The sequence below is a fragment of the Trematomus bernacchii genome, unplaced genomic scaffold (genome assembly GCF_902827165.1).
Source record: "Trematomus bernacchii unplaced genomic scaffold, fTreBer1.1, whole genome shotgun sequence".
NCBI lineage: Eukaryota > Metazoa > Chordata > Actinopteri > Perciformes > Nototheniidae > Trematomus > Trematomus bernacchii.
The window spans coordinates 372,094-516,272 of record NW_022987564.1 but is presented as its reverse complement, the minus strand read 5'-3'; the positions used below and the strand labels follow the sequence as shown (position 1 = coordinate 516,272).

The 144,179-nt window shown below is 40.8% G+C and overlaps 4 protein-coding genes, 3 long non-coding RNA genes and 10 other non-coding genes across 21 annotated transcripts in view; 13 read left to right on the top strand and 4 right to left on the bottom strand.

The window, feature by feature from the left end:
- Positions 1–34,534, bottom strand: part of ptprua (protein tyrosine phosphatase receptor type Ua) — a 246,712-nt gene extending 212,178 nt beyond the window's left edge. Inside the window, exon 1 of the mRNA XM_034125463.1 lies at positions 34,282–34,534. Coding sequence (XP_033981354.1) covers positions 34,282–34,369 — 88 coding nt within the window. The 5' untranslated portion in view covers positions 34,370–34,534. The remainder of the gene's footprint in view (positions 1–34,281) is intronic.
- Positions 34,535–59,460: 24,926 nt separating this feature from the next.
- gmeb1 (glucocorticoid modulatory element binding protein 1) lies at positions 59,461–74,192 on the bottom strand. Its single transcript, XM_034125193.1, has 11 exons — positions 74,106–74,192; positions 72,244–72,433; positions 71,589–71,641; positions 71,394–71,509; positions 70,183–70,286; positions 68,372–68,508; positions 67,372–67,497; positions 67,125–67,262; positions 64,939–65,076; positions 63,826–64,349; positions 59,461–61,798 (listed from the first exon to the last, which is right to left on the bottom strand). The coding sequence occupies exons 2-11, from the start codon at positions 72,366–72,368 to the stop codon at positions 61,532–61,534; spliced, it is 1,728 nt and encodes a 575-aa protein (XP_033981084.1). The 5' UTR covers positions 72,369–72,433; positions 74,106–74,192; the 3' UTR covers positions 59,461–61,531.
- A 2,618-nt stretch (positions 74,193–76,810) lies between these two features.
- Positions 76,811–76,944, bottom strand: LOC117478457. The gene has a single exon (XR_004555422.1). It is a non-coding gene; the product is annotated as a U11 spliceosomal RNA (small nuclear RNA).
- Positions 76,945–80,663: 3,719 nt separating this feature from the next.
- Positions 80,664–86,127, bottom strand: rab42a (RAB42, member RAS oncogene family a). 2 transcript variants are annotated; one of them, XM_034124230.1, is made up of 3 exons: positions 86,084–86,127; positions 84,561–84,746; positions 80,664–82,589 (listed from the first exon to the last, which is right to left on the bottom strand). In XM_034124230.1, the coding sequence occupies exons 1-3, from the start codon at positions 86,116–86,118 to the stop codon at positions 82,151–82,153; spliced, it is 660 nt and encodes a 219-aa protein (XP_033980121.1). In that variant the 5' UTR covers positions 86,119–86,127; the 3' UTR covers positions 80,664–82,150. The 2 variants fall into 2 exon arrangements, with proteins under 2 accessions (XP_033980121.1, XP_033980122.1); XM_034124231.1 differs by lacking the exon at positions 86,084–86,127 and having other exon boundaries at positions 84,561–84,869.
- Positions 86,128–86,237: 110 nt separating this feature from the next.
- On the top strand, positions 86,238–88,920 carry LOC117478109. Of its 2 annotated transcripts, XR_004555383.1 has the most exons (8): positions 86,238–86,302; positions 86,978–87,092; positions 87,339–87,500; positions 87,695–87,783; positions 87,960–88,011; positions 88,186–88,258; positions 88,499–88,563; positions 88,738–88,920. It is a non-coding gene; the product is annotated as an uncharacterized LOC117478109 (long non-coding RNA). The 2 variants fall into 2 exon arrangements; XR_004555382.1 differs by lacking the exon at positions 86,238–86,302 and having other exon boundaries at positions 86,933–87,092.
- Positions 87,130–87,267, top strand: LOC117478502. The gene has a single exon (XR_004555466.1). It is a non-coding gene; the product is annotated as a small nucleolar RNA SNORA16B/SNORA16A family (small nucleolar RNA).
- Positions 88,295–88,425, top strand: LOC117478523. Its single transcript, XR_004555486.1, has one exon. It is a non-coding gene; the product is annotated as a small nucleolar RNA SNORA44 (small nucleolar RNA).
- Positions 88,601–88,671, top strand: LOC117478472. The gene has a single exon (XR_004555437.1). It is a non-coding gene; the product is annotated as a small nucleolar RNA SNORD99 (small nucleolar RNA).
- Positions 88,921–90,121: 1,201 nt separating the features above from the next.
- On the top strand, positions 90,122–141,325 carry LOC117478108 (tumor necrosis factor receptor superfamily member 14-like). The gene is made up of 8 exons (XM_034125013.1): positions 90,122–90,298; positions 136,514–136,600; positions 136,834–136,959; positions 138,240–138,389; positions 139,038–139,122; positions 140,569–140,708; positions 140,823–140,872; positions 140,990–141,325. Exons 1-8 carry the CDS (start codon positions 90,268–90,270, stop codon positions 140,993–140,995), a joined length of 675 nt encoding a protein of 224 aa, XP_033980904.1. The 5' UTR covers positions 90,122–90,267; the 3' UTR covers positions 140,996–141,325.
- Positions 107,358–125,143, top strand: LOC117478110. 3 transcript variants are annotated; one of them, XR_004555385.1, is made up of 8 exons: positions 107,358–107,438; positions 107,609–107,777; positions 112,311–112,438; positions 112,633–112,915; positions 119,978–120,029; positions 120,204–120,276; positions 124,722–124,786; positions 124,959–125,143. It is a non-coding gene; the product is annotated as an uncharacterized LOC117478110 (long non-coding RNA). The 3 variants fall into 3 exon arrangements; XR_004555386.1 differs by lacking the exons at positions 107,358–107,438; positions 107,609–107,777 and adding an exon at positions 109,426–109,440; XR_004555384.1 differs by lacking the exons at positions 107,358–107,438; positions 107,609–107,777; positions 112,311–112,438; positions 112,633–112,915 and adding an exon at positions 119,697–119,801.
- On the top strand, positions 107,864–107,984 carry LOC117478471. The gene has a single exon (XR_004555436.1). It is a non-coding gene; the product is annotated as a small nucleolar RNA SNORA26 (small nucleolar RNA).
- LOC117478111 lies at positions 115,257–116,457 on the top strand. The gene is made up of 3 exons (XR_004555387.1): positions 115,257–115,652; positions 115,861–115,931; positions 116,172–116,457. It is a non-coding gene; the product is annotated as an uncharacterized LOC117478111 (long non-coding RNA).
- Positions 115,723–115,790, top strand: LOC117478513. Its single transcript, XR_004555476.1, has one exon. It is a non-coding gene; the product is annotated as a small nucleolar RNA SNORD57 (small nucleolar RNA).
- On the top strand, positions 116,352–116,428 carry LOC117478501. The gene has a single exon (XR_004555465.1). It is a non-coding gene; the product is annotated as a small nucleolar RNA SNORD83 (small nucleolar RNA).
- LOC117478466 lies at positions 119,239–119,359 on the top strand. The gene has a single exon (XR_004555430.1). It is a non-coding gene; the product is annotated as a small nucleolar RNA SNORA26 (small nucleolar RNA).
- Positions 120,313–120,443, top strand: LOC117478525. The gene has a single exon (XR_004555488.1). It is a non-coding gene; the product is annotated as a small nucleolar RNA SNORA44 (small nucleolar RNA).
- On the top strand, positions 124,824–124,894 carry LOC117478479. The gene has a single exon (XR_004555443.1). It is a non-coding gene; the product is annotated as a small nucleolar RNA SNORD99 (small nucleolar RNA).
- Positions 141,326–144,179: the final 2,854 nt, after the last annotated feature.

Here is a 144,179-nt window from a genome sequence, read left to right as displayed (position 1 = left end):
ACCCAGAGCGGAAATGTGAGTTGAAAAAACAGGGAAAGAAAGGAGTGAGGATTAGACGCCGGAGAGAGTGATGAAACCGAGATGTTTTCCATGCAACCAAATGTCACTTCTTTGTGTACAAAAGGTAATTTAGTCTGAATGGAGCTGCGGGTATGAGATTTAGGGCCGATGCAATCTCACCTGCTAGGCAATGTGCCTTTTGATGTTCTCAGCTCTGACGTTTAGGGGGAGCAATTTGAGAAAAGCATGCATTTATTCAAACACTGACAGATGGAATCACACACACACACACACACACACTTTCTCTCGCAACCGCAGTGTGGAGACACATGCTTGGAAGTGACAACACACACCGTCTGGTAGGACGTGTTCGCTCATCCTCACCTAGAAGAGAGTGTGCATATTGCTTCTTCAGAGATGTGAAAATTCACACACACTAACACACAAGCCATGCAAAGTGTGAGCATTTATCTGCTGATGCTTTTAAAAGAAGCTACAGATTAAGTTGTCATAGTGTTTAATTTACCAGACCAGTATATCAGCACAGAGACAAAGAAAGTTAGAAAAAAATATAAAAGATTCTGACCAAATATTAGTGAATTTCTTAAAACCTGTGTGAGCAAAATCAAAGTGGACTCGATGTTACCTCACCTGTTGCAGAGAAAGGGATGCTCTATGGTTTGTTTTAAGCTAATACAAGTGTTTTATTTGCCTTGGCATTATTCATTTGTGGTTCAGTAACACTTAAAGTAATCAAACTCATGATCAAAATCACTTCCTTTTAAGTAAAACCCCAAGTGAGCATACAGAAAATGTCATGTGTCGTGAACGGATTATCAAAGACCCCCATCACCCCAGCCACAAACTGTTCTTTCTGTTGCCGTCTGGCAGACGTTACCGCAGCATCCTGGCAAGGACAAGAAGATTCGGAGACAGTTTCTTCCCGCGGGCAGTGAGACTGTTCAAAAATTGAACTGTTGAAACAACTTCAAAACATTCATCTGCTACTCAGTATTATATATCTAATACCTAATATATATATATATCATTCCAATAACTTGTATATAGACTTGTACTGCACTATTCCACATCATCACTTTATTTTATAACTATTTTTCTTTTTGTATTGCTCTTGCTCTTATTGTTATTATGTTATTATGTTGGAGAAGCCTGTGACATAAGATTTTCAACTACATAATTACTCTGTAGCTATGTCAGATTGACAATAAAGAACCTTGAACCTTGATGTAAACGGGTTTTCCATCTTTTCTGAATATATCTTTGGCAGGAGCGTACTGCTTGTGCATGCAGCATGTGTTCCTGAAGTAAAATAATGTGAAATATTTTTGCATTTTCTTCTTAAAAAATTCAGATCTCCACCACAGGAAAGATCAAAACAGAGGAGAATGGAGACTGCAGTGTTTGATGTATATGTGCATGCTGGAAATATGGGTTCAATATTATTAGTGTTATTGAGTGGGTCCATCTTATTTATGCTATGTATTCTATTTCATCGTATTTTTACCCAAGTTGCATATATTGAAAATGCAACATACAGACACTGCAAGAGACAGAAAAAAGAGAATAACTATTTTTATATGATTGACAGTTGACTGGATATTCTTAGTTGTTTGACAGGTGATCTATGAGAAACACCTCGAAGCGCCACAGGTGTGTGAGGAGGTGTGCTGTACATCATTAAAACTGCTACCACACACTCTATGGGTATGTTGTAGGGGAAAATAAGCTTTTCAGAAAGGCTAGTGACAAAAATATCACTGGTGCAATTATAAAAGCTATGCATGCTTTGTAGCAACAAATAATAATAATAATAAAGCTTTATTTATATAGCACTTTTCATACAGCACATGCAGCTCAAAGTGCTTTACGAAATGACATATCACAAGATAAAAACAAACAACAAGAAATTCCCCTCAGATTATTTGTTAAGAACTTTAAAAGGTACATGCAGCTAAATATACAATTGTATCAGGTTAATAAGACACAAGGAGGTCAAATGTAGTAATTATTACATTACATGTCACTTGTTAGACGCTTTTATCCTAAGCGACTTAAATACTCAATACTGTGGACAATCCCCACAGGAGCAATTTGGGGTGAAGTGTCTTTAGGGACACAACGACATGCTGACTGCAGGGGGGTTTGAACCCTGATCCCAACACCAACGCACTAATCCACTGCGCCACAGCTAGTAATAAAAGAGAGCGTTTGTCGCAGGTTGACATTAGCAGACGGAGATAAAGACTTGAGAAACAGATCACAGTCTCCATCTCAGTTTGTCGTTGCATTTCCTCCCGGCATCGCCATCTGTGCCTTTCTTTAATTCCACACTTCCCTGCAGTGACAAACTTTCCCCTCTCATAAGTTTGGCCTCCCGTTTGAAAGAAAGTGTCAGGGCACACTTAGTTTGCCCAGGCAGAGGAGGCAGCCTCTGTATGTGGAAGAGATTGTCAAATTTCAGCGAAAAGCAAACTCCAATCCCTGCTCCTATATCTCACATCTGAGGCCAGCGGCTGCCCAACTGAAAAAATCGTTAGCAGTTTCTCTCAAATCCCCGCGGTTCATAAAATATTCACCTGTTACTGTGGACGAGGTGTCCGGGCACAGCGGGGTTACATCAGGGCAGGAGAGGCCCCTGGAGGCCATGATAGTGGACAAAGTCACACAACCTCAATTAATCTCTGTCAAACCTCGGACAATGTGACCTAATGCTGCCCTCCCCCCCACTCCCCACCTCATGATGGGCTTTAATGGGAGAAGGTGGCTTTCAGTTGGTCGCCATCATCCACTCAATTTATGGATCCGAGCCTGAAGGTGGGGCACAGTTATTGATTTAGTGTTCTGACACACAGGCATTAAATCAGCGGCTCACAGAATTGGTTTAAAAGTCTATGACTCCGCCAAGGATAAGAGCTGAAAACATGTTTGAAATACTTTAATTATTTGTCTTCTCCTCTTGCGTTCACCCTGCATAAGCTGGAGTGTGCTGTAATGGGAGCTCGCCTTCATTAGAGCGACCACAGACAAACAAGATCAAGGAAGGAGGTCAATGAATTAAATGAAGCCCCCCGACATGCCCACAGTGTCTTAATGCCGTCTGAAGACATTCAGCTCGGCGATGCCTGAACAAAAACAAGCCACCCCCGCACATATTAACACACATACATGAGTTACAGTAAACAGCGTCAATAGTGAAGTAATGAATGTTTTTCTCGGAGTGTATCGTAGGAAGGCTGCATCTAATGCGGACAACACAGGGACCCCTGAGACCTCTGATGGAGACACAGGACATTTGGCTCTGTAATGATGCACACAACACGTCCATTGTGCAGATGGAGATCCCACACGCTGTAGAATTAAATCATGTTTGTCACTTGAAGTGAGTTTCGGACACAATCACATCCCCACTAATGGTGTGCCTGTGGAAAAAAGGCCATGAGGCGTAGCGATAGCAGGGGAACGGCAGCCACATGCATCATTATCTCCGGCTCTCGCTGCTTCCTGCTGCCTTGCTGCAGGTCCTACCCGCAGAACGATGGTTGCACAGTTGGTTTCGCGCAACCCTGCAGACACACAGGCCTCATGATCAAGCCGTGCAGGAAAACACCACACCTCCTGTTAGCATCACAGCTAGGTTGGAGCTAAAGGTTGAGATGCAAGGCAACAGCCAGCGGTGTAAAGTATCCAAGTACATTTAATAAAGTACTGTACTTACTGTAAGTACAATGGTATGCTTCTTTGTACTTCTACTCCACTACAGTTCAGAGTTAAATCTTTTACTAAACTACATTTATTTAATACCTTTAGTTACTTTACAGATGTGGATGAATGATGTGAAATATAATCAAGTGTTAAATCAGACTTTAGTTCCACCTGGAGTAAATCCACAAGCTACCCTGCAGTATACAAAGTCATTCAAACTAGCTGCACCTTTACCAGCTTTGAGAACACTTTCATGATCAATCATTATAAAACATATCATATATATTATTCTGAAATGGATCAATCTGCACAATGACTATACTTTTACTGTCGCTACTTTCACTATATTTTGATGAGAATACTTTTCTACTTTTACTTAAAGGGGACCTATCATGCAAAATGCACTTTTGTACGTCTTTTATACATGAATATGTGTCCCCGGTGTTCCAGGGAACTCACCAAGTGTCAGAAAACACAACCCTCTCTATTTTCCTCCATACCCAAATCTCTAAAAAAGGGGCTGCAACGGATCTGATAAAAACTGATCCAGATTTGAACACTGTCCTGACGTCAGGACGGTGGCGCTACGGCTATTGGGCCAACTCCACCAATCAGGAGGAGACAGCCACGGCCATTGCCGTTCGAAAGCGCTGGAGACGCTGTAGTACATATGCCAGGCCTGTAGATGGTGCTGTTCTGCCCTTATCTGCCCTTACACAAACAGAGCTAAAAAATGTCAAATTGAGCAAAATGAGGCATGGCTAAAATGCATGATCTGTTTGGTATTTTGAAAAAAAAAAAGTATAAATATGCCTTATATAGGTATGGTCCTACACTATATTATTCAAATATAGCATGATAGGTCCACTTTAAGTTACATTTTGAATGCAGGACTTTTACTGTAACAGAGTATTCCTACACTCTGTTACTTCTACTTTTACTAAAGTACAAGATCTGAGTACTTCTACTTTTACTCAAGTACAACATCTGAGTACTTCTCCCACCTCTGGCCGCAACACCCCGGAATACCGCTCTGGTCTTTTCATACATGCATGTGCTTGTTTGCGAATGCTTTACTGTGTATTAAGGAAGGGAGAGTGAGCTGGGGAAGTCGGGACGTGCAGGTTTTGTAAAACAGACAGTGGATTCTCAGTGTGTGTTTTTTAATCCACTTATGTTTGCGCCCTCAGGCTATCACACAGTGGAGTTCCAGGAGGGAGCGTTGCATTAGGCTAACCTGCCAGCTAGTGCTTTATTCAGAGCCTCCGACACAACAGAAAGAATCGCTAACTTTCCCAGAGATGAAACACATAAATGTGTCTGGACCAAATGGGATTACTCTGTTTGGTCGCAATCTTGAAATCTATAGGGTTGTTGCATAATGGCGGATTGAAGGGACGTGAATTTAGCTGCAGGCGGCCCATTAGGTGCTTCATCTCAGGGGTTTCATCACAGCCGAAGGGTAAATTAACTACCTGTTGACAACTCTGAGGAGAAAGGAGGTGCACTGTTAGTCCCACCACACAATTCATACTTGCAGCCGAGTCTGAGAGGTGATTTATGACACTCCCTAATGCCTGAGACACCGGCCGTGCAGCCCATTCGAAGACGGACAGCATATTTTCTATCCTGATCAAGGAGAAAATAATTCATCGCCGCCTCAACGAACATCGGTGTCACCTTTGAGAGCAGTGAGAACTCAGCGTTGGAGAGTCTCTTTTAGCCTGAAGTCATGCTGGTGGACACAGATCTGTTTGTGATTGAGCGTAATCAACAATGCCAAGACTTGCAGAAACACACGGTTTAAAAGATGAGCTGGGAGTGCTTAAGTCAGTGCTTAGTGCTGGGATATGTTGTTGACGCAGAGCAGGGGGCTGGATCAGCCTTCAGGTCAAAAGATCACCCAACAGTGGACCAAAGAGGAGGGTAGTCTCCTGAATTATGCAGCTATATCCTACATTAGTATGGAGCTGGTATGTTTCAAAAGGCAGTGAGATGTCTGAGAACCCGTCGAGCCCGTCTGGAGGTCAGAAGGTCTTCCGAGTTGGCGTCCAGGAAGTAATCCCAGTCATTTGCCCCAGGTGAACACTATCAGATGCACCTGTCATTGCTGAGTTGGAGGCAGACGGGGCACACATAGAGCAAGGAGGAGCGATGGGGGTATAAAGCTTTCTCCAACCCTCGGGGTAGATTCTCTAGTAGGGCTGAAGTGGATTTCTGAGGAGAATTAGGGCCTCTTAATCTCTTTGTCCGGGTGCCGTGGAACTCAGCCAGGAGACAATGACCATTTTCAGAAGGGAGAGAGACTGATTTTCCACACTGAATTCAATAATGACACTCGGCTGTTTAATTATTTTCTAGCCTAAATAACAGAGAAAAATGAGCCACTGCCGAAGCTCGCATGGAGCAGCAGGAGCTTTCAAGTCTGCAGTATATGCTAATAAAACTGTAAATGTAAGTAGGAATATCTGTCATGACTATTTAATCAAAGCATTCATAAAATATGGCCAATGCATTTGGATTCTTCCTGCACATCCCTGAAGTGAACAGAATATACATTTTCTTTCTGTTATTCAGCGTTGCAGTGATAACAAGTCTTTGTAGGCCAACCTGGATCTCCATAATCTCCATACATTAAAACCACTTTATGATTTTTAAATAAAAAGCTATCGTTAGGCTATAAAGGAACTACAGCAGGGTCACATGACTTCACGTCACCACCGCTAAGCTAAAGGAGGCTAACGTTGGGCCTAATGACGTTTAATCGTCTCATTTAGACACTTGTTAGCAACCTCCGTTTTTTTTAACCCACCAGTGGGGTATTTACCGACATATTTTAGGTCGTAAAACAAAAGTTACAGGCTTCTTTCCAAAAGAATGTTGACTGCGAGACAAGGGAACATGAAGTGCTAAATGCTGACTCAATTCATGGTTTTAGGACTTATTCCTGTACGACTCCATTACTCCAAATGGCAAATGTATCCGGATACAATACATTCAAACAATCTTCCAGTACAGTCTCCTGCAGATGCTCTTCCTCAGCACTGCAGTGATTAGCATGTAGCACTAGGCGGGCGTCTTGGAGACCCACCAAGCTGCAGCCCATAGGGAATGAAAGGATGCGATCTCCCGTAATCCCGGATCATCCCGGCCCTGATTGAGGTGAGAGCCAGCCGTGTCTCTGTGCATCGCCCAACCTGTTTAGCTACCCAGACACATTAATGCTAGTCATGCTTGGGGAAACAATCAGGGCCCATGGACATAATCCTCACCCGAAGCCGTGTAAATAACTCAGCACGGCACGGTACGGCAAAGTCACATAATATTGAGTTTTGGCATTCAGGACTTGCTGAGCTTTGCTGCGAAAAGCTACAGGAAATCACTCAAAGTGCCTCAGCAAGAAAGCTCCTTTGAAATGATCCAATTACAATGCATACAGCTGTGTGTATGTACTGTATTTATGTGCCTATGTGTGTGCATGTTTCGGTGTGTCTGTACTTTTTCTCACTCTGTCAGCACTCTGGTTTGACAGAGAGCTGTAAGTGAAAGGACAGGGCAATATTACTGGCTGTTTGTTTAGCGCGTTTCCCCCTGTCGCTCTGTCACTCCGGCTGAGCATCACAGCGCTGATGGAGACGCTCTGACGGATCCTCTGTCACACCGGCAGAGCAGCGGGGGGGCTGAGTGATGGCCGGGACACGTGAGAGGTGGGTGGGTATAGCAGCACAAAGAAAAAATGGTGTGAGTGCGTTAGAAAGCACTGGGAGGACGAAATAAAAGTGCATCTGTAGGAAGTGTGAATGTGCACTCAAAGGAAGAGACGCCTTCAGCTATTCCTGTTTGTTTGACTGTATAACTATTGGTTCTGATGCTGCTCTGAGCTTTGACTCAATAATGCTGCAGCAGAATCAAGAAAAATAATCATTCGATATTGCAAAATTCTTAGAACATCTGCACTTTTAGACACTACTGGAAATGCATCTGATTTACTTGCAATTTCTGGCCACATTTATAACTATTTTCTGTTGAATTTGACAAAATGGGCAACGGTCCCAGCTGTGTGCGTCACTTTTTAGTGTCCCCTGATTTCCGTCGTGTTTGAGCTTCTTGCAGTGTTTTTAGTTGTATTAAGAATTGTATGGCTTGTGAAGAGAGTGAGCTTAAGCAAAATACTTCATCTCAGTGAGCTTGAAATGGGTTGTTCCACACAAAAAGATGGGACTTAAAGTGAGTCACTGGCATTAACTATAAGATAAAAAACTAAAAAAGAGACTTCCTCTCTGACATGGCCGAGGGTTCAGTGTAAGGGGGAGGGGGGTCATCCAGGCCAAACGCCGCTGATCAATTAGCAGAAACACATTTTTAATGAGCATCTGATGCTCGAGGAGAGCCAGCGGCAGGAGGCTCTGCGTGGGAAACAGAACAGCAACCAGCCAGCTCCATGTGTTATTCAGACCGACAGGGCACTGGCATTGCGGGGTTGCCAACTTTGTGTCGAAGAAAAAAGGAATATGTAATCCTTGCAAAACGTCTAAAGCTCGCTGTGTGCATTGGCGCTCTAAAGCTGCAATAAGGAGACTTCTATCAACTACTGGAAAAGAAAGGCCTCTGATAGAAGTCATACTGTAAGATATGATATGGGAATACTTTAGTGACAAGTCTGACATTTTTCTTGCATCACAGAAGCTCCAACGCAGCATCAACGAGGACACATATTAAGACAAGACATTAAGATATCACAATCACACTATGTTTAAGATCCTGTAAGGTGCATTTCATTTGGGATTCATTCTTGTATTTAACTTCAGGATGGACTAGAGGAGTGCTTCAGTCTTACTTGCTTAAAGGGGGCCTCTCCTGCTGATGTTCAGGTGTATATCAGTATGTAGTGTCTCTACTTTAAAGAGTCCTCTCCTGCTGATGTTCAGGTGTATATCAGTATGTAGTGTCTCTACTTTAAAGAGTCCTCTCCTGCTGATGTTCAGGTGTATATCAGTATGTAGTGACTCTACTTTAAAGAGTCCTCTCCTGCTGATGTTCAGGTGTATATCAGTATGTAGTGTCTCTACTTTAAAGAGTCCTCTCCTGCTGATGTTCAGGTGTATATCAGTATGTAGTGTCTCTACTTTAAAGAGTCCTCTCCTGCTGATGTTCAGGTGTATATCAGTATGTAGTGTCTCTACTTTAAAGAGTCCTCTCCTGCTCATGTTCAGGTGTATATCAGTATGTAGTGTCTCTACTTTAAAGAGTCCTCTCCTGCTGATGTTCAGGTGTATATCAGTATGTAGTGACTCTACTTTAAAGAGTCCTCTCCTGCTGATGTTCAGGTGTATATCAGTATGTAGTGTCTCTACTTTAAAGAGTCCTCTCCTGCTGATGTTCAGGTGTATATCAGTATGTAGTGTCTCTACTTTAAAGAGTCCTCTCCTGCTGATGTTCAGGTGTATATCAGTATGTAGTGTCTCTACTTTAAAGAGTCCTCTCCTGCTGATGTTCAGGTGTATATCAGTATGTAGTGTCTCTACTTTAAAAAGTCCTCTCCTGCTCATGTTCAGGTGTATATCAGTATGTAGTGTCTCTACTTTAAAGAGTCCTCTCCTGCTGATGTTCAGGTGTATATCAGTATGTAGTGACTCTACTTTAAAGAGTCCTCTCCTGCTGATGTTCAGGTGTATATCAGTATGTAGTGTCTCTACTTTAAAGAGTCCTCTCCTGCTGATGTTCAGGTGTATATCAGTATGTAGTGTCTCTACTTTAAAGAGTCCTCTCCTGCTGATGTTCAGGTGTATATCAGTATGTAGTGTCTCTACTGTGACATGTCTCCATGCTTTAATGTTCAAAAAGCTCTTTATTCTTCTCATACTGCCTGTGCTGCAGCACCTCTTTTCACCCTCTGACCAATGCATGTTTTAAGAAATGATTTAAGGGGATTAAACAAGAGAAAAAAGTCCACATTTGTGAATCCTTGATATAGATGTCGGAATCTGTTCATTTTGGTTTGGTAGTACATCGTTTCTTTGAGAACTTCACGAGGTGTGAATGTCTCCATGAAGACGAAACACACATCTCATCCAGACAAACACAAACCGACACACACACACACACACACACACACACACACACACACACACACACACACACACACACACACACACACACACACACACACACACACACACACACACACACACACACACACACACACACACACACACACACACACACACACACACACACACACACCACACACACACACACACACACACACACACACACACACACACACACACACACACACACACACACACACACACACACACACACACACACACACACACACACACACACACACACACACACACACACACACACACACACACACACACACACACACACACACACACACACACGTTTAGTCTCATCTAAGAGGACAGGAGAGCCTGAGCCCTGAGGATAATGTGCAGACAGCGCTGTGTGTCTTCTTCCATGTTGGCAGTAACAGAAGAAATGAGAGTTAAGACACTCCGGAGACACATTCTTCAAGTAGACAGATTGCTTCTACAAATACACCCCAAACCCCAGTGGACCAGCACATTCCTCCGAGAAGACGCTAGAGATATTCAGTTGAAATATACCAGAACATCAGAGGGAAAGGGGGAAAGGGGGAGACGGGGAGCGGTAACTACCCTCCGTAAACCTGTTTAAACTTCAGAGTATTGACTGGAATAAACCCACACAGCAACAGGGTCGCAGGATCTCTCTCAGCATGGGCAGCCTATTTAGCGATATATCACATTTCTACCAAACCCTTGAGAAAGATTATAATTAGAGCCTATTGTATATGAGTCATTGTGAAAGTGGGTAATTCATTTGGAAGAGGGATGATATGCCCGCTATCGTCCAGAAGCTCCTCTGACGTCCTCTCATAGAAGCACTGATCGTCAGTTTGTTAATGAAGCATCCATGATTGCTGGTGCTGTATTTTTTAAAAGGGTGGGGGTTACAAAAGCTGCTGTTCGGGGACAAAATACCACCAATTTTCTAATTTTCCACTCGCCTCTCAATGCGGTGGAGTCTGTGATCCGTCAGAGCGGGCTGTAATTATCATCCATTTCAACAAGAGTCTGAAAACTTTGCAATCAGCGCCGCACAATAGAGACATCATAGATTATATGTTCATGGTGAAAGGTCCTTGCAATCAGATCTACTTGTGCTATTGGCTAGAGTAATCAGGGCACATTTAAGAAAGAGGATTGGTGACTTGGGAAATTCAGCACAGTGAGGTGGGAAATCTACAGCTCATTGGTCAAGAATGAGAGTTTAAAACCTGTGAAAAGGGCTAAAAGGTTATGCTGAGCTCAAGTGACAATGTGAAGCTTGATATTAGAATCTCATCAGTGTCATATTTGTTGTAAAAGAGCTGCAGGAATCCCATTTGGCAGCTTAGATCTAATATGAATGCACCGTACATGCTGCTGTGCATCTACTGATCTAACCATGTTCTTGTTCTCTCGTCAGGATGAAAAGGTATCTGATAATTCAATCCTGCAGGATAGGTCAAGGCTTTTTCTTTTAGTTTACTCAAAAACACTTAATTACGTGATAGCATATTGCTAAATATTGCACTGAATAATGTCAGACTGCTAGTTATTTGCACCTGATGACGTTAAAACCTGTTACACGCGAATAGATTGGTCTCAGGAATCTTAAAGCTTTTATTTTGAAACAGTTTTAAGTGTACTGTTTTGAGTATTTATGTCACATGTGACGCCAATAAAAGCAGAACATACGAACAGACGAAGTACAGTATTTTAACCATTAATTAACTTAATTTACATTAAGAAAATACTGTATTCTGATATGTTTACAGTTAACTTGATATAAAATTACATATAATAATTCATTTATTTTATATAGGTGCCTTTCAAGGCTCTCAAGGTCGCCGTACAAACACATAAAAAACAAGATACACAATACATAACACCAGCATAAGAAACATAAACAAGACAATGCAGTATATAAATCAATCAAATCAATAAAACAGATGAGTGATCTGTGTGATGGATAATGATCAGGGTGGATATGCGAGTGTGAAGAGATGTGTTTTGAGACGTGATTTGAAAATGGGGAGAGAGTCAGTGTTGCGGATGTCAGGTGGGAGGGAGTTCCAGAGGCGGGGTGCAGAGCGGCTGAAGGCTCTAGACCCCATGGTGGTTAGGCGGGGTGCAGAGCGGCTGAAGGCTCTAGACCCCATGGTGGGTAGGCGGGGTGCAGAGCGGCTGAAGGCTCTAGACCCCATGGTGGTTAGGCTCTAGGCCCATGGTGGTTAAACGGAAGGGGGGTTCAGTGAGGTGGAGGGAAGCAGAAGACCTGAGAGTGCGGATGGGTGTGTTGATGTGCAGGAGGTCGGAGAGGTACAGAGGAGATTTGACGGGGAGCCAGTGAAGCTGCTGAAGAACAGGAGTGATGTGGTTAATGGAGGAGGGGGTTCTGGTGATGATGCGGGCGGCAGAGTTCTGGACCAGTTGAAGTCTGTGGTTGGATTTGAGAGGGAGACCAAAGAGAAGGGAGTTGCAGTAGTCAATGTGGGAAGTGACCAGGGTGTGAATACCCGAATACCCGAATATCCGCATATCCGAATATTCGTTCGTTGGAGTACTATTCGGGTTTCAATTTCGTTATTCGGATATTCGTTTTTTTTTTCGTTTTTTTCGTTTTTGATTGAATTTATTGAAATCTCCAATATCAACGTAAGAGCTTGTGCCTCTTCGGGGGGTGCTAACACTTAACCATAAACTTTATCGTTTACTTTCTCCGTCTTTATATGTAGATATGACTTTTCTCCGTTAATCTCAGTCACGTTGTTTCCATAGCAACAACAACTTCCTGTCAACAGCGCTAACTCTCCTTCAAAATAAAAGCATGTCCATAAAAAATAGGAAGCCAAGCCAAATTATACTTAAGACATATACAACGGCAACGAAAGTAACAAACACAATGCGATATCCTTTTCAATTTCAAAGAACACAAATTGGGTTACATTAACAAATAACTATAAAACAACAATAGTGTAGAATAACAAAATGAATGCCGTGAATAAACCGAAATACACGGTTGAAGCGGTTCGCTGCTGATTACTACGCGGTTGATGTTGCGTAGATGGAAATAGGCAGACCGAGTGATATGACTGATAGGAGATTTGAATGAAAGTGTGCGATAGAAGAGTTTGACCATATTGCACACCTCTAGATGTATAAGTTGGATCAACCATGAAGATATACATTGAAAGTAGCAATAATCCTGCAGGTACAGTAGCTTTTAATTAGCTAAAGCATTGTAAAAACCTACTTCTACAAGAATTATGACCACCACATACTGATAAACAGCCGATTTGCATCATGTCCAGCTTACCACAGGTGGGCGATACTACCTGTGTCTTATAATTAAAAAATTATTTATCAGCAGACGCAGCGATGCATCACAGTCACAACATGTCGGCCCAATCTACACTTTGCCTGGAGGTGAGAGATCAGGTCCACAGCCCATCAATCAGAGCCGAGCTGTGAGTCTTCTCCACGTCCACTTCAAGGTCACACTGCAAAAACTCTCCACTGCAGGACACAGTCGGTGCGTTCGTCCATTCATCATCGCTGACGTTCCCCCATCAGGTCTTACAGTGCAGACTACACACTTCTTAATTGTGTACTTAAGTAGGGGGTTGCTCCAGAAAACTTGCTGAGCTTTTCCACGATTTGTGAAAGGTCCATTTTTAACTGAGCTCTCATATATAGGCGGACAGATACACAAACATCTTCCTGTCTCCTGCACCTGGTTTATAAAAATGAAGCGCCTCCCTTGGGTGTTTTTTTTCAAAGTCTTGAAAGAAGGCCGATGGGCCGGGAGAATAAATAGCTCAATCTCCGCATGTGTTTATATTCTCAGCATGGATATTTTGCACACAGGGAATTGTGTAGTCCCAGTTTTTGAAGTATCAGCTGGACTTGTGAAGTGGTTAGCGCTGCGATAAAGAAGGCAAATCACATGCTTTTTTTTGACAAACGGGCAGTTCTTACAAGGACATAATAGTTTCTAAAACGAGCTTTGGTGCACATTAATGAGAAGCCTCTCTTTAGTGCGAGTCCTGATAGTCCCAGAGATGGAGCTGCGCCACAGGATCCATGCAGCTGCAGACAGTGTCTCTGCTGTGTTCAAACAGTGGACAACAGACCCTCTATGCTTCACACAGACACTCAGTAACCCTGTCATCTTCATCCTCTCTTAATCTCCCCTTCCTTCAGTCTGCAGCTGAAGGCCCAGTTTCAAACCAACCCCTACACACTGCCGCCACATTAAGAACTGTCGCAAACCAACAAGTGTGGAGTGGGAGTGGGATATCAAGCCCTCCAACAGGAAGTTATCAAGCCCTCCAACGGCAGGTCAACATCGTTCCTAAATCAACCACCTGCTGAACTTCCTGACGACTAGGGATGTCCCGATCACCTTTTTTTGCTCCCGATCCGATTCTGATCATTTGATTTTGACAATCTGCCGATACCGATTTTTCCCGATCCGATCTTTATGCAATGCATTAAGAGAAAAAAAAGGTAACAGATAACGGCTGGTCATCCAACGCGATGAATTCAGCTATCTTGGCTGTTATCTTTTTGGCCTTTTCACTGTTCTGGGGCAGTTTCTCTTTCTTTTTAAAAGTCTCTGAAAGTGTCGGTTGTTTCAGTGCCGTTACCTGAGTGGCCGCTGTGTACTCGTCGTGTTGTTGTTGTTGGTGTTTGTTTCTCAGGTGGCGTATTAGATTGGTCGTGTTGAACGTAGCTCTGTTCTTTCCACCACGCGGAACGTCCGCCTTGCAAACATTGCATCTGGCTGTTACACTGCCTTCGCTTTCAATTTTATAATACTTCCAAACTCCTGACATTTTCTCTGTCCCGACTCCCGAGTCACCAGCTGAACGTAGCCTCTCGTTACACCAGCTGAACGTAGCCTCTCGTTACACCAGCTGAACGTAGCCTCTTGTTAGCTTACTGCTACTATTAGACACTGCGCCCACTCTGTTGCCAGATTTGAGAGAAATAAGCAACCAGGTCTATGAAAACAAGCCCAAAAGAAGCAACACATACATGATGTTGTCTAATTTTAAACCAAAACTAAGGCCTCAGGATGACTTTAAGACGTGAACATGGTCATTTTTGTTTTGTAACATTAAATAAAATACAAATATTTTATATAAAAAAAAAAAGAAAATTTAAAATAAATTCCCGATCCCCGATTTTTTTCTCCCGATTCCGATCTTTTGAAAATCACGTGATCGGCTCCGATCCCCGATCACGTGATCGGATCGGGACATCTCTATTGACGACCCAACGTTGTTTTTGACCATCGCGAAACAAGTATAATTTCATTTTTATTTCATTAATTTTTTTCCAAGTGATGCTGATTTGAAACCACCCTGTATTTACACCCTCCGAGTTGAAAAAGATCCTCATTCAGCTGAGAGTCTGACTTCATGGAGAAGGATTGGGTAGGGGGCTGTTTGGAATTGAGCCGAAGACACATACATTGCTGCGGTTATTTCTTCTTCCATTTTCTATGTTTTTCCCCCTCATCACTGCGACTCTGTGTTTATCTTTCTGCAGACATGTCTCTCTTTACGTGCATCCCTTCCTCTCCTGTTTCCTCTGATAATGACAGTACACAGTCTTGCTTCCCTGCTCTCATTTTCTCTGCGAGTGGCATGCCGCTTTGGCGTCTCGATATGGGGTTTAAAATCCTCCAACACATCCCGCCGGCTACCCACTGGGCCGGAATAAATCCAGGAGCCTCCAGTCTCTCCTCTGAATGGACCCCTGAAAGCGAGCCCAAACAAACCCCCCTCCACCAACACCAGTACTTGCATCAATCCAGCAGCCCATGAACCCAAAAGGCGTTCCTCTGGGAGGTTTAGCCCCCCTCCCATCCCTCGCTTTCACAAAAGATGATTTCAGCTGCCTAATCAACTAGAAATAAAACCTTGTACCCCCCTCTTCCATCACACACATTTCACATGCCACTGACTCTGTTTTTCATAACTTGTAGAGAGACAGGGAACAACATTTTCTCCCGAGCATATTTGAAATGTCAACATCATTAAGTCCACCTGTCAAATGTAGTGACATGGAAAGAGGGTCCCCTACCTACCTAATCATTATAACCTCATGTCTTTAAAAAAAAAAGGGTGTTGTTTTTCTGTCAAAGCTCTACAGGCCTCGCCTGAATCTGCAAACCGCTGCGGTAATGATCTCAGTGACAGAATTGGGCAATTACCGGACATTTTTATTCATGCCCCCGGCTAGGACGAAGCATGCAAACCTGCAAACACCCACATGCCCGCTGAGTCCTTTTTCTTTATTTTACTAGTCGCAGAAAAACTCTGCCTCCAAAATCCCCCAGAAGCCCCTGGGTCTTGTGTTGCACCAGCAGAAGTGAGAGGTCAGTCCTGAGTCAGGGGCAGAGGGTTCGGTCAGATCCACAGGATTTAAAATGTCTCAGTTCATATCCTCTCACTGCTACACAGCACTGTGAACACTTGTGAAGTATTGTTAAGAATTGAATCTCATACGGCTGCTGTGAGCTCTCGATCGACTGTTAACTAGCTAATTGTTGCTCAATGCTCAATTAACACAATTAAAAAAAAGACCGTTGGCTTCTCTTCAACACCAGTATATTGGTACGTGTGTCTACATTTAGAAAGAAAATAACTTTTATTTGTGTTGACCGCAATTGTGGCTGGCCCTGAAAAACGTCCGCAACACAGACAAAATAGCGACTGTTTCCATTCGTTCCAATAAATTGTTGAGTTTTTGACTGTTTTTGACTGTTTTGACCAGTTTGAGTGCCCATTTAGGTGTAATTGGCCATTTAGACCCAACAGCAATGGAAAAAAAAGATTTGAAATGAATGCACAAGCACTTACAATGATTTGGGCTATTGTTATATTGCCATACTTACATTGCGATATACTTATTGACATGAAATTGTAAATGTAAATACAGAAGTACACAAATTGAGAAACTGAGATGTAACCCCACAGGAGGGACTAACACTTTAGCATTTACTGATAACACTTTAGAAATGACTGCTAACACTTCAGCATTTATTGCTAATGCACTTCTAAGTTTAAGTAAGTGTCTCGAGACGGAGGTGAGGTGGACCCACAGGAGAGGCTAATCTTGAGTCTTCAGGCTGAGGTTAGATGGATATGTGCAGTAAATAATAATGAAGTTGTCAGCAACAAGTTATTGCACTAAACTTATTTTTGACTGCAAATATGGAGGTTAATATTCCAGAAATCTAGCAATATAGAATAACCAGACATATGTTTTAAATGTATTTAATAATTGTGGAAGTAATAGAAGTAATAGTAATAGTAGAAGCATTACTGTAGCTCACTGGATAGCTACGCCCCTAGAAGTATATTGTTATATCTACCAGTGGACCAAGGAATTGATTTACTGTATCATGAAGATGTGAGTGATTGACACCCCTAATTGGAAGCAAGTCGGTATTAACATTTGTAAACACACAAGTGAAATGAAGCCAAACAAAAAGTAGTACCAAAGGGATTTTATTAGCCAAACTTACCAGAGAAAACTATATTTTTCTATATATGTATCTTTTTGTTTTGTTTGTATCCCTCTTCTTCTTCTTCCATAAAAAACATTTCCATATTGTTTGGTTTGTTCGCCCTGTTTTGTCCTACCTGTCATGATGTGCTTCACTAAATAACGAAATGGAAAATGGAATAATTAGAAGCAGCTGTGATCTTGATGATTGTCCACAAAACTTGCCTTACTTAAGCATGCCTGTCTGTCACTGTTTGTCACATTTTGTTGCAGGACATTTTCTCTCATCAGCAGTGCTTTAGGTGAACAAATCAAGCGTGCCTCAAGCTCAATTAAGCACAAACAAATCAACTTAATTAGGCAGGAGAGTACTTAGCACGGGATTTACTGTGAATCACCCCCAAAACAAGCCATTCGTGCCTGGACAGTTTTCGAGCCTTCACTCACATGGTGGCCGATGTTTTTAACCCCACCCGCCCCATACTGTGCCGATTAACCGGCCACACTAAACCTCTTGTTAGTGACTCTACTTATGCTGCTACTGTAATCCCTTTCAAGCGGATCCTTAATTAAACACAAAACGTGAGGTCGAAGATGAGCCTGGACGCGTAGAAAAAGTGGGATTACACTTGTTACTACACCCTTCAATTTAAACAAAAAAGAGCTGTTGCCAAATCTGCACAACTGTGAATTGCTCCCTTAATGGACATATAGCATATAGATTGGTGCAGGAATAAGTCCTTAAACCATGAAATTAGTTAGCATTTTAGAACTTCCTATTCCCTCGTCTTGAGGTCATTGGTCTGTGGTTAACACAAGCTAAAGAGATTTTAATGTTTTATTCTACAACATAAAATGCGTCACTAAATACCCCACTGGTGAACTTTAAAACAGCGGTTGCTAACAAGTGTCTAAATGAAACAATTAAACGTCATCACGCCCAACATTAGCCTCCTTTAGCTTAGCGGTGGTGACGTGAAGTCATGTGACCGTGCTGTAGTTCCTTTATAGCCCAACATTAGCCGCCTTTAGCTTAGCGGTGGTGACGTGAAGTCATGTGACCGTGCTGTAGTTCCTTTATAGACCAACATTAGCCGCCTTTAGCTTAGCGGTGGTGATGTGAAGTCATGTGACCGTGCTGTAGTTCCTTTATAGCCCAACATTAGCCGCCTTTAGCTTAGCGGTGGTGATGTGAAGTCATGTGACCGTGCTGTAGTTCCTTTATAGCCCAACATTAGCCGCCTTTAGCTTAGCGGTGGTGATGTGAAGTCATGTGACCGTGCTGTAGTTCCTTTATAGACCAACATTAGCCGCCTAATTAAAACGTAACGTTAGCTTTTTACTTCCGAGATTGCATTTACTCAAAAATCTAAGTGGTGTTAATATGTGGAGATTATCCTGTTGAATAAAACGTGTACGTATGATAAACGTTTGTTTGCCAGAGAGGTTATTTTCTGCAATAATTCAAAGGAAAAACAAATTGGCTTTTTCCAGGGAACCAGTAATATGCTTCTATAAACAGTGAGTATGTGGCTCACACACACACACACACACACACACACACACACACACACACACACACACACACACACACACAATGTTTAACTCAAATGTTTCCGTCCTTGGATGCAGCCTCGAAGATAAAAATTACTCCATTACCATAAAGATTTACCACTGCAGTAAAACACGTTTTCCAAATTGAGGAACCCTCCCTCCCCTCATTTTTCCTCTCTATGATTGACAGCTTTTCCAACAACAGGTCTTCCGGTCTTGCAGAAAGTAGGCGAAACAGAAGGGGGATGAGAGTGGAGGTGGGGGGGAGGGGGGGATTGACAACAATACATAGCCTACTTTAGTGTTCATATAATTAGAGTTGTCTGGGAGTACAGAAGCATGTGGGCGTGGCTGCAGAGATCCAGGCTGAAGCAATTTCTGTGCAAACCGTCCCTCAGGAGTGACAATGACAAACATGTCACACATTGTTCCATATATGCATTCCTCTCTAAAGGGGCCAATGCACCCCCCGCCGCCCCCCTTCCTGGACTGGTGCTCATACTGAAATGTTTCCTAGTTTTTCAGCACTTGATATGAATGGAAGAAGCAAAGAAATCCGGATGTCAGGCAGCAAATTTGCATATCTAAAAGGTGAAAAATGACCTTCCTCTTTGTCGCTGAGTCAGGGTTTTTTGCACAAAAGGCTGAAGCAAAGTCCCCCGAGGTGTCATACTCGGTCCCAGCCTCTTTGCATTTAAATGTTCCCTTAAGGGCCCACTTTATCCATAAGTACAATATTTATTTTTGCAGTTACAGTGAGAACTCCTAGCTTTACCTACCCGTAACCACCATATATTAACAGCCCTGAATAACTGCCTGCAGGACATGAAAAGCTGCAGAACTTTTTTCAAACTCCATGAGAATAACTCTAAAGCAAGTCGCTATTACACACCCGAATCTGTGCATTTAAGTGAATTCGCTCTGTTGCATTGTGGGTAACGTATGCAGCAAGTTTTAACAATTTAGATGAATGTGTGGAATTAAAAAAATTGTATTTCTGTTACAGAAGCATTGATTTTCAGCTTCCTTTTTCTACTGACATAATAGAAGAAGATTCAACTTATTGTCATTACGTAGTACAGGTACTATGTAACGAAACGGTTTCTCTGCATTTGACCCATCCTAGTGTTAGGAGCAGTGGGTTGCCATTATGTACAGCGCCCGGGGAGCAGTGTAGGGAACGGTGCCTTGCTCAGGGACACCTCGGTAGCACTTGGTATTTCCGGGACTTGAACTGATGACCTTCCAGTTGCCAAGCCTATGGACTTCGCCGCCACCACCACCCTGGTGACATAACAGATTTATTTTACATATATGTCGAATTAGTGGAGTACTATTTCAAGTGCAACACATACTAGTGGCAAGTAGGGATGAGCAAATATATATAGGATGTGTTTCACAATAAAAACACTTATAATCTAATTGTGATTGTTAAATTACTGTGGCAAGAATTATCATGAAATTCATTTTCATATTGTCACATGCCTGCTATATTTAGATTTTAGTTTGAAAAAGCCAAGGGTCAGTGGATAGAAAGCATCGTCCTACAGGTGTCCATCTCTTCAAAATGTGATTTACATGTTTTTGTCCATTTGACTTCTTGTTTTTATTCTCTTCGCTGTACTCTTTAAAGTGGACCTATCATGCTATATTTGAATAATATAGTGTAGGACCATACCTATATAAGGCATATTTATACTTTTTTTTTTCAAAATACCAAACAGATCATGCATGTTAGCCATGCCTCATTTTGCTCAATTTGACATTTTTTAGCTCTGTTTTTGCAAGGGCAGATTCAGTGAGAACAGCACCATCTACAGGCCTGGCATATGTACTACAGCGTCTCCAGCGCTTTCGAACGGCAATGGCCGTGGCTGTCTCCTCCTGATTGGTGGAGTTGGCCCAATAGCCGTAGCGCCACCGTCCTGACGTCAGGACAGTGTTCAAATCTGGATCAGTTTTTATCAGATCCGTTGCAGCCCCTTTTTTAGAGATTTGGGTATGGAGGAAAATAGAGAGGGTTGTGTTTTCTGACACTTGGTGAGTTCCCTGGAACACCGGGGACACATATTCATGTATAAAAGATGTACAAAAGTGCATTTTGCATGATAGGTCCCCTTTAAAGTACTTTAACTGTGCAGCTTTCAGAGTGGAATATAAATACAGTGGAGTTGAAGCTGTCATGTCATTGCCATGTCACTTTGTAGAGCGACGGCCTGAAACCCTCTAATGAAACACCCTGTCTGAGTTCTCATCTTGCTCTGATGAAGACTTTTAAAGAGCCTACCTGAGAGTTAGATATTGGCATTAAGCTCAAAAACGATTGCTGTGGGAATAGTTTTGGCATTGAAATGTTGCATCTCCCCTCAAAGAATCTACAATGGCTAAACCGTATTTTTAACCCTAATTAGTTTTTAAGGAACAATCACACTTATAAATTAATTGTAATTACTCTAGGGAACTATTTTGGCATGCAAGTGGTGCAGAAATTAGTCCTAAAACCTGAAAAGGACTTTTTACCACTTCCTGTTCCCTTGTCTTGAAGTCAATGGTTTTCTGAATGTGTGTGTTTGGTTGTTAGCCTGAAATACAGTCTGTGGAGATTTCGTTCTACGACATAAAATACTTCAGTAAATACCGCACTGGTGGATTTAAAAAAGAGCGGTTGCGAACAAGTGTCTAAATGAGACGACTAAACGTCATCACGCCCAACATTATCCGCCTTTAGCTTAACGGTGATGAGGTGAAGTCATGTGACCGTGCTGTAGTTCCTTTATAGCCCAACATTAGCCGCCTTTAGCTTAACGGTGATGAGGTGAAGTCATGTGACCGTGCTGTAGTTCCTTTATAGCCCAACATTAGCCACCTTTAGCTTAGCGGTGGTGACGTGAAGTCATGTGACCGTGCTGTAGTTCCTTTATAGCCCAACATTAGCCACCTTTAGCTTAGCGGTGGTGACGTGAAGTCATGTGACCGTGCTGTAGTTCCTTTATAGCCCAACATTAGCCGCCTTTAGCTTAGCGGTGGTGACGTGAAGTCATGTGACCGTGCTGTAGTTCCTTTATAGCCCAACATTAGCCACCTTTAGCTTAGCGGTGGTGACGTGAAGTCATGTGACCGTGCTGTAGTTCCTTTATAGCCCAACATTAGCCACCTTTAGCTTAGCGGTGCTGACGTAGGTCCTTTATAGCCTAACGTTAGCTTTTTACTTCAGAAATCATAAAGTAATGTTAATATGTGGAGATTAAGTTACATTTTTTGCAATATACCAAAATCCAATGCTAAAATCCCTTTGAATTTTTGTCGAAGGAACCCTTGCGCAGCCTTCAAACATACGTCATCCCGGCTCCACTCTAAAAGCAGACTTTCGTCAGCTATGTCTACCCTAAAATACATCTGAGTGCACCTCCTGTGGTTGGAAGTTTCCTTTAGTTCCATAATGCATTTAAACCATGAGGGTTCCTCTACATGAAACACCAGTCCTGCCTTTTGATGGCATCATTCTGGGTCAACGTACAGGAGTCTGAGATTAAACCAACTCTCAGACAACATATGTCAACTGCAGCAAACAAAGTGGATCTGTTTTTAAAGTCTGTCCAGGTCACCCCGTGTCTGGGTTACCACCATCATCATCCTCTCATGCCCTATTATAATTGTTATTATTGTGATGTGGGCGCGATGACCCCGGACATCTGCTCACGCTCCATTGATGCTGCGATTAGGGGGTGTGGGTCGGGGGGGTAGCACATGTTTGGTGGTTGATCTGGAGACACTCAATCCCCCTAACTCACTTTCATAGGGGTTGCAGACACTAAGCCAGGGGTGTCCAAACTACAGCCCAGGGGCTAAATGCGGCCAATTTTGGATCAGCCCTCAGCAAATTCAAAAAGTATAATGTAATATGGCCCACAAATATGTCTTATATTGTACTTCTTAAACATGAATGTAAAAATATATTACACAGTAGTATTCATGTGTTAAGACCACTTTTCAAATACCTTCAGTCAATTAAAGTTGGAAACATTTTCTAACATATCTTAGTTGATAAGAAAAAAGCCCAATGACTTATTTACATAACAAGCTTGAAACACAACCTTCCAATTTCTCCTTATTATAATCAATCTGAGGCTTCTGAGCTGCCAACACTCACAAGCATAATTTACCTACATTTGATATATTTTGCTAACTTATAACTGAACTTATGAGGCTGCTCATTCTATTCTAGTGAGTGGCCCAGCCCTTCGTATATTTTTCTGTATGTGGCCCTCGTGAAAAGACACCCCTGCTCTAAGCCAAACATTAGGTTTGCTGTTGAATTGACCACAATTTTCCGTACAGCAGTCCACTTTATATTCTTCATTAGCATGGTTGGAATAGAAAATTGAAAAAGTGAATTGGTGCTCCTTTCCACTTGTATTAAATCCACATGAATCCCAATAAGTATGATGGTATGAAACTATTTTGAATATAGAAAACTTTACGCAATACATGCTTGTTAGGCCTTCACATCTATCCCTGTGTAAATCACCGTTCAAACAAACAGTAAACACCAAAAAACATTTTTACAGTAATTAATGAAAAGTTCATTCTTGGCCTTAGGTTTAATATAGTGATGACTGATTACACATAAGCACTTTTTGAAAGTTAAGATGTATAATGGTTAATAAGAACCATACATGATCCGTGTTTGTCTGTCGTGATTCGGTTACTTCAATAACGGTCGAATATTGCGTCCAAAATCTTGGTTTGCTTTCGTGAAGGATGGTCCAGTGTATTTAAGCTAAAGAAGATAAGGAAGTATTGAAGCTCCTTTCCTGGTTGCCACTTAGGTACTTCCTGGTCATTTCTCCCAGTTAGTAATCTTCCTAAGCAAAGTTGACAATTCGACCGCAACCAAGCTGATTTCCATGCCGTTTCCCCCGATCAATAAACCTCCTCCTATCCCCTAAAGACTCCTCTCAAACTTCCTTAACTTCACTCCACTGCCTCTCTCCCCTCCTCCTCCGTCTGAGACCCAGCCTGCACTTGGGGGTCTGGCTTATTGAATCAATGATTCAAGGCCTCCCGTAACGGCAAGCTTATAAAAACCACAGCATCTCGCCCAGGGCACAGGCGGCGATACATCTCATAAAACAGAATGAGGTATATGCCTCCAATCATCCTTGGCAACACGTTCCTCTGTGAATGCAAAGGCAGCTCATTCCCATGCAGGCCACGATCCTCCAGCTCCTCGCTCATGAATGTAATCCTTTGCGTTTATCTGTCTGAGTTCAGAGGCTGAGGAGGGCGCTCGCCACTGACACCTTTTGGAAAGGAAACACAGCAGATGCCGGGCCCAGGTGTCCCGTGCATCTTAGAGGTGCCAAAATACCGCCAATCGTCTGAATTATTGCCAAGGTAACAACCTCCACACAGAAGTCAAGAGGGGATGCAGAGAGGAGAGAAATGTGCAGGAAACACGGAAGAAAAGCAGAGGAAGGACAGATGAACCTGCAAGGTGAAGCTTTGACTCTCAGCGTGAATGCCTCTGAAGGGTTTATTGAGTTCTCTTTACTTCCCATTTATCCAGTTAAAATCTGCTTTTTTCCCCACACATTGTGGTGCTAAGTGGCACCTTTGTTTCCAATCTCAGTGGGAAGTGGTTGATGAAGTGTTTGTTCACACACACACTGCACCAATTGACACGATAAGCACTTTGTTACCTTGTTGATGTTTTATTGTGGAAATAGAGCAATGTTACATGGTTGGCATTGAGGCAAGAGATATGTTTAGGTATTGGTATTTGGGAAAATAGAGTAGGACTGAGAAATGTATTAATATTTTGATAGGAAAAAGGATATCGCCTTAGATTTTAGATTTCTTTAAAGAAGGCATTTTCCCTTTCCTGCAGTGTGTTCTATATATCATTTAAACATTGAAACATGTCACAGTAGAGGTACAAAATTACAAATATGAAGCTGAAAGGAGCAGAATAGGCCCCCTTTAAGAACAGCATAGTTTCCTGAAGATGAAACATTTTGCCTAAAGTGGTCGAACAATGAGTTATATATATATGAAGCATCTCTAGAGTACTTGCAGATGGAGGAGGGGGGAGTACAACTCATCACCCCCCCCTAGTTCATAACCTCATGTTGCACTCTGGCGCTCTGACACTTCATGTATACCATTACAAAGTAAGATAGGGGCAAAACACAGCAGCAAAACTGGCACTAATCCAAATGTCCTCAGTGTTGATGAAGACGTCCCGCAGTGATATCAGAACACAGGTGTTGCTGCTCATGCTGCATAACCTCCCTGCTGTGCACAGTGGGGGGGGGGGGGGGGGGGTCACCGCTAACCTTGACAGGGGCGATGCCGCAGTGCCCTTGTTCAATCCTTTGGGAAACATGTCACATTATATATTTATTAATTGGACTTTTCTTCACAAGTTTCCCTGCAACTTTTAATATCTCTCAAGCGCCACGGGGACACTCGAAGGCCCACAGGTTTGATAACTTTAAACGGGCGACTTTTTAAAGAGTAATATCTACTGCTTCCCTGGGACCTGCACACCCCGGGTCTTGCTCTATATCACTTTTCTTTGCTGCAACTAGAAAATGAAAGATATAAGAAGTTTGTAGTTTGGCAGTTAATCTAACCTGAGGTTTATCAGCGCTGTGGTCTTCGACAGTAATGACACAGGGGACTAAACACGGCACCCGGAAAGGAGGAAAACTCCGGGAGATAAAACATGTAGGAGGAGGTAGCAGAGCTGAAACTAAATAACTTTTGGCATCGTGCAGCTATTTCACCAGCAGAGAGGAAAGGAAGCGAGAGGAATGCCAATCCCGCTGTTTGGCCTTCAGATGTCATCTCAATCTGAAGCGACACTTGCTGACAGAGACGCCACGAAATCATCCCGAGGACCAAACTGCGACCCAGTCTGCTGGATGTGCCGCTCGTTCCTCTCACGATTCTGCGATAACTGACGGTTTCCGAACATCCGGTCACCTCGTCATCCTCCCTGACAGCAGTGGTGGAAAGTAACTAAGTACATTTACTCAAGTACTGTACTTAAAGATCTCCTATCATGCTATTTTTAGGCATATAGTATGGGTCTCAGATATATAAAAATATATTTTAAAAAATCTGACACTTCGTGATTTCCCTGACACACCGGGCGGGGACACATATATATGTATAAAAAGACATCAAAAAGTGCATTTTGCATGATAGGAGACCTTTAAGTGCAATTTTAAGGTGCTTGTAATGATGCGAAATATAATCAAGTCTTACATATTAGTTCCACCTGGAGTAAATTCACAAGCTACCCCCCCATTAAAACTAGCTGCACCTTTACCAGCTTTGAGAACACTTTAATGATCAATCATTATAAAACATATATATATATATATTATTCTGAAATGGACCAATCTGCAAAATGTCTACTAAAAACTTCTACTCAAGTACAAGACCTGAGTACTTCTTCCACCTGCCGATCCTACAGAGTGTTTGTGCAGCAACACCACGGGGCGAATTATCCTTGAAAAAAGAAATCCTCCTCAAACACACCTCAAACACACCGTTATCTTTCATCAATGTGTGGCGTTGAGTGCATTCAAGGGCTTTAATTCTGATTAAGTGCTCTAAATGGCTTTTTCTGCTTAAGCCACTTTCCCTCAAATGGCTTAGTCTACTTGCTATGAGAGGGGCTAGCAGGGTACCATTTGATATTTTTGATAATAGTGAAGATACTTTCAGTTTTCTATACCTTGCCTTGAGAATTGTAAAGATGTCAAGAGGCTGTATGAACAGAAGCATCCGTACAACAACTTCAGTCTTCAGCACTTCAGAGTAAATGTCTTTTTCAATGCGTCATTACCAGAGAAGCAACATGAGCTGGTAGACCTGAGCACAGTTCCTGACTACATACAATAGTACAATTCCTGCAGTTAGTACAAAACCTTAGGGTGCATTGATTTCCAGAGTCCTCCTCATATTCTTTTCTGTCAATGTTAACAATCAGATTATCTATAGCTCTTAGTTAAATGATGATTCCAGCCTCTGCACACTGAATTTCAGATTCTTTCATTTTTTGTTTCATTACTTATAATCTATTTCTGTGTCTGTGTCTTTGTCATTTCTACTCTTTGTTCCTTTTCCGACATTTCACACGGACACAATCGGCCAAAATGACTTGCAAGTAAAAGTTTAATCATTAAGTTAGTTGAATATAAAAGACAGATCATTTTTTTTAAATCTTACTTTCTTTTTGTGCTTAAAAAAGATACTCATTCTAACTTTCTGAGTACACTAAATTGTGTTTTAGCTGCCTTGTGTTCTTATAAATGAGACAGCTTCAGTGTTTTCACTCAATAGACACCTTCAAATAATTTAAAAAAGGTGTTGAGATGTAAGACCTGTCACCTCCGACTGTTACCCTGTGGTTCACAGACGAGATAAGCGTTACTGCCTCACTTAAAGGTCCCCTATGATACTGTTTTTCATCAATATATTATAGGTCTCAGATATATACAAAACATGTCTCTGAAGTGTTTGGCTCCAAACACCAAACAGATCATTGCAGCATTACCCATAATCCTCTCTGTTTCAGCCCTGTTTCCAAAGTGCTGATTCTCTGTCTGTTACTTTAGATGAAAATAAGGAGCCACTCCCCACGCCCCTCTGAGAGATATTTGGTTAAAAAGTTTTTTCAACATTTTGAGATTTTTTGAAAAAGTCAGCATTTTGAGGAAAAGTCAGAATTTTGAGAAAATGTCAGAATTTTGAGAAAATGTCAGAATTTTGAGAAAATGTCAGAATATTGAGATTTTGAGAAAAGGTCTGACCATTTACATGCACTAAAACCTGTATAACACCACACTACAGGAGAGGGGACAGAACACAATGGTGCTCTAGGAGGAGATTCAGGTGATAAGGTGGGGGGGGGGGGGGGGGGGGGGGGGTTACCTTGGTTGGTGATTGGCTAATGGTTACACAAGCCAAAACATCGTTATGACATCATAAAGTGGCCAAAATCTGATCAGCTCATTTTCAGACAGGTTTTTATATAAATGGATCAGGACAAAAAGTGAGAGAATCTTTTTTCCTGAAACATTCAGAGTCTCTTTACACAGAGGGGACACATGTTGATGTAGAAAAGACATGAAGAAGAGGGGACACATGTTGATGTATACAAGACATGAACAAGTGGATTTTGCATAATAGGTGACCTTTAATGAAATGTCCTTTGGTGTGGAATTAGGAGAAACTTTGCTGCCATGATGTGTCTTCAAGTGTTCAGACACAGATATTGTTGATTTAAGATTCCTATGCTTTGAAAACATCACCCTCTCAATGCCCTGTGGACAAATTGAGACATTATCTGTGGAAGCTTTTATATTGAAGGAGAGCGGCTTTAGAGGAGTTCAGAGAGACATTTCAGGCACTTGGAACATTTCAGAAATTAGCTGAAAAGCACGCCGATGTCTGAGTATCATCTGCGGTTGAAATGTCTGGATGCTTTAAAATCCCAGGCTGGAGTTTCCCTGGCAGCCGGTCAGTCCTCTGAGAATCTATAATCATGAATTAGCAGCCCTCTGCATACCTGCAACAGACGGCAAATTCCTGAATCGAAATTCAACCAGCAGCTGATTCTCAAGCATCCGATGCATTCATGCAACGTGAATGTATTCCCCTCACCTAATGCACTGATTTCATGAAGCATTTTATCTAGCAAATCATTACATAGCTTGTTGAAATCAAACTGCAGGAATGAAATGAGTCAGTAAGGGGGAAAAAAGCGAGCAATCACAAACCCAGCAGCCTGCTTTTAAGACGGCCAAATTGAATTCCAACATCGACGCACACCGACATGAGAAGATGACTAAAAAAAAGGAGCAAATTAACTTTATTGTCTAAACATGTTTAGCGATCAGCTTGACAGGCAGCCTGCTGGCTCTACTCCATCTGCTCAGTAATGATTTGTTGTTGATGGGGCGAAAAAACACATTTCATCAACACCTGGAGAGACGAACCGCTCCTGGATGCGCCCACTAAGACGCCTCGTGAGTCCAGGCCAAGAACATGAGGCAGCTCCATCAGCATCAGTGAAAACACATGGCGTGGCAGCACTGGTATATTAAAGCCATAAACTCATTGCCATAATGATTGAGGATGGTCGCTCTGTCACCGGTATTTATGAACAACTTGTGGTTTATTCAGCACAAGCCCTGCTGAACTATTTCCTCGAGAAATATCAGATTTACAAATCCTTTATTTGTCCGACACAAAGGACATGTATAGCGTTACATAAAGCAAAAGGTACAGTGACAAACACTAAAAATAGTCAAGAACATCAAGTCAAACTCTGTCCAAAATGCATTTCAACAATTAAACATCACATTTTCTATATTAATATGTATAGAAATAGCCAAGAACACACACTTTCAAGAAGACAAAAAGGAACTTTTTCAGTACCGAGAACTGAGTTTTGGGTATCAGCCAATATCGAGTACCAATCAGATATCAGTGTTTATTCACACCTTTTAGCTATAAAACATCAGCTGATTCTGAGTGGGGTGTACCAGTGGCTAATGATAGGATGCCAGCTAAGAAACTGCTTTTTAGACAACTTTGGCATCAGGGAGCCTTATAGCTCATCTTTTAGAGGCCAGCACTGCATTTAAATTATTTTGGTGGTGCGAAAAATTATTAAAACCTTCAGTTATACAGACTTGTGTGTTCACGCAGGGTTCCCCCCACTACTAGCCTTGACTAACTCATTTAAAGTGGACCTATCATGCTATATTTGAATAATATAGTGTAGGACCATACCTATAAAAGGCATATTTATACTTTTTTTTTTTCAAAATACCAAACAGATCATGCATTTTAGCCATGCCTCATTTTGCTCAATTTGACAATTTATAGCTCTGTTTGTGCAGGAGCAGATTCAGTGAGAACAGCACCACCTACAGGCCTGGCATATGTACTACAGCGTCTCCAGCGCTTTCGAACGGCAATGGCCGTGGCTGTCTCCTCCTGATTGGTGGAGTTGGCCCAATAGCCGTAGCGCCACCGTCCTGACGTCAGGACAGTGTTCAAATCTGGATCAGTTTTTATCAGATCCGTTGCAGCCCCTTTTTTAGAGATTTGGGTATGGAGGAAAATAGAGAGGGTTGTGTTTTCTGACACTTGGTGAGTTCCCTGGAACACCGGGGACACATATTCATGTATAAAAGACGTACAAAAGTGCATTTTGCATGATAGGTCCCCTTTAAATAGACTAAATTAGGTTATTTAAGAGTGTTTTGATTGTTATTGTTATTAAGCCGTTTTGCCAAGAGTTAGTTACTTCTGTAGTTATTTCTACCAAGTTGGATATATTCAACACTTTTACAAGATTCCTGATTCTGAATAACCCATGATATGGTCAGTTTTTCCATTTATTTTTTTTTTTAATTCAGTTTAGACTATATCACGTCAGCGCTGCAGAGTTCCCCTTCCTGTGTAAAGCTAGCTCTCCTGCCATGCACCAATCAGCCCCCTGAATGCTCAGTGACAGTAAATCTGAAATCTTAATCCAATATACTGCTTCTAACTGATAAAGAAGTACTGCAGCACAAAATAGGTTATAGCCGAATACTGGATAGATACACAACCTGGACAGATAGACGGAGCAGGAATCCAGCTTAGACCGGCACAAAAGCTCTGTTGGAGGCCACATTGCATTTCACCAACTTAACTCCCTTAGAGAAAATGTACTTGGGTTGCACAACAGCAGCCCTAACTCCTCCCTCGGTGATAAGAGGAAATTATTTCAGATAAATAGATGTAATCACGCCACAGTTATATACTGTATACATTTTTTTTTCAAAAGGCAGAGAAGATTTGCCAAGTCTCTCAGCTCTTCACAGAACTCACAATCTTCCCGCGGGAGCTTTCTTCAGTTGTGATGATTAAAAGTAAAAACTGTAAAACACCTTTACAAGTTTGCTTTGGCCACACTGCCAATAAAACTTCTGGAGGGATGAACAAATTGCGACTAACAGCAGAAGCAGAGGCAATTAAAATGTCTCAAAAGCCATCAAAGTTGTGAAACGTAGAAAAAGGAAAGTTCCTGATTGACTTCAGCCGGCTCTCGCTGATCCACACATTTTCCTCTCCTCGAAACATCCAGTTTATCTGAGGAGAAACAGCCTCATGTAGTCTGTTTCTCAATATGTAAACCATTTCAAGCTGCATCAGAGAGGGGAGGTGAGACATTTGTGCTGTACTTTATCTAAAAACTGTCATTTTTATCCATTTCCAGCTTAAATTGCGTCCATTTTTCCCTCAGCCTAAAAGACAATTACAGCAAAATTGTTCAATCTGTTGCTTGTGATAGTTCGGTCCCACAGCTCTGGGGAGTTTCAACTGCCTGGAAGAGGATGTGGAGTTTCATTGATAGAAATTCCGTTTTTCTCTTTCTCTATAAAAAGGGCAGTCAAACCACCCTTGTTCCTTTTGCCATCTCATTATCACAAACTACGATTACAGAGTGTACTCATTGTCTTGAACAGCCATTACGCAATTGTTCCATTAAGGAATCTTGTGTTATTTCCTCCTGAACAACCACATTTCATCATTGCCTTTTGTGCAAACGTACGCTCCATTTTCTCCATTTACAGCGTCTGCATTTGCACCAGGAGAGCTTTGTGTGTGTCGGGCTATTTTCTGCTGGATTTAACACCGGGTCGGATCCACGCCGCTACACACGAAGACCCTTTCTACATCCAACCAGCAGTCCGTGATATCCCACCTTCTCAGGTCAGCACCCATATCAGAGTGGTCTTTTCAAGCTATAACCTCCAATCTCAGAGTGTTTGGAGCTGCGTATCAGTGTTGGGAGTTTTAATACGAACATTAAATTATGTTCGTGCTCTTAAACAACACGGCAGGTTTTACTCGTACTGCAGGTGAACGTTTGCACCTGAGGTAAGAGACCGTGAAGGGAAGCCACATGCTGATACTGGAGTATGAATACGACAGAAAGGCAAATTGAGGGTAGCAAAGCATCTTCTTTGTTTAGCATAACAGCTGTAGAACACAACTTGTTGGCAGCCCCAAAAGGGAAATGTTGAAACTTCAATTTTGTCACAAAAGAAAAACCTGCCAGGCTAAGTCTTTAAAGGTTTAAACCTAGAGCTGTTTCCACTCTTAAAGCAGCATCCACAATGTGTCAGTAGCATCCTGTAGCAAAGTATGAAAAGTTCCCAACAAAAATCAGCTTTTTATCAAATTCTTTTCTCACTTGACGTACATGAAGTGATGCAACCCTCCGCAATGCAGCCAACATGGTTAGCATATGGGGTTAAGTTATTATTTGATGAGATATTCTCAGCTCTACATCATGCAACTTTGCTAACACACTGCTATATTTCACTCAGGGCAAAGTGCTTTATGTTGGATTACTCTGCAGATTTCAAGTTTCAAGATTCCCCAAACTGAGATCCATTGCTACCCCTGTGTGCATCAATGGATAGCAAAGCATTAGCAAACACTACAGATGGTTGGTTGTTGGCATTTTGACCTCTAGTAAGAGGCCTATTGATTGGTCAATTATCAATTGGAAAGCAGACAGAAATCTCTGTTTCCAGATCTCAAATGAACATGTTCTGGTTTCCTCAGTCCTCTACGACATTAGATGTAATATATTTGAAAAAACAAGACATTTGCATAGGTCATCTTCAGCTTCAGGCATTTTTCTTAACTCTTTGACATTTTAGAGGGCAAAAGACCTATCGATTAATTAACAAAACAATCAACAGATAATGAAATAATCATTACTTGTCAAAGCCTTTGACTTGAATGAATATATAAATGGCTGCTGAGTGTTGGGGTTCATCACGTGGTTCAATTATATTACCTTCTTGCTCTCTTGAACACCATGACCAAGTATATGAATATCCATCATTGAAACAAAAGCAAACCAAACCAAGAATGAAGTGTATAATGAAAAGCTGAGTCCAGGAAACATCTGATCAACAACTTCCCAAACAAGATTAGAAACGTTACAATAACTTTCTGTACTTTTTAAACACTAGGAGCTTCATTTCAGTCCAAAAAGCTTAGAGGTACAAATCCAAAGACATAATTAGATGAGACCAATTACTTCCTCTGTGGGCATTCTCCAACATTTCCCACGAGTGTCCATTCCTTCGCAGCAGATTTCTCTCCCAACACATGAGCTGAATGCATGCCAGCTGGTAGCAGAGACTTCCCTGTTGTTCAGCGTAATCTCATAAGACAGTTGGTTTGTCACAATTTAAAAATATCCTGCCTGCAGAACCCAGTGGATCCTGCAGAGCGGGGAGTGGCTGGGTCTGGTTCAGCAGCTGGTTTAGGTAACTGACACCCAGGAGTATTTATAAAACACACGAGTTTGCAAAGCATTCTCAAGATTAACCAACTGTCACTTTTCACTGGAGACCACTTGAGGGGGGGAGGCCTTTCATCCACGACGTTCCTCAAAAGTCAAGATCAGAGGAGGCCTTGAAATCTTAAACCATTTGAATGTTAACCCGTCAGACAGGAGAGAATTTCAGCCTCAGTTTCCATTCAAAACTCTGTCTGTTAAAGTTTGACTGACACACATAAGGAATATCTGTATTTGACCAATTCCTCTCCACTGTAGTGCCTTTTCAACTAAATTATAAACACACTTGATTTGTCTTTCCTCTTTTTTTTTTACAAATTGAACCAGTCAAGCAAATCATCTCCTGCATCAGCAACATAATTACGCTTGTTCCATCAATACCATTAACATGCAGGCAACTTAGCAGGCCATTTCATTTACGCACATCAGCAATAAATGAAACCCAATGAGGGGAGACTTAATCACTGGGATGTGATTTACATTCCCAGGCGTTGGGAGGAGAGTATGTTGTCACCGACTGAAGCTTGAATAATGGAAACATGACAGTAAATTAAGCTGGACACAGATGGAAAGACATAACGAGTCTTTACCCAACAATGACCATGCATAAAAACACATTGAAGAGATGATTTATGCCAGATTTAGCAAATAATGAATCCACTTTTTTTTACTCATGTTTAAGCTTGAGAGGGAATGCATAGTAATCACCGATACCTTTGATTCTGTAAGGAAATGATGCTGTGATTTAGACTATTGCAGGTTGCTGGCAGTTGCATATGTCATTCAATCCGCTGGATTACTACAAAGGAGAAAGTTCAAACCGCTGAAAGCTGCAGCAACCAAGGTCTGATTTAAAAAGCCCCATCACACACTGCACTCTGGGACAACTTCAGAAGTTGTAGGGGGAAAAAAGGGAATCCTGACTGTGTAGGAAGAGCGAGTTTTAAACCATGAGAGTCAACTTTCCGCAGGTGTCCAAACATCTCTTACCTGTTGGTCCCTCCATGCTGTCTGCGCAGATCCTGACGGCCAGCATCAGTAGCAGAGCTGCTGAATACATGTTGGTAATAAAGTCCATTTGTCACCAGAAGAAAATCCTAGAGAAACTCCAGCAGCAGCAGTAATGTTGGTTTTGGTGTTTTTGGTGGTGTTTGCAGAGAAGTCGCGCGCTCGGCTCCACGCGCTGCTCCTCCTCAGCCCGCACACCGAGCATCTGATCTGCAGCCACAGCGTTCAAAAAAAGAGAGAGCCCCCCACCTCACCCCCTCTTTTTCCTGTAACGGCTCTGAGACTTTCTGTGTTTTGTTTTTTTTGCACTGTCAAGCGAGCAAGTGGCTCGCGGGAATGCGGGTCTGCGGCGCCTCCACGTGGACAGGAGGTGTCACACACATGCGCGCACCAAGAGTCTCATATCTGCAGGTTAGGGATCAGAAAATGACTAGACAGATTGTTGGTCATGACCTATGGTTATGACTGTCCAACTCAAAGGGATACTTTGCCTCAGTGATGCATTCAAGTGCATTTCTGGCTTACAAACTGAATCATTTCTTTGTGCTATCCATTCATATTATTATTATTTCCCATTGTTATTATGTAATCATTGTATTCTTGTTTTTATTTTTTTATTATTGAAACTACACATTATTGTCATTATTATTTATTCAATTATTTGTATTATTAAATATATATATATTTGTTTTATTATATACTGTACTTTACTTGAGTATTTCCATTTAATGCGACTTATTTTACTTTACTTTTTTGTCACTAATGTTAGTCTTTCATATTTCATTTTGGTAATATCATTATTTGTTGTGCTTCATATTAATTTAACACTCATACTAGTTTCTTTATACATATACAAAGCCATGATGCTTAATCAATTCATCAAATTGCATCTATATATCACTTTTTAAGCAAATCAAATTGCACTTCAAAGTTTTTAACAAGGGACATAAACTGAAGGGAAAGAAATAGAATAAATGTCATAGTGTTTCATATTTACAAAATGCAATGAAATAAACTCTAAAGATGATCAAATAAGTATAAAAAATAAAACCATAGGATTAAAAAACATGAAAGCCAGACAAAAACAATGCTATATTTTAAATAAATGTGTTTTATGATGCAGTACTGCACCAATACCCTAGTATTTTAAACATCCAAAATTGGCTCCACATTGGCAAACTCAAACATATAAATGATTTGTAGTTAACCCTTAGATGCATAAGTGGGTCTTTTTTGACCCGGTGAGGTGGTTTTCTTGAAGTATCTTTGTAATTACATTTTTTTATCATTTCATATTCCAGCTATTCCTCAAAAAACATGTTTTGGATATCATGCCATTCACATTTTAAATGTTCATTTTATACATTTTAAGAAATTGTAGTTTTTGTATTTCTACCCCAAGCTTCGGTCAAAAATGACCCGCATGCATTTTCTATGGGAACCTTTGATTCTTATCACCTGTTGCTGTCAGGAATACATTCACTGTAGACCACACAGACTACATCACAAGTGACACCTCTCAGGAAGATTATTTTACACAGCAAGATCTGATACCTGTCAGTATAATAATAATAATAATAATAATAATAATAATAATAATAATAATAATAATAATAATAATAATAATAATAATAATAATAATACATTATATTTTTATAGGGCTTTTCAAGGACTCAAAATCGCTTCACAATATAAGGGAAGGTTAGGGTGGGGGTATAGGACTATCTAACTTGATCAACCAGCATGGATTGACGGGGGGTGGGCTATGACAAGAGGAGAAGAGATGAGTTTTGAAAAGGGACTGGAATACTGTGAGGGTCTCAGAATAGCGGAGATCTTTACATCGATATGTTCAAAACGATTTTTTTGAAAATGTAAAAAAAAAATCTAAAATTCTAAATAGTGAAAGATTTAATATAAAATATTTCTCGTGTGTACCAAAATATAATACTAAATATTATACAAGTGATTTTTCTTAACCAAAATGACAAAAATGGCATAAAAACACATATTATTCTAATATGGGTCCTTTTTGACCCACTTATGGAAGAGTGTAGGGTCCAGTCACTCGTGATTCTAAGGGTTAAGAATTAAAGACTGTATTTCTACTTAAGTTAAGGGTCTGATTACGTATTCAACCACTGTACTAAGAGACTAGTTTCAGAGGCTCTTAAGTCAGTATATTTTTCCTCTCTGACTGATTCCTCTTCCTCACACAGTGTTCGGTCAGCAGGGCTGCACAGTTTCACTTTGAGCCGCAGGTGAAACGCCTGCAGCTCCTTTCACCGACCAATCAGATTACAGATCCAGCCGAGCTGCGACCTCTGACCTCCGCCATGGGGTTTGTTTTCATTAATGTTTGTTTATCAGGGAGCATCTTGGTTTGTGCTGGAAGTATATTCAGAATTATAATGTTTGATTTCTGGTAGATTCTGGAGTATTGTGATCCTTATGTTGAGACTTTAGCTGCATCTCACTTCGGTTAAATGGATTCCTTGCGTCCGTCACTTGCGTCGTTTCCCTGCGACTAGTCCCTCCCACCAGGGAAGCATGGAGAGATGCAAGGAAACTACGAGAAGCAGGGAAATTAGTTTTAAGAGCAATGGGGCCGTTTCTCAATGTCGAGTATACCTGCTGCAGAGCCACTATTTCAAGTATACTACGTCATCGAGTGGCGCTGAATGCTGGGCATTTAACATGCATTTAAACAGTCCTTCGGCGCCACTCAATGACATAGTATACTTGAAATAGTGGCTCTGCAGCAGCTCTACTCGACATTGAGAAACGGCCTGAGACGTCGTTTCCTCCGGAGCGTCACGTGAAGCGACGTCCGTTTGTGATGACGCCGCACAGCTGATCGTCTGACAGCAGCCAGATCAGTGCATGCGCTGCATCGTCCAATCAGTGAGCGATACACAGTAAGGGGGCGGGGCGAGTGTCTGAGGATTTCACCGGAGGATGGTCTGGTAGTTCCTCGATTATCGCTCCTCCGTTATCACTCCTCGATCCTCGATCCTCGGTCCTCCGGCAAAAATAAGGCCACTGGGACGGTACTCAAGATGGCGCAGACAAATCAACTTCCGGTGATACCGAGACCGAGGAGCGAGGAAATGAAAAATAAGAGAAGTGAGACGCACCCCTGGTGAAAAACATTGTAAGTTTAAAGGGGAGATATTACGCTTATTTTCAGTTTCATACCTGTCACCTTTTTGAACATTAAAGCATGTAAACATGTCACAGTAGAGTAGAGGCACAAAACACACATGAAACCTGAGAATGTGAGCAATACGGTGGCTTTAAAACTGATTAGATGTTGGTGTTCAAAAGTTAAATGTGGGGTAGGTAATTCACTTCAGAAACACTTGTTGTTATATTCCATTGAATGCTCTTAAAGGTGGGGTAGGTAAGTTTGAGAAACCGGCTCGAGATACACTTTTTGTTATATTCCATGGAATGCTCTTAACATTCCGATAGCAATGAATATCTGAAGTGCTTTGACAAAAAATCCATTAAAAAATTCATCTGTGGAAGCCGTAATACTGTAAAAAGCACGACCAATCATTTTAACCGGCCCGGCTAAAATAACTGGATGGCCTACCTGCCTGTCAGCCTTCCATCTGTGCACAAACTTATCTCGTGCCCTCATTGGTCATGTGCGCGTTCGTGTGTGTTGGAGGAGGGGCTCTGTAAGGAAGTAGCAGATTTCTTCCGGCTGTGTATTTTCAAATTCTAGCGATCTCGAGCCGGTTTCTCCAAAATTACCTACCCCACCTTTAAGATCCTGATAGCAATGAATACATTAAATGCTTTGACAATAAATACATAAAAATATGTCATCTGTGGAAGCCGTGGCGCTGTAAAAAGCACGACCAATCATCTGAGCCGGCCCGGCTAAAATAACTGGATGGCCTACCTGCCTGTCAGCCTTCCATCTGTGTACAAACTTATCTCATGCCCTCATTGGTCATGTGCGCGTCCGTGTGTGTTGGAGGAGGGGCTCTGTAAGGAAGTCTGAAGGAAGGGGCAGATTTTTTCCGGTTGTGTACTTTCAAAGTCTAGCGCACTCGAGCTGGTTTCTCCATTCTTACCTACCCTACCTTTAAGGTCACACACAATACATTTTATGATAATGTCGACACAACACAACCACATTTTTATTGTTGCATTCTCAGTGTTGTCCAACAATAGAAAACCACGTCCTGAAAGAAAATACTCGTACTGAACTTTTTAACTCTCTGTGTTTACACTATTTTATCATGACACATTTTCAGTATTTCAGTTTATATAGCGTGCACATTGTCAGGTTCAGGTTATTTATTTATTAGTAGGTAGATTTAGTTTGATAAAAAGACAAGGGATCCATCCTGACACACATTCTAAAAACAACACAGACACATCTCTAATAAAATGACACTCGGCTCCGTCACATCTAAAAACACTTAAAAAACAATAGTACAAACATGGGCATTCAAAGTAAATAAATAAATAAATAGGCATCTGTGTGACACTGCTACCTCTTGTTCCTCTGTGCGATAGCTGCCGGAATAAAGCTGTTTTTATACCGCTTTGTTCTACACTTTGAGACAACTAACCTCCTGAAGGAAGAAGCTTAAACTCTGAGTGAAGAGGGGGGAAACATCGTCTTATATAGAGCTGGATAACTGCTGTCTGAGGGTCTCCAGGTTTAGCTCTGGCTCAACTATCCGTCTGCTTGACACTTTGTGATCCGTCATGTCTTTGCAACTTTTACTGTGGTTCTCTGTTAATAGTGTGGCTTTAGTTTTAAGTGAGCAGAGGTGGAAAACAGTTATTAGTAAGGACACATTTCCGACACAGAACAACAAGAAAAAGGCCAGACTGAATAACTGTGGGAGGAAAATTGACATTCAGGCGATTATTAAATGCTTTTGACTTCATCCTCAGACTGGATGATGTTCCAAGGACAGAAACAGATTGGAAACAAGACGTTCTGAAGCTCGGGACACAATGAGAGATTCTACTCATCTCAAATAATGGGACGCCCAACACTTTTTCTTTTTTAAATCAATCCTTTCTCACATTGAGCGCTGATCGTTGCTGCAGTCGAAGGCCTCGCAACACAAAGAACAAACACACGCCTCGCTGTATTGACCTGCGCTGAGGTTTTTTGTGCAAAAGGAGAGGAATAAAGATTCAGGGTGAAACTGTGACTTTGAGAAATGTACTTTATACAGAACAAACTGGAGGTGAGCAACAAGGACTCTGACAGTCACACTCCTGCTGTTCTGTGTGTGTGTGTGTGTGTGTGTGTGTGTGTGTGTGTGTGTGTGTGTGTGTGTGTGTGTGTGTGTGTGTGTGTGTGTGTGTGTGTGTGTGTGTGTGTGTGAGCGTGCGTGCGTGCGTGCGTGTGTGTGTGTGTGCGTGCGTGTGTGTGTGTGTTAAAATATATGTAAATGTTGTCAAGCTTTTATTGACTGTTTAAGCGTTCCATTTCAAATGTACTAAAAATTGTTCTTATCAATATTTCTAAACGTACATATTTATTTATACATATTTCAGCTATAAATGTTATTTGTTCTTCGTGTAACAAACTCATTTTGTTATACTATATAATACATAACAAACAAATAACATGCCATAATTTAAGAAATATATATCAGATAATTAAGTGAGGGAAACAAATGTGGGAAAAAAATCTAAGTAAAATAATTAATGATAAAAATATGGATTATTTTAGGTAACTACAAATAAAAATAGTAAGGAAAAAAAATACTATTAGTCTCCCCTCATGCGTATGGAGTTTTTTTATCTTGTTTCAGGCTATTCTTTAAGTTAGAAGTAAAATAATATTGTTTTAAAATTAGAATTTCTGCTGTCACGTAACAGTCAATGAGGATTTATGTTCTCTATCGCTGTGCAATACATCTTGATTTTCATTCTTTGCAAAAGTCTTAGTTAAAATACAAAGAGTTGAATCAGTCTATACATGTATTACATTTTCAGAGCACTGTCAGTCGGTTACAGTTGCACAAAAGTAAAGTTCATAACCTCCGTCTGCCTCATCATTACCAGGAAAGTGATTATAGCTACAGTACAAAAAAGACTGTGACTGTGTCGATGTGGTGACCGCATTTAACTCACCAAACTTTACTTCCCTGTATTCCTACACCCCCCAGGCATTCGTCATTCTCCATCTCACCCACACTACTCCCTGAAAACAGGTGCATGCACAACTGCGCTGAATGCCCAATGCCTGCATAATTGAGGCCATTATTCCTCATGCATTATAATAGCTGTGAAAAACGAGCAAGCAAAACATTGAAATGCATGAGAAACCCAGCATCTGTGTGAGTCCTCCATGCCAGTTCAGGTTTTTCAGGAGATAATCTCTACAGACTGTTCTAAATAAAAATCCCTGGGGTGTGGAGGAAAAGCAGAACCCAGTGAGATTGTTTTTGCCACATGGTACATTAAAGTGAAGGTACCTTAACAAGAAAAACAGGTAGTGTTTATACTAAAACACCAGCAGACTCTTTTCATCAGTAATGAGGGGAAGCTAGCTGCTGCTCTGATGAATTATGAAGCAGCAGGGACCTTAAGGTGACCCGCAACTTATATCCACTGCTGCTTGTATACATAACATATTGTGGATAATAAAACCACTGCTGAAGGCCTGACTTAAGCATTGCATGGCTAAAGAAAAAAGTGCCACTGCAGCAGCTAGGCATCCGCTTGCACAACAGCTTCCTCTGCAATCCTTCATTTAGCTTTCCGCTCATATTAAATCACTCCAAATGGAACACAGACACGGAAACAGCAGCACAGGATTTCTGTTATGTTAACCTCAGCTGTGTGCATTCAAGGGAGAAACCAGCAGAAAGAAAACAGAGCACTCCTGCAGGGCACCGATCTGTGACAAAGAGCCGAGTATACTCACGTCTCTCCCTTTTTATTCATAGAGGCGGGAAAATATTTAAAAAATGTAATATTATTTTGCAAGTCTGCCGAACGGGAAAGTAATCCTTTGAAAATGTGGTACATGTTTTTGGGCGATCTTGAAAGGAAAACATTCATGTTGCCCGAAAAGTTGCATTTATAAAAAAAATTAGAATGAAGAAATAACAGCTATTTGAAACACATGAATAGCACTTTATTACACGGCTTTGAGTAATACTCGATTCTGATTGGTCAACTTGGACATTGCAGAGGTTGTTAATTGTTGCCAACAGACCGTTGCTAAGGAGAACATACTGTTGCTATGGAGGATCAAGGGACAAGGAGTCATCACAATTTCCCAAATTGGGATCAATAAAGTACTATCTTATCTTATCTTATCTTATCAATCCGCAGAAAGAAGTCTGTTAAATCAGACAGGAAGTAAACGCTAAAGGGAACAGCAGAAGAAGACAGACAGGAAGTAAACACTAAAGGGAACAGCAGAAGAAGACAGACAGGAAGTAAACACTAAAGGGAACAGCAGAAGAAGACAGACAAGAAGTAAACACTAAAGGGAACAGCAGAAGAAGACAGACAGACAGGAGGTAAACACTAAAGGGAACAGCAGAAGAAGACAGACAGGAAGTAAACACTAAAGGGGACAGCAGAAGAAGACAGACAGAAAGTAAACACTAAAGGGAACAGCAGAAGAAGACAGACAGGAGGTAAACACTAAAGGGAAAAGCAGAAGAAGACAAACAGGAAGTTGACACTAAAGGGAACAGCAGAAGAAGACAGACAGGAAGTTAACACTTAAGGGAACAGCAGAAGAAGACAGACAGGAAGTAAACACTAAAGGGAACAGCAGAAGAAGACAGACAGGAAGTAAACACTAAAGGGAACAGCAGAAGAAGACAGACAGGAAGTAAACACTAAAGGGAACAGCAGAAGAAGACAGACAGGAAGTAAACACTAAAGGGAACAGCAGAAGAAGACAGACAGAAAGTAAACACTAAAGGGAACAGCAGAAGAAGACAGACAGGAGGTAAACACTAAAGGGAACAGCAGAAGAAGACAGACAAGAAGTAAACACTAAAGGGAACAGCAGAAGAAGACAGACAGAAAGTAAACACTAAAGGGAACAGCAGAAGAAGACAGACAGGAAGTAAACACTAAAGGGAACAGCAGAAGAAGACAGACAGGAAGTAAACACTAAAGGGAACAGCAGAAGAAGACAGACAGGAAGTTAACACTTAAGGGAACAGCAGAAGAAGACAGACAGGAAGTAAACACTAAAGGGAACAGCAGAAGAAGACAAACAGGAAGTAAACACTAAAGGGAACAGCAGAAGAAGACAAACAGGAAGTTAACACTTAAGGGAACAGCAGAAGAAGACAGACAGGAAGTAAACACTAAAGGGAACAGCAGAAGAAGACAGACAGGAAGTAAACACTAAAGGGAACAGCAGAAGAAGACAGACAGGAAGTAAACACTAAAGGGAACAGCAGAAGAAGACAGACAGGAAGTAAACACTAAAGGGAACAGCGGAAGAAGACAAACAGGAAGTTAACACTTAAGGGAACACTCAAAGCCTTAGGAAATAAAGAATAAGAAACACTCTTTATCTTCGCTTACAAAAGTAATAAATGATGGAAAGATAGCAGCAGTATCATGATATTTACCTTCTTAACACAAAAACTGATGAATTCAAATGTCATTTCAACTTTAATCCTGACAGAAAGTTGTAGAATAGTAAGTAGAATTACATTGATACAAACCCTGAAATAGTGTCTTTGAAGAGTGGAAGGTATAAATTGATCTCTCCCTGCAGATGTAATTGATTTCTGTTTCTTCGGTCGGGTGTAGATCACCAGCTGAGCTCACCACCTTTTATACTTTCCAGCTTTATTACTAGTGACACGGCTGACATGAAATACAGCAGAATTAATATGAGCAAATTAACTGGTTATACAACACGTAATAAAAGCACTTTATGGGCGAGCTGTTAGCGTAAGCACAGAGGAAGTTATTAGATCTGAAGGGCATGCGGACCACTATATCACTGACACCGATATATCAACCTTTCCCCGTGGTTTAAAAAATTCACGTTGAATTATTGCAGCCTGGCAAATGAAGCGAGATCTCAATATGCCCCCCACTGCCACCCTGCAAGAAATAAATATCTCGCAGACACAAGTTAAAAGCCCTCAGGCTACAGAATCAATATTTCATATGCAGGGGGTGATGAAGAGTCCTGATCCAGCTCTTCCTGTCTGTGAAGCACTCAGTAGTCCAGCAGCGAGCAGCAGGATGGCTTCATGCCATCTGAAGCCACGGCCAAGTGTTTGTGGGCCACTGCACAAATGTAACAGGTTGAGGAAAGAGTTGGCTGCGCTGTAGTGTGTCAATATGTTTGGAAATAAAAGCCTGGATGTTTGTGGAGATATTTATCCGACAGCGACAACCAAACTGTGGCCCCGTCACTTTGAAAAGAACCTGTGGAGAATCGAAGGGATCGAATCTCAGACGGGGGTTCATCACACAAACAGTCGGTTATAGACTCAGGACTCGTTCCTAAAGACTGAATCAATCCCAAGCTGAGATCCAAATGAGTTTAAGACCAAAATTCAAGGTCTTGTTTGGTCTTCTATAAATTACGTACAATGTGTTTTAGGCATAGCCAATAGGAGCGTGAGTGTTACATAGTGATGTCACTATGTTCCGGAAGTAAACAAATGAGTCCAATGGAGGCTTCTCAAGCAAGGGGGGGAGGGAAACTCCCAACACAGGGATTTTAGCCTTTGCAGACCGTTTGCATGCACAAAAACCAATGTAAATGTACCCTTTTTTAAAGCATTATTTTTGTAATTCACGTTTTTTTTTTAATGAATTTACATGGTACAGAAAGAGGAAGGTCAGGCCACAAAAAATGTTAGTTAAGTGTTCCTGGTTAAAAGAAAACTGAAAAATACAAAGGTGTAAGATTAGCAATCAGACACTACAGCGAACATAAAATAAAATGATGCTTGATTAGAATAATTGTACATCGGCCCTTTTGTCAGAGTCCTACAGTCAGGCTACTAGTTAGAGGTCAGGTATTCCACAAAGGAATCCCAACATCCAAATGCATGTTTTTGCCAAATTTGAAGAAATATCCTCAAGGTGTTTTTTTAAATATGCACAACAAAGGGATGGAAGACTCAAAAACATACTCTTTAAAAATGGTAATGATCTTACTTTCAAAAGGGGATTTGAATGTAATTGCTGCCTACAGCGAGGCTACACCATCCCACACAGCAAGACTGAACATTTTTTAAATATCACAGAAACACAGACACACACAAGTGACCTCGACCTTTGACCACCAACATCTAATTATTTTCTAAGCACATGCCTTTGAGGTATTGCATCAACGAGAATAGTTTGGACTTGAGGTCACACTGATCTTTGATACCCAAAATCTAATCAGTTCATCTTTGAGTCCAAATTGATAGTTTTGCAAACTTTAAATAACCTCCCTCAAGATGCTTTGATAATCATTTGTTCAGGAGAATGGGACGGAAAATGTAAAAAGTTAAAAACTAAAAATGTTTCGTCTCTTGTTGCCATAGTGGCATTACAATGGTAAACAAATGTTAATCTCTTCCACATTTAATCACTTTTTAAGGAGATTCCTTTGAGATATCACATTAACAAGATTGTTTTGAACTTGAGGTCACGTTAACCTTTGATACTCAAAAGCTAATCAGTTCATCCTCAATTCCAGATTGATGTTTTTGCCCATGAAGAAATACCCTCAATGTGTTTTGGAAATATTGCAGTCAAAAGAACGGCACGGAAACACTCCAGCCTCGGGTCTTGTCTTTAAATAAATAATAAAAAAACGAGTGTGATGTTAATGCTGCCTACAGCTGGATCACAACCACCCACACAGCATGACCCAACATGTAAAATATAACAGAAACACAGGGTCATAGGACCAAATAGACTGAAATGTTTTGATTATTTTGTGGTTAAAAGTTCCATATTGCTGAATATTATACCTTTCCACATGGCCACTTGTGTCCAAATGTCCAGATAAGTGGACTTACATCATCAACAAGTCAAAGTGTAGGTGTTAGAAATAAAGCTCTACACCTGTTATATAATCTAATGCTATATTATATAACAAATAATTGTATCTGCAGAGGAATCGACCTATAGCTTTTTGTATTTGATGAACTTTGAATATAATGGGGAGCTTGTGTCCAAGTTTTTACTGGAAATAAAGAACAAGTAAGTGCAATGGCCTGCAGGTGCAAACACACTTCAATGGCCCGAAACAATTCCATTGAGAGAAATGCTCTGTAGCTTCAAGAAACAATGCATATATAAAAAACACAAATGTGCCAAAACACATGCAAATGAAGAAACATCTTCACCAACTTGAGGAAACATGCATCCAAGAGAGCTGCAAACACAAAACGCTGCAAGAGCTCAAAACACAACGGAAACCAGGGGACACTAAAAAGTGACGCACACAGCTGGGACCGGAGCGCTTGGTGACGTTCAGAGTTATACAGCTGGACAACTGTCACTGTTGTTGAAAACTTACCTAAAAAATCTGTTTATTTTAACAGTGTGATCACATGACTCCTTCTGATATTAATGCAGATCACCTGTAAGCTAGCTAGCTAACGTAGCTAGTATAGTAATTTCAAGTATACTGACAGCAGCTGTGTGCGTCACTTTTTAATGTCCCCTGGTATCCGTTGTGATTTTAGCTTCTTGCTATTAGTTAATGCTGCAAATGTTTCATCAAGTTGGTGAAGATGTCTCTTCATTTGCATGTGTTTTGGTACATTCGTGTTTTAATATGTGCATCGTTTCTGAAGATGCAGCATGTTTCTACTAATAGAAATGTTTTGGGCCGTTTTAGCGCGTTTGCACCAAGCCCCCAGGAAGTGCGCCGGACTCAGATGAAAATATTCGTGGTGGCCAAACGACGGTACTACACTTCCTTTTGGTTGCCAGGCCCGGAAACACTTTTTCCCATTGACTTACATGGGGAAAGAGTGGTCTGTAAATCGTTGGATAATTTTTTTTAAACTAAATAAACTACCCAGTATGAACACTTGTATAGCCCTTATTAAAAACATTCGTTCCTCAAGTTGTAAAAATGTGCTAATAACGTTATTCTGTGAGTTATTTCCCTCTGCATTATGAACGTGCATCTAACCCACGGGACCGCGCCACCCGGCACGTTCATGTTACGTGTTCAGCACTACATGCGTTTATCTTTACCCATGGATGCACAATAAGAACGGACCCATATCGCCTTACTGCCAGCCCATGGAGCTGTAATAATGGATATATTGCACATGTTTGCTGTAATTCATCATTTGTAAAATATTATACTACATGGGCTGTATGATTAAATCTTGTACCGTAAATGTTGTATTAAATAAAGTTAATATTACCGACGTAGATTAACGTCCCTGTAGCTTCTTATTGCACTAAGAAGCTTATTGCACTGTATATATATATATATATATATATATATATATATATATATATATATATATATATATATATATACATATATACATATACATATGTATACATATATATATATATATATATATATATATATATACAGTGCAATAATTCTTTCATGCTAAATGAAGCTCTGTTGCTTGGATATCACTAGATCCTGTTACAGCGTAATATTACAGTACATAACGACTGATGTGTAAATTAGCATAATTACTAGCTAACCGCTAGCTGCTAACGTTAATATCAAATCTATCATAATAACAATCCATTACCATGCTGTCATGAACGTGCGGTGCTGTTACGTGTACGCAAATTGACGTGCTTGATGTGAACGAGTTGAGTTGCGCATGCGCTATGAGCGCACATACGGGTACTTCTCAGGCATGCCGGGTAATCTGTGACGTTTCGCTCTCTCAAAAGTTGGGCCATTTTATCATCATGCGCGAATGAGCAACTCTCATAGGAATGAATGAGGCCCCGCCTCCCACGCTGTATCCAGTTCTTATTATACATCCATGGTTTGCACCTGTCGACAGTTTACAAAAGTATTGCCTGTTTTGAATAGTTGCAAGTTGTGAAAATGTGGAATAAAAACAAACGTAAGTAGAAGAACGTGTCATGCATTCATTTAACAAAATGATTAATGGTTTGCCTTGACTTGTTATTTAAATGCATAATAGTGCAATAGCTTTCCTCACCATCTTCTTCAGCTGTCAAACTGAATGAGATGCGTTGATCATTTCCACTGACAGAAGAATCTAGAGGTTTTATGCAATCCATCAATGTTTTCTCAAGTAAAAGCAGAAAAGCTCCAAGAAAATGTGACATTTCTGACCTTTCACACACAGTCTCTTTTTGAGATCACAGCAAAAAGTGAATTAAATGTTTGAGTGTCAAGACATAATCCAACCTTCCAGGCACTTGTAGCTCATTAATGTTCCACAAAGCCCTCTCAGTGTTGTGTCGTATTGAACCGTCACTGCAATTATGGAGCATTGTCGGGACACTGTTTTCATTCCCACACATTAATTTTCCAATAAAGCTGAGTTAGGTTTGCGGGGGAATTTAATCAGTGTCAAAACGGGAATTAAAACCGTTGTGTCAGGGAAGGAAACACGAGGAGGATAATCAAGTGAGAGTAAGTGTATTAACGCTTTTACGTGATGAAGAGGCAGGGGCGGACTAACACTGTGTGAGGGCCAGGGGTGGAAAATATGAAAAGGGCCCCCAAATATCGAACTGTTTCCAGCATTTTGGGCACTTCATATTGCTTTCTTCTGGCATTTCATACATGAAAATGGATTGTGTCTTGTGTGTTTATTCAAACCTGAAACCAATAGAACAGCTGTACAAGAAAGCTATCAAGGTGTTTAACAGAAAGCCAAATTCAAACCACCACTGTACCATCCTTGAAAAACACAATTTCTTGAGTTTTGACAATTTTAAGTCTTTTAAAAGTATGTGTTTTCTCTATAAATGTTTACATGGACTGCCCCATGCTGCTACATTGTGCTGCCATGTGGTGAATGCTTGTATATGCTGCTCTTGCTCTTTCTGCATATCATGTATTTATTTTTGCTATGTATATAACTGTCATGTTCTTAAATGTTGTATGACTACGGATGGAAATTAGCTCAAAGCTAAAATCCGGCTCATTGCAATCAAATGCACAGTGTCCCGGTTCAAATAAACGATTAAATGAAATGAAATGAAATGGATGTGTACCAAGTGAAAAGTCAAAGAAAGAGGAATACACAGAGGGGAATCACCGCAGCTTTGTCGATGCTTTAGTGTCTGAAAATTGTACGTGCCAATATTTCAGAAATCATGTTATAATAAAGTAAAATAAACCTCTGATTTCTCTTGCCAGTTTGTCATGCATTTCTTTATTATAACATCACGGATTTATTTATTTTGAAAACTAGTATTTTAAAACGTTATCATGATGAATCACTGATTATTATTTTGATCAACAGTTTTTAATCGATTGAAACAACTGGTACAAATTGGACTTTTTGTGGCTAAGGTTTGTTTGTTGTGTCAGAGACTTAGCATTTAATAACCAAACCATAACCCAGGAAGTAGCACACTTAATGATAGCATTAATTAATAAAAGGTTTACCAGCCTGTTTACCACCAACAACGCAAACACAGCCATGAATCAGTCGGTGTTTATGAGCCATCTCTGCTTACAGAAGCTCCACTTGTGTGTCTTGTTTTCCTGTTTTGCACACAGTGTTGCACAAATCAAACACACCCTGTTGTCTGTGCTGCATCTTCCCAAACTGTGCACTCTCTGCAGCATGAATATCCACATCAAGCCCACTCTTGTGATGAATGTCCGCCGTGCACAGTGCCCTCAAAGAACACTCCACTGTAAAATATAGGCCGCGTCGAGGGTCATTTTTATTCACAGGGTGTAATGGATGCACAGACACGGGTTTCCTGCAGACTTATATATCAAGCAGAACAGCATGTGGACTGCAGTTTGTCCCAACATGGCGGTATTACACGGCTACTCATCACTTTTAATGCAGTTTAACAACATTAGGCCAAGTCAGCAGAGTACACTGAGAGCAGCAGAGTGGGAGGCAACATCTGGCGGCGGACAAGCAGTAAACTCTGAACACATCTACTGTAAACAGGCCTGTAAATGGAGGGCTGTAAAACAAGACATAAACCGGCATAATTTATTTGATATGAATTGTACTTGTCATGCCGAATTAAGGGAGATATATGTTGTTTGCATGTCTACCTGTATCCCCAATAAACCACTTTTATATTGAGAAAAACCAAAATAATTGACTATTTCTACACTACACTAAAAATCTGTGGCCTTAAATTAAGTTTTAAAGGGGACCTATCATGCAAAATGCACTTTTTGATGTCTTTTATACATAAATATGTGTCCCCGCCCGGTGTCTCAGGGAACTCACGCAGCGTCAGAAAATAAAACCCTCTCTCTTTTCCTCCGTACCCAAATCTCTAAAAACGGGGCTACAACGGAGCTGATCCAGATTTGCGTCCGATATGACGTAATATCGGAAATGTGGACCCACGACACTATCAGAAAGTTGCTATCAGAAACAATGCCCGACTGTTTTGGACGTAATATGGTCGTTGTTTACATTAGCATCGCTAACACTCAGAGCTAACCTGTACTGTGCAGAGCACATGTGTTTAAAAAGCAGGAAATAAAAAAAGAACTCACCTTGTGGTATAACCGGCAAGAGAAAAAGCATTTGAGCTCCATACTGTTTCAGAAATAATCCTTGACGTGGTTTAAACAGGATGGCGTTTTATCACAACAGAATTTAACTTTATCTCCGGTAGAATTCTGATCAGGCATTAGCTCCGCCTCCTCTTCTTTTCTTTTTTCAAGCTAAGGACCCAAGATCCGTGTTTAACAGGGCTGCAAAAGAGGGGTATGAGCAGTATGAGGCATGGCTTCAATGGGTGAACTGTTTGGTATTTTGAAAAAAAAACTTCACAGACATGTTTTGTATAGGTATGGCCCTACAATATATGTTTCAAATATAGCATGATAGGTCCACTTTAAATGGTAAACTTATTATTAAAATGTCCCAAATCTTAAAATACACTTTCAAGCAAGTTCAAATATTTGAAGGGGCTCCGTTATGCTTTTATAGGTGTTTCCTTTCCTGTATAGTGTTCTACAGGTTTATGTGCATGTAAATGGTCTGCAAAGGCTAAAATCTCCCACACACTGACTGAACCGCCTCCTTTGGACTCCTTTGTTTACTTCCGAACATAGTGACATCACTATGGAAAACTCTCGCTCTTAGACTCTAGCGCTCCAACACATTGTAAGTGATAGGCTAAGGGGGCGGGACATCTCTAAGCTGTTGACCAATCACAACAGAGCCGGCCAGCTAACCAATCAGAGCAGACTGGGCTCTGGTTTCTGACAGAGGGTGAAAAGAGGTGCTGCAGCACAGGCAGTATGAGAAAAATAAAGAGCTTTTTGAACATTAAAGCATGGAGACATGTCTCAGTAGAGACTGTTAGAAATTAAAATCAATGTTTTATGGCATAATTTAGTCAGCTTAAAAGCAGTTTTATTCTGAAAATTCTTCATTTCCGGTTAGCATTAGCATGTGGCTAACGTTTTGAAACCGTGAATTGAAGGTGAAATGACATGTGATGTTGTACACTAAACACACTGGGATTAGCACTCATTTATTGACGCTGAATAACGTTTATCAGGGAATGTTTAAATAACCACAGACATCAGAAGGATGTAATTTAGCAACAAAAAAGGCAGGAATTGCATTGGACCCGCCCCCCGACGACGCTGGCCAATAGGAGAAGACCTCAGATGACAACAGGAAGACCAAGCGAAGAATCGGGAAGCTTCTTCTCGGGACCTGGGCTGTCCAAGACATGGGGAGAGGGTCTCCGCTTGCAATTTCATTTGTACACCACCGCATCTTTTGTGTAATTAAATGCTGTTAACTTTTATAAGCTTGCCTTGACTGTTTTCAGTCTCTCCTGCTCTCGGGGTTCAAGAATAACTAACAAGACACTACATACTGATATGAACCTGAAAATGAGTAGAATAGGGCCCCTTTAAGTACCTCATGTAAACCTCAATGCAAACTGTCTCTTTAAGTCCAGCTTCACAGAGCTGCTAGCATGGCTGTAAACTCTTTATTTATCACTGACATGAGCGGCAGCAGGATTGGTGTTGGCGGCTTATGAATTGCTTGTTTAATAGTTTTTGTTTGCAGGAAATCTCCTAATATAAACATGGGTCATGTTATTACATTTGAGCGGCGCACGGAGGGATATGGAAGGTTGCTGGCAGTGTTCCTATTTATATATTCTCAGTAACATCCACAGAGTCACACACAGCCTCAAAGCAAAAAGTAAGGAGAGTGCAATGACAGGAACAAAGACAGTGTTGTCACAGAGGGAAACTGACGGAGGACATGTTGCTGCCCCGGCCCCATCCAAGGACTTGAGTGGGGGGGTCGAGGGAGCGTCAAGCATCTCAATGCAAACCAGGCGCGTCGGCCTGTCAGACTAAACCCCCCCCTACATCCCCCCCCCCGGCTGACACCAGAGCAGCACACCACAGTTCAACACTATAAGCATTTATTTTCATAAGCAGAGGAGCCTAGAGTTGCACAGTCTGGGCGAGGACACTGTTGAGAAAATACTGAATGTACTCCTTCTATATCAGAGTAGCACATGACCGGATGTATGATTACATAGAAGAAGCTCATGAGACACTGTGTTGAACATACGATAGCTATGTTCCAACAGTTAAACATGATGATTCTAGGGAGATAGGCATATGACTGTCATGTTTATTGCTTACGTGGGCCTTAGCTAATCTGAACTAAACATTGAATACTGCTTTGAACCGGTATACATGTATCTTGTGACTGTGTAACTCACTCTCTTGTATATCAGCATGTGAAGGGCACTGTTCGAGGAACAAGTTGTACCAAATGCTCTGATGACTAGGCCTACTTCCATTCTTGCAAGGATAATAAATACATGGATCCTGATATTGAAACTCAAGCTGGTGACGAGTGATATTTTTCTAACAGACACCAATCACATTCCCCTAGGACATCTGTTATTCTTCTATACAGTGGTGCAGGAATGAGTCCTAAAACCTGGGAATGAGTCAGCATTTAAGCACTTCTGGTTAGCTTTTTCTAAATACAATGGTTTTCTGAATGTGTTTTCGGTTGTTAGCCTAAAATAAGGTATGTGGTTGCACAGTCTCACGGCATTTCGTGTTATAGTCACGAAATTAATCTATTGATTCGTGTTCACCAACACGATTTCGCCATTTTTTTCGTGTCACACAGAACGATTTGAAAAGCAATGTATTTATATTGGTAGTATGTTTCATGCCTGCACCAAATAATAACAAATTAGAAGGAAAAAAAGATGACATAAAATACAGATTTCAGTATTCTGAGGCTCTGAGCCCCATTTATTTTCCTCGAGGACGGCAAAAAAACTCCGACATTATACAATTTAAAATAAAAGGGATAGGGTTAGGCTAAGGGTAAGATATTGAGTAAGAACATGTTTTTATGAACCACACAGCTTCCAGTCTTCCAAGACCCGACTGGACAAAAAGACGTGGTGCAGGCACGAAACATACTACCAATAGAAATACATTGCATTTAAAATCGTTCTGTGTGACACGAAAAAAAATGTGAAAATCGTGTTGGTGAACACGAATCAATAGATTAAATTAATTTCGTGACTATAACACGAAATGCCGTGAGACTGGGTTGGTGGTTAACACAAGCTGAAGAGATGTTTGTTTTAAGACATGAAATACATGAATAAATACCCCGCTGGTGAAATAAAAAACGCCCAACATTAGCCGCCTTTACCTTAGGGGTGGTAACGTGAAGTCATGTGACCGTGCTGTAGTTCCTTTATAGCCCAACATTAGCCTCCTTTAGCTTAGCGGTGGTGACGTGAAGTCATGTGACCGTGCTGTAGTTCCTTTATAGCTCAACATTAGCCGCCTTTAGCTTAGCGGTGGTAACGTGAAGTCATGTGACCGTGCTGTAGTTCCTTTATACTGTAGCTCAACATTAGCCTCCTTTAGCTTAGCGGTGGTGACGCGAAGTCATGTGACCATGCTGTAGTTCCTTTATAGCCCAACATTAGCAGCCCTTAGCTTAGCGGTGTTAACGTGAAGTCATGTGACCGTGCTGTAGTTCCTTTATAGCCCAACATTAGCCGCCTTAGCTTAGCGGTGTTAACGTGAAGTCATGTGACCTTGATCTAGTTCCTTTATAGCCTAACATTAGCCGCCTTTAGCTTAGCGGTGGTGACGTGAAGTCATGTGACCGTGCTAAAGTTTTGAAGTATAGCAAACAGGCCAGGTTTTGTTAATGGTTACCCCACTCACAGTGAGGAACACAGGAAGGTCCTCTGAAAGTTGGCCACCTTTATTGTCTCTCGGCACAGCAACACTGCAACACTCTACGCTTTGTAAACTTTTAACATAAAAGGCCTCAAATGTCAGATGTTCACCTCAATCATCTACAGAGCGAAGGATTAACAGCTTAAAAAACTCTCTATCCCCAAGGAGATGTCTGACTTTTTAGTCCTCTATCGGCTCAGCAGGAGCAGGTTGGGCCGGAGTGTTTCACCTGCCGCGCCGCACCAGGCACTTTCTTTATTTTCCCATCACCCCCCTCTGCACCTCCACGGGTGTAATTGCGGTATGAGATGGTACTTTGAGCCGGGGCTGTTCTCATCAGCACTGAGCAATTACATGAGCCCCTAGGGGTGCTGATAAAAACACACACTGAGAATGAACTCTGGTGATGGCGGTGAGGCTGCAGCAGACCCATATTAAGCAGAAATGGGCCCCCCGCACGGTGGAAATGAATACAGATCGCTGGCGAACATGCAGACATCTCCCCGGGTCCAGAGAGTGCGCTGACCTGTGAGAGGAACCAGCCTCCATCTCTCCCGAATCATTATGGAGCTCAGCCAGGTCGCTCGAATAGAATTACAAGAAAATATCTGTCCCTTGTGGTGTGTGTGTGTGTGTGTGTGTGTGTGTGTGTGTGTGTGTGTGTGTGTGTGTGTGTGTGTGTGTGTGTGTGTGTGTGTGTGTGTGTGTGTGTGTCGTATGTCCACGAGACATTTGGTATTTTCCTTTCTGTGTGAGGAGATGGTTTTCCATCAATAACCTTTCCCAACTGTTTCCCCACATTTCAGTGGATTTAGTCTTCGACTGCCTCTCCATTTTGTGAGAAGCTACTGCCACGTTGATCAAACATTACACGTCATGTCAGGTGTCTTTCACATCATTTCACACCTCTCTCCTCTGACAAAAGATTGACGTTGACGCTCGCTTCGTTCAGGTTTGACTGACACACCTGTCCTGTGGACGAGACATGCCAGAGTTAAAAAGAGAGAATTATGATGGAGAGAAACCTCCACCTGTGAGGCTTTTCCTCTTGTGTTTTTATACATTTAAGAGATGAACAGTCATTATTATGAGACATAAAGACATAATTATTCAATACAAAAGGGATATTTTGAGAGAAAATGTCAGTTTTTGACATGTTGTAAATTATTTTGAATTGTTTATGTCATAATTCTGTCATTTCTTTCTCATAATTTCAACTTTTACCTCATCCTTTATTAAATGTAAGAATAGGATCTGTGAATTATGACAATATTGAGTCATAAGCATTTTTGTCCTTTCTATAAAGCATGCAGCACATTTATTAAACTACGATGTAAATATAGCTTTTTCCTATTAAATCGTGCATATTTTTGAATAGTATTTGGATGTTGTGACACGTTCTCAGCAAAGAGGATGTTGGCAACTAAAGGACACATAAATATGCAATATGGCCTCTGCTTTAAACACATGCAGTTATATGTTAGCTTCAGAACGAGCACAAAACAGGCTCCAAAAATACACCAGACAGGTTGTAATGAATTAAAATGAAGCAGGAAGCAGGCATGCAGGAGTAAATGATGCACACCAGGAGAGTTTAAATAGCCGGAGGACGTGTGGAGGCAGCGTGGTGATGGACATTTACTCTAGATATACGTTTCGAGGGCTGAGGGGGTGAGAGGAGTCCCGGGAGGTTAACATTTCTCATAAATTGATGAATGTAGGAAGCATAAGTGGAGAAACAAATCGACGAGAAGGGGGAGGGGGAGCATCTCGAAAAACCAGTCCGTCTCTTATTCTCTCGTTAAAACGCAGCAGATAAAATGTTATCAAGCGCAGAGGGGGACTTCCTATTTATAATGAAACAAGACAATTGTGTGTGTGCAGAGTCAAAGAGATAAGACGGGAATAGTGAATAAAGAGCAGAGAAGAAGAAGAAGAAGAAGAAGAAGTTGGGGTTTTGTGACCAGTTAGAGGAGCTGTAAACTTATTTCTGTATGTCCTCTATACGCAACACAGTCTCACGGCATTTCCTGTTATAGTCACGAAATTAATCTATTGATTCGTGTTCATCAACACGATTTCGTGTTGGTGAACACAAATCAATAGATTAATGTAATAATAACAAATTAGAAGGAAAAACAGATTTTTAAAAATACAGATTTCAGTATTCTGAGGCTCTGAGCCCCATTTATTTTCCTCGCGGACGGCAAAAAAAAAAAACTCTGACATTATACAATTTAAAATAAAAGGGATAGGGTTAGGCTTAGGGTAAGATATTGAGTAATAAAATGTGTTTATGAACCACACAGATCTGGTATTCCAAGACCCGACCGGACAAAAAGACGTGGTGCAGGCACGAAACATACTACCAATAGAAATACATTGCTTCTGTATTTCGTTCTGTGTGACACGAAAAAAATGCAAAAATCGTGTTGGTGAACACGAATCAATAGATTAAATTAATTTCGTGACTATAACACGAAATGCCGTGAGACTGGGAGAAAGAGAATAGAGTGATGCAGGAATGAGTCCTAAAACCCTGACATGAATAAGCACTTCCTGTTCCCTCGTCTAGAAGTCAATGTTTATTTGAAAATGTTTTTAGTTGTTAGCTTAAAATAAGGTCTGTGGTCAACACAAGCTAAGGATATTCTTATTCTACGACATAAAATACGTCAATAAATACCCCACTGGTGGATTTAAACCTGGCAGTTGCTAACAAATGTCGAAGTGAAACGACAAAACGTCAGCATGCCCAACGTTAGCCGCCTTAGCTTAGCGGTGGTGATGTGAAGTCATGTGACCGTGCTGTAGTTCCTTTATAGCCTAACATTAGCCGCCTTTAGCTTAGCGGTGGTGACGTGAAGTCATGTGACCGTGCTGTAGTTCCTTTATAGCCCAACATTAGCCGCCTTTAGCTTAGCGGTGGTGACGTGAAGTCATGTGACCGTGCTGTAGTTCCTTTATAGCCCAACATTAGCCGCCTTTAGCTTAGCGGTGGTGATGTGAAGTCATGTGACCGTGCTGTAGTTCCTTTATAGCCTAACATTAGCCGCCTTTAGCTTAGCGGTGGTGACGTGAAGTCATGTGACCGTGCTGTAGTTCCTTTATAGCCCAACATTAGCCGCCTTTAGCTTAGCGGTGGTGACGTGAAGTCATGTGACCATGATGTAGTTCCTTTATAACCTCACTTTAGTTTTTTACTTCAACATTTTTTAAATGGTGTTAATATGTGGAGATTATCCTATGAACAAAACGTGTAAATATCATAAACGTTTGTTTGCAACAGATTATTTTCTGCAAAAATCCAATGGAGAAATCCCATCGTTTTTTTCTAGAGGGAGCCCTTGCGATGCTAACTTCCGGGTCAGCCTACAAAAATACATCATCACAACACTACTCTAAGTAGTATCTGGAGGAGTGAAGGTAAAAATGCCACGAAGAAGCAAAAATGATGTGGCAGAGGGAAATATTTATGAGGATGTGAAGCTGCAGTAGAGAGAGTCTCTGGGTGAGATAAGAGGAGGCAGATCTGAGGTTTCCCTGACAGACAAGGTGACTCAGTGTGTGTAAACAAGAACGCCTCCATCTCCCCCCTGAACCACCGGGGTTAACACCTCTGTCCGTCATTCTGGGCCATCTTCATTGCGGTGTGGGGAGATGGGAACACACACTCAAAGAGCACAGACTGCCGCCGCTGGGACGAGATGGGGAGGAAGAGGTGTATGAGATCCCTTCACCCTAAAAAAAAAAGATCAGATAAGGTCGACAATATTTTTCGTCTGCGCGGGCAAGAAATCCCTTCAAGCACGGCTGAGTTTTTGGGTGATACAGCAAAAGATAGGGCTGCAGGATGTGGAGAAAAAACTACATATCAACCAATAAACACTATATTCAAAAACTTGCTTGAAGAACAGAAAATCCTCTCAGAGAAAATACTCACTGTATGGAAAAATGGCCTCTGTATGCAATATATTATTATATATTTTACATTATTAGATGGCTAATAATATTGCATCAAATTAGGGTGTAATTGTGCTTCCTACAGTGCAAAACTCACCTCAGTATTGATATGTCATCTCGGTGTATATTTCTCCCTCTGTTTTGAGCGAGAGCCTGTTTTTGTGTTTGTTTGACCCTCACCATCCTGCCTCCCTTCATGCTTCCTGTCTGCCAGTATTAGAGGCTTCAGTGAGAGGCAGTAATAACCAGCGAGCCCCTGGTAACCCGTCAACTCAGCCTCCAGAGAGGACATCATGACAGACACCATGATGCTGCAGATTATAGCCACCATGAACCATGACTCTGCAGATTACAGCCACCATGACTCTGCAGATTACAGCCACCATGACTCTGCAGATTACAGCCACTATTACCCATGACTCTGCAGACTACAGCCACCATGACTCTGCAGATTACAGCCACCATGACTCTGCAGATTACAGCCACTATTACCCATGACTCTGCAGATTACAGCCACCATGACTCTGCAGACTACAGCCACCATGACTCTGCAGATTACAGCCACCATGACTCTGCAGATTACAGCCACCATGACTCTGCAGACTACAGCCACCATGACTCTGCAGAATACAGCCACCATGACTCTGCAGATTACAGCCACCATGACTCTGCATATTACAGCCACCATGACTCTGCAGATTACAGCCACCATGACTCTGCAGATTACAGCCACCATGACTCTGCAGATTACAGCCACCATGACTCTGCAGATTACAGCCACCATGACTCTGCAGATTACAGCCACCATGACCCATGACTCTGCAGACTACAGCCACCATGACTCTGCAGATTACAGCCACCATGACCCATGACTCTGCAGACTACAGCCACCATGACTCTGCAGATTACAGCCACCATTACTCTGCAGACTACAGCCACCATGACTATGCAGATTACAGCCACCATGACTATGCAGATTACAGCCACCATGACGCATTACTCTGCAGACTACAGCCACCATGACTATGCAGATTACAGCCACCATGACCCATGACTCTGCAGATTACAGACACTATGACGCTGCAGATTACAGCCACCATGACTCTGCAGATTACAGCCACCATTACTCTGCAGACTACAGCCACCATGACTATGCAGATTACAGCCACCATGACTATGCAGATTACAGCCACCATGACGCATTACTCTGCAGATTACAGACACTATGACGCTGCAGATTACAGCCACCATGACCCATGACTCTGCAGATTACAGACACTATGACGCTGCAGATTACAGCCACCATGACTCTGCAGATTACAGCCACCATTACTCTGCAGACTACAGCCACCATGACTATGCAGATTACAGCCACCATGACTATGCAGATTACAGCCACCATGACGCATTACTCTGCAGATTACAGACACTATGACGCTGCAGATTACAGCCACCATGACTCTGCAGATTACAGGAATTAATAAAGAACATGTTATTGAGTCTAAACATTTGTTATTATTGTTGTTATTTATTATTATTTAAACATTTTCATCATTTTTCCCTTAGGTTTATAGGACTAAAATACGTATGATGTGTACATGCTGTATGTGAGCTAATACGTTTTAACATTTGACATTATTTCAATCTTATTTTCTGTTTGTCTCATGTTGTGTGCATCCTTTGCATGAAAAGTGCTATATAAATAAACCTTTATTGAAATAATGATTATTAATGCAGCTCTACCTGGGTGTGCAGCTTCATCCCGCAGTGTGGTGAGCACACAGCGCCCTCTGGTGGAGAAACACTCAAACAACCACTTGTTATTTTTCTGTTTTAATCTGATATTAAAACACATTACAAAGTCAGTATGCAAATAACCTCATTTGTTAAATTAAATAATAAGAAATGATAGAACCGGACTGTGTTGATGCGAGCCTGAACCATCAATTAACCCATGTTTAAACAGAGAGGCCCATGACTTTAGTCTGCAAACCAATAAATATGATAACACTACTTCTACAAGTGTAAAAAAAATGCATACCTAGTTTGACATTAACTTTATATATTGACTTAAAGCCCAGTAGCTCACACTGTCTATCATACTGAAATGGGTGAAGGAAATGCATGGAGTGTGAGGATGATACAAAAAAAACACTGAGAGAACAAGTGCATGAGCGTTTCCAGAGAGGAGTTTTCATTAAACTATGCACATTAAAAACAATCCTAAAGAAATGTTCCGAGAGCAGGCAAACGTCTTCCTGTCGTCACAGACAGACAAAACAACACACCACGATACAAACAGTGCAATTCTTCCCACGGTGCCTCAGCGACACCAACACTGTCCCCGGTAATGAGTCTGATCAACAGTGAAAGGTGTGGAGTGTCTACAGCTGAAGGGCTCTTCTGTCCTCACGTGGCTTAAAGGAGGATTCCACATCATTACAACTCGGGTGGTTTTGGAGTTTTAGCAACAATTTCTATATGTTTTAAAAGACATTGTACTGATAAAGGTCCCTGATGAGATAAGGGCAACACACACGAGCAGGGAGACAGATTACTTTAGTGTTTTGCACTATAGATTTTGTATTGTAAATGTGGATGTGAAGCACCATCATGACCAAAATAAAGGTTAGACATCAGGCTAATTATACTGTACATCTCTTTAAAATGTTAACGGTTGGTAGTAACAGCAATATGAGCACAGAACTGTACAAATGAGACTTGAATTTGTCTGCGTAAGTTAGTTTGTAAATGTATGTTTTGTTTTACGAGGTCCCGTCTTACTTGGATTCATCCAGACTTTCATACGTTTGGAGATTTTTCGTTCACTGTCGAAGCATGTAAGAAACTATTCTCCAAGAGTTCAGGGAGAGTTGTTGATATACAAATGGTCATTTTGGTGATGAGGAAGTATTCCTTTTAGCTCTAAATCTGTACCCAAGGTAATTATCCCTTAAAATAGCATGTTAACATGTTCTTGCCGAATCAGACATCAGTCTCCTCACAGCTATGGAGCAAATGGACCTGATGGGAAACTGTGTTTAAGGAAATTCTAATCCAGCCCTTTTAATAAAACCGCAAGTGAACACGCAACATGTTGGGAATCATCGTACAGGAAAACTGTGGGCACACAAACACACATTTTTTGTGAGATTTCTGGATTTTTGTTCTGCCCCATCTCAGTATGTAACCTGATGAGTACAATGTCATTATAACAGCTAGAAATCAGAGCCAAAACTACTAATACTTCAAGTTGTAATAAACCGCAATTGTACTTAAAATACAAAACTGATATAAGCAACAGAATATTTGTTGTTGTGAAGCCTCTTTGTTTCAATACAAATGTTAAGGGAGCATGTACACACACACACACACACATACACACACACACACACACACCAAAAAAAGGAAAAATGGCTGACTACTAGTCTATTCACCAGCTCATAGAGTCCTGTCGTGAACCCGGAAATGTTGAGTACCCCAACGTTTTTATGTAAGAAATATAAAGTATGGGTTCCCAGCTAACTTTCACAAGTTGGGCAATATGCAAAATTACCATAAGTTGCATTAATAAGCATTAATGAGCATATACATACAATAGTTATTGAGGATGTTGAATTAATTTCTGCCATTTTCAGGGCAGTTTTAACCAGAAAGTGGCCGTACCTGTACTCCCGGGGACTGGTTTTGATGAATTTGGGTCCACTTGAGCGTTTTAGGGCACTCAAAACTGCATTCTAACATAAAAATGTGGGGTACTCAACATTTCCGGGTTCACATTGCTGGCAGGTCGACTGTTCCCCTAGAGCTTGGTCTTAGGCCAAGGCAAAGAGTGGATTCGGAGATTCAGTATTTACAGTCTGACAGTCCGCGGGATAAAATAAGAGAGTCTCATTTGTCCTTGTGTTCTTCCTGAGTGTTGTCCTCTATGACCACGATCTGGACGCCCGACAGCTGTCCGCTGGCGTCCAGCTGCAGCCCCTCCACCCCCCCAGTCTGCACCTCCTGCATTTGGCACTGCGTCTCCTCCATGCCGGTCTGCATCATCATGGCGTCCTGACCCGAGTCCCCGCTCAGCTGCAGCTCCATCACGCCCACCGCCTGCTCCATGGGCGCCGGGTTGATCTCGATGACCGTGTGCTCCTGTCCCACCTCGCCCTGAAGAATCACAATCAAACTATATTTATATAGTACTTTTCATACAGAAAAGGTAACTGCAAGTGCTTCACAAACCAAACACACAGACAATTTACAAATACAAACATTACTATCTCCCCGTTCCCCGAGGCCTGTACTACGAAGCCGGATTTTCTCTTAGCCGGCTGACTTCAGGGAAAACTCGGGCTTTCCGGTCCTACGACGCTGGTTCTCTTTTTAGCAGGCTAGATTTCCATGGTAACTTATGCTGAGCGGCAAACCTGCTCCGGAGCAGGTTAGGTGGCAGGCTAAGAGATCAACTCAGTGAAAGCACCGCCTGCTGACCAATCAGAGCTCCGTGTGCGGAGTTTAAAGCTATCAAGTCATATTACAGGATAGAGGAAATACAGAAAAACTGCCGTTGCAGGAAAGACGGCCGGCAAAAATCAACTGACTGTGTGAACGTGAACATGAATAGAATATCCCCTCCCATCTTCAGAGCAATCTGACTATTATAACATTAGCGTTAAGAAAGCTTACTTAAATATCTGCCACAACATAAGTAACCGGATCAGAGTAACATTACGTACAGTCCGCGGCACTGTGAGTGCAGACGTCGATGTGTCCCATTATCATTCATATCATATCACATCATAATGCATCATATATTTCCTTATTTGAGTCAGCTGAGCCGTATCTGGCCGTGCAACACTCACAGTGTCACATACTGTATGCAGAAGTATTATTTTAAGCAACACATTAAGTTGACGAAACACTCGAGTCAAATGTAATTAAAGTCAGATCCACTCGTGTCTTGGACGGGGCAGTGATTTCATAAACCTGTTAATGTACGCATTCAAACGCTTTTTCTTTTACCAGCTGTATTCACCTTGCAGGTGCAGCTATGTGGCTTTTATCCTGGATAAAGTGTTTAAATCATGGATGTTTAAAGTTTAACTTCTTCATATTTGACTAATATTAAAGTTCACTTTTCATTCAGGAAGTATGACGCTGTGCTGTCAGTACGCTTGTCCGTGTTTGTGATTGGTCGAATGCTCCAAATACCACCCCTTTCATGTGAACGCGCACCTAACTAGATGGGACACGGCTGGCTTGAGCGATCCACTTGATAACCAGCGTCGTAGTACAGCTTAGCGAGAGCGCGTATGTTTTGGATTGGGCCAACCGGCTAACTCAAACATATCCAGGTTAGGTTGAACCAGCTTCGTAGTACAGGCCTCAGGTAATAACCAGAGTAACACATAGCTTTGTGATTAAAAGAACACTTGTAACCAACGCATTCTGATTGGTCAATTTGGAAATTTCTAAGGTTGTTAATACTCGATAACACACCGCTGCTAACCAAATAATGACTGGTGCTAAGGAGAATCAAGGTGGAAAGGGAAAGAGGTTGGACTGCAGATAAATCACCAGAAGAAGACAGACAGGAAGTAAACACTAACAGGAACACGGTATGGGCTCTGCAGTGTTTAGGACTTGTTAGTGGAAAACAAACTGTGAACAGACTTGGAAAATCACAGTAAATATCGATCAGAGCTGCCACCGTTTCAAGTTACGTTGCTGTTGCGAAGTTTTTCTAACTATCTACCTAGCGAACATTAGCTATCTACTTAACAAGCTAGCTAGCAAAAGTTAGCATTCTATCAATCAATCTATCTATCTACCTAGTTACCTCAGCTACCCATCTAACAAGCTAGGAAGCAAATGTTACCTCTCTAACTAGCTATTGCCAAATGAGTGGTTCTTGAAATTTAAATTATTAGATTGTGTACATAGCTACAGGGTAGTTATGACAATGACATTCTTAGGTCACAGGCTCCTCCAACAGTGCAACACAATAAAACAGATAATAGTGCAAGTAAATATAATATAATATAATATAATAGAAATAGTGCAGAATAGTCTATATACAAGTAATTGGAATATTGATATGAGTTGCAAACAGATGAATGTCATGGATGTTCTTTAAAAAGTTCAGGTGTTTAACAGTCTCTATCCATCTAAAAAATAGAACAAGATGTAGTCACCTCGTGATGCACCAGCATGGCTCCGTCCACCATCTGTCCCTCGAGGGCCATCCCCTCTCCGCCCCCTTGCTGGGTGAGCTGCAGCAGCTCCACGGGGCTCACCATGGTGCCCAGCTGCCCCGAGTCCTGCAGCGCGGTGCCCAGCAGCGTGAGGCCGGAGGACGGGTGCAGCGTGATGGTGTCCGTCTTCCCGTCCCCGGCCAGCATATAGCGGGTGAAGAGCTGCGAGCCGGCGGGCAGCAGCGTGACGGTGTTGGAGGAGGAGAGGCCGGCCATGGTGAAGGGCTGCCCCATGGAGGTGAGGGAGATGGGGGAGAGCACGGTGAACTGCTGGGGCTGCAGGGTCTGCTGCTGGGAGATGGGGGAGGAGAGGATGGTGGCGCTGGTGGAAGCGGGTCTCTGCAGGCGGGGGCGTTTGGGCGGACGCTTGGGGGGGGTTTTTGTTTTGGCCGCGGGCTGAGGGCAGGAGAGCAGAGCTCGGACCTGCTGCTGCTTCCTCTGGTCCTCCAGCTGCACCTCCAGGTCTACACACAGAACACAGTCAGCGCATTTATTAACTATCAGAGTGCACTTCAGTACTTATCTGAGATGTATCTGAATGTCAAGTCAAATCTCAAAACTCACATAAAACTCAATTCAAATGTAATTTAAAGTGGCAACAGACAAAGTGGCAGTATTTTGCAAAGACAATTGACTGATTTTTTCCTAATTTTTCATAAAAACAGGATGATCGATCTGCTTCTATAAACAAGAAACAATCGTAAGATCACAAATAATTGTTCTCCATTACTAAAAAGTAGATTTTGCACGCGCCAATAGTGATATTTGGAAATTGTTATGACTAATCTCATACACACACATTAAACTCAATTGAAATGTCATCTCTGTTTGTTGTCATATTTAGTATCAAGAGTGGCATTATATGCGGACAAGTGGATCTATTATTGCTAGCAGCCTTGCTACTATTCAAAGCAATTAATTCGTCTTACTAAATTAATTTGAGTCATTCTTTTGATATACCTTAACAGACACAAAGTCGTGTTTTAGAACTTGTAAATAAAGTACATGTTATCTAATGTGATCGGATGTAAAGAGGAGTGTGTGTGTACTCACTGCTGAGCGTGCAGAGGACCTGCTCCTGGCTCGGGTCCGTCTGCTGCCTCCTTGTCTCCACGATCCTCTTCACTGAGTCCAGCAGGCCGAACACCTGAGCCAGGTTACTGAGCACCGCCACCTCTACCAGACAGGAATCTGGGATCAGTGCGGCAATCAATCACAGGGTCACTCAGTCAGTCAGAGAGAAGGAACAAATCCAGCCGGGGTAAACATTCAAACACTAAGTATTTACTCATTATCCGTACACAAATCACACATTTAAAAGGCTTTCTCATGTTTGGCAATTTCATCCATCAGCTTCTGACAGCAGCTGAATTTGTTCCTCCATCCGTTCACTTCTTGTCAAGCACTTTGGAGCGAGATTTAAATACATGTTTTTTCTAAGGCTGTCAATAGATTTTTCCTGTAGTGTGTTATAAAGGATTTAGTGCATGTGAATGGTCTGTAAGGCTAAAATCCTTGTGTTCCCTCCAGAGGGAGTTTCTCACTCCAAACGTTCTTCCTCTCAAACTACGGGGCAGGCCGAGGGTCGTAATCACAGAACATGCACAAGCGGCTCTTATAAAAGCGTCTTAAAGGTCCCCTATTATACTGTTTTTCATCAATATATTATAGGTCTCAGATATATACAAAACCTGTCTCTGATTGGCTGAAACACCAAACAGATCATTGCAGCATCCCATAATCCCCTCTGTTTCAGCCCTGTTTCAAAAGTGCTGATTCTCTGTGTGTTACTTTAGATGAAAATAAGGAGCCCCTCCCCACGCCCCTCTGAGAGAGATTTGGTTAAAAAGAACACCATGGTGCTCTAGGACAGTGGTTCCCAAACTTGTTGTGCCCAAGGCACACCAAAGGACAAGTAAAAATCTCAAGGCACACCTATTGTGCGAAATAGCCCTTATAACACGTGTTATCACTCATATCATGTAAAATATCTGTAAATGTGCATAATTATTTACTAATGCCAAATAAAATGTGACAAAGACAACTATATTACTCATGAAATATTTATTAACGAAATATTTCAGAAATTAATTTGAAACTTTATCAAATTAGGCTTCATCAAAGCACAGGGATGAAACGTATACCAATATAATCTGTGGACTCTCAGGGCTCGACATTATAAATGGCCCGCTGGCCCGGAAGCATTATTTAGACACCGCGGCCAGCATAACGTACTTTCAACTCGCCCCACAGCTGTTTGCTGCGGAGCGCACTCCTTCACTACAGACTGTCTCTATCTCTCTCTCTCTCTCTCTCTCTATAACTATCTATCAATATATCTATCCATCTATCGCTCTCTCTCTCAATCTATCTCTCAATCTATAAGGAACCGCAGTAGACAAAAGGCGTTGCTATAGCAACACGTCATGTTTATATGAAAAGGGGTGGGGTCAATATGACCCGCTGGGCGGAAATAGGTATAAATTGACAATTTTTAACAACATAGGGTGCTACATAACACACTTTCAGGAAAAGTCACGGACTGGAAGACTTTAATATTTTATTGAAAAAAAGTTACACAGTTCTAGTGTTGTCCTTCAGCCTTCGATGTGTCACGGTCTTATAATTCCCACCTGCAACTGCGTTAACAGCGAAATATGGGGTTCTGTGAGGATTTTTTTTAAAAGAATTGTTTTTAGGTATAGAGTTTGCCTCTGTATTATGAAATGAGTGCATACAAAGTACTGATATAGTAAATTAAAAAATTATTATTTTTGTGTAGTTGTATATTGCAATAATAACGTATGGTTGTCACAAAATCCCACGGCACACCCGGACTTGCCTCACGGCACACCAGTGTGCCGCGGCACACCGTTTGGGAACCACTGCTCTAGGAGGAGATTCAGGTGATAAGGTGGGGGGGGGGGGGGGGGGGGGTTACCTTGGTTGGTGATTGGCTAATGGTTACACAAGCCAAAAAATCGTTATGACATCATAAAGTGGCCAAAATCTGATCAGCTCATTTTCAGACAGGTTTTTATATAAATGGATCAGGACAAAAAGAGAATCTTTGTTCCTGAGACTTTCAGAGTCTCTTTACACAGAGGGGACACATGTTGATGTGGAAGAGACATGAACAAGTGGATTTTGCATAATCGGTGACCTTTAAGGTATTCGCGTTATCTCATTATTTGACAGCCCTAGTTTCTTCTGCGTGATGCGTTGTATTTGCAGTGTACCTGTGTCCTGTAGGGCCGCCGGCTCCCTGCGCTGCTTCACCCCGTTCAGCAGCTCCTGCAGCTCCGTGCTGATGTTGGTCACCACCTCTCCCAGCAGACCCACATCAGCAATGCCCTTCCAGAAGTTCAGCGTGTCCTCTGTGGAAACACAAACACAGCAAAGTCACACGTGTGCTCCGAGTGTGATCTGTGAATGAAGTAATGGTGATATTAACTCTCTGTGTAGTGGGTGTGTGCTCTGTGGGACCTGAGATCTCGCTGGTCTCCTTCTTCTCTGCAGCCTCCAGTGAACTGGTGATCCAGTCCATCTTGGCACTCAGAGTCTCGGCTTTGTCCTCGCCCGCCGTGCTGCCGTTACCCAGAATCAACTGAGCTGTACGTCACAGATTATGGCAAATTAAACATACAGATATAAGAAATTACCTTTTAAAAGCACAACAATAAAGACGTAGGATAATGTGAGTTGAATGCTACATTGAAAACATGCAGCAGATTTTTGGCAGCCACATATAAAGGGCGAAAACAATAAGTGAACTAATTTTTTGAATATACCAAGTCATTATTTTGACATTATTAGTCTTCCAATAGTTACTAAGCCATTCTTTTCATAAAAATAGTAAATATTTTGAGTATATTCAATTGAGATACTTAGTCTTAATTTGAAGATACTTCATCTTCATAATTATGAAACACTAAATCATTATTTAAAGAATATTTGTAATTATTTAAAAAAAATACAAGTCTGGTATAACAATGCCTCAAAACTAAAAGTGTAAAACAGCAGAAAATAATCACAAAATAGCTCATCATGTTGGGGAAATTAGTATTTTATTACAGTCTTAAATCGCTTTTATTCCGATTTATAAATCAGAAATACAGACATGAATGTGACCTGTGTGTGTGTGTGTGTGTGTGTGTGTGTGTGTGTGTGTGTCCTAGCATTACTATCCTTGTGGGGACCTAAATCTGTTTACACAGTCACGTGTGGGGACTCGCTTCCCTTGTGGGGACATAATGGAGGTCCCCATGAGGGGAATCATTCATTTTAGGGTGAAGACTTGGTTAAGGTTAGGATAAGTCTCCAGGAAATGCATGTAAGTCAATGTAATGTGCCCTGATGTGATGTACACATGGTATGTGTGTGTGTGTGTGTGTGTGTGTGTGTGTGTGTGTGCGTGTGTGTGTGTGTGTGTGCGTGTGTGTGTGTGTGTGTGTGTGTGTGTGTGTGTGTGTGTGTGTGTGCTCACCCTGAGAGGAGGTGCCTGTGCCGTCGGGGGGGAAGCGTGTGTTGTTGATCAGAAGGTCGAACTTGGTGCTGCGACACGTGTTGGTGCACAGCGTGTTGTGCTCATAGAAGTCCAGCTGACCCGAATCCATCATTTTTCTAGAGAGCAGAAATGAGGAAGGGTTTCAGACAGTTAGTCAATGTTTAATTGGACACCGATGATCCCATCAATACTACCAAAAGGAATTGCAACCTTTATCAATGATATTTAACGTTTGGTGTGTTTTGAGCTCAGTGCACCTATTTTACTACATTATGTATCTACTTAAAAGGTAGGGTGGGTAAGAATGGAGAAACCAGCTCGAGTGCGCTAGAATTTGAAAGTACACAACCGGAAAAAATCTGCCCCTTCCTTCAGACTTCCTCACAGAGCCCCTCCTCCAACACACACGAACGCGCACATGACCAATGAGGGCACGAGATAAGTTTGTGCCCCGATGGAAGGCTGACAGGCAGGTAGGCCATCCAGTTATTTTAGCCGGGCCGGCTCAGATGATTGGTCGTGCTTTTTACAGCGCCACGGCTTCCACAGATGACATTTTTTTATGTGTTTATTGTCAAAGCATTTAATGTATTCATTGCTTAGTTTCAAATGGGCTAAACCCCTTAAGTGCTCTTTTTATTTAAAGGTTTTCATGTCCTGTTCATGTTTGAATTATGTCTGTAAAAGAAAGTCCCATAACAAAAATGAGCATTCACAGCTTGTTAAACATCCCTCATATACTGTCATTTTTCTTTTTACCAAGAATACGCCATATATAATAAGACAAGAGTCAAAGAAACAGGAGGTTTAGCAAAAAACAAAGCTCTAATATAACCATCTCATTCATATCTCACTAGAAATTGAATAAAGTTTAGTTAATCCACTTATATAAAGCTACACAGAATACTTTATTAAAGGGGACCTATCATGCAAAATGCACTTTTTAATGTCTTTTATACATAAAGATGTGTCCCCGGTGTGTCGGGGAACTCACGCATCGTCAGAAAATAAAACCCTCTCTCTTTTCCTCCGTACCCAAATCTCTAAAAACAGGGGTACAACGGAGCTGATCCAGATTTGTGTCCGATATGACGTAATATCTGAAATGTAGGCTGGCTTTACACCCAGGGCCAATCAGAAACGTTGCTATCAGAAACAATGCCAGACTGTTTTGGACGTAATATGGTCGGTGTTTACATTAGCATCGCTAACACTCAGAGCTAACCTCTACTGGAGAGCATGTGTGTGAAGAAGCAGGAAATAAAAAGGAACTCACCTTGTGGTATAACCGGCAAGAGAGAAAGCCTTTGAGCTCCATACTGTTTCAGAAATAATCCTTGATAATCCATGATATGGCGTTTCATCACGGCAGTATTTAGTTTAGACAGTAGCTGCCGGGTCCCGCATGAGCTCAGCCCCCTCCTTTTAATTTTTGTTATCAATTTTTATTTTTTTAAAGCTTTATACCTCAAATCAGCACTTTTGAAACAGGAAGTGAAATAGAGGGATATGAGGCATGGCTAGAATGGGTGATCTGTTTGGTATTTTGAGCAAAACACTTCATAGACATGTTTTTTATATATTTTTATATATCTGAGACCTATGCTATTGCCTAAAAATAGCACGATAGGTGACCTTTAAGTCACGGTTTAGCATATTTATTGAAGACGTATGAGTAAGCGTTTGCATGCAGACTGTGATCATTATAATGTTGTGTTCAGTGCATCGAGGCAGAATTCTGAATATTTAACCCTGGATTTCGGCTCTAATGCAGACATGAGTCTCCTCACCGCAGCATGACCCCCCCCATCCTGATGGCTCTCTTCCAGTCCTTCAGAGTGGCTTTTCCAGAAATGTGCACAAACTGCTTGGGGCTGATTAGCTGGTCTTCATACTGGCGGGGGGAAAAAAAGACATTTAGTCCAGTGTAGCGGATAAAACACTAGACAAACTAAAAGCAAAATGACATACTGTACTCCTTATGTCTGAGTCTGATGAGGCTTTGCATTCATAAACATGCATGTTAATGTTCAAAAATTATTTTTCTCATACTGCCTGTGCTGCAGCACCTCTTTTCACCCTCTGTCTGAAACCAGAGCCCAGTCTGATCTGATTGGTTAGCTGGCCGGCTCTGTTGTGATTGGTCAACTGCTTAGAGATGTCCCGCCCCTAAGCCTATAAAGTACAATCTATTGGAGCGCTAACTAATAGAATCTCAAGTGTCACATATTGACTGTTACAATGGAGGCGTTTCGGGGATGTGTGTGTGTGTGTGTGTGTGTGTGTGTGTGAGAGAGAAACTCACACGGAACACAGGGATTTTAGCCCCGAAATAACAATAGGTTGTTATTTTTTTTAACAGCCATAGTAAGCACATATCCACTTGCAGTTGTAAACAGCATAATGCATTTTGAAGCTGACATGTTTAAAGAGAGCAGAAATAGGACATGTGACGCAGTTATTCTGGGACACGAGAAGTAGTGCATGTGTGACTATTGAGTGACCTAGTTGCCGTTCAGCTGTGTCCAGTCGAGTATAGCAACCATTGTAACAGTCTTTAAATGTGTCATTCTTAAATGTTGTATGTGAGGGACTACGGATGGAAACTAGCTCAAAGCTAAAATCCGGCATGTTTACGTTTTAAAGCATTATTTGTTGCTCTGGAAAGGGCTGCATGCACACAAGGAGATTTCTGATTGGAACAAACACAAGGAGATTTCTGATTGGAACAAACGTCTACTTTTAAACATTATGTAAGACTTGTATATAAACAGGTTTCTGGGTGTGTGCAGATATCACAAAGTCGACCATATCAAGAAGGAGGTTTAAGGATTGGAAGATGCTGCAGGTGGAATATTACATATATGGGAATAACCTATTTTGTTAACCATGTAAACAGTAAGAAGGAATATTGTCTTTTATCAGAATAAGGGCACATTTTGCACATTTTGCGGATGTTAACGTATTCAATGTAGACTTAAAAACCAGGATTAATACCAACCTTTACACATTTAACGTTGATTCCCGGGCAAACAAACTTCTTCACCAGCAGCAAAGCTTTACAGTCTCCGCAGGTTATGGGACAGCCGATTTCAACGTCATCTCCGTCAGTTTGTTCTAAAAGAATGACACCGAACTTAAATAAATATATACATTTTTCTAATGTAATATATGTAGTTGTTGTCTGTTCTCTCACCTTCATGTGCTTCAACCGTCATGACGGCTGCGTCTGTTTCAGCAGATTCTTCTCTGTAAAGGAAACTGTGTTTAATGTTTCTTCTCCGTGGTACAGAGCTGTGGTTCTTGAGCCTTTTCTATCATTGAGAAAACGGACTACTTCTGACTACGGGACACATATTTCATATTATAAGTAATGCATAACAAAAACAGTGCAGATACATTTCAAAACTATAAAATGACACAATAACTGCAGCAAATGTGTGAAAAATAGGCAATTGTTATGAATTTTGATTTGATTATTTCCTGTGAATATTGCATCAGAGATAAGTTTTATTGAATTACTTTGTGAGGAACTATTTTAAATAATACAACTTAATTTAGTTTTCTGCACAATAATAAATTAAATCCTGAGATACAGGCCAACTGAATACATACATAAAGGCCGAGAGACCCCTCTTAAGCGTTGGGGACCAGAGGGTACCGTCTGTGCATCTTATCTACTTAGGATAAGTCTCCTTTGTCCCACTGTTGTTAACCTGATGGTAGCTGATAATGTGGTATCCCTGTAGCTGTGTTAAATGATGATGTTTAAAAGTAAGTATTTCAGTCTCAGTTAGACCACCCCTGTCCTCAGTACATACCATGGATGGTATATGTAAAGAGGTACATACCCGGTGGGGATGGACTGCAGCTGGAGGATGACCTGAGTCTTGTTGGGGTCATCGGGGTCACAGTCTTCAGCCTTCACCATCACCACCTCGGCCAAGGACACCGTCACCTCTCCGGCGGTCGCCATCACGCTCAGAGCAGAGAGCACGGGGGGGCTGCTTTCATAGGACAGCTATCCAGGAGTACGTTCATCTGGAGAGAGATGAATACATTAGGAAACATGACAACAGAATTAGAATCATAAACATGTTACATAAACACAGTTAAATAAGATAAACGTAAGTAAAACGACTGAAATATAATATCACAATATCGATTTATTGAAGAGCCCTTATCATGATATCGCTTTTGTCACATGAGAAAACATTATATATAGGCTTCATATCATCTTTGCACACTTGTAAACAAGCAAAAGCAGCAATTCTTCTCTTCCACTTAATGTTCTGTTTACCCACTCATGGTATAGTTATTTAGATATAACGTTGGATGGTTAGATCTATACCAAATAATCCTATTTGAAAAGTGTTTCCTAAGTATTGTGTCAAAATCCTAATTTATTAAGGAAATAAATCTGTAGAATAATTGTAGTGGAGTAAAAAGTACAAAATAGATTTCCATAAAGTAGAAGAGTAGACGTAAAGTAGTATAAAATGAAAGTACTCGGGTAAAGTACAAGTACCTCAAATGTACTGGAGTAAATGTACTTAGTTAGTTTCCATCCCTGGAACAGTTTGAATTAAGGCTAGCAATATTAATTATTATAAAATGTTTATTGATGTGCTTTATTTATCACAACACTATATCGACTGGTAAATAATAATAGTAATAATAAGTTAGCTATTTTATTTATTATTATCCTATTTATGCTGACGTGATCTCACTGTTTTTAAACTGTTAGATTTTGAATTAAGATGTAACGGTTAGTGTATTTTACCCACGGGCGTTTGGAAACAGAAACCACAGTTTTGCGTAATTTCGGGGGATGCTAACTGACATGGAGGCAGTTAGATCACTCGGTCCCATTTTAGATAAATCCAGCATTATTTTAGCAGATAAAACACTCTTTTTGGAGAGGGTTATCAGGACCGAAGCCTGAATGCTGTTTAAATCCACACACACAGAAACACAGACATATAAAGTGGTATAACATGAAAATACTCAGGTAAAGTACAAGACTTGAGTAAATTAACCTAGTTACTTTAAACCACTGACGTCGTCACACTGATTTTAAACTGTCCGATTTTGAATTAACATGTAACGGTTAGTGTGCTTTACCCACGAACGTTGTGGAACAGAAACATGCTTTAAAGGGATGCTAGTTGACATGGAGGTAAGTATATCACTCGGTCACTTTTAAGATAAATCCAGCATTATTTTAGCGGATAAAACCCTCTATATTGTCAAAGTTACGTGGGTTATCACGTTCGCTGTATGCAGTCTATCTAATGCTATTTAGATCCACACACACACACACAGACACTGAAGCTCGACGGTAGCCATTATGGCTCAAGCAAGGGCGTAACTATATGTGTGAATCTGGACTAAAATCCACCAGCTATACACACCGAGACGGGTAACCACTTTGCATTTACAGTGTGACGGTTACGTGTGTGTGTGTGTGAACCGTACGTCCCTTCGTAACATTTTAACTCTCCCTCAAAATGACGTCTCCCTGTGCGGCGGCACGTACAGCAAACAACGGCACGGCGGCGGCGGCGTCTCCATTCTGTGCGGCCGCTGCACCCCATGCGTAAAATACACATCACTCCGCGGCTTAAAATAGCGCCAGTGTCGTGAGATCGGCTGGTGTATTACATATAAACATGTTTAAAATAACACAGTTAAAAAAATAGCTCGTGCTTACCGTTTTATGGAGAGAAACGCAGCGATAGATTGAGGAGAGCTGCGGCGCATGCGCAGTTCGGAGATACAGCTTGACTTCCTGCTGCACAGCGCTCGCCTTGTTATCTCGCTCCTGTAAACCCTGACTAAATCACCCTCAAACTCTTTTTACTGAGTGGTGACTTTATTTTATACAAGTGGCATGGTGTTTTTTAATACCTGGTGTCCTTATAAGCTTGACTTATAAAGATATATCTATGTAGAATGTGTCTTTCTGCTTGAATTTGCATTTTAAGTTGGTAAAATTTGAATACTGAAGCATAGAGCATTGTTTTGTTTTGCTTCAAACTTCCTAAAAAATCATCCTCACGCTTTGCCAAGGTGTAACATATAGGGTTGCTTGTTAAAATGTGAATTATGATGTTAATTTTCAAGATCCATGGGCAACTTTTGCAAAATTAGAGCCCATAGCTTTGCCTTTCCACTTTCAAATGTGTTATTTTGCTCCTGTAAACCTGGACAAAATCCCACTCAAACTCCTTTTATTGACTATTATCTTTATTGTATACAAGAGAGATAGTATTATTGCATACCTGAGCTTCACTTATAAAGATATATCTATGTACATTGTGTCTTTATCGTAGTATGTGAACATTTTTAAATACTGAAGCACAGAGCATTGTTTTGTTTTGCTTTAAACTTCCTAAAAATGAATCCTAACATTTTGGCAAGGTGTAGGGCTGCTTATTTAAATGTGTATTATATTATTATGTTCATTTTCCTGGGCCACTTTGACACAAGGATTGACTCCTATATATGGCTATATGACTGACAAATCTGCATTTATCTGTTTCTTGTATGAATCCTTATGTGACTCCCACACAATCCATCTGCTCTGGAAAATAATTAATATTGTAAACTCAGGCTCTTTTTATTGAATAGTATCTTTATTTTATACAAGAGAGATAGTATATTACATACCGGATGTCCTTATAACCTTTACTTATAAAGATGTATTGTTGTAGAGTGTGTCTTTCTGCTTGAATCTGCATTGTCGTTGGTAAAATGTAGTGTGTGTGAATTCATTGCATGGTATGTTGAATACTGCAGCCCAGAGCCTTGTTTTGTTTTTCTTCCGACTTCCTAAAAATGAATCCCCCCTTTGTGGGTCTTGTTAAAATGTGTATGACTATGTTCATTTCAACCCTCCATGGGCCACTTTGGAGTGTGCATAAGAACCTTTAATTGGAGTCCTTATGTGACTCCCACACTGTCCATCTGTTCTGGAAAAGCATTTAAACTGTGGCAGGATTTCTGTTACGTTCATTCTGGAAAATATTATCTGTTTACTGGAAAATATTATGTGTTTACTGGAAAATATTATCTGTTTACTGAAAAATATTATCTGTTTACTGGAAAATGTATTGTTTTGTTTAAAGATAAGATGAAAACAAAAAGGTCTTATGTGAGCCTGTACTCAAATGTGACTTTTTTCCCCTTAAATTATAATTAATTCAACAATGCATTTATTGATGTTGGCCCCTGGCATGTATATTTATATCATTACCTTATTTCATTTTATGTTCATTTGGATATCCTTAATGCTTACTCAGGGTTCCCGCGGGGTCTTAAAAAGTCTTACATTTGATAATCAGAATTTAAGGCCTTAAAAAGTCTTAAATATGATCAAAAAAATAAGAAAGGTCTTAAATATGATTTAGAAGATCTTAAAAATGTTCGGATTTGAAAGGTACTTCTGTGTTGCGATCGCGTCTAAATGTGTTTTGGGGGAAATGTCCGGGCTGCAAAGTAACCAGTTCCACCCAACAATTTGTATTGAAATAAATCAACATGGAACCAGTAATCACTAACTTTGTTTTTCCCGGCCCCTTATCGGAGAACACCCAGCTAGTAACCTAGCAACCAACCAAGCTTCAGCTAGCGACAGTCAGAAACTCACGTATCTTCGAAGTTCGAATCTACTTTAAAATAAATATGGGGAAGTGTAAGTTCAACCGTATTTGGTTGGAAAACATCGAATTTAGTGCTTGGTTGAAACCAGTGGAGGGGAACGTGTTTGAAGCCCGCTGCACCTTTTGCAAACAAAATTAGCGTTTGTTTTGCTAATGCAGCGTTAGCTAGTGCAGCAGTCTACGTCTAAAAGCGGAGGTGCTGTGGACGCTAAATACCGTAGCTAAACACCAATCATACAAAAGCATGAAGGCAGCAGAGCTCTGAATATAGCTCTTGTCACTCACTCACACGCACACACACACACACTTTTTGTCTAACACGCTAACACAGTTCTGTGTACTGTTATGCTGTTATGTTCAGTCGTCGTTCTTATGTTGAACATGAATACATTTACTTTGTAAGTAATTATGGGACGTATTTATTCTTTCATAGCAATTTTCCTTCATACTTTCTTGCCGTGAAATAGGTCTTAACTTCTATTCAAAGTGGTCTAAAAAGTCTTAAATTTGAGTTTGTGAAACCTGCAGGAACCCTGTTAATATGGTATTTTTTACCTTTGTTTCTGTTAAGAAATATCACTGCTTATTTGATTTACTATATATTTGACTTTAAATTAAAACTACTTAACGCTTCCATCAATTGTTGTCCTTGTGGAAAGTTAAAGTTGTATACATGTAGTTTAACAATAGTGCACACGTGATGCGTGGTGAATTTAATCAGACATTCTACTTCTTTATTTTTTACATTTGATGACGGGGCGCCAGGACACGTGATCACCGGCAGCCCCTGGATTAAAAATTGTGCTTCCGAAATCTCTTGATAGCGATTCCGCAGAAGGGTTGGTTATCCCCACCCCTCCTGTGCCAAGCACGGCAGAAGCCCTTTTTAACGATTCTCTGAAACGACCCAGTAACGCACCAGTAGACACATGCTCCTGACTCACGGTGCAAAGTGTGTGTTGGATGTGTGTGTGTGTATTTCCCAATGCGTTATAGTCTGTTCAATAGTAACCATGTATCATTTACATGTATGGATTGAAATATATAGGTTTAAGTCATGAATCGATGAAATTTAAGCCTGTTTGTATGTGGAGTTTGACTGCCGAAGAGCATGCTGGGTAACAAATGGGCATGGTTAGATGAAATCCTTAGCTATCATTTCATTGGTCACTTGTGCTGCGTTCACTAAATGTGGGGAAATCGACGAGCACATGAACATAAGCTTTTGTAAATTATGCTGGGAGATTTTAGAAGCCATAATGACAGACGTTTTCTCTCTAAATGCAGCTGCTTATCTAATTTATGTAGGTAAAACACATCAAATATAATGAAAAAGACAAACAGAATCAAGGAAGCTGACACTATAATGTCAGAATTAGCCTTCAATGCGTTTGCAATGTGTGATTTGTGTGTAGTAGTAAATATAAACTCCTTTTTGTTTTGAGGGAAATGCCCACGTTTCAAGATAAACACCTAAACAGCTTATTTGCTCATATTTATACCTATTCACAATCTAGGTCATGACAGTCTTCCACCAGCAGAGGGCGCCAAACCCCAGTAAAAAAAAACACAGAGTCCAAACATTATTCATTGTACATCTATTTATTACTTTTTTACTTATTTTTAACCAATCAATAAAATCACATCAAATAAAAAGGCGGAACTCCTTATACATGATATATAAAATAAATAACATTATTCAGTAAAGCTGTGAAATGTGACCATGGGGATGAAGAGCTGAACTGGGCTCTGTACGAGAAGCCCTATCAGTGATCATGTCTACGGACAAGATAAAAAAACAAACTACTGATGGTCTAATTCAACATTATGGGAAATGTGCTTACCTGTTTTCCTTCTGGGAGATTATGTTACATAGTATGTAGATATCTATGTGTTTAAAGTTATTTTGCTGCTGTTGTTATAGGTCAAATGTAGGTGTTGATCAATCCAAACTCAATTAAGAAACCACACATTTTAGAAGTTGTTCGCATGTCGTCTTGCAAAAAAGCATTACTTCGGACTTTTTAACTAATCACCATCATTTCGTAGTTATTTCGGCTTACTTTTTATCCGTTTAAGGCAATTCCATAACAGCGAAATCTGTTTATTTTGGGTTCATACCACTGTAATAAACCAGATTAATTAAAAAGCAAATGATCCTTGCTGGCTCCACTTCTCTACTTTATGTACAAAAGTGATATCAGAGAAGATAACACTAAGATATATTTCCCAAAATGTTGAACAATACCTTCAAGATCACAGAGACTCTGGATCTGGACTGACTTCGGCCTCCTATATTATCATGGTCATTTACACAGGATGGTCACCGTATGTTAGATTACAAATGCTGTTATTATTACTTTAATGAACAACTCATTGCTGGGTGTAACAGTTGATGAGAAATAAGCTTATTCTGTCCCATAAAGTCAGTCTTTCTTCGTGGTGTCTCACGGATGTCCTCAAATGTAACCATTGGTTATCTTAACACTGTGCAGTGCTTAGAAATGGCAAATCATGCTCAGTTAGCTAACAGCACACACAAATGCAAACAATATAATAATTTAACCCTGTTTAGATGACAAAGTGAGAAAGGTAGTTAGTAGTATTAGTCAGACTGGTTTACACAAGATGTGATGAAGTCCTCACCTGCGCCAAGAACACAAAATGTTAACATTGATTGTCAAACCAACAAAAAATACACGTTGTTTGAACCTGGCAATAAAGGGTGGTGGTTTATCAGTAAGCATAGAGTTTAAAAAGAAAGGGATGTATTACTGGATCACCAGTACAATGTCACATGAACGCAAAGTAAAACCTCCAGAATGCATAATCTCTTGCAGTTTACAGTGTGTGTGTGTGTGTGGGCAAGTTTTTTGGGTGAAATGCTAGTAAAAGGTGAGTTGGTGGAGTGAGGGGGTTCCCATCTAGTGTACTGTTGTCCGTGGTATACTCTTTCAGATTATGAGCGTCTGCAGAAACTGACCAGGCTCCTTACAGCTGCTATTATCACTGTCACAAGTCTATCAATCCCAAATACTCCATGTTAAAGCTTAAGTGATTACTCAAAATGACGTAGTTAACAAAGAATTTCAGCAGCTTTAAGTGAAGCTTTGAAATGGAGATTTATATTAGAGCTAATGAATATCACGACAAATCAATGGATGTATGACTTCTATCACATTATCACGAGAAATTCTGAGCGCTTTAAGGACATATTTGACCTTTTGGAGAATACACTTATTAGCTTTCTTTGAGAGGGTTGGGTGAGAAGATTGATACGAGTCTCATCAATGCATCGAAGCTTGAGTCCAAAGGGCACTAGCCTAGCTCAGCATGACGACTGGAAACAGCAGATTAGCAGCTAGCTTAGCTCCATGTGAAGTGAAAAAACAACAAACATGACTAAAGCTTTTTTAATATCACACTTAATCTCTTAGTTTCATTTGTACCCAAGCAAAAAGGAAACACAATAAAACTTTTGCGTGCTGTAACAATTACCTTACCAAATGAACACGTAACTTCCTATATGCTTTTTTTTAGATTTCAGAGCCGGGCTGACTGCGTAATGCTAAGCTAGGCTAGGGACGAGCCAACACATATCAATGATCTTATCTAACTATTGAAAAGTTGGCAAAATCTTAAAGGGCTAAAGAATTTAGAATGATTATGGCCCTGCAAATATATTATCAAGCATAACAGCAAGTGTGAGATGGGTAATGAGGATTGGTAAAGGTCTCTTGCCAAAAATAATACAGGGTGCATGACCTATTTTCTGCTAAACCTGCTCAAATGTAGAGGGTCTGGAGGACTGTTATACCCATGTTTAACACATTTCCATGTAGATTTTGGAGTATATGCGGCCATGATAATCTGACATGTCATGGATGACACTTTCAAGCTTGAATTTCCTCCTGATTTGAACCAGAACAACTTAAGGCCCACAGAAGCGGCACACATATCCACTCAGCTGGATTTAAAGAGCATCCATAGAGAGGCGAAGTCCCTCCCTTTCCGGGGGAGCTCCATGGGACCTTATTTCTGAAAAAGTATGTATTGAAGTCAATGGCGAGAGAAAGATTATCTTTCGATCCCGTTTGAATTGTGCCACGAATTACACATATGATGTTTGTCAATTTAAAAGATAATTTTGCAAGTCAAAAAAAAAAAAATGTGAAGTAAAAATGTGAAGTAACACTTTTTTTTGTGTGAAACTACTCAATGAACTCCATCTCCCGTCTCGCACCACACACCAAGACGGCCGTCACGTTGGCACATTTCACTTCTTTCTTTCAGAATGAGGCGGAAAGTATTAAAAGAGGTGAAAATCACTCCAAGTCTGGGCATGTTGAGAGCTGTACATACACACAAGGGGAGTTAGTCGGTTCGTAAGAGCCAGCATGCGGGACCGGGATTCTGGGATTTGTAGTCTTTCTAGTTGCGTATTTTTCATAGTCTTATATTTCAACAGTTTTAAGACAAACTGTGACTTTTTTTATATGGAAATTATTTCTTAAGATTGACAAACATCATATGTGTAATTCGTGGCACAATTCAAACGGGATCGAAAGATAATCTTTCTCTCTCCATTGACTTCAATACATACTTTTTCCGAAATAAGGTCCCATGGAGGTCCACCGGAAAGGGAGGGACTTCGCCTCTCTATTTGATACAGTCTATGGTTGGCGCCAGACATTAGCTCAGACCTGAATGGAATATTATTTTTGTGAATGAAGCTTTGAACAATAGAAATAGCTGTTAGAGGTTAAACTACAGAGAGCTGCAGGTTATACAGCTCTGGTTTGTTCTCAGTCAAACACATCTTAATAAAGTCCTTACAGGTCTGATAACTGATGCTGACACACTTCCTATCTCACTCCTGTTGATGCTATAGCTACCCTACATACTATCTTTATGTATACACCTTATCTAGAAATAATCTATTTATTTTCTTTAGAAAAACATTACTCATCTATTCACAGGATGATCAAAGGTCTGAGTCAGTTTGGCGTAAGTGCACGTACAGAAGCATGAGGAGCACATCGATTTAACATGGTGACACTTAGAGTGCACTGTTCATCACGTAACATACTTTCAGTGACCCTTCCCCTCCATAGATTTCACTATTATTTACAATTTCATAGTCACAAACAGTCGCAGGCAAAGCATTGCACAAACTTTGACAGATAGAAACCCACAATAGTGCTTTATGAAATGTATCGTCAGTGTACTCAGAAGTCCTTTAGTTTCAGGGCCGTAGAAAGCAATGTTGGGTAAGAAGGCATTCACACCAAATCAGGCACTGCTGCAAAATGCATGGTTTTCCCATTCATTGTAATGTTGGTAGTGCGTTTAGGTTGCGGAAATAGGGCCACAAAAAAAATACTTAAGCATCAACGAGAGCTGTATAACCCTGACAAAAGATGTAAATAGCTTAGCAGTCGTTTGGCATTACATTTCACCTTTTAACGACGCCACTATGCAAATCACCAAAAACACCCAATATTTGATAACATAGGCACTCTTTCCGCAACCCAACAAGGCCCAAATCAGCTCAGCTCATGCTACGCCACATGGATTAAAAAAGAAAACAACTTGCCTATGTATAAGATATACATTTGGAGATGTAGAAAAACTGTCTAGAAAAAAACCCAGTTGTCAGAAGGAGAACGTTGGAAGCGTGTTTCGGCTGCGGAAATAGGGGCGTTTCACATTAAATGTCACCATTGGTCGGCCAATTGTGGTCCATTTGTGGCCAATTAAGTAACCCTCCCGTTCTCATCGTCAAAAACGCCCGATTTGGTGTGAATGCAGCCTAAACCCAAAGATATGATCAAGTTTCATGCTTTCTGTTATTTTCCCAACCCTACAAGGCCCAGCTCATGTTACGCCACATGGCTTCAGAGATACAACTTGCCTATTTAGATACACATTGGGGGATGTACAATGGCTAGAAACCCCCCCCAGTTGTCAGAAGAAGAACCCACACAGAGAAGCACGAGGTGAGGAAGTGATATCACTGAGCCTGAGTGACTTGGTTTCGATGGCTGTGAGACGAGGTGGGGGGGGGGGAGCAGTGTTTGGACACAGTTCTCAGTCAGCAGTGGCAGCCCTTTTCGGCGACCGCTGCCGGTACGTCGTCGTCGTCGGACGGGTAGAGCACCTTGGCGGTGAGGCCGCTCTTCACCCCGTCCCAGCCGTCGCGGGTGACGATCTCGCCCATGTTCATCAGCTCGTAGATGTCTCTGGTCAGCAGCTCGAAGGCGCGGTCCACGTTGCTGTTGCACTTGGCCGAAGTCTCCACGTAGCGGATGCCCATCTCGGCCGCCAGCTGCTCCGCCTCGTCCCGGCTCACCTTGCGGTCCTTGCTGAGGTCGCTCTTGTGGCCGATGAGGATGTAGACCATGTGGTGCGGCAGGATGTGCTCACTCACCTCCTTATGCCACTCCCTCACATGCTCGAAGGTCTTGTGGTTGCTCAGATCAAAGACGAGTAGCCCGCCGACAGAGTTACGGTAGTACGATGTTGTGATGGACCTGGTGGGAACATAAGATGAAGACATGTTAGAAATTGTAGGCAGAATTATGTTGATGTTCTTTTTAAAAAGTCTAATCTGTTGGTTGATTTGATTATTCCTAGCCCTGATCGAACCGAACTCCATTCAGAAAACAAGCATTTTAGAAGTTGTTTGTGTGTTGTCCTGCGGACAGTCTTAAGAGATAAAAGAAAAACCCAATTTAGGACTTAATCGGGAGATAAGTCCAAGGGTGTTTCTCAATGTTGAGGAAAGCTGCTCCAGAGCCACTATTTCAAGGATGCTACGTCATCGAGTCCCGCCGAAGGACTGTCCCAATGTCCAGCATACTTGGAATTCTACCGAGGCCGGCGTCCTTCGTTGCGGGAAATTTCGAGGCTGCACATGTGTATCCTCCACGGTCTTAAAATCCCCACAATGCTTTGCGCACGGACCAATTTCCAAATCTTTGGCGGAAATCGCGCTCCATTTTAAGGCGGGGCCTCGCATATGACGCACACCTGCACACCTGTTAGCCTGTTCTACCATTCTTCATTTTCCGAGGCTAGGAAGGATTCTTGCATCGCTTCTGAAGGACCTGACTCGGAAGGACTTGTCCTACCAAGGAAGCGTCCTCGACATTGAGAAACACCCCAAGTCAGCTAGTCCCGAATTTGTCAAGTTAGCTTAATGTGAAGTCACACGTCAATAGTGTTATGTACAAGTCAAATCTGAGGGCTTGTCAAAGTATGAAGTCTTTGGTGAAGTCTCAAAATATATAAAAAAGTACAATTCTAAAAGTGAGTCATGTCAAGTCTCCAGTCAGTTTATTTTTCTGAGGTCAATTCTTTCCCACGTCTAGAGCTCTGATTAATCCTTTATTCCTTTTCACCTTACTTACAGTAACCAGACGTTAATCTAAATTACCAATTGCCAGGATTATAGGATTTTCCACTCCTCTTCAACATATGTGTCCCCATTGAAAAGTACTTGTAGTTATTGTGCATTGTCTATGTTTTCTGTTTGTATCCTGTAGCTAAGCACCCATCAAGTAATGTGCATATCTCATTATATTTTGCCCAGCACCCAAAAAAACAGCGGGTTTTTTAACCAATGCCCTCCTGATCCGAAGACCAGCACACTGACACACTGAGCTGCCTCCCTCTTCATGTATGCACATAATGATTAAATAATAAAGGAATTAAAGACCTCTCCAAGACAGGGATTCAAAATGTGGACATTGCCTTGCTGGAAATGCACGAGCGTTTTCATTTCAGCTGAATGTAATTTAAGTTAATCAATTGACCACAACCCAGACAGTAAACATGGGATCCTTGGGGAACCTACATGCCCTCCCCCTCTCTTGAGGCCAGTCTCGCAAAGATCCCTTTAAATCCATGTTTCTGTACATGGAGGTTTTTAAAAAAATTGCACAAACACTTCACACAGACAGAAATGAAAGTGTGGTGAAGCCTGAAGGAAAACACCCTCTGAAGGTTTGCCTTCAAAAGAGAAATCAGATCTAAGAGCGGAGCTGCCTTTGCACACTGAGAAATCATTTCAAATAAATTATCCGTGACAGCAAGCACACATGAAACAGAACAGCAACAGGGCCGAGGAAGGCAAAATAAAACAACTAGATTTGAGCATTTGGGTTGCACTGAACTGTGGAGTCAGGGAATCAAACATGGGGCCTATATGTGAGGAGGCTGCCAATCATCCATGAACAAATGCAATGATGCGACTCGATTTTTATATAGGCCATCATAAGACCGAGGCATGACTCATCTTCCCCTGACCCTTTTTTACCTCTTTATTGCATCACACTGAAAGAGGAGAATCGCATTTATTGTAATTTAATTCAATTGTGTATCTTACAATAGCAGCCACAGCGAACCAATGAGGCCTCTGCATTATTTAACCACAAATCTGCTCGGTGCATAATCATCCTTATACATGCATTTTATATAAATGTATTTCTGTTTGTTCGTACCTGAATCGCTCCTGTCCAGCCGTGTCCCAGAGCTGCAGCTTGATTTTCACCCCGGGCTCGATATCAAGCGATCGGGCATAGAAATCTACCCCCACGGTGGGATCCGCCACATCACTGTAGATCCCGTCCGAGAAGCGTTTCAGCAACGACGATTTCCCAACCGTGGAATCTCCGAGTAAAATTATCCTGAATTGGTATTGCCACAAAATATCCATGGCATGACTATAATACGGGGGGATGTGTGTGTGATGTGTGTGTGAAACAAAGCCCTGTGCGCGCGGCGTGTTTACATGAAGCTGCTCTGCTGCCCAGGAAGAGACGCAGCAATCATGTGACAGGTTTACCTACAGCACCACTAGAAACCTCCTGCATCCCTCAATTGTACTGGGTTATAAAAGAGAACATCTCTGGAGCGATTTTAAACTGTGAGAAAATATAATTCAGGTTGTCCCAGACGCATGTAAAGCTGTTATTTAGCCATAACAAGGAATGCTTAATTGTGTGTGCCTTGGTGTTAATGGTGCATACATAAACACAGAACAAATACAGTGTAAGAAAAACAACCAAACCAAATACAAACTATTATAACACTGATATAAAGAGAAATATTTGCATGAAATATGGGTATACCAGAAAACTACGTCCAGCTGTGCAGATATTAAACCACGTATATTTAAATGTGCAACATATCGCTATCAATCAGGCTTTGTGTACATTGTGTTAAAGTCCAGCTGATTATAATTATATTTAAAAACAAACCATGAATTTTCATCATAGCCATGTCATATTTCGCAACTGTCTATTTAGAGAATGACACTGCGCTGTGATCTGAAAACAACAAGAGCTGTCCGTGGTTCTGAAGTAGGTTAGAGAGGATATAACCGGATGTGGGGTTTATTTCTATCTTTACACACTTCTTTCATCTTCGTGAAACAGATATATGTTTAATATATCATTAAAAATAAAACCTCTCTTTATGTGGTTACTTATTACTGTTTCAAATTGACAATAAATCCAAAGAACGGCAAGGATTCCTCTGAAATGCTAATAAAATACAAATCCCATGATGCAACGCTTTCAATGTGAGCTGTGTGAACCAATCAGCGAGCTGCTCACTACAACTCGACTTTAGCGAATATTTTTTCTCTATTCACAATATATTCACTTTCTTCTTATAGTGAAACAAATATGTGTTGAATACAATTATAAAATCTGTCATTAGGTTGGTATTAACGTGTTGAGGTGAAAATAAATCCAGACGATAGCAAGGGTTCCGCTCAAAATGCTTATAAAAACACATATCCCATCATGCAGCGGGGTCCATGTGACCTGTGTGAACCAATCAGCGAGCAGCTCACTACAACTCGACTTTAGCGTATATTTTGTTCTATATTCATTCTATATTCACTTTCTTGTCATTGTAAAACAAATACATGTTCGGCGAAATCTTAAAATAGTTATTTGTGTTGGTTTTAATCAGGTTTTAATGTGTAAATATAAATGAGAAAAGAAAGAAAACTTACCGCTCAAATGCTTGTAAAAAAACACATCCCATCATGCAGCAGGGGCCATGTGAGCTGCATGGACCAATCAGCGTGCTGATGCTTGGTCCATGTGATCTGCATGGACCAATCAGCGTTCTGCTGCTCGGGCTCCAGCTTATATAAACTCACTGGACCCTCCCTTCAATCTCTTTCCGCTTCAAGCCTTCCGAACAGGAGGAAGTTCATCTCACTACTCCGGTAAGCTAAATATATTCTTATGTAATGTCACAGAAGTGTGTATTTGCTACCTTTAGCTTATAGTGAACTGAAAATAAGTATTTTATCATGATCATTTCGGTGTGACATGTGCTCAAACCAACGAGCTAAAGTTAAAAATGTGTGTAGCTTATGTAGCTCACTAACTTATCACGTGGTTCAGTTAGCTTTCGTTAATAGCTATACTGGCATGTTAATGTAGATTTGTTTTTATCAGACATTGGGCTGCCTTATTTTGTAATTAAACACCTGAAGATATGATGATGATGCTAGGGTATAATATCTAAGCTTAAGGTTAGCTTAACGCTAACACATGTGAACCACGTGTCAATGTAACTTTTTTTATTTTATATGCTTTCTGTATTTTGATTTTCTCCCGTAATTCAACACACTGCTTGAAATTAATTACATGTATGTAGATGGTGCATTGTGTCCTCTTGACAACATATGCTTTACCGTTTGAAATAATTAAATGAGCTTAAACGTAGTTTAGTACCTTTTTTTTTTTTTTTTTTTTTTTTTTTTTTTTTTTTTTTTATAAAAAAAAAAAAATTATTTATAGTATTATTACCCTTTACAGCACAGAGCATGCACTGACTTTCTCATCTGTCAGTGAAAAAACAAAACTCTTAAAGTTCTTTTCAACTTTCCCTTAAGGTACTTGTCGACTATCGGTCTCATGCCGGTATTTAGCCTTAGATGGAGTTTACCACCCGAAATAGGAGCTCTACCACCTGGGCTCTGCAACCATGGATGTCTGCACAGAAAGCAGGTATGTTTTTATTCCTGTCTAGACTAAATGGTATACATCAGGCTCCTATCGAAGCCGTTCAGGCTCTACTGTAGCTTAGAGCGGTCAACTGGATGCCGAGAAGAAGACTTCCACCGACGGTCGCTGATCAGTTTAAATATTAACTGTTTCAGCAACATTAAGGGGAAGGACATTTGGGGCAAAATCATAAGCTTTATGTGTTTAAAATCTCTTCTGTGCTAATTGCTGTGCTCCATCTTTCTGCAGGTCTTTAGTAACATTGAAGATGAAAAGGCAAAACATGAAGAAGTCGCATGCATGTACTTTCTGAGTTATATTTCAAATATAAAAAGTGGTGGTGGCTCTGGCTGAATATCGACTCTGCGCTGCAAGATGGCCCAAGTGGCCCCAGCTTTAATCTGAGAAGTGGTGAGTTAAAGTGCAATGTGTTCACTGTATATAAATTACTCTAGGACCAATGATGTTTTTACCAAATCTGTCAATCCCCTGAATCTCTGTGTTGATACTTCCGGTCCTGATGGTCCCCCTGAGTATTCCATTTCTCATGGTACCTCCCCCAAAGCTCTGTTGGTCATTGAGCCTAATGTCCTTTTCTTCTTCAGGTTGGAGCTCGTCTGATCTCCCATGCCGGAGAGGGCTAAGGTCTCCTCCAGAGTGATCCCTCTCCCTCAATGCACCCCCACAGTCTGAGGTAGAACATCCGAGTTATATTTCAACTATAAAAAGTGGCTGTGATGACAAACTTGCCCTCACTGATTAGATCTGATTGAGACAACTTAGATAACTGAGCCACACTAAGGGAAGGACCCTTCAGACTGAATCAAAGTTAATGCATTTCTGCTCTAATTGCTGTCTCTCTTTCTTCAGGTGTTGGTTAACGCTGATGCAGAGAGAAATAATATGAGTAAATCACCTGCAGGTATGTTTTTAAACTACACCTTAAATATGGATTATTTTTGGCTGTGATGACAAACTTGCCCTCACTGATTAGATCTGATTGAGACAACTTAGATAACTGAGCCACTTTTGCTAACAACTAAGCCACTTTAAATAAAAGGTGTTTCAAACTCACAGTTTCTTTATCTTTCTTAAGGTGACCATGATGGCTGAGCACTAGGCACTGATCCTGATGCTGCCGTGACTTCATGAGGATGTCTCACTTCAAGGTAATTTCAAATATCTTGTATAAAATGATTTATTCACAGCATGCTATCCTAAGGACCGGGGCTTGTCTGTAGCTCTAGGGTTCTCCAAGTGCATGCCAGATAAAAGGTCGGTCTTTGACTGTTCTGGCCTCTTATGCCATCAGCAGCCACTCAACTGTCCAACAGATCCTCACGTCATTATGCAGAAATGCGTACTGTGCAACAACAGTTCATTATTTTAATGCTGTTCTCTTCCTGCAGGCATCAATCTGCCCATGAGATCTAATCCGATGTCCTTGGGATGCAGAGGCTCCATGTAACCTGAGGTATTTAAGGAGATTTGTCTGCATCATTTCATAAATTCCTGATCTATGATGAATTTAAAACAAGAGGACTGTTGGATGAAACTCGCGGATATGGGACTGAGATCAGCTCTTAAATAATGACCTTAGAAAAAGTGTGTTTGAATTTCACTAAATGTAGTTTCTTTGTATTCTCAGGTGCAGTGCGTTGAAGGCAACAGGAAGATGGTGAAGGAGGACAGGAGGATGTAAAGCTCTGAGTCGTAGCGACTGGACAAAGTGCTATACGAGTACCGTCAGAGTTCTCTAAAGGATTTCTTACAAACTGTTCAGCTGAACGGTTTTTCTCCGAAACAATTGTTGAAATAAACATCTTACACAGAACAATTTTGAGAATCCCTTTATTGATATTCTTGTATTTACACATGTGAAGGACATTTAGAGTTTGTGATGAATATGTTTCACAACACTTATGGTGCAACAAGCATTGGATGCTTAGTTCACCAAGTTAATACATAACATTAAAAATGATAAAATACTTCCAGACACAGCACATACTGAGGGCTTGTTTTTAATGACTACAAGCCCTCAGTATGTAGGTCTCCCTTGAAAAAGAGATCATCTCAATGGGACCAATCTGGTTTAAAAAAAAGTTTGAAATGAATGAAAAATTCATGGGTTATTTTGAAAAATTTGGTAGAAATGGTCCTTTATATCCCACTATCATGTCTAGCTTACATATCAAACTGAAGCACAGGTAACCTGTTTCAGATGTCAGTAATGTGGTCTTTGACTAATACTAAACTTAAAGAGTGATTTCCTGCTACTTTGTCACTGCAATGCCAAATAGTTTTAAATACAGTAGAGTTAAAGAATGTAATTGTGACATCTATAAAGCTGAAAGAGAAAAAGTTTTAGAGGCAGGGAGTGGAGTGGTTGGTATTCTGGGAACAAAAGGAGAGGGAATACGAGCTAGCAATGTTTACCTTTCTGAGGGAAACTGGGGTAGGAATAATAATTTAACATTAGGTCTGGAAAGATCATAGATTTATATTTTGTTTTTATGATTTATTTATTTTTTGGATTAAATCAGATATATACGTCCATGAGTTAAGAGATGGAATGATATGATTCACACTCATGTACAGTAGGTGGCGGTAATGCACCTTTAACGTTGTTTGCAATCCGCCAAAAACCGAGAGAAGAACATGTGCAGAACCGTTCGGGGAAGTACCATGGAGATGTATAATAAGAACGTATAATAATTCAGTATGATAGCTGTCTAACTTATGTTAGACAGCTATCATACTGAATAAATATTTAGTGTGAATGTATGCAAAAATGTATGGCATATAGCTGTCTAACAAGTTAAATCCATGTCTCACTTATTCTGACAATGTATTTAACCCCAAATAAAACAACCCAATAAAAAGAGTTGTTAAATAATAGTGAAGTCACGTTGTCATAACAATAACTCATCTCTCTCGGTTCTTTTTCTGCTTTGCCAAAAGCCACTGTGTCAAGTGTCCTATTAGAGTTGCCGTATGTAGTTGTCAAATATGGCGGACCATCTCGCATATGCGCACTGCAGATAGGGCAGGGCTGCAGATCAGGTAGTGACAGTGTCATGCAGGGGAATTCCGGATTTCAGTACTAGTAGGCCATCTGTTACATTTATATTTTTTGCTTTTGTTTGTAAAACGTAATTTCAATATGAGATAGATAGTCATGCGTTACGATGCTTGCAGTGTTGTCTTCGGTGAGTAGAAAGATACTGACATATTTGAGCTAGACGGATCAATAACCCATACACAAAACGTTAAAAAAACATTTACATTTATTTTTTTTACATTTATTTAATGTTTTTTGTTGATTTATTTATTTATTTTTACTGCTTTTTATTCATTCTACCGTGTTGTGTACTGTTTTTATTTTTACTCCATGCTAAATGCTTGTAGCACTTCGGGATCTGAACTCAGATATGTGCGTTATAAATTAAACCCATTATTATTATTATTATTATTATTATTATTATTATTATTAACAACGTTACTTTCCAACCAGAGCAACAACGAGCTGGCCGGGTCATTCCAGAATTGGAGGACATTTCTTGTCCCCCATATAAAAAATCTAATAATCCATGCCCAAAAAGCTAAGACATGCACTTGTTGTGTTAAATATACTTGTCTTGAGACAAGATGCATATAAAGTTGTAGAAAAAGTGGTTTCAAAATATTATTTAAAATATCAAATAGCTCTCGAACACCCCCTAAAATTGCCCTTTTCTCTTGTCCCAGCTTCTTGGTGACCAACTTGCATGTCAAATATAACATTTAAAATAGGGTTTTTATTTACTTTTGTTGGTATTATTCTATTGATATATGTGTCTTGTAATGGTAAAATCAATTTGTTAAATCATAAACACATTTTAAATAACGGTCATTTTGCACAGAAGGTGTGTCCCTCAACATGTGCGCAACCCTGTTACCCAAACCTTTTTAGCTTGGCAGAGGAAGTGAAAAAACTGTTTAAAAGGACATCAGCAAGCCATGTGCTGCTACCATGGGTAGACCAAAACTAAGTCCTCTCTTTTATTTGTAATATATTTCCAATCTTGTCACTCTTGAAGGAGTGTGGCACTCATACAAACGCAACCCTGTTACTCAAATTATGAGACTAAAACAAATTAATTTCAAATGTATCTTTCTTTAGTTAAATATCTAAGTGTATCCATTCCTTGACAATAGCATTACATTGTGCAGCTAGCATTAATTCCTGAGGTAAAAGCTAAAATTAGCATTGATTTTCAACCCTGTTACTTGCAACCCTGTTACTATAATTAGAGTAAGAGGGTTAATTCTTCATTGGAAAATATACATTTGATGCCTTAGCTGGGCAAATCACTTTTTTTGATGGTTTATTATCTGTTTTTCCTAAATACATAACAAAAAATAATAAAATGAAAGGTTCATTTTTCAAAAATGTTGGTGTCTAAATTGTCCTCCAATTCTGGAATGACTTTTATCGAAATAAGTACATTTACTCAAGTACTGTACTTCAGTAGAATTTTGAGGTAGGCTACTTGTACTTTACCCGTACAGTAGCCTACTTCATTTTGTAGCTAATTTGTACTTCTACCCCAATACAATTCAGAGGTAAATTGTGTTTTTTTCACTCCACCAGTAGCGAGCCGTCAGGGCCCTATTGGTATATATACAAAATAATTTTTTTTAAATATTTTTCATTAGTTTTACCAAAATAACTTGATTTAATTGTATTTAACTGAATGAGAGAGTAATGTCAAGTGACAGTACAATTGACCAATCATATCTTCCCTCTAAATGGGTGGGTTTTATCCATATACAGTCTATGGTTTTATCATAGATATATATATAAACACTTTTTTTTAATACGCCTTTATCTATGGGTTTTATTATCGCGGACGATATCGAAGTTCCGCCCGGTGTGAAGCTTTTCTTGTTTCCATAGCAACAACAACTTCCTGTCAACACCAGGTCAACACACCCAAACCTTCTTCTATTTTTTTCTTCCGGTTGTATGGCGGGTGGCCGCCACCTACCGTATTGGAGTGTGGACCAGAATTATGTATCCAAAAAAAGAGAAGAAAGACAAATAAAATGTTAAATTCTCATTTATTAATTCAGTTCGTCTTAGATAATATAAAAGTCTCCCTGACCAAATGTCTAATATCTTTGAGTGTTGGCTGTTCCACTCCAAGCTTCCTGATTTCTGTCTTTTATAGTTTGTCTTGCTTGCCTGTATCTGTAATACAGAATAACATGTTCTACCGTTTCTTCGACCTGGCAATGTTCACATAATCCATATGGATGTTTTCCTAAATGTAATGTTTTGTTCAGTCTTGTATGTCCTAATCTTAGTCTTGTTAATACATTTTCTTCCTTGGTGCTTATTTTGACTGTCCTGCCTTTGTTGATTTTTTACACCCAATCCCGTGACAAAACCAACCTTAAATACCTGTGCCATAGGGAATCGTACTGCGGCACCCTCTGGCACAAACAGTGAATAACACCCAATTGTGACAGCTTAAAACCCAAACATGAACTCTCATTAAAATGGCTCTTACAATAGTAGTTAGTCAATGTGGCGCACATTTCAATAAAAGACGGTGGAGTTTACTAATGCCGTACTGTATTATACCATATCATATATCACAGGTGTGTGTGTGTGTGTGCATGTATATATATATATATATATATATATATATATATATATGGGATACATTGCAAAGTGGCACATCACTTTTATGTGAATGTACACAGCGCAGACTCATACTACAATGAACTGCTGTTTCTCAACAGTGTCTATGATCCTGGTGGCTTCAGGCTACTGTCTTTCTAAGGAATATTCTACAAGAGCTGGGCTATGTTGTCCGATGTGCATGATAGGTAAGGTAATATATGTAACAAGTATTCAAACATCAGAAGTAAGTAAGAGCATTTTAAAATATGAATTTAACTGGGATTTCCGAAGCTGAAGTTGGCTTTGCTCCCTGAAGTGCTCCATCAGAGACCTGAAACGGGATAAACTTATTGTTACTGACTCTAATCTTCATTTTGTAATTGTTTTTTGCCTTCATGTCTTGATGTTGAGATGCTGACAGAGTGTTTGTGTGTTGAACAGGGGCCGTTGTACAGATAGACTGCACGTCAGATTCAGGCACACTCTGCAGCGGCTGCGAGAACGGGACTTTTATGAACAAATCCAATTTCCGGCATAAATGTTTCACATGCACCTCCTGTGACTCAGGTATGTCTTTAATGTGTTATTATGATCATGTCTTTGTAATCTTTTATGACAGTAACAGTGGATATCTTGGTGTCTTGACTTTGTCAACTTTGATGGATGCATTTCTCACTTTGCTATGGCACTGTACAAAACAGGTAATCAATTAAGATTAAGATTAACATCACTTTATTAATCCCTGAGGGGAAATTCAGTTAAAGGATTTGATCAGTCTTGATAATGGAAATATTCCTAAATTGCAACACTGGTGTAGATTTAATAATCACCCCAAATATGTATTAACTAATAAATCGACCAGAGGCCAACTGTGTTCCAAACGTAAACATATGTGCATATAAACATCTATGTAAGCATATGTTTATCTCTGAGTAAATGAGGGAAATGCATAACATCAGGTCAGATCTGCTTCAGGTTCTTCACATGTGGAGAGGGGCGATGGAAGTAGGGGGGGGGGATGTGGGATGTGTTAAAGTAGATTAAGAAGAAGCTGCTGCATTGGTTATGCAAGGGTGAAGAGATTTCTACAGTGTTACATTAAAAGTCATATTCAATATAGACCAATAATAATAAATGTAGACTTCATCTAAATATTTTTTTCTAAAACTCCAAGTCCATTGAACGCATCATTATTTTCTGATAAACTGTCGCTCGATGACAAATGATTGGACTGAAATATAACAGGCTATTTAACTTTTTTGTAAGTGCATTTAATAAGACGTCTATTATATTCCATCCACAATTCTCTTATTTCCTGCTTTAACATTTCATTAAACATTTTTTTATATATATATATATATATCAACATTTTGATATAACATGTTGATATATATATCAATATTTTTTTAAATGAAGTCAAGATGTGTGAGTTGAATTTTAAATATTTTTTAGGTTTGCATACATTGACTGTTTCAATCTGTTTGTTTCTTTAGGCCACGATCTCTTTGTCCTGCAGGAATGTTCAGAAACAACTGACACTCTGTGAAGTTATAGATGGGTATTTCTGCAAATATTTAGATGTGACAGGATGCAGTGCGGCACAAAAACATGCACAATGTGTACCTGGTGAGAAGATAAAAGAACCTGGTAAGTAAAATGCAGGTCACACTCTCCTGACAGTTTACATGCACACTGAAGTCCTGGTCTGAGGCTTATCCTGGATTTACTCATGGGGTGGCTCAGTCTGTAGGGACTTGGCTTGAGAAGCCAAAGGGTCGCCGGTGTATATTGGGTGTGTGTGTTCATAAACTAACACCAGTGCAATACTAAACTTCCCCTCAGGGGTTACTCAAAGTTGATCTTGATGTAAATCTTAATTTTTACATTACACAAAGTATCAGATAATAATTACATAGAATACATCACTTTTGATCAGACTTTTTACTGGACTATAACCCGAGGTGCAGAAGCTCACATGACAGGCAGTAAACAGGAACCCCTCCTAGTTTCTTTATGAGTCCTGCAGCTATCACCTGAGGGTTTCTGAAACAGATATGATGACCTCCTCGTACGTTTCAGTAACCATCCTGAAAGATAACCCTTAAATTACTCTCATCTTAAAATTATGACTGGAGATGTATTGTATTCATTTCCTGAATGAACTTTCAGACGGTGAGGACTGATCTCCAGCAGTGTGAATGTAAAAACACTAAATGAAGACACTGATGTGATGATGGATCATTACTGGATGTTGGCTGCTGTGTGACTAATCTCTCCTGTGTGCCTGTCTCTAAGGAACCAGCAGAATGGATGTACAGTGTGAACCCTGTCAGTCTGGCTTCTTTTCAGAGCATGGTGTGAATTGCACGGACTGGAGAACGTAAGGCTTTGTTTTTTATGGCATTACTAAAACAAGTAGGGCTCTTCCTGCCCTGCAACATGAAATGACCACTTTGTTTCTGCAATAATATCTCCAAAAAAGTGGTGATTTGTGGCTTTATTTGTATGTGTGATGGACGAATCTTTCCCATCCACAGGAGATTCAAACATTGCCAATCCTCCAGTTTTATTTGATTTGGTCACAAAACATAACTCTCAATAGACCTTTTCCAAATGTTTGCATTTTAATATTGATTTGTTTTTAATCAGTGTCCTTCTCTGTACTTTTAACATCATTATAAAGTATAAAGTACTGTGTCAAAGTTTTAGGCAGGTGTGAAAAAAACTCAGCTGGTAGGTTGTTCCAAACATTTTGGAGAACTAACCGCAGATCTTTTGTGGATAGGCTTCCTCAAATCCCTCTGTCTCTCTTCATGTAGTCCCAGACAGACTCGATGATGTTGAGATCAGGGCTCTGGAGGCCATACCACCACTTCCAGGACTTTTTGTTCTTCTTCATGCTGAAGATAGTTCTTAATGACATTGGCTGTATGTTTCGGGTCGTTGTCCTGCTGCAGAATACATTTTCGCCAGCCCTTTTGTGAACAAACTGCCTTCTTCTGTAGACAATTATTTAAATCAGTCGAGAGCACAAGCTGCCATTGATCTGCATCACAGTTCCTATGTTTTCCAGCATAGTTGAGTCGCTTGGCCTTGTTTCCATGTCGGAGGTATGTCTTTTTGGCTATCTTCCACAAACTCACCTTGGTAGCAGAGTTTGGATGTTCCTCACCCAGACTGTGTTTAAGACTGCAGCCACACAAAGACGAAACGGGTCGTATCCGCTAGGGATGCCAGAAACTGACCATGATGAAAGTAGTTCCACGAGGAACTCTTCTGTGGACGTGCCGCTCTGTTCATCTTTAGTTGTGTTCTCACTGTTCTGTCGCCAATAAATCAATCGCACGTGTGGCGGAGAGGGGGGGGGGGGGGGGGGGGGGGTCGGTGGTCGGTGTGTAGCAGGCTGCAGCAGCAGTCTGCACTCTGCGCTGCTGGCTTCCTCCAAGTTTACAGTAAAACATACTGGTGGTGTGATCAATGGTCATTTACAATTATTAATACTATTACTATTATTAGCATTAGTCTATATTTTGGTTGAAACCAAACCAGGAAAAAAAAGAAAAACATAAATATTAATACAAAAATATATAAATAAAATCGAATTTTAAAAATAATCTTCGATTATGGAGACTGTAACAAATATTCGAAAAATCGAATAATCGCTGGCATCCCTAGTATCCGCTACAGTTCCCTCTCTTATAGGCGGTTCGGCCACACGAGGCCGACACGGAAACGCAGATAACGATAACGGGTCCCAAGGTGGGTAGATCTGCGGACGCAATGCTCTGGGGGGCCGAACGGCTCCGTTTGTACGCCCTATACGATCATTTCCTGATAACGATGAAGCCATAGCCCCGCCTCTCCACACCTCTGCTGCTCACTGCTGTAGCATGGTCAGTAGCTACTGTCAGTAGCTACCAGAGGTGGGACCAAGTCATTGTTTTGCAAGTCCGAGTCAAGTCTCAAGTCTTTGCGCTCAAGTCCGAGTCAAGTCTCAAGTCTTTGCGCTCAAGTCCGAGTCAAGTCTCAAGTCTTTGCGCTCAAGTCCAAGTCAAGTCTCAAGTCAGGATGGGAAAGTTCAAGTCAAGTCCAAGTCCTAAACTTTGACAAAACGAGTCTTAAACAAGTCATTATGTGCTTTTCAACAAATGTAATGACATCGATCAACAGAATAATACTTAATAATCAAACTGCTCTTTATTAGTCACATTAATCATTTAATAATCCATTTTCTCTCTGCTGGTAAAGTAACGTGTTTGTCTTCTATTGTAAGAGGGATCAGTAAGGTAAGGCTACCGTGACGGTTTGATTCAGAAGGAGTTTAATGTATAAGATCCCTGATGTTGAGGTAACCAGAATGTTTATTTCCACTGTGTACAACATGTTATAAGGGACCCCACAATCTATCTTTATGCAAGGGATAATGTGCAGCGAGGCGTCTCTATGGGGAAAAGAACACCTGAATCTACATCCCTCTGCAGGTGGTACTTTAACTATATTTTGATGCTAATACTTTTGTACTTTTACTTGTAACATTTTGAATGCAGGATCTTTTATTGTAACCGAGTATTCCTACACTCAGGTACTTTTACTCAAGTACAAGATCTGAACTTCTCCCACCTCTGACAATACATCCTGAGTGGTTACCAAAAAAAAAACCCTGCTCTGAAGGTTATTTTCATTTTACAAATCCTGCACTCAGCTTTGCTTTCTCCAATATCATTGAAATGCAGCCAGATGCTGCTTCTTTTTTCGGTTTTCGCAAATTTCTTGACTTTTTCCGACGCGCTTGCATTTAAATCCGGCTCCCCGTCTCTGTGTAGCTGGCCTGTACCACTACACCTGCTGTCTTTGGAGCGTCTGCCCCCCACCCTTCTTTCACATAATGGTATGATCCTAGTGTGTCCTCGCATATGATTGGCCGCATGGTGGCTCAGCAAAATAAAGTCCCGCCCCTGCCTGCATGGATTCTCAGCAAGAGTTGCAGCGGCTGAAGATTCTGCTCTCCTAACGGCAGCTCGCGATCGGCGTGTTGGAGACCCCTGAATTAAATTATCAAGTCACCTCAAGTCAGAAGGCTCAAGTCCAAGTCAAGTCCCGAGTCATTGGTGTTCAAGTCCAAGTCGAGTCGCAAGTCTTTTGTGATGTTGTCAAGTCGAGTCCAAAGTCATCAAATTGGTAACTCGAGTCTGACTCGAGTCCAAGTCATGTGACTCGAGTCCACACCTCTGGTAGCTACTGACCATGCTACAGCTGTTAGTGCAAAATCTACAGCTCCTCTACCACAACCATCACCAACAAGTGGACATGGAGAACTACATAAACTACATGTTGCTGAATCCACCGCGGAGAATAAACAGAAGGGCAACCAGGCAACCATGTTCGGGGTTCTTCTTCGCTACTTTTGGTGTATTTTGTGGCAGAAGTACAGCGCCACTTACAGGCCCGGCATATGTACTACAGCGTCTCCAGCGGGTCGAGCGGTCTCGTGTGGACGGAAGACTTTTGATATCGAATTCGGTTAGTTTTCGTTATCGTCTCCGTGTGGCTCCAGCCTAAACCTACATGTAAAACTGATGATCATTAGCCCCTGTTCGGTATAATTGGTTGATCATACCCCTGACTGTAATCCTACAAAATCCCTGACTTTGTGCAAGTGTACCTGTAGGAATTGATGCCGGTTTGAAAGCAAAGGGTAGTAAAACCACATATTGATTTGATTTAGATTTTTCTTTTGTTCGTTCACTTTGCATTTTGTGAATTGATAACAAATAAAGATTTATAATTTATATTTTTGAAAGCATTCTTAGTTTACAGCATTTTTTCACACCTGCTTAAAAATATTGTATATATTTTTCAAGTTTCATTTCAAACACAAAAGTACTGAATCTGTTTTTCATTTCTCTTTTCCCAGGTGCTCAGGAACCCAGGTAAAGCTGAAAGAAGGAAGCAGGAGCAGCAATGTTGTCTGTGGAGGTTCTTCAAGGAGTCATTACATTGTCATGTTACCAATATTATTGTTGGTATTAACAATTGTTGCACTCTTAATTAGAGGTTAGTGCTTGTTTTCCACCCTCCATACTCATTTTGAACATCATTCCCTACCATTTTGTGTTCCCGTTACTTTGAGTGAATGGATATTAACTTTTTTTCAACTGACCCTTTCAGCTGTATCTCTGGCAGGGGCCAGCGGCTGCATCTCCAGGTCATATGGGTCTCTGAGAAGCAATGGCTAAATGTACTTTGCAATATAAAAGACACACACAAACACATTACAAATAGTGCACGCTTACTTTTGATTGTTTTAAATTATATATTGTGGTTTGATAATATTTCTGTATTTTCTTTTTCATAGCAATGAGGGGAACAGATGGTCACAGGTTCAAACCCCACTGCAGTCAGCATGTCGTTGTGTCCCTGCGCAAGACACTTCACCCCAAATTGCTCCTGTGGGGATTGCCCACAGTATTGAGTATGTGAGTCGCTTTGGATACAAGCGTCTAACAAGTAACATGCAATGTAACATGTAATGCATGTGCTTCCATGTCACACTATGGGATGTGCCTCTGTGGGTATTCCTCAGAAGCTTGATGCAGTTACCGCCGCCTATATGCCACCCCCAGCCTAACCCCCCCAGTATGGACATGCAGGCCTTGTGCAAATGTTCTGCATCTTTTCTTAATGTTTGTATATACCATACACTAATCGTTGTATTTGTTAAACCACTTGTAAATAATAACATTTTTGATAACAGTGTTTTGTCTTTTGATTGCCCTCATAATGTTACTTAAAGATATTGGTTCAGCAGTAGCATATATATACAATGTGATCAATTCAAGTTGTCTCAATGTGCTGTTAACGTGTGCTTTAACTAAGACGCAGTGAGAACACTTGATATACCATCTCTTACTCCTCATAGGTCACCCCAGTGTTTGGGTAGTGTTCTGCACAATTATTACATACATACGGAAATCACCTATAGAAAATTGTATTTCTTCCATAGCACAGATCCCAGGCTTCCTTAAACTAATAAATAGCAGCAGATAAAGAAATAGAATCTCAACTTAATGATAGGTCCGTTGAACAGACTGCACCCAAATACCCATTTTTTACTTGTTTCTAATTTAAAAGTAAAGACTTTCTTCAGTGCAAAACAGCCTAAGGAAAATACGTATGTCCTCAGAGCATAACAAGGATTGTATTCTGCTTGATGTTCAGACAGCTAATAAGAAAGCAATGTTGTTATTAGATCATCTGCACTCAGATCAGAACAGATATTTGCCTTTAAAGCTTTGATCAGAATGTCCGGCTTCTGTGATTCTGGTTTCCCTGACGTCTGTCCCTTAATGTCCCTCAATGTCCCTTAATGTACCTTAATGGAATACTTCATCATTTAGTTTATCACAGACATAAAACCACCCAATTACAAATATACTGCACATTGATTTCACTGGATTGGCACTAAACGTATCAAAGCTGTCAGAAATGTAGTGTAGTAAAAGGTATGTTCCCCTTTATGATGTAGTTAAGTAGAAATATAAATGAAAAAACTCAGGTCGTATCTGGAAAAGGCACTTGAGTACAGTACTGACTGAGTGACTAAGTGAAATGGTTAAAAGCAGGCCTGAGGAGCATGATGATGACATGTTGAAATGACCCTTTGCACTAATATTGACAGTGGTAGAAAGGGCATGTACTCCATTGCATTCTGAAGACGACATTATACTTTTTAGAGCAGTACCTTCATTTGACAACTTTAGTTACTAGTTACTTCAGATTATCAGATAATACAAAGTAAAACTAAACAAATACATACATATAATATAGTTTAAGAGCAGTAGTATACAAAGTAATTCAAATGAACTCAACCTTTAACAGCTATGATAGGCCTGTTAATGCATTAATAATCATAATCCATAATACAGGAATTTAAAATGGGCATTGAGCTCCTCATCTCCCCCTCCAAAACAGTCGGGCATTGTTTCTGATAGCAACGTTTCTGATAGTGCCGTGGGTGTAAAGCCAGCCTACATTTCCGATATTACGTCATATCGGACGCAAATCTGGATCAGCTCTGTTGTTCCCCCGTTTTTAGAACAAGTACTTTTACTTGTGATGCCCTTATCATTTTATTTAGATGTCAATGTTTTTGTACTTGAATAACATTTGAAATGGAGGACTTTTACTTGTAACAGTGTTTACGCAATTTCGTATTGCTTCTTCGCGGTTAATCCCCACAATGATTGTGTCTTTAGTTGAAAGCCCAGTGGCGATCTAAATAATATGCTACAAAGGGGCGGACTGGCCATCTGTGTGTTCTGGAGAATCACAGAACGGATGATCGTCCTTATTATTATGCCATTTAAACCAATTATTTAAATGTGTTTGTTAAAATCGGCATCATGTAAGTTGCGCTGACAGGTCCACACACTGCTTCCCCGCAGCGAGGCTCCCCCCGCCCTCCTGTTGACAGTTCACGAGCGTTGAGCTCCTCATCTCCCCCCTCCAAAACAGTCGGGCATTGTTTCTGATAGCAACGTTTCTGATAGGGCCGTGGGTGTAAAGCCAGTCTACATCTCCGATATTACGTCATATCGGACGCAAATCTGGATCAGCTCCGTTGTAGCCCCGTTTTAGAGATTTGGGTACGGAGGAAAAGAGAGAGGGTTTTATTTGCTGACGCTGCGTGAGTTCCCTGACACACCGGGGACACATATTTATGTATAAAAGACATCAAAAAGTGCATTTTGCATGATAGGTCCCCTTTAAATATGTGAGAAAGTTGCCCTCAGGTGCAGCAGTTGGCGACACGCACCTTCAACGTTGGTTAGTAGTCCGCCATTAAACGAAAGAAGAGGACGTCACTTCCGGAATGCGATACAATCCGAACCGAAAACTTCCACGCTGCGACCTCAGTTGCCTCTTATGGTGCCTTGTAAACCTTAACAGTAACCCTCGGGAATACAATTGCAAAACACTTATGGTGCAACAAGCATCCAACACTTATTTTCACAAGTTATTTAATACAATACTTCCAGTCACAGCACCTGGGTTAAGACCCATCTGAGGGCTTGTTTTAAATTCATGGTTATGATTTTGAGACTATCATAGCCTAGCTTCAAAGTTAACTGAAGCACCAGTAATATTTCAGACATCAGTAATGGGGTATGCATAATACTAAACTTAGCCTGACAATTAACCCCGCCTAGTATTTTATAAGAGTGGTTTGCAGCTACTAGTGCAACACCTAACTGTTGCTCTCATACAATAAGATGCCACAGCACTTTTTGGTTCAGCATGAGCAATAAAGGTTTGTCAAGCCTCCTAATGCTTGTTTCCAAGTCAATGATCAAAAACAAAGTACATGTCCTAACAATAATGTACAGTTTAGACCCAGCAGCTAGCTGAGGGCTTGTCCACTTCATGGTTCATATTCATGTCACATTTCATTTGAGGATGTGCGATTTAAATAGGTTGGTTTTATTCATTGCATCAGGAGATGTCCACCTTTCTACTTGTTATTCTAATTTATTTCACTAATGTGGCAGCTGCAAACTGAGGAACCAGTGACTAATGTTTGGGTCAGAAGTCATGTGGTATTTGACCAAATATACTACATTTAAACTCTACAGCCGTGGTCAAAAGTGTTGAGAATGACACAAGATTTGGTTTTCACAAAGTTGGCCGCTTCAGTGTTTGTAGATCTTTTTGTCAGATGTTACTACGGTATACTGAAGTATATTCACAAGCAGTTCACAAGTGTCAAAGTCTTTTATTGACAATAACATGAAATGTATGCAAAGAGGCAATATTTGCAGTGTTGACCCTTCATTTTCAAGACCTCTGTAATTCGCCCTGACATGCTGGCAATTAACTTCTGGGCCACATCCTGACTGATGGCAGCCCATTCTTGCACTATCAATGCTTGGAGTTTGTCAGAATTGGTGTGTTTTTGTTTGTCCACCCGCCACTTGAGGATTGACCACAAGTTCTCAAAAGGGATTCAGGTCTGGGCAGTTTCCTGGCCATGGACCCAAAATGTTGATGTTTGGTTTCCCGAGCCACTTAGTTATTACTTTTGCCTAGCTACAAAACTGTCAAACTGAAGGAAGGAGGCAGCGGTGAGATCAGAATGGTAATCTGAATTTAATGCACTTTCCAGGTAAAAACAAAAACGTATTTCACTCCTGAATTTAACAACAGACTCACCACAGGATGCTTTGAGTCTGGGTCGAATTCAGTGGAGTTGGCGTCTAAGAAGAAAGCAGAAGAAGACATGAAATCTGTTTTTTATAAAAGCAATGAATGATAAGATAAGGGTAAGTATTAATAACTGTCCAAATATTTCTTTCCCAATTTATAAACCAGTTTGAAAATGCTTATTATTCTAAGGCAAAAGCTCAAGTGTCTTCATATTGGTTCAATAAATGGACTTCATTTCACCAACAAGGCCAGGACCCCCACTGACAGTGACTGGTATCCACCCCATAATAACATTACATTAATGCACATCATGTGAACAACATCTTGTGTGAGCCATGTTCATGCTAAGCTCTCTGCATTTTGCACACATGTCTGCACAGCTCTCCATTTTAAAATATAATTCAGTGTAGATTGCCATATATTCACTGTCTTAAATGTGGTGACTATTGCCACTCAATATCACAGAGGGATTTGCTAAACTGGGTGATTTAGTAGGACGAGTGTGATCTCCTTTGACGACGAAGTTTTTTGCTTTCAATACCATTTTATTTTGTATATTTTGTGCTCGGCGACACGGTCAGAAAACAGTTTATTCTTCCCAGTCCCATATCACACACCTGTACCAGGGACATCGATGCTATGCTGTTGCCCCACTGCGCCATCTAGTGTTCAAAATATAACCAATAACAGACAACCGAACCCTCGAGGAACCCACTGAGGACAGAGGAGACACACAGGTGATGGTAATAATCTTGATACGTTATTGAAAACAGCCTCGTGGTATTTCACCGGCTCCACATTGGCTGAGTCGATGTTCTGAGGAGGAAAACACCGTCATGTGATTGGTTGTTAGTTTAGCTTCAACCTGTATGACTCTATCTGTTGAGCTTCATTGTTTTACGTTCATCAGATTATATTCTATATAAACGGACAGGACCCTCCTTCAGTCTCTTTCTGCTTCAAGCCTTCCAAAGGACAAAGAAGAGCATAACCTCCGGTAAACTTAAAATAATCTTATTTAATGTCACAAAAGTGTGTAGTTGCTTTATTTAGCTTATAGTGAACTGAAAATATTAAGTATTTTATCATGTCAATTACTGGCTGACATGTGCTGAAACCAACGAGCTAACGTTAGCTTATGTAGCTTAGTAGCTGTTATCACGTGGTGCAGTTAGCTTAAGTTAATAGCTATAATGGCATGTTAATGTAGTTGTATTTTATCAAACATTGCGTTGCCTTATTATGCAATGAAACACCTGAAGATATGATGATGCTAGGGTATAATTGCTAAATTTAAGGTTAGCTTAACACATCACATGAGAACCACGTGTTCGGCATGCTGCTGCTTCAGGTTTGTCTTTCCTCCGCGCCTTTTAATGTTACAATTGATATTTTCTGACTGGATCACAGGTAGTAACATTATCTTTGTTTTTTTCCAGGTTGAAGCCAGTGTGCTGAGCATTGCCAAGTTTAACAGCATGGTGGTGAGCCTCGCTGCCTTCTTCCCCTTCAAATCGGTGCAGGGTGCTCTGGAGAACATCAGTGCAATTTCTGAAGGCAAGATCATTTCCTTTTTTTGGCTGCATTTGTGTCCTCAGTTGTAATGTATCAATCTGTCAATCCACTGATTTCCTGTGCTGACAACCTCCATGTAACCCTGCACAACTGAGGAAAGCCTTTTGAATGCATGTGTTCTGACATTTTCAGCTATTTTCCGGATGTTTTTTCTTTAGCCCCGGACAAATTCTCCTTCAATAATACATTAACCGTACTTTACCTAGAGGACGGCATAATTGTAATTTCCCGTGTTCAGTGAATGCAACAGAGGAAAGACACCACCAGTAAGCGAACATGTAAGCAAAGCATAAATTACAGCTACGTTGACGTTACTTTGAATCGCGGGGGTAAGCTAAACCGTTAGCAAGTAGCTATAGCTAGCCAGAGATATTAAATAAACACTTGGTCATACAATCTAAATGTTGTGTTTTTTTAGCGTTACCTGGTGATTTAAAAGAAAGCTCTCTGGGAAATGTTGACTTGCATGAAGATAGAAGCTACCTTACAGTACACAGTTGATCCTGAGTCCTGTCAGTGAAAGTGTTTCATAGTTAGCTTAGCTAAGCATCAACCTAGCACTGAAATATATGGATGTTATGTGACAGTATTTCTGAAAAAGTCAGCTGAAATGGTGGCATAGTTGCCACTGCTTTGTGTCGACAGCATGTTTGAACGTATTTGCAGCAGTAAATGTGGCTGTTTGGCCACTGACGTTGCCATAACAACACCTGAATTTAAATGTGCAACCTCTTTTTGTGACAGATTTTTGCATGAAATTATAATTCTTCTGAATGATATTCCTATTGACAGCTAGTTTCTGTGTGAACATTATGAGATGGACAGCCAGCTAACAAGCTTTTTATATACAGAGATTTCAGATCAAAGCTAATCCAGTGTGGCTCCTGAAAGGGGGGCAAGGGACACTATACTCCCAAATATTAAGCCTTGACCCATCTTAAAATTCATGATAAAAAAATGATCTGCATTGTCGGAGGCCTTTTTTCCTCATTATCATGTCAAATTGTACAGCTTTCCTTAGTTTTGAATGCAGAAAGATGACTATTAGAGTAAGTGAAAATTACTATATTAAAGTGTTAAGTGAATTACTCAAACTGCATTTGTATAGGAATGATTCTGTCCTATTGGCAGATAACTACTCTAACAGTGATATCTACAAGAGGTTTCCAATGTAAATTTAACTATTTTCAATTGGTTAGTATTATATTTTGTGACAGTGGTGACACTCATTTTAATGAAGACAAATTTGTGTATCTTGAAATTCATTTATTTGACAGAGCTGGAAACTGATTGACTGATCCACAAGGCCTCAACTATTCTTTGGAAGAGCTTTAAAGCCACCCACGTCCATGGGGACATCACAGAGCAGCTACATGCTGCAAATGTCAGTGAGATTCAGGATCGTAGGGAGGATCTGAAACGCGTAGCAGCAGTGACGGCCTTTCTTGGGAAGCAAGGGATTGCTTTTAGAGGGCACGACGAAGCAGGAGAGAGTGATGACAAGGGTAATTTTATGGAATGCATGAAGCTTCTTGAAAACTTTGATCATTTTCTGCAAACATATAAGCCACCTTCATGTGTGACCTATCTCTCACCCTCATCACAGAATGATATGATTGAAAGCACCGCTGACGTTGTAATGGCAAGGATAATCTCTGAGATTAAAGAGGCAAAAATGTACTCGGTAATGGTGGATGAAGCAAGGGATAATCACACAGAGCAGCTTGCATTGTGTGCGATATGTAAATCCAGAAGGCTCAGTGAAAGAAAGGTTCCTTGGACTTTCTCAGCTTGCAGCATTTGATGCTAAAACCATTACTGACACAATAGAGCAGCTACTTGACAAACATGGAATAGGACATCTTAAATGTGTTGCTCAAAGTTATGATGGCGCTGCTGTTATGAGTGGTACAAGCTCGATTTAGAGAAGCATCCAGAGGCACTTTATGCCTAACAAAGCTAATGCAGGCACACGTTTGTTTGTGACACCAGATGGCGTAATTCTCCGATTTATCAAGGATTTTATACCAACCTTGATAACCCTGTTACACACACACGACACACCTATATGCCGCAAGCTGATTATCGAGCCTTCATTGTAACAGATCTTGTAGGCCACGTTATTCTTTACTTTCTACGTCTTTATATGTAGAAGATATTACTTTTTTCTCCGTCATGTTGTTTCCATAGCAACAACTTCCTGTCAACAGCCTAAACTCGCCTTCAAAATAAAAGCACAGGAAGTTAACCTAAATTACATTTAAGACGTACAACTGCAACAAAAGTAACAAAAAACAATGTAATATCCTTTTCAGTTTCACAGAACACAAATTGGGTTATTTACATATGTTTACAGTACTGTCGATTGTTTTATTTTTTTTAATATTATTTGCAGAATTTGGCCGTGTAAAATGTCCTCTTTGTTTGCTGTACAGCCAATACGTGACGTCATTGGTAAGCATAACGAACCCCGAACAGATTCTGGTACCTACACCGCCACTGTGGGCTAAGCCCCGAATGTTTCCAGGTCCAGGCGACGCCCCTGGTTTAAACCAAATCAATTGTTAACCTTCACATATTAGCAGTAGCCCATCATAAACTGAACAATAAAGGATTCTTCTGGCAGATCCATGTATGATGTGTTGCATCTTTCAAATGGCTCTTCTGCAGGTTTCAAGAGTAATTTGAACCAAGTCTCTACAGACCAATAAGTAATCTTCCTCCTTCCCTTGCAGGTGTGGTTCATGGTGACCTGAAGTTGTTCCTAGAGACAAACCTGCCCCTCTCTGCGAAGAAGAAAGCCGTGTTGGGGGTTTCAGATTCCAAGGTCGGAGAATCTTTACAAGAAGAGTTTACCGTGTCCATCCAGACTGGAGAGGTGGTGGCAGAGATGAGCAGAAGTGAGGATCATTTTCCTGTCTCAGTTTTTTACTCCTGTTGTGATGTCATTTTTTTTTAACCCTGAAACTCATGAAGGTTCATACTGAAAATCTGAACAGGCGCTGGTCACATGCTGTTCTGCCACTCTTCCACTGAACTCAACACATCTAATCTGTTGTCTGTCCTGTAGGTCTGCACTTCCACTCGCTGGTGAAGGGTCTCACCGGCCTGGCTGCCTCCAAGGCACAGCTGGATACCACTTCCCAGAGCTGGTCAGAATCGTCCGCAGAGCATGGAGGCCGTGGTGATGGACGGCACCAAGGCTCAGGCCATCCTGGAAGCATCCTGTTCCTCCATGGGTACGCAAACTTCATTTAATCTTTACTACGTTGGCATCTGTGCACGTCACATGCATTTAAAACTTAAACACACACCATGCCCCTATTTGCCCACCCTGGACTAATAAATGTCCTTGGTGATTAACACAGGGGGGCAAATAAAATCTCTCATAAACCTGTAGTAAAGGCACACCGTCCGCTCTGCGGATCCTGTCGGGAGAAACAAACACAAATGCAATGACTTATCAGTGAAATCTCTTTGGTTGTGTTCAACCTACTGCACAACATGGTTCATGCAATGGTAGTAAACCTCTGCTTAAAGTTCCCATGTCATGGCCATTTCTACTGATCATATTTCCATTGTTGAGGTATACTAAAATAGATTTATATTGTGCAATTTTCCAAACTCACATTGGTTTCTCATACAGCATCTTTGTATAGTATGTGTATTCACTCTGTCCTAAACGGCTTGTTGGAGCTCCTGCCCCCCCCTCCTGTGAGCCCAGTGTGCTCCGATTGGTCAACCACCAGAGACTGGGCTCCGCCCATGTCTAACACAGTGCAATTTTCGGCTCCGAGCGGAACATCAGTTTTACAATGGCGTCGGTACAGCCGTATATGTTTGAACCGGAGTCCGATCCTGAAAGTGAGACAGACCAACGTGATAGACCTGATCCACCGTCCCAAACTAGAGCAGACGGTTTCACAGTGGAACGTTTTTATTTAGTATCGCTCTTACATTTCAGATGATAGAACTGCATCATGTATCTACATCAAAGTAACAAGTTTGTCCGCTAACTAACCGAACTGTACCTACAACTGTTGTTATTTAGGTGCACTTTTGGAAACTGCGCCATGATGCCTACCGAAGTGGAACCCGTCTGTTGCAAAGAAATAAGAAAAGGTAGCCGAGCTGACAGTTACAACATTATGTAGCCAGCTAGCTGAAAACACCAACAGTAGCACACAACATTATATGCCAAGATATACACCATACATATTTGTCAAGTCAATAGACTTTTTATTTCTTCCTTAGTAATTGAATGTTTATTTTGTAAACCTTGCCATAGTTGGTTTAATTGCTAAACGTGTTATGTTACAAATATCTTACCTTCCTATAGGTTGTAACACGAATGAACCAAGTCCCAGCACCCATTATGTGCATGGTACACCACCCAGGACTAGAGCCAAACTGTCTCAACCATACACCCTGCAGAACCTCCATACTATTTACAGATTAGATTATGGACCTTTGAGGCGTAGAACGGAAGAAGAGTAAGTTATTCTTACCTATAATTAACTACTACTGTGTTTGATGAAAAATCAAATCATGGTTTGCTATATATGAATGATATGTTATAGGAGCAAATAATTCAGGGAAGAAAGGCTATTAAGATATATATATATATATATACACACACACACACACACCCTGTAAATCATCCATTCCTCCCCTTATAGGCGTTTTCGGCATCTTGCCTATCGCAGGTTTGTAAACTGGTGCCGGGGCTTTTTAGGACGAGGCATCAGAATGGTCATGTGTTGTCCGCCGGATACGCCAGGAGTTTCCTGATCTGGCTGGACAGTATGTTGGCTTCCGACCTCCCCTGGACTGAAACGGGAGACATGGCGGGCAACCAGTTCCTCCTTTGAGGGTGTTGGGTCCGACTGTACTGGAGCGGTGGTGGGTACCGGGGTCCTGCTGAGATGTACTCTAACAAAGATAAACATAACATTCATAAAATTAATTTTGTATCCGATGAAAACAGTCAATTTCATAAAAGCAACACTTTCTGGGACACATTCCTAACGAAATCAAATGCAAATCACAAAATATTAGAGAAACGTAGTTGTTTTAGGTTCGTTAGCTTGCCAGCTAGATTCATATGCTAACCTACGTGTGCTAGTTCAGTGTAATATGCCAACCTACTATGAACAACACAGGGATGCAAACTTGTCACCTTTCGGCAAAATTCGCCGTTTTGAATCCAAAATAGGTCGTTTGTGTGATAAGTGTAGATCTGCAATAAAAATATTTTCAGGGTATGGGGGGGGGGTCTGGGACCCGGAGTAATCTGCGGCCGCGAGCTGTTATGTGCCATCATGACACGCATGGTGTTCTTTTTTTATATATTATAATGAAGCGGGAGCTGTGTGCTCGAGTCTTCCTGTCGGCTCTGCTCATGGATGTATAATAAGGCTCTGCTGCTCCGGGATGAGGGTCTAGCTTCAGCAGCTACATTACCTACGGTGCGTTCGTTAATATTAACTGTGTGGTCCGGAGTCACTGTGGCACAGACTGGACCGCTGGTGAACAGCTGTTAGAACGGGCCGTTCAGGTGTTCAGAGCAGAGCTCCCTGTCGGAGCGGCAGAGCGTGATGTGCACTGAAAAGTTTTTCTGTCGCAATATTATCGTTGAGCTAGCTAACTAGCATACATTGTCACTATCTGCTAACGTTAGCTTTAGCCTTCGTTTTCTAATAGTTTTTTTTCATAGGCTATAAACGGAGGTGGTATAAGTATAGATCTTGTACTAGAGTAAAAGTAGAAGCACTCAGATCTTGTACTCAAGTACAAGATCTAAGTACTCAGGTTTGAGTAGAAGTACCAGAGTGTAGGAACAATCCTGCAATCAAAATGTTCCTCAAATAAAAGTACAAAAGTATTCTCATCAAAATATAGTTAAAGTAGCGACAGTAAAAGTAGTCATTGTGCAGATTGGTCCATTTCAGAATAATATATATGATATGTTTTATAATGATTGATCATGAAAGTGTTCTCAAAGCTGGTAAAGGTGCAGCTAGTTTGAATGACTTTGTATACTGCAGGGTAGCTTGTGAATTTACTCCAGGTGGAACTGAAGTCTGATTTAACACTTGATTATATTTCACATCATTCATCCACATCTGTAAAGTAACTAAAGGTATTAAATACATGTAGTGGAGTCAAAGTACACCTTTTACCTCTGAACTGTAGAGGAGTAGAAGAACAAAGTAGCAAAACATTGAAATACATAAAGTACAAGTATCTCAAAATTGTACCCAAGTATAGTACTTGTTGAGTTTATGAACTTAGTTACTTTACACCACTGGCTATAAAGATAGAAAGACTAAGCCTTGCACAGAGGCATGAAAATACATTTTCAAAATGCTCAACAGTGCTGCCAAAATTATAAACTGACTGCTACACAATTAAAATAAATGCTTTTATATATTTCTATTAGATGCGACTCTTTGGTGTTTCTGTTATTATTAACACTGCTGCTTTAGTTGTTCTGACTGCTAACATCCTGTTATTCCTCATTTTAAAGCCGATATTCCGTGGGGTTGGGGGGGCTCGGATCCTTGTCACCTTTTGCATCCCTGACAACAGCTAGTGGTTCATATTGGGCTAGCAAGAACATGTTTACAATTGCAATCTTATACGGGTAGTCTGCTACGTTCGGTCATTCATTGTAGCTGGCATAAAAACAATGTTTTCCCTGGCAAACTCATGTCTAGCTCTTGGTAGCCTTCTTTTTTAGCTCGGTAGCATACACGCTAGGAACGCCAACTATAATGTAATTAAGTTTCGCGACTGACCGTACGGTAAATCACCCGGAGTATACTGTCTGAGTATTTCGTGTGTGAATGCAGACATTCTCCTGCTATGAGATACATGTAAGGCCATCTGCTGACATTCGAGTTGATATATGGAAACGCTAGCAACTTAGTTAGCCCAGTTAGCACTGTGTCAATGGCTTGGCAGCCTGAAAAACGTTTACCCATTTCAACAGTCGTGGTAGATACCTTGTTTGTTTTAAACATCATAAATACACAAACAACAATGAATACTTACAGGTTGTGTACCCGAATCTCCCGCTGGTCCAAACAAAGTAGGAACAGCATCGTTCTTCAGTGCCCTACGCTGTACATATCCGGCATGAATCGCTGAAAGGTTTGTGAAGCTTTGTTTCGTGAAATGCTGGCAGAGGGTCTATTCACACGTCACAGTACCCAGGAAGTAAACGATGGAAAATGAGAAATCTCCAACGAGGCGTTTTGGGGCAGCATAGACTGTGTTAGAGTTTTACTCGCTACAGGGTGTTCTTTGAGGGTTTGTGACTCTGCAGACCGTTTACATGCATACAAACCTTCAACACACAAGGGGACGGGTAATAACCGGAAAAGCATGACATGGCCCTTTAAAACAAATACAAATAATAATTTGAACTGTATCTTTTTAACTGTTTACCCTGAACGTATAGTTCAACTGAAAAACCAAAATAAATGTTAAATACCAATAAACAAGATCAACAAATATTTGAGCGCACTTCCACAAGCCACTAAACATAAATATGATAAATAAAAATAAATTAGATCAAATATGTTGCAGTGCACGGTCACAACCTAGCAAAGCAAAATAATCGTTTTTTTGTAATTGTGGCAGGACAAAATCGTAATTGCGATTAAAATATGATTAATTGCACAGCCCTAGTTCAACCCACTGCACAACATGGTTCATGCAATGGTAGTAAACCTCTGCTTAACACATTTTCTTAATCTATCCTTCAGGTATGGACATCTCACCCATTGAGAGATTCTCCACTCGCGTGGTGGCTCTGGCTGAATATCCACTCGGGCTGCAGGAGTACCTGCGCTGCAAGATGGCCCAAGTGGCCCCAGATTTAATCTGAGAAGTGGTGAGTTAAAGTGCAATGTGTTCACTGTATATAAATTACTCTAGGACCAATGATGTGTTTACCAAATCTGTCAATCCCCTGAATCTCTGTGTTGATACTTCCGGTCCTGATGGTCCTCCTGAGTAATCCATTTCTCATGGTACCTCCCCCAAAGCTCTGTTGATCATTGAAGCTAATGCCCTTTTCTTCTTCAGGTTGGAGCTCGCTTTTTCCACTAGGCCGGGCCGGAACTAGGCCTAGTGGAAGCGCAACCAAAAACGGGCACGACACGGCACGCTTAAAGCGAGCTCCGCGCTGTAGTGGAACTGCGCCATAACAAGGCCCTGTTCAGGTACTGGGGCACCCCCCCCTCCCTGCTGGGGAATAAAGTGGCTACAGTGATGGCAGGGCGGGGCAGGAACCGAGCAGGGTGACTGGAGAGGGCTAAGGTCTCCTCCAGAGTGATCCCTCTCCCCCAATGCACCCCCACAGTCTGAGGTAGAACATCTGATGAACTAGTTGGACTAAAACACAGGAACTAACATTAAACTAATTGAGGCACTGACCTCCAACAATAATAATGCAACTTGACTCGAAGACAATTTGTGTAAAAAAAGTTCACTCAATAATTTCTTATGGGTGTCCTCAGTTGTAATGATGTATCAATCTGTCAATCCACTGATTTCCTGTGCTGACAACCTCCATGTAACCCTGAACAACTGAGGAAAGCCGTTCCTAACATAACGCATAACTATCATAGCGCTTTCCTCGTCGCGTGGGCGTAGATATGCCGGATACGGAAGTACTTCCTTTGTTACGTTTAATAGCAGGCTATAAGCCAACGTGAAATATGCACTGCGCCCCTATCGTACCTGAATGTTGGCTTACAATATTATACTAGAGTAGTTGATTATCAGGATGATAAACAGTTTTACTATGCATTTAATGCACGTCCCATATGTATATTTTAATTGAACAACTAAAATCTCAACCTAAATGTCATGAAATAATAGTACGGTGTCTCTGGTATTTTATGAAATCATTAATACGTTGCTTATTATCTTGAGTTTTTTTCAGAATGTCTCTGTCCAAAACCTTTAGAACGGCCACTAAGCCTTAAGAAAGGCTCCCACAAATTAAGGTGAAGGTTCTGGCGGTGAAAGACACCACAAAAGTACAAAGGTGGGAGTTCGATGGAGAGGGTGCCAAGGCCACACAGGTTTATCGAAACCGAACAGCTGCGGTCACAGACGGGCAGACTGTACAGAAATGTGTTTTATTTGAAGATTTGCTCCAGCAAATAAACGAGGGCCAAACTTACATTGTAAGGAATTATGGCATGAGCAAATTTGGTCATACCAAATCCATGCTCAGCAGAAAGAACACAGCCATATACATGTGTGCCCCGCTCCAGGCCATTTGGAGGAGGAAGGCAAGGCCCTCCTGACACCTCCCTCCACCCTGGTGCCAATTCTGGATCTGACCACAGGGATTGAGCAATTGGTGACAGTTCAAGGGTTCATCAACGAGGTACGTTATACTCAGATTTACAATGTTTTAAGCAAGTAACATCATACATCAACAATTTTAAAACATTGATATAATGTAACTTACCATGAAGTGCTTTGAAAATATCATCCTATGTTGCACAGACAACTGTGAAACAAAAACAAAAGGTCAAGTTGTAATTGCACACAAAGCACTGAGGCCTACATACTCAACTAGAATATAGTGTATTAAGTTTACATAGAAACATGCATGTTATTACACCAAAGAAACATTGTATAAGTTACAATTCCAGAGACATGTGCATAATATATATATATATATATATTTTCCCCCTTTACCTGCAACATTTAGATTGAGCCAATTATAAAACATCAGATGGGCTCAGAACTACCAGTCCCACTCAGGAATGTGACACTAAAAGAGGTAGGGAGAAGTGGAAATTATGTCCAACAACTGATTTATACTCTGTAACAAAACATTTATCACTCAAGTGCAATTGAAATGCTCTGGGAAGTGTCTGCCTAAATCACATTGTACCTGTGACTAAGCACTACTTTAGCCCGTTCTGTTTTTGCAGGATGAGGGGGAGATCCAGGTTTGCCTCTGGAGGGAGTCCAATCTGGTTCCCATAACAGATGGCATGTTGATCCAGGTGAGCCATCTGCGTGGCAAAAATGCCCCGAACCACGGTTTCTCCTTCCACGCCACAGCCTTCACGGAGGTAGAGGTGAGTAAAGTACTCAAGGTGTTTTACTCATGCGCCCTATATGGCTAGTATTTTACTAAACATCTGGAAACAATGACTAAATTGTATGTTTATGTTCTGTAGCTTCTTTCCATGACAAAAAAAATCAAGGTGGAGGGACTCCGTGTTTTAGAATGTGGAGACGCGGAGCTGCTACAGGAGAACGGGACCAGGATCGTAGTAGATCGAGCCATTTGGTTGAAGTACGAACTTCCAATAGTCGCCATGCCAGAGTTTAATTTCATCTTTGCACGTCACGTGCATTTAAAAAGTAAAAACACACCTTGGTGATTAACACAGGGGCAAATTGAATCTCTCATAAACCTGTAGTGAAGGAACACCGTCCTCTCCCCCAGAGTGATCCCTCTCCCCCAGAGTGATCCCTCTCCCCCAGAGTGATCCCTCTCCCCAGAGTGATCCCTCTCCCCCAGAGTGATCCCTCTCCCCCAGAGTGATCCCTCTCCCCCAGAGTGATCCCGCTCCCCCAGAGTGATCCCGCTCCCCCAGAGTGATCCCGCTCCCCCAATGCACCCCCACAGTCTGAGGTAGAACATCTGATGAACTAGTTGGACAAAAACACAGGAACTAACATTAAGCTAATTGAGGAATTGATCTCCAACAATTAAATGTAATGTTAAAAGCTCGTTGAGCCAATTTATTTCAAATAAGTAATGTGTAAGTGGCACGGCCTTGTTGAATTTCCTTTTGAGTTTCACGCTCTGTGGCATTATTACAATGATGTTCACATTTTTCGTCAACAGTAGTCATCCTTCGGGTTGGTGGTGATAAGCTTTATTCTGAGCAAAGCCACTAGGTTGCTAAACTACTGTTATCTTAACAATTTGTGATTTATTATTGAATGTCTTTGCTTGCAAGTGTGTACGGGGACAAGCTGCGCGGACAGGTGGAAGAGCGCTTGTCTTTCTATGAGACGGGCGACGTGCCACGCAAGAATCTGGATGTCATGAAGCTGTGAAAGAGGTGAGTGCAGAAAAGAAGCTCTTTACCCATGGATCAAATGTGTCCTATAAAAAGTTCAGTCTGTAAATGCTGTGGATGATGACAAGCTTTGTCCTGACCCTACTGTGGGGGTTTAAAATGATTTAATGAGCCTGACGCAGCATTAGGATGTAGAAATGTTGAACCAAACAAGCCAGTTTGCAACCATTTAATAATTTTTTTGTCCTAGGCTACTGAGATCAAGCGGAAACGCAAGAAGCGTGAAAAGAAGACGCTGGCAAGACCAACGGTGAAGCTGAGGTAAGCAGTGGTTGTAGTTTCAGGACACGCATGTTTTGATTTGAGATTTGACCCTCACATGGTCCTCTCTGTGTACGACATGCTAAATTATCATGACTCCGAACCATTGGCTGGTCCCAAATAATGGACCCGATCACTGAAGTGAGTCAGACATTACATCCACATAGAGCAGGATGTATATACATTGAGGGCTTGGAGTAAACATGAATATAGTTATTAACCTTTTTTACTGTCTTACAGGCAGAAAATGGAGACGCAGACACAAAGCCAGCGGCCGAGGAGATGGAGGTCGAGGCAGAGGAAGCCCCTGCTGCACAGAACGGAGCCGAGGAAACCCCAGGGAAAAAGACGTGGAGGTTGCTGTGGTCGAAGATAACGGAGCAGAGGTGTCTCTGTCTCTGTGTGCGTGTCTGTCTGTGAGCCACATGATGACATGTATAGATGCCGCAGCCTCCGGGCCGTGAGGACCTCTCATCTATCACCCTAGTCTGATGGCTGCTCGTTAATGAGGACCAGTGTTTCCGCCAGACCAGGGCTGAGAGGGCGTCCACCCCGAGAGCGGGGGGGGGGGGCGGGTGCTTGAATTTTGACTTGAGCCGTCCCTTATAGATACTGTCTTTTTACGTTAGTGAGCCGGATCATTTGGCTCGGCTCTCTTAAAGCGCCGGCTGTTTCGGCTCCCAAGCGGCTCTTCATGTTACCACAGTTTACCACGGAGCCTCAGTTTCGCCGCTGCGAGGCTCTGGTGTTCACGCGCGTGCTCCACTAGCACCGCTCATCGCGTCCAAATCGCGCACGTTCCGTGTTGTGCTGTAGCAGGCACCGCCGATGTCGGGGAAACAATCTTCAATACTCCGAAAAGAATCCCACCAGACTCCTTTGCCTCTCCAACAGAGGGATGTCCTTTTTCCTATTTGTTATTTCAAGCGATAAAAACTCTCGCTCTTCTCTCGAATTATTAAAATGTTTGGACGCCCTCGGCTCGAGTTCAGGGCGTCCCGAGCTGAATAAGGGCGTCAAATGACGGCAAGACGCCCCCATGGCGGAAACGCTGATGAGGACTCTAATTACCTCACCTGCCCAGGGTTATAATAATGATAATACTGTCTGTGTGCAGGCGTGGCTCTGATGACCACGGCGTGGTCGCTAAGATCAAGAGGGTCATCATGGAGAGAGACACCTACCCTCGAAAGTAGGGGCTGGGCCCCAAGGTACGATCTGTTTCCTTTTTACCTGTTCTGTGGTGTTAAAGTTATGTGTTGATGAGCTGCGGCTCGCCTCGAAAGTAGACGAGAATAGCCGATTGCAGCCGGGGGAGGTCTCAAAAAGCTTGCCTGAAGTCGGACAGCTCTGAGTCGGCTTGACTCGGTTTGCAATGGCAGAAATTGCGTTGGCGTTCTTCGTTGTGGATGCAATAGAAATCCCTTATTTATTTATATGGAGAAGGGCATGATGAATACCGTCTGCGGAGGTAATTACGTATATTTTTATTTGATAGGGACATACCATTTTAATGAACAGCAGTATAAAAAATGTAAATGCTTTTGAGCAAACGTGCTAATTTACATCCGTAGTACCTAGGCAGGTAACAAAAAGATAGACAAAAAATACACAAGTAAAAAGACAAAATGCATTGTAGGCTACTACATGTATCTAGGCCTACCACTGGCTGCATCAGTATAAATTAAAAAGTATGATCGATTATCCGGACTGATTACTTTACTCTACAGATCACAAATTGTGCAAAAATTATGACACTATTAGTCTTTTTTCCTAATGGGATAAGATAAAAGCTACTTTACTAAAGATATAGAAAGCAAGCAAGATAGTAGTACAAAGATACAATAAACAAGAATAAAACTGAAATCAAGTGAAGATAATATAGGCCTACAGCAGCAGCAGTTATGGCAACAACTGCAAAACACTAAAGAATGTTGAATAGGTCTAATGATTTATGCTCATCTGCTGCTGTGTCTGCCTTCCTTAGATCCGTTCCCAAGGTCCAACAATTTGTGGAAGAAGTGGTCCCACAGTACAGTCCTTCAGACTTTAAAAGTCATTTCCGATTGTCCAGGGGACATGTGGAAGTGTGTGTGTATATATATATATAACATAAAATATGTATTATCTGGACTGGTGATATTAAAAGCCATTTATTCCTTTCTACCAAACAGGATGTGATGACGACTATTGGCCCGTTCTACATGAACAGACAGCACAGTAAAGTGGCGCTCCAAAACAGTGTCCTTGCCTGTCTGTGGACTCTATCCAACCAAGAGTCCTATAGGGGGGGGGGGGATTTCCCAACACAGACTGTGCGGTAGATGGATGCCACATTCCCATTGTGAAACCACACTGCGAGAACCCAGTAGCATACCTCAACAGAAAACAGTTTCATTCTGTTGTGCTTACTGGGTTCTGTGACAGTGAGCGGCGATTCTGTCACGTCAATGTGGGCCACCCTGGTAGCTGGCATGATGCACGGGCTTTCCGGTTGCCCGGAAACATACATGTTATTACACCAAAGAAACATTGTATAAGTTACAATTCCAGAGACATGTGCATAATATATATATATATATCCCCTTTACCTGCAACATTTAGATTGAGCCAATTATAAAACATCAGATGGGCTCAGAACTACCAGTCCCACTCAGGAATGTGACACTAAAAGAGGTAGGGAGAAGTGGAAATTATGTCCAACAACTGATTTATACTCTGTAACAAAACATTTATCTCTCAAGTGCAATTGAAATGCTCTGGGAAGTGTCTGCCTAAATCACATTGTACCTGTGACTAAGCACTACTTATGTAGCCCGTTCTGTTTTTGCAGGATGAGGGGGAGATCCAGGTTTGCCTCTGGAGGGAGTCCAATCTGGTTCCCATAACAGATGGCATGTTGATCCAGGTGAGCCATCTGCGTGGCAAAAATGCCCCGAACCACGGTTTCTCCTTCCACTCCACAGCCTTCACGGAGGTAGAGGTGAGTAAAGTACTCAAGGTGTTTTACTCATGCGCCCTATATGGCTAGTATTTTACTAAACATCTGGCAACAATGACTACATTTTATGTTCTGTAGCTTCTTTCCATGACAAAAAAAATCAAGGTGGAGGGACTCCGCGTTTTAGAATGTGGAGACGCGGAGCTGCTACAGGAGAACGGGACCAGGATCGTAGTAGATCGAGCCATTTGGTTGAAGTACGAACCTCCAATAGTCGCCATGCCAGAGTTTAATTTCATCTTTACTACGTTGGCATCTGTGCACGTCACATGCATTTAAAACGTAAAAACACACCATGCCCCCTATTTGCCCACCCTGGACTAATAAATGTCCTTGGTGATTAACACAGGGGGGCAAATTGAGTCTCTCATAAACCTGTAGTGAAGGAACACCGTCCTCTCTGCGGATCCTGTCGGGAGAAACAAACAAATGCAATGACTTTGGTTTGAGCTAGTCTGATCTCCCATGCGGCAGTCTAACCAGGCCCTGTTCAGGTACTCGGGGCTAAGGACTCGCCCTCTCCCCCACATCACTGGTCCACTGGGAGGGGACGGGGGGATACCATGCGTGGCTGGAGCAAGAATATTCCAAAGCCGGGCCGGGTAGTCGCGACATCAGAGTTCTTCCTGAAGAATGTGAACCCATTTCATGAGGTACACCCCCCCCCCCCTCCCCTCCCTCCCTGCTGAGGAATAAAGTGGCTACAGTAATGGCAGGGCGGGGCAGGAACCGAGCAGGAACCGAGCAGGAACCGAGCAGGAACCGAGCAGGAACCAAGCAGGAACCAAGCAGGAACCGAGCAGGGTGACTGGAGAGGGCTACGGTCTCCAGAGTGATCCCTCTCCCCCAATGCACCCCCACAGTCTGAGGTAGAACATCCAAGTTATATTTCAACTATAAAAAGTGACTGTGATGACAAACTTGCCCTCACTGATTAGATCTGATTGAGACAACTTAGATAACTGAGCCACACTAAGGGAAGGACCCTTCAGACTGAATCAAAGTTAATGCATTTCTGCTCTAATTGCTGTCTCTCTTTCTTCAGGTGTTTGATAACGCTGATGCAGAGAGAAATAAGATGACTAAATCACCTGCAGGTATGTTTTTAAACTACACCTTAAATATGGATTATTTTTGGCTGTGATGACAAACTTGCCCTCACTGATTAGATCTGATTGAGACAACTTAGATAACTGAGCCACTTTTGCTAACAACTAAGCCACTTTAAATAATAGGTGTTTCAAACTCACAGTTTCTTTATCTTTCTTAAGGTGACCATGATGGCTGAGCACTAGGCACTGATCCTGATGCTGCCGTGACTTCATGAGGATGTCTCACTTCAAGGTAATTTCAAATATCTTGTATAAAATGATTTATTCACAGCATGCTATCCTAAGGACCAGGGCTTGTCTGTAGCTCTAGGGTTCTCCAAGTGCATGCCAGATAAAAGGTCGGTCTTTGACTGTTCTGGCCTCTTATGCCATCAGCAGCCACTCAACTGTCCAACAGATCCTCACGTCATTATGCAGAAATGCTTACTGCGCAACAACAGTTCTTTATTTCTTCTATATGTTATGCTACGGAAGAAAAGTTTATTATTCCGTCCAATTATTTTGTCTGTCTTCTCCTCCCTCCTCACTCCTCGACTCTCCTTCTCATTTTGATTGATGGTGAGCCAGAAGTTGGCGTCAGAACATTTTTGGTCAGTTGTTGGCAGTTTTGGATAAATTAATAAAAAGTAATTCAAAGGGCTGATTTTTATTAAATCACAGCAAAGGACTTTCCAGATGGCCTCCTAAACTCGGAGAAACTCCGTTCAAGCATCAAAACGTCCATAATTCAGGGTGCGTACGGGTGCTGGAAATCCTTGAAAATGCTTGAAATTGTACGAGGTGTTTTCAAGGTTTGAAAAGTGCTTGAATTTTGGGAATGGTGCTTGAATTTGGGATAAAGTGCTTGAAATTGTAAATGCTTTACTTCGCTTTTTAGATTAAAAGAAAATAAAGAAGTCGGAGCGCGCTTAATGGCTTCGCTTTTACATAAAACAGCTCCGCTCCGGCCTTCCCGCGCAATGCGCGTGACCGGCAAGTGTTTTTGTTACGTGTGTGACCTGGACATTCTGATGAGAGTGATAGATGACAGTATGCCAGGAGGTTGCCGTTTCAACGAGCGTTGGCTAGCAGAAGACAAATACAAGCCATGGCTAAGACGAGGGTCAAGCGAAGCCCAAGAGTAGCCTCCTGCAAAGTGTGCAACAATAACGATGCGAGAGTCTGCGCTGACGAGCCACACACCACACGAAAGGTACGCCATCGTAGAGAATTTTAGATTAGGCTATCGTTGCATGTTAAATACATGACACTTTTCTCTGTGCGCGGCAAAACAAGCTCGCCAAAATGGCTTCACTAGTCTGGCAGTATTTTAAGTGTCCGAAAATGACAATAAAATAGCGGAATGCAACGTGTGTGTGAAGCAGAAATCCTGCAGCTCCACCCGCTGTGACGGACCGGTGAGCGGAGCAGAACACACATTAAGAGTTAGACCTAACACACTTAGCTATTTTATCTACCTCTGGAACAAGCTAAACTAGTTATAAATATATTTATTCTTCACTGTCGGGTCGCTCATTACTGGATCAGTGAGCTGCAGGAGATACTGACGGGCTGTCAGGAGAGAGGGGGAGAGAGGAAAAGAGAGCGATATCGGCCGATACTGATTCCGGCGATCGGCTCCAAAATTGGCGATCGGAGCATCCCTAATAATTGTATATGATATGTTTTATAATGATTGATCATGAAAGTGTTCTCAAAGCTGGTAAAGGTGCAGCTAGTTTGAATGACTTTGTATACTACAGAGTAGCTTGTGAATTTACTCCAGGTGGAACTAAAGTCTGATTTAACACTTGATTATATTTCACATCATTCATCCACATCTGTGAAGTAACTAAAGCTATTAAATACATGTAGTGGAGTCAAAGTACACTTACCTCTGACTTGTGTTTACTGCCAACCTAAAAGTACCTCAAAAATAGTAATCTATACTATATTGAAAAGTTATTTGGCTGATTGTTTTATATTGGCTCAGCCAGGTTATATGGGATGCCCAGTCTACGTACAGATGGGTCACTCATTTTGAAATATTAAACTTAGTTTTCTTTTCTAACATTTTTAATTTTTCATCCTCATGTAGAATGCTATTATGAAACACACATTTGGTTGTTTATAGCATAAAGAACATCTGATTTAATGTGAGGTAGGGAAATAATCATTTGAGTATAAGTATGTGTATATAAATATGTAATTTACAACAGCTGTAAGATGCTTGAAAAGCATGAAAATGCACCTTGAAAATGCTTGAAAAGTGCTTGAATTTGACTTTGGAATTATCAGGGTTCTTACACCTTTTCCAGAGATACATCCCATAATACATCACATTTTTAACATTTGAACTTTAACATTGCGCAGCTCGTTAAGTTAGAGTGCGTAGGAAATCTTGAAATTTCCCTTCATATTTTTTTTTTAAACTGCCATAATTCCCAAACTCTACATTCCTGAGACATACTTTTTCATGACAAACGTAGGAAAACATCTCGTAGCTTGAAAAATGACAAATAATTAAGCAAAATAATTAAACAAAATGCCTCTTGAGGGCATGAAGTGACAAAAACGTTCAAAATGTCTCCATTAAAGCCCATTGTAATTTCAGGCAGATATTTCCACACAGCAGCAGCCGCACACCTTTAGTTAAACTGCCAAAAAGGCCACATTATTAACCCGAAAGTACACAAAAATTAAACTTCAGATACTCAACTTCCTTGACATGCTTCACGTTTTGAAATTTCAGATATCTGTTATCGTTCTTCCACAAAACGTTCACATGTAAGAGGTTCATCTCTCATTCAGAACAATGAAACCTTTGATCTTTTCATAGCTCGTTAGCTCAACTATAAACACCTGTGTAATGGAACACGATGATGTCATCACTCCAACTGACAGCAGTCAGTTCTAATGCTGCTTTCACACCGGACGCGATGCGATGTAAAGTCAATGCAGAGACGCGAATTAGCTCCGACGGCGAGCATGAAGCGGTGGACGCGATTGAACGGTGCAAGTTCAATTTTTTTCAACTCGAGCGTCAAATTCACGTGACGCGTTCTCGCGGAAGCCAATCAGCGGTGAGGATCTCAGCCAGTGCCGTCACTGACGTTCAACCACACATCAGCAGTTAGCAGTTAGCACAAAGAGCTCACAGCTCCTCATATCTGTTCAGAAACTGGACAAAAGTTAAACGAGTACAAACCACAGACTGTCTGTGTCATGGCGAATACAGTCGCTGGTTTATTTATGTCTGTAGGCCGTTGATATGAGTGTGGAATGAGCATATACAATGTTAGCTTAGCCTGGTCGACCCGATCTTCATTCAGAAAACAAGCATTTTAAAAGGTTTTTCGCCTGCCGTCTTGTCTGCAGACTTGTCAAGCATTAATTAATTCATGGTTTTTACTGACCGGTATCAGTGTGTTGTTACTTCGGCATCATTTAGAAACGTGTATTACAATTTAATCACGGTAAAATATGTTCATCTTGTTGTAGCTCCCGAGCCAGCGCGTCTTGTTTGAATGATGCGGTGAAACTCGAGCGTTTAGAGCGATGCGAATATTCGCATCGCGTCCGGTGTGAACGCAGCATAACTGTTCATTTCATACACACACTCTCTCTCTCAAACTTTCTCTCTGCCACACCGATCCATGCCTCAACAGCTCTACGCCAAATCTGAAATCTCACCATAAGCCGTTTCCATGGAAACGCATCCCTCGCCATAAAACACAATGTTGTCGTGATACCTATGCAAATGGTCCAAACACCACCAGACTTCAGATGACAGTTAATGGTCCAGCCCTCAACATGTCTATATACCATTAGTGAGTTTTCTTCAAAAGCTGTTGCCATGGCAACGCATCCCTTGCAATAAAACACGATATTGCTATAACTCCTATGAAAATTGTCAAAAAGTGCTAAAACTTCACATCTGTGCTAACAGTCCAGCCGTGAAGACATCTACGGGACAGTTTTGAGATTTCTTCAAATGCCGTTGCCATGGCGACAGACCACTCGCCATGAAACACGATGTCGCTGTAAGTCCAATCGACACGGTCGAATCGTCCCCAATCTTCACTTGTATATCACCGGTCCATGCCTCAACAGCTCTACGCCAAATCTGAGATCTCACCATATGCCGTTTCCATGGAAACGCATCCCCCTCCATAAAACATGATGTTGCTATAACTCCTATGAAAATGTTCAAAAAGTGCTCAAACTTCACATGTGTGCGAACAGTCCAGCCGTGAAGACATCTACGGGACATGCCGTTGCCATGGCAACACAATGCCCGCCATGAAACACGGTTTTCTCATAACTTCAGTGAAAATGCTCCAAATGGCCCTAAACTTCACAGGTTTGGTAACACAGCCATCAACGCATCTAAGCGTATTATGGGATGTCATCAAATGCCATTGGCATGGCGACAGATCATTCGCCATCAAGTTAGTTCAAAAGTTTGCATTTCAAATATTCTGCTGCTTTTCCAAGCCTTTTTACTTTCTTTTCTTCTCATCACACATTCAAGCCCCCAGTGTTCATGTATCATTTCAATCTAAATTCTTCACTTTCTTCTTACACATTACATTTAAGCATAGCAATTTAGCGTCAGCTTTTCAGCATAAAGCATTCCCACTAGCAATTTCTTCAGGAATTGCATTCTCTAGTTTTAATGCTGTTCTCTTCCTGCAGGCATCAATCTGCCCATGAGATCTAATCCGATGTCCTTGGGATGCAGAGGCTCCATGTAACATGAGGTATTTAAGGAGATTTGTCTGCATCATTTCATAACTTCCTGATCTATGATGAATTTAAAACAAGAGGACTGTTGGATGAAACTCGCGGATATGGGACTGAGATTAGCTCTTAAATAATGACCTTAGAAAAAGTGTTTGAATTTCACTAAATGTAGTTTCTTTGTATTCTCAGGTGCAGTGCGTTGAAGGCAGCAGCAAGATGGTGAAGGAGGACAGGAGGATGTAAAGCTCTGAGTCGTAGCGACTGGACAAAGTGCTATACGAGTACCGTCAGAGTTCTCTGTAAAGGATTTCTTACAAACTGTACAGCTGAACGGTTTCTCTCCGAAACAATTGTTGAAATAAACATCTTACACAGAACAATTTTGAGAATCCCTTTATTGATATTCTTGTATTTACACATGTGAAGGACATTTAGAGTTTGTGATGAATGTTTCACAACACTTATGGTGCAACAAGCATTGGATGCTTAGTTCACAAAGTTAATACATAACATTACAAATGATAAAATACTTCCAGACACAGCACATACTGAGGGCTTGTTTTTAATGAAAAAATGCATGTGTTATTTTTGAAAAATCTGGTTGAAATTGTCCTTTATATCCCACTATCATGTCTAGCTTAAATATCAAACTGAAGCACAGGTAATGTGGTCTTTGACTAATACTAAACTTTTTTAAGAGTGATTTCCTGCTACTTTGTCATTGCAATGCCAAATAGTTTTAAATACAGTGGCAACCCCACACATGAATGGTTTCAGGATGCTTTACTGTTGGAATGACACAGGAGTGATGGTAGCGTTAACTTTTGTTCTCCGGACAAGCTTTCTTTTGGACTTCCCACACAATCTGAAAGGGGATTCGTCAGATAAAATGACGTTACCCCACCCCTCAACTATCCAATCCCTGTATACCTTTTGTGGAATATCAGTGTCTGATGTTTTTCCTGGAGAGAAGGGGCTTCTTTGCTCCCCTTCTTGAAACTAGGCCATCCTCCAAAGTCTTCTCCTCACTGTGTGTGCAGATGCTCTCACACCGGCTGCTATTCCTGATCAAACGGTGCTCTGCTGGTGCTCCGATCCTGCTCCTGATCAACTTTAGGAGACGGTCCTGGTGCTTGCTGGACTTTCTTGGGCGCCCTGAAGCCTTCTTCACAACAATTGAACCTCCCTCCTTTTTCAGGATTAAGTTCATTTTCATAGCAAAGAGGGATGTTGAAATAAATTGCAAATCACTCTTCATAACATGCTGCAGTATTTGTGTCATTCTCAAAACTTTTGGCCACGTCTGTACATTTAACCCATCCTTGTATAAGAGCCGTGTGCAGCTCCTATAGCTCCAGGGCTTCTATTTTAACCTCCGGGTTTAATTTAAAACATTTCACGAATACCAAAATGTTTGCGCATAATTCAGTTATTTTTATTACATCTGGTGCACATGTCCCCCTCATAGTAAATAAATATCGCTCTACTGCACATCACTTTATTTCCTTAGTCTCATTTATTCTTCAATGTGCCTACAAAACGGTCAAACTGAATTTAATGCAATTTCCAGGTAAAAATAGAACTTATATCCTTCCTGAATTTAACAACAGACTCACCACAGGATGCTTTGAGTCTGGGTCGAGTTAAGTGGAGTTGGCGTCGAAGAAGAAAGCAGAAGAAGCCATGAAATCTGTTTTTTATTAAAGCAATGAATGATAAGATAAGGGTAAGTATTAATGACTGTCCACATATTTCTTTCCCAATTTATAAACCAGTTTGAAAATGCTTATTCTAAAGCAAAAGCTCAAGTGTCTTCATATTGTTTAAATACATTGACTTCATTTCACCAACAAGGCCAGGACCCCCACTGACAGTGACTGGTATCCACCCCATAATAACATTACATTAATGCACATCATGTGAACAACATCTTGTTTTTAATACTGTGAGCCATGTTCATGCTAAGCTCTCTGCATTTTGCACACATGTCTGCACAGCTCTCCATTTTAAAATATAATTCAGTGTAGATTGCCATATATTCACTGTCTTAAATGTGGTGACTATTGCCACTCAATATCACAGAGGGATTTGCTAAACTGGGTGATTTAGTTGGACGAGTGTGATCTCCTTTGACGACGAAGTTTTTTGCTTTCAATACCATTTTATTTTGTATATTTTGTGCTCGGCGACACGGTCAGAAAACAGTTTATTCTTCCCAGTCCCATATCACACACCTGTACCAGGGACATCAATGCTATGCTGTTGCCCCACTGCGCCATCTAGTGTTCAAAATATAACCAATAACAGACAGCCGAACCCTCGAGGAACCCACTGAGGACAGAGGAGACAAACAGGTGATGGTAATAATCTTGATACGTTATTGAAAACAGCCTCGTGGTATTTCACCGGCTCCAGATTGGCTGAGTCGATGTTCTGAGGAGGAAAACACCGTCATGTGATTGGTTGTTAGTTTAGCTTCAACCTGTATGACTCTATCTGTTGAGCTTCATTGTTTTACATGGATCAGGCCAGCCGGGGAAGCAGTGCGCGGCGGCTGGAAGAAGGAAGTGAAGTTGGAGACGCGTGGCAGAAAGTTCACAGAGAATCGGAAATTCGGATACATACAGAAACGGTAGCATTGGACTGTTATTTTGGCGGATTTGCATAAACTGTACATTGAGTGTTTCATCATGTCAACCAGCTCAGATGGTAGCCAAAGAAACAATTTGGAATGGATGATAGCCAAAGCTGCGAAGAAGAAAAGATCTTTGAGAGAAAGAGATAGTTCAGTAAGAGCTCGAAGTTGGTCGGATTGGTCGGGTGAGGCTAAGCAAAACAAAAAATCAAGAGTCAGTCAAAATGACAGTCAAGCAATGTTGAATAAAGAAATAGAACACGAGTGGAAAGTGGTAATAGAATTCAATCAGGATGGTGGGCATTACCACCCGATTAAACTTACCAAAGCAATTGAAAAAGAGATTGGAAAAATTAAATTTGCTAAATTCATGAACAATAAGCGGGTATTGATACATGCCAATAACAAACAGCAGCAGGAAAAGATTCTGGGAATGAACTCACTGAATGGGGAGAAAATGAAGGCGCATGTTCCAGGAGCAATGGCAAAACTGAGAGGAGTAATCTCAGGAGTACCATTGGACATGTCAATGGAAGATGTGAATTAAAAGGAGGCAAAATAGTGGAAGTCACAAGGCTTAAAAGCAAACGGGATGGCACACTCAAAGAAACATTATCAGTTCTCATTCAGTTTGAGAGAATCTTACCTAAGGCAGTACAAATGGGATATTTGAACTTCATGGTTAGGGAGTACATCCCCAAACCTCTCAGGTGCTACGCATGTCAACGAATGGGGCACACAGCGCAGCAGTGTAAAGGACAGCTAAGGTGTGCGAGATGCGGAGGACAACATGAGTATGGAAAATGTGAAAAGGATGCAAAGGTTAAATGTTGTAACTGCGAAGGAGATCACAGTGCTGCGTTTGGAGGTTGTGAAGTGCAGAGAGAGGCCAGAGAGGTGCAGAGAGTTAAGATTACAAACAAAGTTTCATACGCAGAAGCAATAAAGAAAGTAAGGGGAACAGTAACAATCAATAAGACCCCTAGTGGAATGGAGCAGAGCATTACAATACAAAATGTCAGGAACACGCCAAAAAGTAATCTTCAAATCCAACCCCACAGCGCCACCAAGAGTAAAGAGGATGATGATGTTTTAGGAGTGAAAAAGGTGCATTTTGTGGTATTTATATGCCATACTGTAAATGTTGCATTGCAGTTAAAAAAGAAAAGTGATAGAATCAAAGCCATTGTGGAGGCAGCTGGAAAATTCCTTGACATGAAAGATATTAAAGCAGATCAGATACATGCAATGCTAACTATAAATGGAGCTGGGGAAAATGAAAATCAGGATGAGGGTTAGATCCTTAATCATGGTGCTGCACATACTACAGTGGAACACAAGAAGCCTCATAGCTAATGGTCAAGAATTCAAGAAATATATATATGATCTAGAGGTAGTCCCTGAGGTAATATGTGTGCAAGAAACCTGGTTACGACCTCAATTAGACTTTGTCATTCCAGGATTTAGCTGTATAAGGCATGATAGAGATAATAATCAAAATGTTGGAGGGTGTGCCACGTTTCTCAAAGATGGTGTGGCATATAGGGAGGTGCAATCTCCTGATGATATAGAGTGTATTATAGTGGAAATCTGCAACCCTAGGAAACAAGATAACATTAGGATAATCAATTTATACAACCCATGTAAAAATCTAACCACTGATATATTTAAAGAAATAGCAGGCAATAAACATAGGAAGGAAGTTTGGTGTGGTGATTTCAATGCACACAACAGTCTATGGGGCAGCAACCATACAGACAGTAACGGAAATATAGTGGAAGAAATGCTGGAGGAAAGAACACTAGTATGCCTTAATGATGGACATGGCATAAGAGTAGATGTACACAGGGGGAAAGTATCATGCCTGGATCTGACATTAGTGTCAAACTGTTTGGTTCATACATGCGAATGGTTTGTTTTGAATAAATCCACAGTAGGAAGTGACCATTATCCAGTGCTTACTAAAATGAATACTAATGTATATATATATACAGGAAGGAGGTGCAATAACCAGGTGGTGCTTTGCTAAAGCTGATTGGGGGAAATTTAGGATATGGTGTGAGGAGTCGGTACACCTGCTAACATCAGAGGGAAGCATAGAGGTAATTACAAGCCAAATAACGCAACATATTCTAAATGCAGCAGAGAACAGTATACCCAAAACAACAACCAAGGGTAGGAAGAAAGTGGTGCCATGGTGGAATGAGGAATGCAGCAGGGCTATTAAAGAGCGAAATAATGCATTTAGAGAATTAAAGAAAAACATGACACAAAATAATGTTATAGAGTTTCAAAGGAAAAGGGCAGCTGCTCGAAGGACAATCAAATACACAAAAAAAAGAACATGGAGAGAATTTTGTTCTACCATTGGCAGAGGAGTAAAATTAGGTGATGTCTGGTCCATGTTTAAGCGGATGAGTGGGAAAAGGAAATCCATTAAAATTCCAGCTTTGATTGATGGGGAGAGGCTGGCAGTGACAGATAAAGAGAAGGCAGACATGTTAGGAAGGACACTTGCAGCAGTACATAGCGGGGAGCATCTCAGTGATATTCATAGGCAGCAAAAACAGCAGTTACTAGCAGAGAATGAAAACGTGAAGGAGAAGAGACAGGATAATAGGTCAGCTCTTGATGTGGAATTTACAATGTCAGAACTCAAAATAGCCTTACAAGGTACAGGATATACAGCCCCAGGACAAGACTAGCTATGTTATGCTATGTTTAGACAGTTACCTATGGAAACGATGACAATGGTGCTGAGTCTTTTCAATAAAATCTGGAGAGAAGGAGATATGCCAAGTTTGTGGAAAACAGCAGTCGTGCTACCATTCAATAAGCCAGGGAAAGATACAGCTAACCCTAGTAACTACAGACCAATAGCTCTTACATCACACCTATGTAAATGGCTGGAAAAGATCATTGTCCGTAGGCTCTCACATGTACTGGAGCAGAAAGGGCTGCTGAGTAGTTTTCAGAGCGGATTTCGTAAAGGGCGGTCCACAATAGATGCTTTAGTAAGAGTGAGTAATGATGTGGAAAAAACATTGAAAATGAAAGAGATAAGGGCAATAGTGTACTTTGACATTGAAAAGGCGTATGACTCTATGTGGAGGGAGGGATTACTGATCAAATTTAGTAGAATGGGTATTGGAGGGAGAATGTACAATTGGGTAAGGGCCTTTTTAACAGACAGGACATTTAGAGTAAAGGTTGGAGCAGATATTTCCAATTATTTTGAAATAGAAAATGGTATCCCCCAAGGGAGTGCAGTCAGTCCAATATTATTTAACATCATGATCAATGATATATTTACATGTTTAGGCACATGCATTCAATCGGCTCTATACGCAGATGATGGGGCTATTTGGATGAGGGGAAGAAATGCCCCGTAATGGAGAATATAGCTAGAGCGATTAAAAAAGTGGAGAGGTGGTCATATAACTGGGGATTCAAAATGTCAGAAAGCAAGTCATGCTACATGGTATTCACAAACAAACGCAAGATTGATGGCCAACAGCTAACACTATATGATCGTCCAATGACAAAGGTGAATGAGTTCAAATACCTAGGACTGTGGTTTGATAGCAAATATACATGGAAAATGCATATTAATCAAGTGGAAACAAAATGCAAAAAAGTATTAAATGTATTGCGAGCTGTAGCTGGATGCAACTGGGGCGCAGACAAACAAGCATTAATAGACATTTACAGATCAATTATGAGGTCCACAATAGATTATGGTTGTATAGTGTATGGAGCAGCAGCAAAAACATCGCTTTTAAAAATTGATAGAATACAATATAAAGCATTGCGGTTGTGTATTGGAGCGATAAAGTCATCCCCTATCAATGCAGTTCTGATAGAAGCAGGAGAGACACCTCTGGAGATCAGAAGAGAGAAACTTTCTCTGTCATACTGGGTCAGGCTACAAGGAAGTGGAGAAGGAAATATTTCAAACAGAATATTACAGGATTGCTGGGAATATGCAAAATTCCAGGGACGTGGGTTTGGCTGGACGAGTAAGGAGAGAACGAGGGCATATGGAGTGGACAATATCACGTTTGCCAAAGCAACCCCATTTAGTAGTGTTCCTCCAGGGCTTTTCCCAGAAGCTAAAATAGATATGAGTATTGTAGAAAGGAAAAAAGAGTGGCAAGTAAATGAAGTGGGAATTAAAACAAGTATGTATCTGAATGAAAAGTATTACAATTGCCTACAAATTTACACAGATGGTTCTAAGAACAAGGAAGAGTGTGTTGGAATTGGTATATACATCCCAGAATTTAAAATATCTATTTCAAAAAGAGCGTCTGATCAATTATCAGTGTACACAGCAGAAATGCTGGCAGTAATAATAGGATTACAGTGGGTTGAAGAGGTCAGACCAGATAGGGTGGTGATGTGCACAGATTCATTGTCCATATTACAAAGCATACAATCAACAACAACTGCCAGAGAAGACATTCTCATAGAACTGAATCATAGCCTGTTAAGATTGCACAGAGGCGGCATAGATCTGCAGTTCTGCTGGGTGCCTGCACATGAGGGGGTGAAAGGGAACGAGTGTGCTGATAAATTAGCAAAAAGTGCACTACAAAAGGAAATAACATTACCAGTTCAACTTGGAAAAGGAGAAGGAAAAGCAGTAATTAAGAAGAAAGGGATGGAGATCTGGCAGAAAAGGTGGGAGAAAGACCAGAAAGGCAAGAGTATCATCAAGTGCAAAAGACAATTACAATTCATATTTATAAAGAAAGAAACAGAAGGGAGGAAATCACGATCGCTAGACTCAGAATAAATCACACAGCATTGAATGGTACGCTGTATGTCATGGGGAAAAGTGACAGTGACAAGTGTGGGAACTGTGGAGTAAAAGAAGATGTAGAACATATCTTGATACATTGTGACATATACAAAGCGGAAAGAGAAAAACTAAAGGCTAAAGTTTTAGAGGCAGAGAGGGAATGGAGTGTGGCTGGTATTTTGGGAACAAAAGGAGAGGGAGTAAGAGCTACCAGAAAGGCACTGTTTACATTCTTGAGTGAAACTGGGGTAGGAAAAAGAATTTAACATTAGGTCAAGAAAGAACATAGATTTTTATTTTTGTTTTATTTATTTCATGTTTTGTTTTTTGTTGATTTATTTATTTATTTAGATTAGATCATAGGTTAAAGAGTTGGTATGATATGATGATTCATACTCATGTACAGTAGGTGGCGGTATGCACCTTTTAAGTTGTTTGCAATCCGCCAAAAAACGAAGAGAAGAAGAAGAAGGGCGAACACATATGGTCATGCACCTACAAGTTGTTTTGCAATCCGCCAATAAACACCAAACAAGAAGAAGAAGGGACATTCCGGATTTCAGTACTAGTGTAGGCCATCTGTTAAATTTATATTTGTTGCTTTTGTTAGTAAAACGTAATGTCAATATGAGTTGAGATAGATAGTCATGCGTTACGATGCTTGCAGTGTTTGTTGTCTTCGGTGAGTATCTTGGGGTTCATGACGTACCTTGGCAAAGCTACCTGTATTCGTTTGTTAAAGTAAGAAAAATACTGACATATTTGAGCTAGACGGATCAATAACCCATACACAAAACGTTAAAAATACTAACAACGTTACTTTCCAACCAGAGCAATGTAGACAACGAGCTACATAGTGTTTTTATCAAAACATCTGATACACGACGTCGCACTACTACATTATGGTGCCTTCACACGGGAAGCGGAGATTCAAACTTCAACGGGTTCATTTGTCTTTACTCCCGTGACTCAAACTAGACGCGGTACCACTAGGTACCAGAGGTTAAAAGTAAATAAGTACATTTACTCAAGTACTGTACTTCAGTAGAATTTTTAGGTACTTGTACTTTACCCGAGTACTTCGTTTTGTAGCTAATTTGTACTTCTACCCAGTGGCGTCGCCTGGCCTGGGCATCCGGGGCTTTAGCTCCGAATGTTTTTTCTGTAGCCCCGGACAATTCTCCCTCAATAATATAATACATTAACCGTGCTTTACGTGAACCTCATCATGACACTAGAGAGGATGGCAGTACTGTAATTTCCCGTGTTCAGTGAATGCAACAGAGGCATGACACCAGACCTGCACCAGACCAGAGAGTTGCATGGAAATAAACGTGGGCTTGTGTCATTCAAGCTCGGCTCTCTGTGTGTGTGGCAATAGCGCATTTTGAGTGTGGACCAGAATTATGTGTCCCAAAAAAGAGAAGAAAGACAAATAAAATGTTAAATTCTCATGTATTAATTCAGTTCGTCTTAGATAATATAAAAGTCTCCCTGACCAAATGTCTAATATCTCTTTGAGTGTTGGCTGTTCCACTCCAAGCTTCCTGATTTCTGTCTTTTATAGTTTGTCTTGCTTGCCTGTATCTGTAATACAGAATAACATGTTCTACCGTTTCTTCGACCTGGCAATGTTCACATAATCCGTATGGATGTTTCCTACTAAATGTAATGTTTTGTTCAGTCTTGTATGTCTCATACCCCATTCACACCAACGGTGTTTTGGGGTAGTCATGTCCGACTATCACAAGTAGAATCATAATGAAAAATACGCCGGTAAAAAGTGCCTGTAGAAAACGGCTTAGCAAGTAGTCAGTTTAGCTTCGGTTGCTATGCTAACATCACCCATGTTATACCAGAGAAACTTTCATAACAGCGTTGTGATGCCAAACAGCGTCAATTCAGACTGACACACATTCACTTAAGGGGAACTGGGGATATGTATTAGCTGCCTGTGTGACAGTCAGACAGTGAATACTTTAGAGCCGTGTGAGCTAACCCGGTGTAGGTACCATATGTGTTCGGCCTACCAGATGTGTTCGGGGTCCGTTACGCTTACCAATGACGTCACGCATTGGCTGTACGGTAACCCAAGAGGACATTTTACACGGTCAAATTCCGAATGTATTGAAACTCCAGACTCAACGTAAGAGCTTGAGCCTCTTCGGGGGGTGCTAACATTTAAACATACACTTCATTCTTTACTTTGTCCGTTATTATATGTAGAAGATATTACTTTTTTCTCCGTCATGTTGTTTCCATAGCAACAACTTCAAAATAAAAGCATCTAAATAGATTTGTGTTCTACACACCAAAATACGTTATTTGAACACCCCTCTCGATCGATTTACAAGAAAAATTAGTATGGCCCGCTCTAATACACCAACGCAGTTTTTAAAGATATACATTTTTCAACACAGAATCATTTGCCAAATTACACCATATCCAATCATTTTACGAGTCAGAAAATGCTATCTGTTCATTGCAGTTATTGTTTATTGAATTAGATTACCATGAGCTCAACATAATTATGTAGAGTACAAGTCCACAGCCAAGAAAATGTTATTTGCATATCATTTTATTTATGAATATGGAATTATGGAATTCTAACACTGGAATTTGTTATTATTTACTATAACTTTATTATATTATTCGGGTACAGCCCTACTGTACCAAAATATCCGAATATTCGTTCGTTGGAGTACTATTCGGGTTTCAATTTCGTTATTCAGATATTCGTTTTTGTTTTTTTTCCCCGTTTTATTTTCAAATTGAATTTATTGAAATCTCCAATATCAACGTAAGAGCTTGTGCCTCTTCGGGGGGTGCTAACACTTAACCATAAACGTTATCGTTGACTTTCTCCGTCTTTATATGTAGATATTACTTTTCTCCGTTAATCTCTGTCACGTTGTTTCTAAAGCAACAACAACTTCCTGTCAACTGCGCTAACTCTCCTTCAAAATAAAAGCATGTCCATAAATAGGACATGCCAAATTACACTTAACACATAGCCTATACAACTGCAACGAATGTAACAAACACAATGCGATATCCTTTTCAATTTCAAAGAACACAAATTGGGTTACATTAACAAATAACTATAAAACAATAATACTGTAGAATAACAAAATGAATGCCGTGAATACACTGAAATACACGTGTTGAAGCGGTTCGCTGCTGATTACTACGATTCCGTACAGCCAATCACAATGGGTGACGTCATTGGTAAGCGACGGACCCCGAACACATATGGTAGGGCGAACACATATGGTACTGACACCGGAGCTAACGGGAGAATACACTCGTGGAAGAGCAGCCGGCACTGCAGCGGTCGGTAAATGCCGCTGAAACACATTAATAAACAATGAACCACGGCACTCTGGAGAAAAGTATAAGGTTGGAGAAGTCGTTATTTAATTTAATCTGGCTTCGTATGATTAAAAGCAACGCAGTCCCCGGCCCGTTGTTGTTGTGAGGTGAGCTCCGTTGGGGAGAAAATCAGCGACGTAAACTGTGACGTCATGACGCAGCAGCGGCAGCACCAGTCGGGCTCTGAGCGGTGTGAAAAGAGCCGGAGCTAAACCGAAGTACCGGTTCTGAACCTGAAAAGCTCTAGCACGGAGCTTGAACCGGAGTTGCGTTGGTGTGAAAGGGGTATTAGTCTTGTTAATACATTTTCTTCCTTGGTGCTTCTTTTGACTGTCCTGCCTTTGTTGATTTGTTACACCCAATACCGTGACAAAACCAACCTTAAATACCTGTGCCATAGGGAATCTTACAGCACAAACAGTGAACACCCAATTGTGACCGCTTAAAACCCAAACATGAACTCATTAAAATGGCTCTTACAATAGTAGTTAGTCAATGTGGCGCAAATTTCAATAAAAAAACTGTGATGTTTACTAATGCCGTACTGTATTATACCATATCATATATCACAGGTGTGTGTATATATGTATATGTATATATACGTGTATATATATGTATGTATGTATGTATGTATTTATGTATGTATATATATATGTATGTATGTATGTATGTATGTATATATATATATATATAGATATATAGATATATAGATATATAGATATTGCAATGTGGCACATCACTATTATGTGACCAACCTTAAATACCTGTGCCATAGGGAATCGTACAGCCGCACCCTCTGGCACAAACAGTGAACACCCAATTGTGACAGCTTAAAACCCAAACATATATGGTATACATTGCAAAGTGGCACATCACTATTATGTGAATGTACAGCGCAGACTCATACTACAATGAACTGCTGTTTCTCAACAGGGTGTATGATCTTTGTGGCTTCAGGCTACTGTCTTTCTAAGGAATATTCTACAAGAGCTGGGCTATGTTGTCCGATGTGCAAAATAGGTAAGGTAATATATGTAACAAGTATTCAAACATCAGAAGTAAGTAAGAGCATTTTAAAATATGAATTTAACTGGGATTTCCGAAGCTGAAGTTGGCTTTGCTCCCTGAAGTGCTCCATCAGAGACCTGAAACGGGATAAACTTATTGTTACTGACTCTAATCTTCATTTTGTAATTGTTTTTTGCCTTCATGTCTTGATGTTGAGATGCTGACAGTGTTTGTGTGTTGAACAGGGACCGTTGTACAGATAGACTGCACGTCAGATTCAGGCACACTCTGCAGTTGCTGCGAGAACGGGACTTTTATGAACAAATCCAATTGTCTGGATAAATGTTTCACATGCACCTCCTGTGACTCAGGTATGTCTTTAATGTGTTATTATGATCATGTCTTTGTAATCTTTTATGACAGTAACAGTGAATATCTTGGTGTCTTTGGACTTTGTCAACTTTGATGGATGCATTTCTCACTTTGCTATGGCACTGTACAAAACAGGTAATCAATTAAGATTAAGATTAACATCACTTTATTAATCCCTGAGGGGAAATTCAGTTAAAGGATTTGATCAGTCTTGATAATGGAAATATTCCTAAATTGCAACACCGGTGTAGATTTAATAATCACCCCAAATATGTATTAACTAATAAATCGACCAGAGGCCAACTGTGTTCCAAACGTAAACATATGTGCATATAAACATCTATGTAAGCATATGTTTATCTCTGAGTAAATGAGGGAAATGCATAACATCAGGTCAGATCTGCTTCAGGTCTCTTCACATGTGGAGAGGGGCGATGGAAGTAGGGGGGGGGATGTGGGATGTGTTAAAGTAGATTTAGTCAACAAGAAGCTGCTGCATTGGTTATGCAAGGGTGAAGAGATTTCTACAGTGTTACATTAAAAGTTCAAGGGTTCAAGGTTCTTTATTGTCAATCTGACATAGCTACAGAGTAATTATGCAGTTGAAAATCTTATGTCACAGGCTTCTCCAACAATGCAACATAATAACATAACATAATAACAATAAGAGCAAGAGCAATACAAAAATAATAATAGTTATAAAAATGAAATAAAGTTATGATGTGGAATAGTGCAGTATGAGTCTATATACAAGTTATTGGAATGATATATATATATATATTAGGTATTAGATACATACTACTGAGTAGCAGTTGAATGTTTGAAGTTGTTTCAACAGTTCAATTTTTTAACAGTCTCACTGCCCGCGGGAAGTGAGAAGTCATATTCAATATAGACCAATAATAATAAATGTAGACTTCATCTAAATATTTTTTTCTAAAACTCCAAGTCCATTGAACGCTTCATTATTTTCTGATAAACTGTCACTCGATGACAAATGATTGGACTGAAATATAACAGGCTATTTAACTTTTTTGTAAGTGCATTTAATAAGACGTCCATTATATTCCATCCACAATTCTCTTATTTCCTGCTTTAACATTTCATTAAACTTTTTTTTTATATATATATATATATATATATATCAACATTTTGATATAACATGTTGATATATATATCAATATTTTTTTTTTTAAATGAAGTCAAGATGTGTGAGTTGAATTTTAAATATTTTTTAGGTTTGCATACATTGACTGTTTCAATCTGTTTGTTTCTTTAGGCCACGGTCTCTCTGTCCTGCAGGGCTGTTCAGAAACAACTGACACAGTCTGTGAAGTTATAGATGGGTATTTCTGCAAAGATGTGACAGGATGCAGTGCGGCACAAAAACATGCACAATGTGTACCTGGTGAGAAGATAAAAGAACCTGGTAAGTAAAATGCAGGTCACACTCTCCTGACAGTTTACATGCACACTGAATTCCTGGTCTGAGGCTTATCCTGGATTTACTCATGGGGTGGCTCAGTCTGTAGGGACTTGGCTTGAGAAGCCAAAGGGTCGCCGGTGTATATTGGGTGTGTGTGTTCATAAACTAACACCAGTGCAATACTAAACTTCCCCTCAGGGGTTACTCAAAGTTGATCTTGATGTAAATCTTAATTTTTACATTACACAAAGTATCAGATAATAATTACATAGAATACATCACTTTTGATCAGACTTTTTACTGGACTATAACCCGAGGTGCAGAAGCTCACATGACAGGCAGTAAACAGGAACCCCTCCTAGTTTCTTTATGAGTCCTGCAGCTATCACCTGAGGGTTTCTGAAACAGATATGATGACCTCCTCGTACGTTTCAGTAACCATCCTGAAAGATAACCCTTAAATTACTCTCATCTTAAAATTATGACTGGAGATGTATTGTTTTCATTTCCTGAATGAACTTTCAGACAGTGAGGACTGATCTCCTGCAGTGTGAATGTAAAAACACTAAATGAAGACACTGATGTGATGATGGATCATTACTGGATGTTGGCTGCTGTGTGACTAATCTCTCCTGTGTGCCTGTCTCTAAGGAACCAGAAGAATGGATGTACAGTGTGAACCCTGTCAGTCTGGCTTCTTTTCAGAGCATGGTGTGAATTGCACGGACTGGAGAACGTAAGGCTTTGTTTTTTATGGCATTACTAAAACAAGTAGGGCTCTTCCTGCCCTGCAACATGAAATGACCACTTTGTTTCTGCAATAATATCTCCAAAAAAGTGGTGATTTGTGGCTTTATTTGTATGTGTGATGGACGAATCTTTCCCATCCACAGGAGATTCAAACATTGCCAATCCTCCAGTTTTATTTGATTTGGTCACAAAACATAACTCTCAATAGACCTTTTCCAAATGTTTGCATTTTAATATTGATTTGTTTTTAATCAGTGTCCTTCTCTGTACTTTTAACATCATTATAAAGTATAAAGTACTGTGTCAAAGTTTTAGGCAGGTGTGAAAAAAACTGGTAGGTTGTTCCAAACATTTTGGAGAACTAACCGCAGATCTTTTGTGGATAGGCTTCCTCAAATCCCTCTGTCTCTCTTCATGTAGTCCCAGACAGACTCGATGATGTTGAGATCAGGGCTCTGGAGGCCATACCACCACTTCCAGGACTTTTTGTTCTTCTTCATGCTGAAGATAGTTCTTAATGACATTGGCTGTATGTTTCGGGTCGTTGTCCTGCTGCAGAATACATTTTCGCCAGCCCTTTTGTGAACAAACTGCCTTCTTCTGTAGTCAATTATTTCAATCAGTCGAGAGCACAAGCTGGCATTGATCTGCATCACAGTTCCTATGTTTTCCAGCATAGTTGAGTCGCTTGGCCTTGTTTCCATGTCGGAGGTATGTCTTTTTGGCTATCTTCCACAAACTCACCTTGGTAGCAGAGTTTGGCTGTTCCTCACCCAGTTTTAAGCCTCCTACAAAGCTGTTTAAGGCTGCAGCCACACAAAGACGAAACGGGTCGTATCCGCTACAGTTCTCTCTCTTATAGACGGTTCGGCCACACGAGGCCGACAGGGAAACGCAGATAACGATAACGGGTCCCAAGGTGGGTAGATCTGCAGACGCAATGCTCTGGGGGGCCGAACGCCCTATACGATCATTTCCTGATAACAATGAAGCGTGGTCTCCAGCGGGTCGAGCGGTCTCGTGTGGACGGAATACTTTTTTGATATCGAATTCGGTTAGTTTTCGTTATCGTCTCCATGTGGCTCCAGCCTAAACCTACATGTAAAACTGATGATCATAATTGGTTGATCATACCCCTGACTGTAATCCTACAAAATCCCTGACTTTGTGCAAGTGTACCTGTAGGAATTGATGCCGGTTTGAAAGCAAAGGGTAGTAAAACCACATATTGATTTGATTTAGATTTTTCTTTTGCTCGTTCACTTTGCATTTTGTGAATTGATAACAAATAAAGATTTATAATTTATATTTTTGAAAGCATTCTTAGTTTACAGCATTTTTTTCACACCTGCCTAAAAATATTGTATATATTTTTCAAGTTTAATTTCAAACACAAAAGTACTGAATCTGTTTTTCATTTCTCTTTTCCCAGGTGCTCAGGAACCCAGGTAAAGCTGAAAGAAGGAAGCAGGAGCAGCGATGTTGTCTGTGGAGGTTCTTCAAGGAGTCATTACTTTGTCATATTACCAATATTATTGTTGGTATTAACAATTGTTGCACTCTTAATTAGAGGTTAGTGCTTGTTTTCCACCCTCCATACTCATTTTGAACATCATTCCCTACCATTTTGTGTTCCCGTGACTTGGAGTGAATGGATATTAACTTTTTTTCAACTGACCCTTTCAGGGGCCAGCGGCTGCATCTCCAGATCAGATGATCTCAAGCAACCGCTAAATGTACTTTGCAATATAAAAGACACACACAAACACATTACAAATTGTGCACGCTTACTTTTGATTGTTTTAAATTATATATTGTGGTTTGATAATATTTCTGTATTTTCTTTTTCATAGCAATGAGGGGATCAGATGGTCACAGGTTCAAACCCCACTGCAGTCAACATGTCGTTGTGTCCCTGCGCAAGACACTTCACCCCAAATTGCTCCTGTGGGGATTGCCCACAGTATTGAGTATGTGAGTCGCTTTGGATACAAGCGTCTAACAAGTAACATGTAATGCATGTGCTTTCAATTTTTCTAACATCTTACTAATCAGAAGACCAAACCCCAAAAGATCAAACACATTCCATATTTTGTTTATAATGTATTTTCTTAATGTTTGTATGTACCATGCACTAATCGTTGTATTTGTTAAACCACTTGTAAATAATAACATTTTTGATAACAGTGTTTTGTCTTTTGATTGCCCTCATAATGTTACTTAAAGATATTGGTTCAGCAGTAGCATATATATACAATGTGATCAATTCAAGTTGTCTCAATGTGCTGTTAACGTGTGCTTTAACTAAGACGCAGTGAGAACACTTGATATACCATCTCTTACTCCTCATAGGTCACCCCAGTGTTTGGGTGTTCTGCACAATTATTACATACATACGGAAATCACCTATAGAAAATTGTATTTCTTCCATAGCACAGATCCCAAGCTTCCTTAAACTAATATATAGCAGCAGATCAAGAAATAGAATCTCAACTTAATGATAGGTCCGTTGAACAGACTGCACATAGATTTCACTGGATTGGCACTAAACGTATCAAAGCTGTCAGAAATGTAGTGTAGTAAAAGGTATGTTCCCCTTTATGATGTAGTTAAGTAGAAATATAAATGAAAAAACTCAGGTCGCATCTGGAAAAGGCACTTGAGTACAGTACTGACTGAGTGACTAAGTGAAATGGTTACTATAAAAGCAAGCCTGAGGAGCATGATGATGACATGTTGAAATGACCCTTTGCACTAATATTGACAGTGGTAGAAAGGGCATGTACTCCATTGCATTCTGAAGACGACATTATACTTTTTAGAGCAGTACCTTCATTTGACAACTTTAGTTACTAGTTACTTCAGATTATCAGATAATACAAAGTAAAACTAAACAAATACATACATATAATATAGTTTAAGAGCAGTAGTATACAAAGTAATTCAAATGAACTCAACCTTTAACAGCTATGATAGGCCTGTTAATGCATTAATAATCATCATCCATAATACAGGAATTTAAAATGGGCCATTACTCATAACAAGTACTTTTACTTGTGATGCCCTTATCATTTTATTTAGATGTCAATCTAAATTGAATAACATTTGAAATGGAGGACTTTTACTTGTAACAGTGTTTACGCAATTTCGTATTGCTTCTTCGCGGTCTTAAAATCCCCACAATGATTTGCGTGGCTGTGTCTTTAGTTGAAAGCCCAGTGGCGATCTAAATAATATGCTACAAAGGGGCGGACTAGCCATCTGTGTGTTCTGGAGAATCACAGAACGGATGATCGTCCTTATTATGCCGTTTAAACCAATTATTTAAATTTGTTTATTAAAATCGGCATCATGTAAGTTGCGCTGACAGGTCCACACACTGCTTCCCCGCAGCGAGGCTCCCCCCGCCCTCCTGTTGACAGTTCACGAGCGTTGAGCTCCTCATCACCCCCTCCAAAACAGTCGGGCATTGTTTCTGATAGCAACGTTTCTGATAGGGCCGTGGGTGTAAAGCCAGTCTACATCTCCGATATTACGTCATATCGGACGCAAATCTGGATCAGCTCCGTTGTTCCCCCGTTTTAGAGATTTGGGTACGGAGGAAAAGAGAGAGGGTTTTATTTTCTGACGCTGCGTGAGTTCCCTGACACACCGGGGACACATATTTATGTATAAAAGACATCAAAAAGTGCATTTTGCATGATAGGTCCCCTTTAAATATGTGAGAAAGTTGCCCTCAGGTGCAGCAGTTGGCGACACGCACCTTCAACGTTGGTTAGTAGTCCGCCATTAAACGAAAGAAGAGGACGTCACTTCCGGAATGCGATACAATCCGAACCGAAAACTTCCACGTTACGACCTCAGTTGCCTCTTATGGTGCCTTGTAAACCTTAACAGTAACCCTCGGGAATACAATTGCAAAACACTTATGGTGCAACAAGCATCCAACACTTATTTTCACAAGTTATTTAATACAATACTTCCAGTCACAGCACCTGGGTTAAGACCCATCTGAGGGCTTGTTTTAAATTCATGGTTATGATTTTGAGACTATCATAGCCTAGCTTCAAAGTTAACTGAAGCACCAGTAATATTTCAGACATCAGTAATGGGGTATGCATAATACTAAACTTAGCCTGACAATTAACCCCGCCTAGTATTTTATAAGAGTGGTTTGCAGCTACTAGTGCAACACCTAACTGTTGCTCTCATACAATAAGATGCCACAGCACTTTTTGGTTCAGCATGAGCAATAAAGGTTTGTCAAGCCTCCTAATGCTTGTTTCCAAGTCAATGATCAAAAACAAAGTACATGTCCTAACAATAATGTACAGTTTAGACCCAGCAGCTAGCTGAGGGCTTGTCCACTTCATGGTTCATATTCATGTCACATTTCATTTGAGGATGTGCGATTTAAATAGGTTGGTTTTATTCATTGCATCAGGAGATGTCCACCTTTCTACTTGTTATTCTAATTTATTTCACTAATGTGGCAGCTGCAAACTGAGGAACCAGTGACTAATGTTTGGGTCAGAAGTCATGTGGTATTTGACCAAATATACTACATTTAAACTCTACAGCCGTGGTCAAAAGTGTTGAGAATGACACAAGATTTGGTTTTCACAAAGTTGGCCGCTTCAGTGTTTGTAGATCTTTTTGTCAGATGTTACTACGGTATACTGAAGTATATTCACAAGCAGTTCACAAGTGTCAAAGTCTTTTATTGACAATAACATGAAATGTATGCAAAGAGGCAATATTTGCAGTGTTGACCCTTCATTTTCAAGACCTCTGTAATTCGCCCTGACATGCTGGCAATTAACTTCTGGGCCACATCCTGACTGATGGCAGCCCATTATTGCACTATCAATGCTTGGAGTTTGTCAGAATTGGTGTGTTTTTGTTTGTCCACCCGCCACTTGAGGATTGACCACAAGTTCTCAAAAGGGATTCAGGTCTGGGCAGTTTCCTGGCCATGGACCCAAAATGTTGATGTTTGGTTTCCCGAGCCACTTAGTTATTACTTTTGCCTAGCTACAAAAC

Coding starts and splice junctions, on each gene's coding strand:
- gmeb1 (XM_034125193.1), bottom strand. CDS start 72,368: ATGGCGACCGCCGGAGAGGTGACGGTGTCCTTGGCCGAGGTGGTGATG. Junction 70,287..71,393: donor TCAACGTTAAATGTGTAAAG/GTTGGTATTAAT, acceptor TCCCCCCGCCAG/TATGAAGACCAGCTAATCAG. Junction 61,799..63,825: donor CCATGCTGGTGCATCACGAG/GTGACTACATCT, acceptor GTGATTCTTCAG/GGCGAGGTGGGACAGGAGCA.
- rab42a (XM_034124230.1), bottom strand. CDS start 86,118: ATGATGGGATGTGTTTTTTTACAAGCATTTGAGCG. Junction 84,747..86,083: donor TTTTTACAAGCATTTGAGCG/GTAAGTTTTCTT, acceptor ATACCAATTCAG/GATAATTTTACTCGGAGATT. Junction 82,590..84,560: donor GCTGGACAGGAGCGATTCAG/GTACGAACAAAC, acceptor TGTTCCCACCAG/GTCCATCACAACATCGTACT.
- LOC117478108 (XM_034125013.1), top strand. CDS start 90,268: ATGCGTTACGATGCTTGCAGTGTTGTCTTCG. Junction 136,960..138,239: donor ATGCACCTCCTGTGACTCAG/GTATGTCTTTAA, acceptor TTGTTTCTTTAG/GCCACGGTCTCTCTGTCCTG. Junction 138,390..139,037: donor TGAGAAGATAAAAGAACCTG/GTAAGTAAAATG, acceptor CCTGTCTCTAAG/GAACCAGAAGAATGGATGTA.